Source organism: Mirounga angustirostris, unplaced genomic scaffold, assembly GCF_029215605.1.
Source record: "Mirounga angustirostris isolate CCGP_5_RB_7025 unplaced genomic scaffold, mMirAng1.0.hap1 SCAF_14, whole genome shotgun sequence".
In the NCBI taxonomy this organism is placed as follows: domain Eukaryota; kingdom Metazoa; phylum Chordata; class Mammalia; order Carnivora; family Phocidae; genus Mirounga; species Mirounga angustirostris.
The window spans coordinates 64435481-64563110 of record NW_026991722.1 but is presented as its reverse complement, the minus strand read 5'-3'; the positions used below and the strand labels follow the sequence as shown (position 1 = coordinate 64563110).

The window sequence follows — 127630 nt, the reverse complement described above, 5'->3', positions numbered from 1 at the left end:
AGACACTTAACCGACTGAGCCATCCAGGTGCCCCGATTTTTTTTTTTTAAGTAGGCTTCATGCCCAACATGGAACCCAATGCAGGGCTTGAACTCACAACCCTGAGATCAAGACCTGAGCCACAATCAAAGGTCAGATGCTTAACTGACTTAACCACCCAGGTGCCCCATTGTAGCAGTAGATTTTAAAAGATCTTCATTATCTCTTAATTTTATTAAAGGAATATATAAATTTAAAAGGAAAAAGGATAAAATGAACATCCATCTGGCTTGCCTGTCTTTTAGGAAAAGTATTCTTGGGGCGCCTGGGTGGCTCAGTCGTTAAGTGTCTGCCTTTGGCTCAGGTCATGATCCCAGGGTCCTGGGATCGAGCCCCACATCGGGCTCCCTGCTCGGCAGGGAAGCCTGCTTCTCCCTCTCCCACTCCCCCTGCTTGTGTTCCTGCTCTCGCTATCTCTCTGTGTCAAATAAATAAATAAAATCTTTTAAAAAAAAAAGTATTCTTGAAGACGTCATCCATTCTACTCAATAAATCATTGTTTTGTATCCAAACCACCAAAAGGCTAAATCCCTCCAATTTGGTCCCAAAGAAATTTCTTTCTTTCTTTTTTTTTTAAGATTTTATTTATTTATTTGACAGAGAGAGACACAGCGAGAGAGCGAACACAAGCAGGGGGAGTGGGAGAGGGAGAAGCAGGCTTCCCGCCGAGCAGGGAGCCTGATGTGGGGCTTGATTCCAGGACCCCGGGATCATAACCTGAGCAGACGCCCAACAACTGAGCCACCCAGGCGCCCCAAGAAATTTGCTTCTGAAGAAGAATGTGTGTATTTCCTTTGCCAGATAAGGAAATCTCTGTTCCACAATGACTTCCTTTTGCCTTGTTAAAAAACTATCATGTTAAAACCGTCAACTGTTTGTGTTGCTTCAATAAGAAGTACCTTTTCTCAGGTGCCTGGTACCATCTTTTTTTTTTTTTAAAGATTTTATTTGAGAGAGAGAGAGAGAGAGAGAGCAGGAGTTGGGGGGAGGGGTAGAGGGAGATGGAAAGGGAGAAGCAGACTCCCGACTGAGCTACCCAGGCGCCGCCCATTTCTTTTCTAGCTTCTCTTGAATGTAATTTCATTCACTTGTTCTTTAATCACTTTATGGGGTTAAATTTTATCTGTTATTATATTATTTGTCTCTTAATAATAGATAGGAATCAGTGATGTATTCTAGATATTAATTTTTTCTCTGTTATGTATGTTGCAAATATTTTTTCTAAGTCTGTTTTATTTATCTTTTTAAGGCACAGGAAATTTTTATGAAGTCAGAATTATCAGTGTTCTTTGTTATGCTTCCTATGTTTTGTATCTTATTTAAGAAGATCTTCCCTAACTGAAGGTTAAGAACAATTTTAAAAATATTTTATGCCTTCTGAACTACAAAGTTCCCCCTGCAAACTGCTTTAACTGCCTCCCCCAAATTTCATTAACTTGTATTTTCATTTAGTTGAAAATATTTTTAAAATTTCACTCGAGACTTCTTTTTTGACCACTGTGTTATTTGGAAGTATGTGTTTAATCTCCAAGTAATTTGGTATTTTTCAGCTATCTTTCTGTTATTGATTTGTAGTTTAATTCTTTTGTGTTCTAAAAGCATATGTTATATGATTTCTATTCTTTTAAATTTGTTAAGGAGTATTTTATAGTCCAGAATGTGATCTATCTTGGTGAATGTTATATATAAACTTGAGAAGAATGTTTGGATGCTGTTGTTGGATGAAGTATTTTATCAGTGTCAATTAGTTGATTTATGGTGCTGTTGAGTTCAACTTGTCCTTACTAATTTTCTGCCTGCTGGATCTGTCCGTTACTGATAGACGGGCATTGAAATCTCCAACCAGGGGGTGCCTGGGTGGCTCAGTCGTTAAGCGTCTGCCTTCGGCTCGGGTTGTGGTCCCAGGGTCCTGGGATCGAGCCCCGCATCAGGCTCCCTGCTCAGTGGGAAGCCTGCTTCTCCCTCTCCCACTCCCCCTGCTTGTGTTCCCTCTCTCGCTGTGTCTCTCTCTGTCAAATAAATAAATAAAATCTTAAAAAAAAAAAAGAAATCTCCAACCATAAGAGTGGATTCATTGATTTCTCCTTGAGGTTTTATTAGTTTTTGCCTCACATATTTTGCTGTCCTCTTGTTAGGCTCATACATATTAAAGGTTGGTGTTGTTACTGAACCCCAAGTTCAGTTGCCCCTCGCTGGAAAGGCCAAAACTCAAGAGATGAGGGGTTTTTGTTGTTATTTTTGTTTGTTTTGAAGAGTTTTGGTTGGAAAGGAATATTTAGGAGGCTGGCCACCTGGGGAGAAGGTGGACTCTTGTCCAAAGGTCAACTCCAAGTTTTCTGCCTGTCCCAGAGATTTTGAAAGGAGTTTTTATCAGTTAAGGGAGCGCAGTGGTCTGTGACATTCTTGATTCCGTGCAGACTCAATGAGGTCAGCTACAGAATTATCTCAGTGCTCCGAGTTGTCAAAGAAGGTCTGGTTCCTTGGTACCCAGGGGTGGTGCAAGAGTACTCTGTTCTTACTGCAAAGGAGGGCAAGGTCTACAGATGTTCAAAGAAGGGTCAGTAAAGTCATTTGTGTGACCTTAAAAAGGATAAAACATTTTGCTAAAAGACTACTGTGCTGATCAGAAAGCTAAGAGGACTTCAAACAGACTTGCTAACCTCTGTGGCGTGGGACTGTCCCCTGTTCCGGTCCCTTATTCCCCAAGACCAGTTTTCTGCTAACCTCAAAGAAAGTAAATTAGTTCTGTTACAGACCAACGGCCTTAAGTCAGCAAGCAACCAGTGTGTTAACCTTAAGACCAGCTGGAGTGCTGTTACAGTATGTCTTCTTGGAGAAATGACTCCTTTATCATTATCATTATGTAATGCCACTTTGTTGGCATTATCTCTGTTAATTTTCTTTATTCAGAAGTTGGGTTTCTCTGAAATTATATAACACTTTTGATAAGTGTTAGCATGGTATATCTTTCTCCATCCCTTTTCTTTTTATTTATCTGTTTTATATTTAACGTGGGTTTCTTGGCACCTGGCTGGCTCAGTAGGTAGAGCACATGACTTTTTTTTTTAAAGATTTTACTTATTCATTTGAGACACAGAAATACAGAGAGAGAGCATGAGCAGCGGGGGAGGCAGAGGGAGAGGGAGAAGCAGGCTCTCTGCTGAGCCAGGAGCCCGATGGGCTCGATCCCAGGACCCTGGAATCATGACCTGAGTCAAAGGCAGACGCTTAACCATCTGAACCACCCAGGCGCCCCAGAGCACAAGACTTTTGATCTTGGGGTCATGAGTTCAAGCCCCATGTTGGGCGTAGAGATTACTTGAAAAATAAATAGGGCGCCTGGGTGGCTCAGTTGGTTGAGGGACTGCCTTCAGCTCAGGTCATGATCCTGGAGTCCTGGGATCGAGTCCCGCATCGGGCTCCCTGCTCAATGGGGAGTCTGCTTCTCCCTCTCCCTCTCCCCCCTCTCGTGCTCTCTCTCTCTCTCTCATTCTCTCAAATAAATAAATAAAAATCCTAAAAAAATAAATAAATGAATGAAGTTGGCTTTCTTGTTAGGCAATATAAAATTATGCCTCATTTTTTAAGAGAGAGTGGGAGGGGGAGGGGCAGAGGGAGAGGGAGAATCTTAAGCAGGCTCCACGTCCAGCATGGAGCCCAATGTGGGGCTTGATCTCACGACTCTGGGATCATGACCTGAGCCAAATTAAGAGTCAGACGCTTAGGGGCACCTGGGTGGCTCAGTTGTTAAGCATCTGCCTTCAGCTCAGGTCATGATCCCAGGGTCCTGGCATCGAGCCCCGCATCGAGCCCCACATCGGGCTCCCTACTCAGCGGGAAGCCTGCTTCTCCCTCTCCCACTTCCCCTGCTTGTGTTGCCTCTCTGGCTGCCTGTCTCTCTGTCAAATAAATAAATAAATAAATAAATAAAATCTTTAAAAAAGTCAGACGCTTAACCAACTGAGCCACCCAGGCGCCCCGAAGCCTCATTTTTATTATCTACTCTAATGGCCTGTGTCTTTCAGTTGGTGTAGTGATGGCATTGATATTTAATGTGACTGTTAAACAGTTGTATTACTATCTACCATATTTGTTAATGTTTTCTGTTCATTGTTCTTTGTTTCTCTTTTTATCTTCCACTCTTTTCCCATCCTGTCTGGTTTTAACTGAGCCTTTTTTTTTTAAGTTCATTTATTTTTAAGTAATCTCTACACCCAATATGGAGCTCAAACTCATGATCCCGAGATCAAGAGTTGCAAGCTCTACCAACTGAGCCAGGCAGGTGCTCCTTTAACTGAGCCTTTTCTATTATTCCATTTCTCTCTTCCCTTAGCATATCAATTATACTTTTTATTTAAAACTATTTTAAGGGCGCCTGGGTGGCTCAGTCGTTAAGCGTCTGCCTTTGGCTCAGGTCATGATCCCAGGGTCCTGGGATCGAGTCCCACATCGGGCTCCCTGCTCAGCGGGAAGCCTGCTTCTCCCTCTTCCACTCCCCCTGCTTGTGTTCCTGCTCTCGCTATCTCTCTCTCTGTCAAATAAATAAAAATCTTTAAAAAAAAAAATAATAAATAAATAAAAAAATAAAACTATTTTAAGTGGTTGCCCTTGAGTATACATTTACAGTGAATCCAAGTTCTCTTTAGAATAACATACCACTTCATGGTAGTGCAAGACTTTAGGATATTTCCAATTTCTCTCTCCCATATCTGATAACATTGCTGTCATTCATTTCACTTATTGATAAGCTATAATTACCAAATGTGTGGTTGCTATGATTAAACAAACTGTTATCTGTTAGATTAATTAAGAATATGAAAAAGAAGGGGCGCCTGGCTGGCTCAGTTGGTGGAGCATGCGACTCTTGATCTTGGGGTCGTGAGTTTGAGACCCACATTGGGTGTGGAGCCTACTTAAAAGAGTAAAAATTAAAAAGTCTTAAGAATATGAAAAAGAAAATATTTTTTTACCTTCTTTTATTCCTTCTCTAATGCTCTTCTTTTCTTTACGTAGATCCGTGTTACTGACCTATGTCATTTTTCTCCTTTCTGAAGAATTTCTTTTAACATTTCTTGCAAAGCAGAGCTACTGGCAACAAAGTTCCTCAGTTTTTGTTTGAGAAAGTCTTTATTATTTCTCCTTCACTTTTGAAGGAAAATGTAGCTAGATACAGTACTCTAGGTTTGTGGCTTTTTTCTTTCCACATGAAATATCTTCTTCCGCTCTCTCACTGCTTGCATGGTTTCTGAGGAGAAGTCCAATGTAATTCTGTCTTTGCTTCTTTATAGATAAAGGTTTGTTTGGGTGGGTGGTTTTTTCTCCTCTTGTTTCTTTCAAGATTTTCTCTGTCTTTAATTTTCTTTGGTTGGAATATGATATGCCTAGGAGTAGATTTTTTGTGTGTTTATTCTGCCTAGTGTTCCCTGAGCTTCCTGGATCTGTGATTTGTTGTCTTTCATTAATATTTTGAAATTATCAGTCATTATTGCTTTAAATATTTCTTTTGTACCTTTCTCTGTTCTCCTTCTGGTATTCCCAGTATGCAAATGCTACCCCTTTTGTAATAGTCACAAAATTTGTGGATGTTCTGTTCTTTTTCATTCATTCTTCTCTTAACATTTCAGTTTTGGAAGTTTCTCTTGACATATCTTCAAGCTAATTGATTCTTTCCTTGGCCATGTCCAGTCTACTGATGAGCCCATCAAAGGCATTCTTCACTTCTGTTACAGTGTTTTTGATTTCTCACATTTCCTTTTTATTCTTAGAGTTTCCATCTCTCTGCTGACATTACCCATCTGTTCTTTCATATTGTCCACTTTTTCCATTAGAGCCCTTAGCATATTCATCATAGTTGTTTAAAATTCCCAATCTGATAATTCCAACATCTCTGCCAGATCCAAGACTAGCTCTGATGCCTGCTGTCTCTTCAAACTGTGTTCTTCTTCTTTTAGTATGCCTTGTAATTTTTTGTTGAAAGTTGGACATGATGCATTGGGTGGAAGAAACTGAGGTAAATAGACCTTTAGTTTGAAATTTTATGTTTATCTCGCTAGGATTTAGTCCATGTTTATTGTTTGCTATAGCCATAGTGTCAGAGGCAAAATACTCCCCTGGTGCCTTCAATTTGTCTTGTTATCTCTGGGTTTTTCTAGAAACTTCTTTTTTAAATTAGGTCTCAGTTGGGCAATTCTTTCACTTGTATCCCATTTTTATACAGGAGCCCCACTGATGTGGTGGAAAGGTGTGGAGAGAGGGAAGGCTAGAGGGGGCTAGAGAGGTATTTCTTTTCCTCCAGTTCTGGTTTGGCATTTGGGGCCATCCTAGTTTCTTTTGAGGGCAAGCCATGTAAAGAAGAACAGAATGCTCTGAGCAATATTTCAGAATGGCTACTTCACTCTCCTCCTGCTGGGATCACAAAGGGATTTTTTTCCCCATTCTTCCTCATGAGAATCTGGTAGGACTCCTGAAGGTTAAACTCACAAAGGTGTGAGGGCCCTTTAAGATTGGACCCCCCCCCCCTTGGATTTTTTTAAACTTTCAAACTTGTCCACACTGAGCCACACAAGCAATTCATCAATTAGAGTTTAGCTCTTCCTCCCCTGGTAGTGGTTCCTATAGAGGTTTCTGCTCCAGCGTGTTGTGATTCTGTTTTCTCCTGCTTGTCTCTCCAATTTTGGGGCAGCAGTTTGTCCTCTGATCTCAGTTCTCCGATGGATCCAAGAAAAGTTTTTACTTTTCAGCTTGCTCAGCTATTTTCTTTCTTGTGTTGGATGGGAGTGATGATTTCTAATGACAGACCAGGAAACCAGAAGTCCGGATACATTTGTAATTCTAGGATTTCCTTTTTTCCCCCCAATACTTTATCAATCATTTAAAAAACTCTCCATGATGGGGAGCCTGGGTGGCTCAGTCGGTTAAGCGTCTGCCTTCGGCTCAGGTCATGATCCCAGAGTCCTGTGATCAAGCCCCACGTTGGGCTCTCTGCTCAGTGGGAAGCCTGCTTCTCCCTCTCCTACTCCCCCTGCTTGTACTCTCCCTCTCTCTCTCTGTCAAATAAATAAATAAAATCTTAAACAAAACAAAACAAAACCTCTCCATGATCAATCACTACAGCCACCTTTTTTCTGTAGATTTTAATCATATTTATTATAAAGTACTTTCCTATAAATTTATTATCTAGAATTATTTGCAGATCTATTTCTGTTGACTGAGTCTGAATATTTTTTTGATTTTTTCTCTTGACTCAGTCACATTTGTCTGTTTCTTTGCATGTCCAGTATTTATTATTTATATCAGGCATCATGGATGATGTGACACAGAGACTCTGGGTTCTATTATAATTCTCTGAAGAATGTTGAGTTTTGTTCTTCAGATGGTTGAAATGTGGAACATCACCGCAAACTTGTGAAGGCTGGGCTTTAAGTTTTATGAGGGCGGATATATTTTGATTTTGCCCTTAGTTCTAGGGCAAATCTCATTTCTAGAACATAGTCTTCATTCCCAAGGTGTGGCCCTTTTGGGGTTTAGAAGGAAAACTGAAGCATTTACCAGGCCCCTCTGTCAGACTCCAAACTTGGTCTCCCCTGGAACTGGTTGCAAATGAATCTCTTCTCAGCTTTTGGCCTTCCAGCTCTTTGTCCTTCCCTCGAGGCCCTGGAATTGTGCCCACACGTGGGCAGTTCAGGCCAGCCACATATTTGAAGTTTATAGCTTTCGGCTCCTCACCCGCAGAGGCTCCAAACTTCCCAGTGTTGCCCCCTCAGTTTCCAGCTGCAGTGGCCTTCCCATCCTCTGCCTCTTCAGCCAGTGGGCCTGTGGCTTCCTGTTTGAGGTCGGGCTGACTGGAGAGAGCCCTCGGGGAAAAGCAGCTCTTCTTTCAAGAGCTGCCTTCGTCCACTTTCTGTGTGCTTGTTGTTCTTCTCCACTGCTTTTAGGCAGTTGTTTCATGTCTTTTCTCTACATTTCATAAAGCAGAGGGTTTTGTAATTAGTGGAAGTGGAAACTCAACCTTTTTGATTTTCGAATCTGTAATCCGTATCATCTATTCAAAAAGTGAACTATTAAAACAAGCATACAAAATTAGATATTAAGACCTACTGTAAAGGCAGACGATGATCTCAGTTCAGAGGATGCCTTTTAAGTCAGGGTAGAACTTGACGCAGGCCCCGCCCCCAAACAAGCCCCGCCCCCGTCGGCACACGCCCCGCCCCCTCGCTCGCGCCCGTTTCCATGGCGACGCGGCGCCAGGCCGGGGCAGCCCAGCCACCGAGTGGGCGTGCAGCGGCGGTGGCGGCAGCGGCTACATGAGCGCTGGGGTGGTGGCGGCCGGGCAGCGGCCCCCCAGCTCGGGGATCCCGGGCTCTCGGGGCGCGTCGCGCCCGCGCCCCCGCCCGCCCGCGGTCCTCCAGCACCCGGGACAGCACGGCGCGCAGGCTGGGCACAGCGACGCGCAGAAGCGGGTCCTGGACCTGGAGAAGAGCCTGCTGTTCCTGCAGCAGCAGCACTCCGAGACGCTGGTCAAGCTGCACGAGGAGATCGAGTACCTCAAGCGGGAGAACAAGGGTGAGTCCGGGCGGCGGGGCCGCGGGTGCGGCGTCCAGCGCGGCTGGGGCCCAAGGGAGACGCCGACCTGCCGCCCCCGGGCGCCTCCAGCACAGAAACACGCGCGGACTCTAGAGCACGCAAGGTTTTAAGGAGGACACAGGGCAGCAAGCCCCACCCCGGGTCCTGCCACGCGGGGCTCGGACTCTCTTCCCCCGCCACCGGCCCCAAACCAGGGTCGTCTTGGGGGTCGGGGTGCGTCAGGGCCATCCCGTCTGTGGCATTTCCCGCAGTGAGCCCGGCCGCAGTCTCGTCTCTAGGCAAGTCAGGCCCGCCTGTTTTAAAAAACTTTGTGGAAGTAAAAAGTGCCAGCATACAGCTCAGCGATTTTCACAAGCTAAACGCACCCAAATCAAGGGCCTACAATGCCCCGCACTATCCAGATCTCCCGTGCAGACGTGTCTCCTCAGGGCAGGGGCTTCCTAACTTGGCCCCGCTGGTGGCTCCTCACCACCATGGGCCAGGCCTGAAGCAGAACCTGAGGCCTTTTACTCTGCTTCCCTCTCTCTTCTCCCTTATGTTTTAGCTGGAGCTCCTCCCCCCCCCCCCCCCCCCACGGAGTCCTCCTCAGTTTCTCCCCACCTTTCTCCTGCTGTCTTTACTTGAAGTGCTAAGTGTGAGATCAAGGGATATCCATTATGTCAGGAATCCCCCCTTTTGACATAAGGAGTTTTGAGTCTCACCCCTGTCCCTCCCTGATGCCCAGCCTGGATGTGGCCTGCCCACGTCCTGGGGGCCACTCGATCATTGCTCTGACCACGTTTGCCCATCCATGGCTAGGGGCTCCTGGAGGGCTCGCTCAGCCTGACTCACTCTGTCCTCCTGGAGCGGGGGCCCCACCTAGCAGAGGGTGCCTTACAGATGTCATGGGCAGATGGGTGGACTTCTGGCGAGGCTCTCACCCAAAGGCTCTGGCTCAGGAACAGCCAGAGGGATTCCTGGTCCTAGGGCACCCAGGGCAAAGACTTGGCCCATGGGCAGGGTCCTGGCTGCCAAGGTCATGTGTGAAGTCTCTCAGGGGTTCAGCAGGAAGGGAGTGCCCAGGGCAAAGCAAACCTCTTCTCTCAAAGTGGCAGCACCTTCAAAAATGACCAGAGCATGTGTTTGCTTTCAGATCTCCATTACAAGCTAATAATGAATCAGAAGCCAAAGAAAGGTAGGAATGAGGCCCTCGGGTGCCTGATGGGAAGGTGCTGATGTCTGGAGCAGCCCCTGGGTGGCTTGTGTCCACCCAGCTAGCTGCACTGTCCTATCCCAGTGGGGAGGGGTCCTGGGGGACCTGGACAGACGCCACTGCCCCCAGCCACGGTTTGGGTGGCTGTGTACCCAAGCACAGCAGGTGGGGCTCTCAGGGATCCCAAGGCCTGAGGTATGTGCAGTTGGGAAGCCGGCAGAGCAGCTGCCCTCCCTTGGGCAGCTGCTCTGAGGGATTCTTTTCCTTGGATTGCTGCTATGGCAGGCCCCAGGCTCCCTCTAAAATGCTGGCGAGCCCTGGGCAGCCCCAGCCCTGTGCCTCTGGTCCATCACTTCCTGGCACAGAAGGCTCTGGGCACAGTCCTTCCAGGGAGCCTCTCTGCCACTCCACAATGACCAAGAGGGCTGGGGGAAGGAAGTAGAGACGCAGAGACCTACAGCCACTTACCCATGGCCCTACCTCATCCTGATAGTAGCCCGTCCACTTTGCATGTCCTGCAGTCCAGCCCAGGGAGACTCAGGCTGTCTTGGGCCTTCTCTCCCACTTACCTTTGGGGCCAAGTCTGAGTGGTGCTAGCCTGGAATACCCCAGTCTTGGGGGGTGTCAGGGCTCCTTTCCTAGGGGACAAAGAGAATGGGGTGGTGGTGGGCCCTCCTCCGTCGGGGCAAGAGCTGTCCTTGGTAAGTGGCAGGGCCTGTTAGTGGTCCCAGTCCTGTGGCACCAGGGGTCCCTAGTGGGACATCAGAAGAGGTCATCCTCCTTTGGGGCTTCTTTGGGCCCAAGCCCACTGCTTTCTGGATGGCCCTTCAAGAAATCACTTTTCCCCTGGCCTTGCCTCTGCCTCACCAGAGTAGAGGAGGGCCCTGCATGAATACACAGGCCTGCAGGGCCAGCAGGAGGGCACAGGTGGCCAGCCCCTCACCCATGGGGGGGGCGGAAATGTCTGGGGACACTAGGATGGAAGGCTCTCCAACTGACCCTGTGCATTCTCCCACAGGTAGCATTTCCAATTCCAGCTTTCAGTCCATCAAGTCCGTCTCAAATTCGACGTCAGGTGAGCACACACCCGCACCCTCCGTGAACGCAGCGTCAGGGGAGGGGCACATGCCCCACTGGGGCCCGGGGCCCAATGGCCAGTGTGGGGCGCTGGCCAGGTTGCTGTAAACCCCTGGTGGTCTTCTGCTGGACACACCTCAGGGGAGCACCTTTGCCAGGCTCTGTGGGTGGCTGAAGGGAGCCAAGGAGGGTGACCCCCAGGTGCCGTGAGCTGACACCAGCAGGAAGGGGCTGAGGCGGGGTGTGACAGGACCGCAGGCTGGCCAGAGGGAGGCTACAAAAGCCCGGTGGGCTTGGCTACAAAGGGAGTGAATGCCAACGTGGGGCACAAGGCCCTACGGCAGATGCACCCCGACATACAGAGAGAGGAGCCTCTGAGCCTCCCTAAGCTGTTCCAGGGAGAGGTGGCACACAGGTGGCCTGGCAGAAACCCTGCTCATCTTGTCTCCCCCCGCCCCCCCCCCCACGCAGGCAGGAAGCAGGTGGGATGGCCCTACCTAGAGTTCTGGGCTTATGGTGTCCTTTGCAGAGGGAAGGAGCCGATAGCCTCTTCTTCCCACTCTGCCTTCCTGAGGCCGGGCATCCTCACAGGGGCAGCCCTCGCTCTTTCTACGCAGGGCCCAGGCAGGCAGTGGGCCTTGTCCTTGGAAAGGAAACCTGTGCAGGCCGGGTCTCAGAGCTCTCATTCAGTGTCATTTTGCCCAAAATGGGGTGCTGCTTCAGAGTCCGGGAACAGCTGTGGGGCCACCCCCAGCCCTGGCCTTCTCTGAGTACATGTGGGGCGGGCCTGCTTCACAGAGCCAGCTTCTACCGCAGTCAGCAGGCACCACCCACAGGCCCTCAGACCCTCGTTCGGGTCTACCAGCTCTCCTTTACGAGGCGGAAACTGAGGCAAGGGCGGGCACTCCTTGGGTGGACTTGGGCACTGGTTCTCGATGCCCACAGTGACTACCCTGGCTGCAGCCAGCTCTCAAGGCAAGGCCAGGACCCAGCTTAGCTTCTCCAAGAAGCAAGACTTGAAAGCTGACGTTCCCCAGAAGATGGACCTGGAAGAAGAGAGCCCAGTTGCTGCCCTGTTTCACAATAGCAAGCTGGACAAAGCCCCTGGGACGCAGGGGCCGGCCAAGTAAGGACTCGCCTGGACCCCGTGGGCACAGCGCCCATTTAGTAGGTTCACATTCTACAACCAGCCAGCTGCTTTGCCCTTCCAAATGGGCCACTCTCCTGAGTGAAAGCAGACTCGCTCCAGGCTTGCCCATCTGGTGGGCACTGCCTTGCCCCTTTCTCCTGAGGGTCTGCAGGGTCCCTGTGCTGACCTGAGCCCATATGAGGGTGCCAACAAGCAGCCCCGAAAACATTTTCTCACAGAAATGAAACAAAGTAATTTGGCCTTTAAATTAACTTGTTCACCAAGAGAACAGTTAAGTCGGGTTCCTGGGCTCACCCCTGGGAAGGGTGCTTGGCCTCTGCAAGGCATGGAGCCAGCAGGCCAGAGTAAGACCGGGGTGCTGACACCTGAGTTTCTGGGACTTCCCTGGAAAGCAGCAAGGAACCTGGACTTTGCCTCCGAAACAGAGACCCCGTTGTCCCCTGGGTAGGGCAACCAGCAGGTCAGGCTCCTGCTTCTCGGCACAGTCCTTAGATTCTCTCTCAACCAGCCCCACAAGTGTGGGGTCAGGGCTGAGGGCAGCCACGCAGCTTGAACCACATCTGACCCTCAGTGCACCTTGAGAGAGGAGGCAGGGGTGGGCCCAGGTCACAGCTGGCACCGGAGGGCCCCCCCACCTGGTGCCGCGACCACCCTGGTCAGCAGAAGGGAACCAGGCCCTGAGGAGGCTGTGTGGACACCCCTCATCCCCACACTGGTCTCACACTGGTGTGGGTGCTGCCGGAGAGAGAGGTGGCGGGTGGTTAGAACAAATCCTGGCAGGCTAGCTCTGGGCTGCTGCAGTGACTGTTCCAGAGATGAAGAAGGGGAGACCTCCAGGGCAGTGGCCGCCTCTGCGGCAGGCAGCCAGCACAAGGGCAAGCAGCCCCCTGGGATGAGCCTGCCCCTGTACCTGCGCAAGCCCACCACGCTTCAGCAGTGTGAGGTGGTCATCCGCCAGCTGTGGAATGCCAACCTCCTGCAGGCCCAAGAGGTGAGGCTCGGGCTGCGGGGGGGGGGGGGGGGGGGGGGGGCAGTGCCTCCGCGGGCCCCGCCCACTGCCCCTCTTCTCCCTGCCTTCCAGTTGCAGCACCTCAAGGCCCTCCTGGAAGGGAATCAGAGGCCCAAGGCTGCCCCCGAGGAGGCTGGGCCCAGCTCTCCCAAGTGAGTGACCCCTCGCAGCCCCCCACCCCACCACAGCAAGGTCTGCTCCTCTTGGGCTCACTGCTGACTCCTTCACCAGGGACCAGGAGGCCCTTCACCCGGGAGCCATGCAGCTCCCCAAGGTCCCCACCAAGGGCGTCCCCAAGAAATGGTGAGTCCCACCGGCAGGGGGAGGGTGGGGTGGCCTCTGAGCCCTGGACGGAAGGGACCGGGACAGCTCAGTGCTTTGCCTGGGGCCGCACTGCCAGCCACGTCTTGGCTCCTGCTCCCGATGGCGCCTGCAGTGACGTCCCTCTGCCCCAACAGCCTGATTCTGAGCCCGATGCCCGTGGCGGAGCGCTCCATCCTGCCGGCGCTGAAGCAGACCCTGAAGAGTAACTTCGCCGAGCGGCAGAAAAGGCTGCAGGTGGTGCAGAGCCGGCGGCTGCACCGCTCTGTGCTCTGAGGCCCGCGGCACCCGTCTGCGTCTGCGCGGCAGGTCTCGGCCAGGCCCAGGCCCGTGCCCCTCCCCCGCACCCCTCCGCTGGAGACGCTCCCCCTCTCTAGATAGCACTTCCAAAGAATTCTAATACGTTTAGGCCAAGCGAAATTCCAGATAAACAAAACTCGTTGTAGATAAAGTACTTGGTCTCAGAACTGGGAAATTATTTTCTTGCTCGGTATTTTGCTATTCTGCATTTACAGGAAAACACGTTATGAAATAAACATTACCCTACCCTGTTGAAGACTGGAAGTAAAGCTCGTTTCTCCACTTGGGCGTCTCATCCCTCACTGCTGTCGGCATCACTGCGCCACTCTGCGTCCCCAGCTCTGCTCCCTGCAAGGGGGAGGGGCCTGCCAGGGCGGTCCCCCAGGGGGCTCGCGGCTCGTGTGGGGCCCGGCATGCTCTCCCTTCTCAAGAGTGCAGGGGGCTCCCTGGCCCTGGGCACAGGGAGAGACGCCTTCTGCCCCCACACGGACAAACAGCTGAGGAGCCATCCTGCTGAGCCGGCCTTCCCCCGGGGAGGGCCTCGGTCCCGGGAGAGCGGGCCTCTCCAGGGCACTGGGCCCCCACCCTGTGACACTCCCACCCCACGAGGGCCTCACAACCGTAGCTTTCTAAGGCTCATGGGTGCGGGCAGTGTCGCGTCCCTCCCCCCCTGGCAGGACCGTGCTCCAGGCCCCACTGGCCGTTTCCTCAGTGCTCATCTCTGCCTCTTCTGTCTCCGGGCAGCAGGAGTTTGGCCAGAAACCTGGGTGAGGTCGAGGCACTAACACTCAAAAAAGGGTGAACTAAGGCCTGGGTGTCCATGGCCATCTCCAAGGTGGGGAACCTGGCTCAGCCCCGACAGCGTTCCTCAGTGGACAGTGGTCCCCAGACTTTCAGAGGGGAGGGGACACAGTGACAAATTCATGACAAACACAGGAATAATAAATTTATTGTAAGAACCACAGATGACACGGTAGTGCACATAGAAAAGGGGAAACCTCTCATCGCCAGAGGGCCGGTGGGCTGATGCCCTGTCAGGGAGCCTTCACTCTCTGGAGTGGTTCTGAGGACGCCACGTCCCGAAAACACCGCCCTGACCCAAGAGTGGGCACGGTGCTGGGACAGGGTCCACCCAGGTGCCCCTGCTCCCCAGGCACCCCCACAGTGCTGAGAAGACCCCCATGGCTTAAAGGGAGAATGCCATGAGGTATGAGGCCCAGGCGATGGCAGGGGATTTGCAACTGCCTGCAGGCCGACCTTCCCTCTGAGACGCGGCCAGTGCCCTTGGATCCAGGAGCTTTCCTGTGGCTTGCCCCACGTGCCAAAGTGGCTGGGTCTGAACCCAAAACCGTGACCAGAGAATTCTGTGTGTGTTTTCAGGGTTTCCTATGCTTTCCACGTTCCCCTGCAGAAACAGGAAGTATTTTCTGGTGCACACACATGAGAGGCTCTAGCAAGACCCTGAGTTCTCCCCCGTGCTACTGAGGGAAGGACATGGGCCTTGGAGAGGCCGAGGGGACAGCAGCCCAGGGAGGAGCGCACAGGGCTGGTGGCGTGTCCAACTCCCTGGGGAACGTCCCAACCCCACCACTGATGCAGCCAGCTCCACAGCCACCTGCCCCAGTCATATACAAGTGTGGGAGGATGTTTGGCAGGTCCCCAAGGCAGAAGATAAAAGCAGGAAAGCTAATCTAAGCCCAGGCTCTCTAAGGGAGCCAACACCTAGAAATGTCCGACACGAGGGTGCATGTCCTCTGTGGCCCTGACAAGGCTGCCGGCTCTCCCCGTGGTCCCCAGTGGCTGGGTGGCTAGGCAGCTGAGAGGCAGGCCTGGTGGATGCTCTGCGCCCAGGTGTTGAGCAGGGCTGTGACCGAGTGCTTGTCGGGGAGCTGCAGCAGCCTCGAGGTCATGCACCGGTGCACCGACTGCAGGAAGGGGTTGGCGTCTGCAACAGAGCAGTGGGCCATGAGTGCTGCTGGGCCTGCCACTGGGCCACACAGCAACTCTCTATGAACGGGCTGTCCCAGACACAGGGCATTCCACCCAGCCAGTGTGACCAGGGATGCCATCTCCCACACACAGCGGGGTGGCCGACGGGCCCCCCTCCCAGGCCCACGCGTCAGTGGAGAACTAGAACGTGGACAGGTCTGGAGCCCAGGACTCTCCCTCAGGGACAGCCTTGGGATCCCAGCCCTATGCACCAGCTCTGAGCTGCAGGATCACTGGTCCCCATCAACAGGGCTCTCTCTGGGCCTCTGGTTTGAAGCCATGTCACTCAGATGGGTCCCCAGGAGCCCTAGCTCCTTCTGTGCTCCCCTACCAGCCTTGCAGAGGCCTCCAGGGGCGGCTGGGCCTGCTCACTCCTCACCCACTAAACATGGCTGCCCTGCAGATGCAAGATGGACAGAAGAACACCAAAGGTACAGAGCCCCTTTCTCTCCAAGTGATTTCTGGGCAACTCCACTCCTGTCCACAAAGGGGCAGCCAGAGAAAGGGGAGGAGGGGCCTCCGCTGCGGGAGCACAAAGGAAACCCGGGTTGCCTAGAGCTGACCCCTGCTGCCAGGGCCCCTAGACAGCAGCCATAAGGCCTCGCCACGGCTATCCTCTCGGCTCACCCACCGTACTGCCACTGCCGGTTGATCCACAGGGGGCTCTGGGCGGGGTAGTCAGCAGGGACACTGAGCTCCAGCGGCGGCACACTCGGGAGATCCTTGTCATCTGTAACACACGTGGCTGTGCCTGTGATCTGGCCCAAGGCCCCAGCCTGCCCTGCCTCACAGCCCTGCTCCAAACAGGGCCCTTCATATCCCAAAAGGTTCTGGTGAGGCTTGCTGCAAAGTCTGGAGGTCACTCTGACTCACAGGCTTCCACATCTCCCTCGGGCCTCAGGCTCCATACCTGGATGGCCGGGAGGGGGCTTCCCTGGCAGGCGGTAAGAGGAGAGAGTGTGTGGGCTCAGGGCTCAGCCCTCAAGGCACATCCTAGGACAGGTATGTGTGAGGTTCCAGAAGGACGTGGGGATGGTGGGCTTCGGGGTATGGTGTGAGTGTGCCTATTTGTGGGAGGCCCAGGGCATGTCACGATGGAACATGCGGGCCTGGGCTGGGCCTGCTCTGGGGTCGGGGCTGGCGGCAGAGCCCTGGGGCTGGAGTTCAGGACTCTCTCTCCCACAGCACCAGCCCCGCCTCCCCAGTACGCACCCAACTTGCATATCAGGTGGACGGTGCCGTTGTTACTGCAGTGAGAAGGATCCAAATTCACCAAGAACTTAGGGTCTAATCTGGCCACCTCCCCCTGGAGCACGTTGGGGATGCTCTGCCGCTCATCGTCTTCAAACTTACGCTTCCGGGTGCACATGACCGGGGCTCTGGAGGAGGCAGCTGTGGTCACCACACTGGGCTAGGCTGTGGCCCACGGCCCACCGCCCAGCACCAGTGCGAGGCTGAGCCCTGGGCTATACGTACGTGATGGGTGGGCCGTGGATGGCTGTCATGGCCGGCACGAAGGTGCGGTACAGGGAATGGTTAAAGACAGGTGAGCGGATGTTGGCCAGGACAGCATCAAGGAGTGGCTGGCACAGGTACTGCTGTTTGGTTGGCGGCACCGGGGGAGGTGGGGGCGTGGGCTGGGACAGGACAGCGGGGTCAGCAGCTCCCTCTTGGGGAGGCTTTCCAGACCCCAAGGTCCTCATCCTCACAGCCAGACTTCCATGGCCTCCCCGCCACCTCTGCCCCCTAGAGACAAATACAGCTGATCCTGCATGCATTCTCCGGCCTCCTGCAGCCCTGACCTTCCCCAGAGAGCCCTCCCCCCAGGGCTTGGCCTTGTGCTGGGCGTGGGCAGGTGGAAGTGCAATGGTGGAGATGGGCATACACCAAAGTCCGCGAACCTGGGGGATGGAGGGAACACCCACAGGACCACAGCCGGAGGGTGACTTCTCCCATGTTCCCGCACATGCTCTCCTTCCCCACAGCCGACCTGACCGGAAGGAAGACTCCAGGGCAAGGTCCCCAGGCTGAGCGGCATGCCCCCTCTACCCACACCTGACTGTGAAGGCTTCTCCCAGCTTGTGGTTGTGAGTTGCTGTGGGGTGAGTCCCAGTCTCCCCAGAGATGCCTGCGGCCCTTTGAACACCACCAGGCCATGGTGCCCCACTCACCACTGCCATGTCATTCTTGAGCTTCTCCAGGGCAATCTCACACTTCTGCAGTGTTTTCAGGGGGCACCTGTGGGGGAGAGGGGATGTGGCTGACCCTCTGTGCTTGAGGATGGGGCGCTGATTCCAACCACCGCCCGCCTGGCTTCCCCTGGTGTGGATGGAGCCAGCCTCGGCCACCAGAACCCTCCACAGGAGCCCCAGCCAGTGACTAGCTGTTCCTAGATCCAGAGTATAAGGCAAGATCGTCCCGTCCCCAGGAGTGGCCCAGTCCCGGTCGGCAGAATAGGGCATAAATGTGATGGGTCAGCGGGGAGGGACAGAGGTCAGGCCCCTGCCCCCCAGCCCTATAATCCCAATGAGGGATCAATCCAAGAGGGCTTGGAGGGTGGTCCAGATCCAAGAGGCCTAGTTCTGCAGTTTCCAGCATTCTGCCCAGTAAATGGAACAGAGAAGATCTTCTACAAGGGAGCATAGCCTAAGCTGAGGCAGGGAGAGGGATACAGCCCAAAGGCCAGTCCATGGGCACAGTTCTGTAGCGCACCAAGCTCTGGCGCTCACAGCAGCCCTGAGACTGGCAGGCATGGGTGTGTGCGCTGTGTTGAGAAGCCACTGCCTTACACGGGCTTTTCAGGGCATCATCTTGTTTCATTTTCCTAGATGACCCAGCTGAGCCACAGCTGCCCCTTTTTGCAGACGGGGTAACTGATATGGGGTCACCGGCCCAAGGCCACTGGTAAGTCAGGGGTGGGGCAAAGGTAGGGGACCAGGGGCTTGGAGCCCCAGCAGACACACCTAAGTGGAGCCCTAAGGCCCCTTCTCTAAACTCCACATCACCATCAAATGCCCGTCCAAGGCTGGGCTAACCAAGCAGCCGGACGTGGGCACAGCACCATCCTTCCCCCAGGAGCCTGGGGGCAAAGCTCACCGCTTAGAGGGATCTGTCAGGATGTCCAGAAGGCTCTTCATCTTACTCAGGTCCTTTTTTCTGTCTGGGACAGAGAGGGGCCACTAAGACACGTGCCTGGGGTATTCCCTACCCCCCCACCCCCAAACACGCTGTGCCCCCTGCCCCGGCCGCACCTTCATTCTTATCGATCTTGTTGATCATACGGCGCAGGGGCTCGATGTACTTGGAGAGCTGCTTCAGCTTGTCTAGATACTGCTGCTCCTCGGCCTGGCTAGAGCCAGCTGGGCTCATGACCGAGCTGGGATTCACTGCAGGATACAACGTGGTGAGCACGGCTCCAGCCCACAAGGCCGGGCTCTCTGCAAATCCTCAAGGTGGGGGCTTCTAGAGCTCACCCACCCCATTACAAGCGGAGGCCTCCAGAGGGTGAGGGGCGAACCTCAGCACCTCGACCTGCAGGGCTGTGTGGCTTACACGATGGGTTCTGGTCCTCAGATCACACCCACTCCGAGCCTGACTTACCGGGGGTGTTTAAAGGTCCCGGGGAGGGGACGCTGAAGTTCTGCGGGGTGCGGGCTGTCACTGGACTCTGGGAGGGCTGTGGTGAGGGGCTCGGCAGGAAGCTACTGGGGGAAGGCGCAGGCCCGGAGCTGCAGCAAAGCAAAAGCAGGTGCACCTGTGAGCTGGGGCACAAGGTGGGGCCCGCCCTGGGAGCCAGGTGGGGAGGGCCACCCCGGCCAGGCCTACCTGACGTTGGAGTTGGGCTGCGAGCTGGGCTGGCCAGGCTGCGGGGACGGCTGGGGGGGAGGGGGCATCGACTGTGGGGTCTGCACCTGCTGGCCCGGCGATGGCGAAGACAGCATGGTGAGGCTGTTCTGGCTGACCTGGAAGTGGAGGGGGCTCAGCCTGCTCGCCTGCCACACGCTCTCACTCCTGCGGCGGCTTGGCTCCCCCCGCCCCACCCTCATCTCACAGACCCCATCTGCACACAGACGCGCCCTCACCCTCTCAGCCTCACCCGAACACCCTTTCTTTCAGAACACCCTGCTCCACGAATACCAACACGGGCACAGACCCCCACCCCGAGGATCCACACAAACAAGTCCACGATGACTGAGCTGCTGGCAGGAAGGCCAGGCTGGGCAGCTCTTGCTCCTTGGCGGGGAGACCATGAAGTCCACAGGCTTCTGGGCTTGGACAGGACATCCCCATGTTTCTGTTTGACAGGTGGGGAGCCAGAGAAGGCCTATGGCCTTGGATGGTGCCGCCTGGCCTTCCCGGCCTGTGTCGTTCTCCTCTGTGTGCCAGTGAGGACCCCGCTCTGTGACAGAGGGGACCATCTTTCCATATGCTTCCATGAGCCCCCTCAGCTCTCAGGCTACAGGGTGGGGCTGTCTCATGTTTAATGCGAGCAAAGTGGCCTCTGTGTCAGCCCGTGCCAGCACGTGGGGCCTGAGGATCCTCAGTCTGGTGGCTGAGCAGACTGCCCTCGACTGGCAGAGTGAGCCCCACAGAGCTGCCTCGCCCAGGACATGGCAATGGTGGCCTAAGGGCCCGGCCAGGACCAGCCCTGCCAGCTTCAGGGCTTCCGAGGGTCAGCGGAGGCGGCTTCTCCCACACCCTAGTCAAGCTCCTACATGCTGAGTGCCCCTTAAAGCCTGCTTCCTGGAGTCTAGCCCACACCCCTCCCCCCACCAACTCTTGGACCGTGCAGTTCTGCAGACCAACTCTGGCGCTTCTCCCAGGGCACTCCAGACCCTGGTGCCATCTGGGGCCATGGCTTCACGCCTCCCTCCCACACACTCCTCTGCCACGGCAGCAGGGTGGGGGGGGGGGGGCAGGAACATGCAAGCTCAGGCCTCCAGCTGCTGGGCCCAGTTGCTCTACCAAGTGAAGCAAAATGGTCCCAGGTGATTCACACTGATGCCAGCGAGGGTAGAAATGGGGCCTGCGGCAGCTTAGTTTGCTGAGCCAAACTGAGTACAGCAGGCTTCTCCTCGGCAGGACTTGCCTTCACAGTGCTGGGCTATGTGGAGTCCCAGAGTGGGTGGCATGCCCCCTGCACTGGAAAAGAGGCTCTAGAATCCACCAAGTACCAACAAACCCCCAGGACTAGGAAGGTGAACAGGCCATCTCAGAAGAGCCCATGCCGAGAAGCAGACAGTGCCAAGGAGGGCGAACTACAGGCCTTGGGCCTCCACACCCTGGGCCCAGCGTGCTAGGCCTGGGAACTCTCCCTGGAGTGGTTTCCTGCGAAGCCCCTGCTGTACCTCCCTTTGCCATCTCCCCGACCTGCTGCCACACACTGCCCTCCACTCCCTGAAGCTGCCTCTTGACATGCCCTCTTCCTGCCTGAGCTCAAATCTCCTCCCCTGGCCTCTCCCTGATGGCACGGCCCTCACCGGCCCTCACCTGCCCCCACCTGCCCCAGGGAGGAGGCCCAGCCTTAGGGGCAGGTGTCCCTTCTAGAAGGTGCTTGGCTCTTGTCTGTGGTCTAAAGCTAGTGCTCCTCTGAAGGGAAATGAGGCATGTGAGGGCACCACGGCCAGCACAAAGCCACTGCAATGGGAAGGCCACAGCACGGTTCACTTCCCACCTAAATGTCTGAAGCTGTATTTTATTTTATTTTATTTTTTTAAGATTTTATTTATTTGACAGAGAGAGACACAGCGAGGGAGGGAACACAAGCAGGGGGAGTGGGAGAGGGAGAAGCAGGCTTCCCGCGGAGCAGGGAGCCCGATGCGGGGCTCGATCCCAGGACCCTGGGATCATGACCTGAGCCAAAGGCAGACGCTTAACGGCTGAGCCACCCAGGCGCCCCTGAAGCTGTATTTTAAAAGGCACCCTCAGCACTCTGACCACGGGGGAACAGGGTACACTTTCCCCATACCCTCTGCTTCTGGGTTCCATGGAGCCACTGAACACACATGGCTCCCCTGGGCATTAGAGTCCACTGGACACAGGCAACAGCGGCCTGCCCAGGCCTGGGGCCCAAGCTCAGTGCTTCTGCTTCCTCCTGTGAGCCTGTCTCTTATGTCCAGCCACGGACTCCCCCGGCCACTCTCCAGGCCACCACAGGAAACCCCTAGGCCTTCGACATCCAATCCAGATCTCTTTACATCTGACAAGTCCTCTGGAAAAAATGCCTGATTCAGTTGGCAGCAAACATATTCCCCTTCTCAGGCCTTCAGGATGCCCTCCCAAGTCAGCCCAAGGCTTCCAGGCCTCCCAAATCCTGAGACGCCACAGACACACGCAGGACGAGGAGCTGCAACCCAAAGGCCTCTGTCAAGAAAGAAATGGCCAACCAAGGCGGCTAATGAGATAGAACTCCCCCCGCCCCCGCCACAGTCTTCAGGTTTCTGTCCCGTCCAGCTGGCTGCTGGGGCAGAGGGGAGAACTGCTGCCCCAGCTCTGCATTTTCCCTCCCTGGGCGTGTTCTGCCAGAGGCACAGGCATGTCTGTCACAGTGGCCAGCACATGCCACGTGACACTAACGCCGGGCCTTCCCGCTGTCACGGGCCTATCACACAGGGGAAGTGGGAATTAAGAGGGAAGTGACTTGCTCAAGGTCACACGGCTAGCAGAGGAGCTCAGGCATCTCAGCACCATCTACTCTCCTAGGGAGCAAGGACAAGTGTCTGGGAAGAGACCCTGCACAACAGCCTGAAGGGAAGACGGGGGGAAGGAAGGTTCAAGCAGAGGGGACACAGCCTGAGCACAGGTGGGTGGCAGGGCCAGGCTGCTGGGCTGCAGGACAGCAAGCCTCATCTGGGGAACTAAGTGCTATGCAGAAACCTCAGAGAAGGCTGGTGGCACCATACCCTCTAGCCCTCTCGGGACCACCACACCCACCAGACATTCCCAGAACTGCCCCATCCTCCTGGCTCCTGTACATGACATGTCCCCAGGAGTCTCTCTCCAGAGCAAAGAGGAATATGGACCCCACCATGGCACCACCTGCTTACACTGCCAGGGACCCCATGTCACCCTTGGACTCCTATGCAGGGCACTACGTCCAGCATAGAGTCCTGCTCTGTCATGGGTGTTGGGTCATGAAGTGCTCTCCACAATATGAAGATGCAGCCATGGGACATGCCGCAGGGCTGGGGGCAGAGAAGTGGCTGAGATGAGAGCCCACCCAGCCCTCAGTGCCACCTCGGTTAACGGACCCACTGTCCTGCCGCACAACCTTGCTCGTCTAGCGAGCTCTGTCAGAGGCCTTTCTACCAGCAGATTCCAGCCACTTCTGCCTCCTACTATGCCATGACTACCAAAAGGGAGGCCAATGCCAAAGAACTCACACTCCAGTCAGCGAGAAACTGCTATTGGCAATCTGGGGTAACTCTTAAGGGTCAGGAGGCAGGAAGGGTTACAATAACCATGCTGCCAAATGGCAACGCCCCGGCCTCAGGAAGGCCTGTGCCACCGTCTCGGTGGCGTGTGGTGGCGCGGCGCAGGGCCTGGGGCCGGCAGCCCGTGGCCGCCTTGCACAGACTGCCCAGCTCCCGGGCGGCAATGGTGGCCGCAGACAGGCCATCGGGGAAGGGCGGGATTGTCTGCTAGGGTTACAGATGTGGCTGCCTGACAAGAGAAACGGCGCTTTACAGTTTTGGCAGATCTGGGGTGCTCACAACAAACCCGCTAAAATGGAAAGCCTATTCGACTAGGGAACCTTCTTACCATTTTATTCTCAAGAGTCCTAGAAAAGGGCCTGGCCCATGGAATGCACAACAGGACAATTTGTTAGACAAGTGACTACGCCATGGAAGAATTCCAGATGTCATCCAGTAATGGAGAGCCAGCAATTCACCTCTCTGAAAAACTGTGATGTACACAGAAGTCTTTATACACCCAGAAAGGAGCGCATGTAGTAACTTCTACACTCCACACAGTAAACCCTAGAACAGCACAGTGCTACAGAACTTTCCACCACGACAGACTGACTTGCTCTATAATTTGTGCCGTCTTGTATAGGAGCCACTGGCTTCCCCATGGCGCCCCTGGGCACTTGATATGTAACTGAACTTCAACTTAAGGAACGGAATTTTTAGTTTTGTGTAATTTTAACTAATTTAAATGTAAATACCTACATATGGCTGATAGTTATATAGTATCGACAGCACAGCTCCGCTTACCTTCGATTTCATTTTACCACAAAAAAGACACCACCATAACTATTCAGAACGCTAAACTTTTAAAATTTTTTTAAAAAGTAAACTCTACCCCCAACGTAGGGCTTGAACTCATGACCCTGAGATCAAGAGTCACATGCTCTACCAACGGAGCCAGCCAGGCGCCTCTAAAACATTCTTTTTCAAAAGAAAGTTAGCTCCCATCTTCTCCAGCAAATGAAAATAACTAGAACTATCCAAAATACTGAAATGAAAATAAACCCAGGTATTTATTCATATACACTCAAGAAACACAAGCTGGGTTTGGCTCATGTGAGGTTGGTCCGTCACACTGAGAATACAGTGAAGGAAGTCACCGGTGATTACAATGTGCCTCACAAAGGTGGTCCTCTTCAGAGGACCCCAAGCTTTCCGGGAGCCCTTGGGTGCTGCCCCATAAATACCTGTGCTGAGGGCTATCTGCCCAAAGGGGTGGAGCTTGACTGGGCGGCAGCTGGGGGGTGGTGGGCAGGAACTGGGCTCCTACTTGCACCCCATCTCAGGCCAAGGCTGTGGTGATCATCTTGAGGTCAGAGGGAAAACAAAGTGATCCCACCAAAGAAACACAGTGCGTGGGCGAGTGGAGAGGGGTGTGCCACCTCTGAGACAGGGAGCGCCCATGGGTGAGGGGTGTTTGGGGCTCGGGGCAGCCTGGCCTAAATGTCCCAGCCCACAACACTGAGGCCTGTGTAGGCATCAAGAGTCCACTGGAGCTTCCATGAATGCTGCCTCCAGACCCTCTCTGTCCTGGTGGCTGCACTCCTTCAACAAACCTCTGATCTGCTGATGGGCCCACAGAGCCCTCAGGGCCTGACCTCATGGGCCATGGGGGTGGTTCTGGGAGACTAGGCTCTGGGGACAGACTCTGAAAGAGAGCACTCCACCAGAGTCACTATGAGAAGCTGACCATCATTAAAACAGAAAGAGTCCACATAAGCCGGCTCGTAGCATCTTTCCTTCTTAGGAGTCAAAGTGCCTGATCAAAATGCCTCTGAGGGCCTGAACTCAAACCATCCTCCTCTCCTCAGGCTTTCAGGGAACTGGTTTCCTTCTGTAAGGACAATCATGGCGGGGCAGGCAAGGGAAGCCTGGCACTCTGTTCCTCCCAGGTACACCTCTATAAGGATGCAAGTCAGGTCTGTTCTAAGCATACAAGATGACTGCAGACTCCAGAACTCCAGCATGCTCTGGAACTGCTCTCCTCATCCACATATACTTCTAGGAGCATAAAGGTGGCAAGGCAGGCTGAGCACAGCTGTGAGTCTGGGCCTGGCTTGTGTTGATGGGAACCCGGTGGTCTCCCGTGGCCTTGGCACCCTAGCTCTGGGCTCCGAGTCGGGGAATGGAGCCTGCACCTGGTCCCTGGAGAGCAGGGTCTGCATGCACTCACAAGTGTTAAGATGAAACCAACTAAAATAGCAGGGCCAGGATCAGAAAGGAAGTAGACCTGAGAAAAACCCAAACGAAAACCTCTGTCACAGGAGGCTTGTGAGCTGGTCTCTGAGACCAGGGCGGCACGGATGGCCATTCAGTCCCTACGGCAGGTATGCCAGGGACAGGGCTCTGAAGCAGGACAAGGGCCTGCTCTTCCAAGAAGCCTCTGGCATCACATGCGTGTTCCATACTCACACCCACTGGTCACATGCACTGGGCACTGGGGGGTGACACAAGCAGTGGAAGATGCCAACCTGCTGGGCTGGGGAGGGGATGCTCCTACAGCCACACAACAAAAACCTGCCAGGGTGGGAGGCCAGGAGGCCACTCTCCCGGTGTCAGCCAAAACTCGGGCACAGTCCCATAGAGCCCACCAGCCCGTCAGACACAAAGTGGGACATTGGTGGGGTGTGTGAGCACTCATAGGGTACTCGGGGAAACACGCCTATCTCCCTTGGAGGGCCCACTGCCCGCACTGAGCGTGGGGCCGAAAGCAAGTGTCCCTGGGACTGGCTCTCTGGCCTGTGGTCAGCTGGGGCAACGGTGAACAGTGGTCCATTTACAACCAGCGCTGCCTTCAGAGGAGCTCCTGCTGGCAACTCAAAAGTACCCCTTCCAGAGGAAGAAAGGCCTTGAGAAGTCAGTCAGGTGGTATGAGAGAGGTGGAGACCTTTTTCAGGAAAAAATAAAAGTAATAAGGAATGAAAAGCTTAAATCTAATCTGCTACTGACTGTTTTTCTTGTAACTGAGACCTCCTGAGAGGGAAAGTTTATTTTCTTTTAATCACAAATCCTAACGGAAAACACATCAGTAGTGTTTACTGGATCACACGAGCCGCAGCAACTCCTCGCATTCATTCTCACGAGCAGCTATGCTCACTACTCCCAACACCCATCTACCCAGAAAGGATTCAAAGTCCACCCTGCAGGCTACAGGCCTGCTCCCCTGCAGGTCACTGGGCAACAGGGCCTGGGGAAGAGGAGACCCAGGTCCGAGTAGTGCAACAAGGCTCAGTGCAAGATCACTGTACAGCAGCCGGGTTACCTGCACACACATCAGGGAAGTGTGCCTTGGAAGACAAGTCCCTATAACTTGAGAACTGTAGTTAAATTTCCATATACTAACAGAATAGAAGGTTAAGAGACAAAAGCCTAGGCATTTTTGGAAATGGAGACACATTCTGTTCTGGATTTATCTTCAGTCACAGGTAAAATTTAGGGGAGAAAAGGAAGTTTAGTGCAGTTCTCTTGTCATGTTCTAGTAAATCCCACAATGGGTGATGATGATATCACTTTTCATTTACACAAGTTATGTCAGATAAAGCAGAGCCTGGGCTCAGGGCTCACTGATTTTCCTGGAACACCAAAATACTAACCTTTACCCCAGCTTGAGAGCTGTAGTCACCCATCAGGCTCACAGCACTGGTGAGCGTGATGGGGCGCCTCTCTTCTGCTCTGTCTGGGAGGGCAGACCTGAGAGACGAGGCATGGAGGGCTGTGTGCTCGGGCCCCCTGCCCCCAGCGCTTTTCTCACAGAACCACCAGAACCTGGCCATGCATCAGGACACACGTTATCAGTAACCGCAAAAAACTGGAAAGCATTTCAGGGTCCAAGAACAAGACAGTGATTAAGGACAGCAGAATACATTCATAAGCACTCAGTGTAAAGTAACACTGACTGACTAGATGTCTCCCCTCCTCGGCACCAGCAGGAGGTGGGGGGGGGGGTCTGTGGAAAAATCACGAGGCCCGATCCCTAACCCCAAACACCAACAAGAATCTGGCCGCTACTGGGAAAGGCCGGGCAAGGCCTACTCTGCCCCATCAACATCCAGTACGCAGAGGGTGGGCATCGAGGGCCTCAGCTACACGTCTCTGCACAGAGGGCCAGCCCTGGCAGCCAGCCGGCGAGCGGCCGCAGCACAAGCCTGTGCGGTCTGCTGGTGCTCTTCCGTTCCCAGAGTGCTACTGTGCACCGCCCGCCAGCCCTGTGCTCTGAGCCGAGGCGAGGCTGAGACCCCAGCGCTACCCTCTCCCACACGTGTTCTCAGAGAAGGAGGGAAGGGGGAAGATGGAGGGTGTCTGAAGAGAGGTGGGCGGGCTCCGATAGGACCAAGGCGAGCTGGCCAGCTCGAGGACCCCCAGGACTGGCTCCCAGACTGCCCCTGATCCAACCAGGCCCCTCACCGGAGGGTGCCTGACATCCAGCTCCACGCACAGGTGGACAGGCACCCGCCAGCAACTATGGAAGCCCTTGGCCGCGAAGGCCCTCACCTGCACTCCGGAGCCCACGATCTGGGAGGCCTGTGCCGTCGGTACCGCCGTCTGCTGCTGCACCTGGGGCTGCACCTGCTGCACCTGGGGCTGCACCTGCGGCTGCTGCACCACCATCGGAGTTCGCACCTGAGACAGGACGGGAGAATGCGATCTGGACACTACTTCTGCGGGAGCTCTGAATCTTGAAGATTTTCATGAGAAGGGACGGGATCGTCGTGACTTCACTAGCTCTGATGTCATCTTGCTGACCTTACCCATATCTCATTAGAAGTGTCCCATCCCAGCCTGGCTCTGAGCCGAGCCCCACCTCCCCTGACTATGATGAGCAGCATGGCCCTCCCACTGGGGTGTCACCGTACAGCCACCCCTACCATCTACTGCTGCAAACAAAGCGATGGTTCCCAAGGCCAAGTGCAAAGCCCAGCCTGCTCGACTTCTGGGCCAAGCACACTGATGGTCTTCAAGAGCCCCATTTAAAGCCCCTACTCCTCAAATGAAACCAGGGCTGGTCCCCAGGTGACAGGTGTGACCATACCTTGCTTCTCACGACCCGCCCCAGCCTTCCAGCCTGGCCCCATGGGCCTCCCATTTACCTGCCACTCAGTCCAAGCATGGCCCAGCCCCACCCCACTCAATGAATCAAAAACAGCAAAGTCCACGAAAACTAAGGAAATGAGCTGAAAAAAACTATTAAAACGGCCCCTTGACACAGCTCCCCCTGACTTGACGCCAATATTGAGTCCTCTGTATAAATGTCACTGACTGTATTTGCTTTATAAGACCGACAATAACACTATTTTCTGTTAATACCCTTCCTCACAAATATGGTAACGACAGGGATCTTTGCGCAGGACGTAACTCTGAGCAGTTAGCAAACCACTGTGGACTCTCAGGGAGGCCGCACACCCTCCCTCACAGCGGGAACACGCGTGCTGCTGACCACCTGATCACCAAGTCTTATAACGCCACGGCCGCTGCCGGAATCAGGCAGGCTGCTCGGAAGAACACTGCTGCCCAGCAGCAGGGACGCCTCCGTGCGGGGTACAGCAGCTCTTGGAACACACGCTCCCTTGCCAAGCTGGGTGCAGAGGCCGGCACGGGGAAGAGCCACCCGCGTCCCAGTGCTGGAAGAGGACACACTGGCCCTAGCCCCGGAGGCCCGGAAACAGCTGCCGGCCACGGGTACTCACGAGCTTCAGCTGTGGCTGGGCATACAGCATCTGTCCAGGGAGGGCCGGAGCCTGGGACACCAGAGGCTGGGTCTGTGACTGCGGCGGGAGCTGCGATGGCTGGTTCTGAGCAACCGGTGGCTGCTGCGGTGGCGGTGGCGGCTGGTGGTGCTGCGGGTGGTGCATGGGCTGCAGCTGCTGGGGCAGGGCCTGCGAGGGGGGAGGCTGCGGCTGCTGCATCGGCGGCTGCTGGAGCGGCGGCTGGGCCTGCAAAGCTTGCTGTTGCTGCTGCTGCTGCAGCTGCAGCTGTGCCATCCGCTGTAGCTGCTGCTGTTGCTGTATCTACGGGCAGAAGGAGCCGGACTCAGTCACCCCGCCCACCTCTGGGCCCGGGGAGCCTGCCTGGGCTGCCTCACAGGGCACCGAGGACACGCCGAGTGTGTGCCTGTGCCCTGGCCATCGGACGCTGGCTGCACCTGAGTCTGAGAGAGCGGAGGTGCGAGGGAAGGACCCAGAGGGTTTTAGGAAGGGCTATGTGGAGGTGCAGCCCCACAGAAGCTGGGGGTAAATGCTCGGTGGCTGCCGACCTCTCAGGCTTCCCCAGGGATGCTTGTCTGGTCACTAGAGTGGGCAGCAGCGTGAGCCTTGGGAAGACAGCCAACATCTGCTATCCAGGATGAGGAGGAAAAGTGGGACTAAGGCCCACAGTCAGCTCTGGGGGAGGGGGCCTCCAAGACCCAGGAGGGGGGCCGCTGGGAAATGGAGGCAGCAAGCCAAGGCCTGGGGAGGGTGGGCAAGTGGGAGAGGTCCCCTCAGGTCTTCCCTCCCTCACCCAAGAGCAGACCTGACGACGGATGCTTAATACGTCTAGATGCTGCCTGCCAACCACGGGAGGAAGAAAACAGTTTCTTCTAAGCAGAGCTTCTAATGTGACACTGCCATTCCCCCGCGGGAGAGATGAGGTCCGGTCAGAGCTGTGTCCAGACACCAAAACACTCAGAGACAAAACTGGAGGCATGCAAGTGCTCAACAGAAACACGCTCACAGGACGGCTCAGGCATTCCTGCACCTTGGCGTGCTCTTCTCACTTCTTGCTTCGGTTAACTCCTACACGAATCGCTTGCACCCAGAAGCCTTCATGGATCCAGGGCCCCCCACCCCCTGCACACAGTAGGCCCGCGGCCAGACGCCAAGCCTGACAGAGAGGCCCTCCTCGTGCCATCCCAGTGCCCTCCTGACAAGTTGGGGCCTCTCTCTCCTCCTGATCCTGGGCTCTGCGGGAAGCCCCCAGCGGAGGAAGCCAGGGCACCGGGCGTCAGGAGGCGCTGTGGCCGCCTCCGACCCAGCCCTGTGGCTGGTGCGTGTCCAGGGCTCCAGGACCACAGGGTTCGGGCGGGGGGCGGGGGGGCTGAGCACGGGAGCCGGGGCACCTAGTACCTGCTGCTGGTTTTGATGATGCAATTTAATCAGGTGTTGCTGCTGCTGCTGCTGCTGCTGGAGCTGCTGCTGCTGCTGCTGCACCACCGCCTGGAACTGCTGCTGCATGGCATTCTGCTGGGCCTGGAACTGCTGCTGCTGCTGCTGCTGCTGTTGCTGCTGCTGCTGCTGCAGCGCCACCTGCTGCTGCTGGAACTGCTGCTGCTGCTGCTGCAGCGCCACCTGCTGGAGCTGCAGCTGGGCTGCAGGCAGAGCGGCGAGTCAGGCGGGGCGCGGCGGCGCGCGGCAGCGCGCGGCGGCGCGCGGGGACGGAGGGCACGCGCCCGAAGCGCCCACAGGCGCCGGGGGCCGGCGCCCCGGTCAGGAGAGCCCCACGGGGGCGCCGGCCGCAGCGTCTGTGTTCATTACGGAACGTACTCGTCGGAATTTCTCTCTCACAACAGAGAGGAGAGAAAAGGGCCCACTAAGTCTTTCCAATGGCCAAGAGGCCCAGCCTCTGGCAACCACTGGGCTACTTTGTGTCTCTGTGCAGTTGCCTATAATAGACACTTATCAGCGGCATCTCACAGTATGTGGTCTTTGTGACTGGCTTCTTTTGTTTAGAGTAATAGCTACAAGGGTCACCCCTGTTGCACGTGCCTTTCATTTCTCTTTATCGCCTAACGGTATTCCAAGATTTGGATACATTTTGTTTAACCACCCATCAGGTGATGGACATCTGGACTGTTTTCCACCTTTTGGTGGTTATGAATCATGCTGATATGAGCAAACATTTACAAGATTTTCTGTGGTTCAGTTTCTTCTGGGGTGATGAAAATGTTCTAAAATTGACTGTGGTGTTCAAATCTTGCACAACTCTGTGAATATGCTTAAAAATCACTGAACATGGGGCGCCTGGGTGGCTCAGTCGGTTAAGCGTCCCCCTTCGGCTCAGGTCATGATCTCGGGGTCCTGGGATTGAGCCCCGCCTGGGGCTCCCTGTTTAGCAGGGAGCCTGCTTCTCCCTCTCCCTCTGCCTGCCACTCCCCTGGCTTGTGCACGCGCTCTCAAATAAATAAAATCTTAAAAAAAAAAAAATCACTGAATGTTGCACTTTAAATGGGTGAACCACAAGAATGTGAATTATATTTCAGTAAATTTGTTATTTAAAAAAAGGAAATAATCCAGAGAGATCCTTTGTACACTTCGCCCAGTTTCCCCGACAGTATCATTTTGTAAAATTATAACATCATAACACAATCAGAATGTGCGCTCATATGTGTGGGTGTGTGTATAAAGTTCTGTACAATTTCCTCACCTGGGTAGATTCAGCCACTATTGGACTCAAGTTATTGAACAGCTCCAACACCACAGGGATCCCCCAGCACCACCTGGCGTCACCCCCTTCAGCACCCCGGGGAACCACTAAGGTGCCCTCTGTTTCTAATATTTTGTCACTTCAAAAATGTTATGTAAGTGGGGGCTCTATAAGATGACTGGCTTTTTCATTTAGCATGATTCCCTGAAGACCATCCAGGATGTAATGAATATCAGTAGCTCTTTCCTTTTCACTGCCAAGTTGTATTCCATGGTACAGGTATCTCTGTTCAACCATTCATACCATAAAGGACATTTGGCAGTGATCGCAGATTTGGGCTATCATAATGCTGCCATGAACATTCGTGTACAGGTTTTTGTGGGACTGTAAGTTTTCATGTCTCTGGGACAGATGCCCAAGAGTGCAACTGCAGAGTTGTATGTTTAATTTTTAAAGAAGCTGAACCATTTTACATTCCCACCAGCATTGTATGAGTGATCCAGTTTCTTCTCATCCTTGCCAGCATTTGGGAGTGTTATTTTAGCCATTCTGCTGGTGTATGAATTTTTAAATTTATCTTTTTGTTACAGATTTCTCTTTGACGGAGAGAAGATACCGTGTGTATGGCAGCACTACTCTGAGAGTGTTGAGGCTTGCTTTATGGTTTATTCTTGTAAGTATATTTGTTCCATCCACATGCCTAGATGATGATGCTGTTCCAATCTTCGCTAAATGCATCCCCTGTCGTCTGTGTAACTATCAATAACTGAGAAGAGGAGCTGCCTGACACAGCTTTCATTTTAAAATCTTTCCGTATCTTATATTCTAGGTGGGTTTCTTGTAAAGATAATACAGCTGTACTGTTGCCTTTCATTTACACTCAATCTCACATTTCCTATCTTTTAGCAGGAAAGTTCTGTCTACTCACATATATTGCGATTACTTGTATTTCTCAACTTATTTCCTTTTCTAAGCTTCTTTCCCTCCATTTTTTTGTTTTCCAGCTTTATTGAGATAGAACTGACAAATTTTTTCCTCCTTTTCTGAATTTTATATATATGTGTATATATATGTGTGCGTGTGTTTTTTTTTTTTTTAGAGATTTAATTTTCAAGTAATCTCTACAGTCAACACGGAGCTCGAACCCACAACCTTGAGATTAAGAGTTACATGCTCCACCGACAACCAGCCAGGTGCCTTTTGGATTATATTTTTGTTGGATGGTTGAGCTGAGTTTTGCATGTTGTTTGGATTTTTGGTTTTTTCTTATTCCCCTTTTTCCTACTGGTTTGGGATTTACAAACTACTTCTATTGTTTTGGCAATTACTTTCTTTTTTTCCTTTTCCTTTTTTAAAGCAATTATTTTTTCAATTTTATCATGCATATTTAACTTTCCAAAGTATAAAATATACCCATATATTTTTTAAAGATTTTATTTATTTATTTGACAGAGAGAGAGACAGCGAGAGAGGGAACACAAGCAGGGGGAGTGGGAGAGATAGAAGCAGGCCTCCCGCGGAGCAGGGAGATGGATGTGGGGCTCCATCCCAGGGCCCTGGGATCATGACCTGAGCTGAAGGCAGACGCTTAACGACTGAGCCACCCAGGCGCCCCAAATATACCCATATTTTAATCTCTTTCCCAAATACAAGAACCTCAGAACACTCTGTTTTTTAAAGTAGGTTCCACATGCACATGATAGACCTGGTACCTATCCTTGGATACACTTCCTGACTTCTATTTAGTTTGGTCCCTGTTTATCTTCTTACACCCACATAGCACACTTACATTAAGAGGCAGGACAGTGGGGTGCCTGGGTGGCTCAGTTGGTTAAGTGTCTGCCTTTGGCTCAGGTGATGATCTCGGGGTCTTGGGATCGACCTCTGCATCAGGCTCCCTGCTCAGCGGGGAGCCTGCTTCTCCCTCTCCCTCTGCTCCTCCCTCCCACTCATGCTCCACCCCCCAATAAATAAATCTTTAAAAAATAATAAATAAATTAAAAAAGGGCAGGACAGGGTGCATGGGTGGCTCAGTTGGTTAAGTGACTGCCTTCAGCTCAGGTCATGATCCTGGAGTCCTAGGATCGAGTCCCACATCGGACTCCCAGCTCGGTGGGGAGTCTGCTTCTCCCTCTGACCCGCCCCCCCTCATGCTCTCTCTGTCTCATTCCTTCTCTCTCAAATAAATAAATAAAATCTTCAAAAAAAAAAAAAAAAAAAAGGGCAGGACAAAATAATGGCTGGAGTACAGCCTCTGACCCGACTGCCTGCACTCAAATCCCAACTCTGTCACTGCTCTGTGCCTCAGTCTCCTCAGCTGTGGAAAAGAGACAATAATAGTACCTACACACACTAAAAATTAAAAATCTGTTATAGATAAAACACTCAAAATAGTGCTTGGAATGTAGCATGTCTGTATAGTTAGCTGGGAGCATTATTATTTTACAGAGGTGATTTTTGTTTATAAACCACCAAGGATTCTCAACCTTGTCCCAGTGAATATTTTGGGATAGACACTTCTATGTTGTGGGGCGCTGTCCTGCACACTTAAGAGGTTTAGCAGCATCTCTGGCTTCTACGCTAGATGCCAGGAGCAACCCCACAGTTGTAACATCCAAAATGTTTCCAAACATTGCCAAATATCCCCCAGGGTACAAAATAGATGAGAATCACTGGTTTAGATTTACACACGCTCACTACCTTACATAAAAAAAAAGTTTCTTCTCCCATTTTACATCTGACATCACAGGAAGGATGGTCTGAGAGGTAAGAGGAAATGGTGAGCAAATAAAAAACCTTTTAGGGACGCCTGGGTGGCTCAGTTGGTTGGGCATCTGCCTTCGGCTCGAGTTGTGATCTCCAGGTCCTGGGGACTAAGTCCCTGCTCAGCGGGGAACCTGCTTCTCCCTCTGCCTGCTACTACCCCTGCTTGTGTGTTCTCTTTCTGACAAAAAATGAAAAATCTTAAAACATTTTTTTTAAATAAATAAATAAAAATAAAAAACCTTTTAGTGAAGGTCTCTTGGGCTTTGTTTATTGAAAATGTCTGCTTCCCCCGAAGCCTTGGGAGTTTTGCTGGCACACAACTGTGGTCAGCAGCTCTATCCCCAGGGCTCTGACAACCTCCTACTCTCTTCTGGACACCATCACCAAGTCCACTGAGTCTACTTCTTGCTCCTTTCTAGAAACTGGCTATTTCTAAGATATTCCTCTGGCCTTTGGTGTTCTGTGGTTTCCCCCAAAATAGGTTAAGGCATGGATGCCTTATTCATCCTGCACGGGACCACGGGGCTTTTCTAGCCACCATCTCCTCATATACTAGTGTGCTTCTGTTCTCTCCACTTGGTCCTTTCATTAGTTGTTGGACTCTGATTTTATCCTCTGCATTTCTTTGGGGGGCGGGGGGAGGGACAGAGACTCTTAAGCAGACTCCATGCCCAGCATGGAGTCCGACATGGGGCTTGATCTAATGATCCTGAGATCATGACCTGAGCCAGCCAGGTGCCCCTTATCCTCTGCATTTCTTACCCTCCTATTTTCCATGTCTCCTTCTCTGGGCTCCATTCTAGATCATTTCTTCAAATGTTGTCTCCAGTCCACAAATTCTTTCTTTAGTTGTATCTTATCTGTTGTTCATTCATTTCCACTTTCTAGTTTCAATAATCACATTTCTCATTTCTACAAGTTCTACTTGGTTCCTTCTCAAAGCTGCTTGGTCACTCCACCAGGTATCACAGTGCCTGTTCATTTGAAATTCCATGCTTGATTTCTTTAATCAGGCCAAGCCCATAGCTAACAATGGTTATGTGTGTGGTCCCTGGGCATCTCCACATCTGTTTATTGTTTCTATTCCTCCTCATGGTGTCTCTGCTTTCTTTCAGGCCTGCTGCTCTTTGATTGTGTGCTCACTGCTTGACCTTAATCTGCAATTCCCACAGGCCTAAACTGGGGGCACTGTCCTCCAATCTGCCCTTGCTTCTGGGGGAGCTAGGGATGTCAAAGGCCCCAGCACAAATCCCACTAGACAGAGGGATGCCAGACTTACTTTCCCCAATCTTGCAGTGGGCCAAGGCACAGCAGGCAAATCGCCCTACCTTCTGCTGGCCCAACAATCCAATGCAGCTAGGATCTAGTTGTCTAGAAGGAGGACAGTTCCTCAGCATCCAGTCTGTCAAAGAGCCAGAAATAGGCCTTATTTTCAAAGTTGGTTTTATAGGCACATGATATAAAATTCATTGAGGAACAGAAATGTAGAGTGAAAAGTAAGTCTCCCTTCTAATGCTGTATTCAAGCCCCCGGCCTCACCTATAGTCAGTGGTTTGTTTCCATGACTGATCCAGGGCACCCAGAGACTATCACAGCGTGCCCTGGACTATCCTTTAAGAACCTTTGCAAAACCTCTGACCCAGGCCCTGTCCTGAAGCTGCCTTAATCACACAGTGGCATTTGGAGAAACTGTCAGAAGGGAGTAACAAATTCCCAAAGGGCCACAACACCTACTTCAGCTAGACCAGGCAGGCAAGAGGGCCAAGGCAGAGAGGGAGGGACTCTGAAAGGCAGCAGTGGGACATGAAAGTAGAGAACCCACATCAACCTACACAGAAGACCAGGTCCCTCAGAAGCTAAAAACAGGATGTGGGCCAAGGTCAGATTGGGGAGGATGTGGGCAGGATGCCCAAGCTTTGCCACTGAACTGACGAAGTGTTAGGAGTGAGACAAGGCAAATAATGGTAGCATTCTAAACTCATACACTTTAAAACTATTTTTTATTATAAAATATAAGTCTGTGATTAAAAAAAAAAAAAAAAAAGGTTCAACCAGAGCATAACATAAAAAAAGAGCCAGAACTGGTACTTCTCCTGGGCATCCTTCCATAAGCCGGCCCGCACGTGTGTCGGGTATGCTACTAGAGAAGAGGGGACACAACAGCTGGAGATGAACAATCAAGCGAAGAGATGAGTGTCAGATGGCAAGACATCAGTAAGAAGAGAATGATGATCCAAAAAGGAAGGGGATGCCTGGGGATGGAGGGTTCTGGTGCAGCAGTGGGTGGGCATGAGGTTGCACATGACCTCTGCGAAGAGCAAAGTGACGCTCCCACAGGAAACTCAACACAAAGAACGGGGGTGCTCGGGCTCAACCCCAGCTCTAGCGGGCAAAGCAGACGCAGGGACACTGCCCTCTTCGGAGGGTTACTATGAGCGATGCGTGAGAAAAATACATCGAAACATCAGAACCTGTACATGAATCATGGTCGCAGCACCTTTATTTGTAACAGCCCAAACCTGGAAACAACCCAACGTCCTTCAAGGGCGAATGGATAAGTAAACCATGGTATACCCCGTCCATAGAATACAATTCAGCAACGAACAGGAACGATTTACTGATGCAACTTGGAGAATCTTGAAGGCATTACACTGAGTGAAAAAAGCCAGTCTCAAAATGTCAAGCATTGCGTGATTCCACTGATGTAACACTTGCAAAGTGACATAATTATAGCAACGTGGACGAGATCAGTGGTTGCGAGGACTTGGAAGTTGGAAGGAGGGTGGGATTATTAAGAGATAACACAACAGCTTGCTACTGGTGATGGAATAGTCCTGCATGCTGATTGTGGTGGTGATACCACACGTGATAAAATCTCACGGAACTATACGCACGTCAGCTCGTGAGCAAGAATGCTTGTAAAAACTGGTGATGTCTGAAAAAAGGCCACCTGAGTTGGCAGCACCGTCGCAACGTTCATTTCTCAGTTTTGACAATGTACTTAAGAGGTTAGCATCGGGGAAGTTGGGTGAAGGGCACATGGGCACTCTATATGGCCATTCTGCAACTTCCTGTGACTCTTGGACTATTTCAAAAAATACATACAAAAAAATAAATGCAAAGGGGAGAAAAGTACCAAAGCACTTTTCAGTACTGAAGTGCACTCTGAGTGCTGAATCACTGCTTATGAAAATCAAAGGGCCAATAAGACAGGCTCTGGAAAGAAGAGGGAGACCCATGCCACATACTCCCAGCTGGAGCAGCTGCATGGACATGGGGCCAAGGGGCTGGGTCCTGCAAAGAAGTGCAAAGAGGGCGAGGTACCTCCTTTAGGGAAGGGAAGCCTGGCTATGGGGCAAGGGCAGCATTGGAAGGAATGGCTCCCAAGATGGGGGCCTTCTGGGTGCTGACAGCACTGCTTTGTGGGTGACAGCAGCCTGAGACATGACTGTGTCTATTTCAGCTACAAAACACAACCCTTTGGATGGAGTCCCAGACTACTCCAATCTCCTCTGAGTCCTCCACTCCTGCTCAGAGGTAGGAGGAGGGCCTCGGTGTCACTTAATCCTTCTGATAGCCCGAAGAAGGTTTGGAACTTTTTCTCTCCATACACAACAAAGATAAAAAGACAGAGCTACTTGGGAGTTTCTCCAAGCTTTTCTCAATACCATCCTAGGCAAAGGAATAAAATGCACATCACCTGCAAAGAAAGTGGCAGGCTCTCGGAGAAGCATGGTACTCACTCTGTGGTGCTGCTGAAGACACAACGGCCATGCCGTGGGGGGCCATCCCCGAGGTGCCTGGGGGTGGCTGCCCTGAGAGCGGCATCGGCTGCCCCATGGTGCCAAGGCCACCCATCCCGCCCAGAGACTGTCCTGGGCCCCGAGAAGGCATGCCGATTCCAGCTGCTCCCGCAGCGGGCCCACCAGTCAGGCTCTGTAGCGCATTCATAGGGTCTGTGGGAACACAAGGGCACAGCGTCTCAGCCGAATGCCTGCTGAACGGCAAGGCTCCGAAGGCTATGAGGCCTCACAGAGCGCACACTTCCTCCCACCTGCAGGCACGACTCCCTCAAAGCCCCAAGCGGTGAATGGCCAGAGTCATGGGAGCCTTTGGGCCCACAATTGCCCATCACACCCCAGGAGCCCAAATGCCAGTGTGTATGTCTTTGCTCCTGGATCGTGAGCCCTCCTGGGCAGGGAACACATCTCAAACCCTAGCCTGGCCTGTGCCAGGGTCCTAATGCTGAGGGACAAACAAGCCCTTGAAGGCATGTAGCAGCCCCCATCCCTCCTGGCTGTATACTCCTCCTGCTGGGTGAGACCCAGCTGGGAACCCCAAAGACAACAAAGGATAGCAGGTCCTTCTTCATGGTAAGAAAGACCCTGTGGGCCAAAGAACTGAGGCACCTTTAGATATTCTCTTGGGAAGTTACAAGTCTCCTTGTACACCAGAAGCCCACCTCTGCTAAGTCTTTGCAGGACCCCCGCTAAGGAATTCTCAGGACACCACACCAAAATAAGCTAAGGTGTGCAGGAGGGATGGGGAAAGGGTCCACAGAGTGCCACAAGGCACAGTGATGCCTGCCAGGAGGCAGCCGACTCCGCTCAGTGAGCAATGCCATGACCTGGAACAAGGAGCCCAAGGCTCTTGTCAGAACAGTGTAAACTCAAGGCAAATGACTACCTATAGACAGGTAAGGCCCAGCCAGCGTACCCTGCACACAACCAGGTGCCAAAGGAACCTACAATCCAAGGCCAAGAACCCACACATTTTCCTGGCCACATGCTCTTTATCCCACCCAGCCCTGGCTGGCTGATAATTCCTGCACATGCTGAGAGAGCCCAGCAGGGAAAGAGGGGCAACCAGCTCGGCCGAAGCAAGCCTGGGCACCCAGCATTTACAGCTGTGTTGCCTGTGGTAAGAAAAACAGCGCGCCAGGCTGGCTCCCTTCCTGACAGAGCAGCTCAGATGGCCATCATGGATTCGCTAACCCCCCTCACTGGCAGCTCGGTCAGCAAGACCAGGGCTGAATCAACACAGTTGCCATGTGATAAAGTCTTAAAATAAAAAATAAAAAAAAAGGTAATTCTTAACTTGTGAAGAAACTCTGTAACTTGAGGAAGTGAATTCACAGCTACTCTCTAAAAAATACTACTACAGATTATTATAGTGAATAAATAGACCACGATAATTCTTTTCCAGAGAGCTCAAAATTTAAATAATGTCTCTATAATTGTGGGAGTTTTTAATCATCTTTTTGCTGGACCAAAACAGTATTTGAGTGACATGGGTAGGGGAGGTCTTCTCTGACTGCAGCCGGCCAGGAAGAGGAAGCTCGGAGGAGGGTCGGGCGTGGCTCGCAGTTCTCACGGCCAGCCAGAGTTCTTCTTTCTGTGAACTTTGTCCTCTAATAACTGCTTAACCCAGGCACAGGCAGCATCCACAATCGCATTCTTGCCGCCCCAAACCCAAGCTTGGGATAAAACTTTAATTCAAACAGGAAGAACTCTTACCACTGACGGAAGCTTGAGATTTTTTGTTATCTGTATTTAAGAAAACAAAAACAAAAAACAGAGTAAACAAAGTTTTATATAACCACATATTTCCACGGTAAGTCAGCTTTGTAGGCATTTGCCTAGTGGTCATTTGCTGAAACTAAACACAAGATAAAAGATATCTCGAGTGGGCGTGCCTGTGTGCACTCATGTGTGTCCACTCCTGGCCGAGCTGACACTCAAGGGGGTCTGAGGGAAAAGCGTACAGAGCCACCCAAAGTCAAGCCAGGGCCTCAGAGAACTGCTTCTCAGGCAGAAGCTTGCTGTGGGCCTACTCTGGCTCTCCTTCCTTCCTGGGTGCAGGGTCTCAGTGGGGCCCTGAGCAACAAACACGAGAGCTGTAGAGACCCACGATGGGTCCAGAATGGTGCCGAGACTTCCACGACACCTCCTTTTTCAGCCCGCTCTGATGAGGCAGCATCCCTACTTTCTCCATGAGGAAAGTGAGTCTGTCCAAGGCTGGCTAGAAGCCAGATCTATAGCTGCCCCTAGAACCAGGGGGCAAGCACTGCAACAGGGCCTCCTCCCCGGGTGAGCGATGAGCTGGTGAGAAGGCAGGCGACACGCCTGGCCCACAGGGCTGTGCACTGCTACGCCAGGGCCGCCTCCCAAACAGGCCAGGACAGCCCAGCCTCGACAAGCAGAGCCACTTGCCAGGGCAAACCAAGGCGTCTCATCCAGGCTGCTCATTCCCCAGGCTCCTCGTTCCAACAATTTGTTCTAAACACCACAGGACCTTCCCAAACATGCCAAAGAAAGTGGAATCAAGTGAAGTTCACCTGGCTGGCCATTCTGGTAAAAAGTTAGTATGGAAAGAAGCAAAACCTATGGGCCACACAGGGACTCTGGGGTTCGCAACATCTCCTTTCGTCTGAGCTTACTGACTAAAGCTGTTGCCACCTCTACAAGCACGGGTAGAAACCACTGGACGTGCCAAGGAATGCACTCCGCAGAAAGGCTGTGTCAAGAGAAGCCCATCTCCTGTGGTCACATAACTGCAAGCAGGCAGGCGGCGCTGTTGGCTGAAACCTCAGAAGGCCCCGCCAACCTGGTTTCCTTTAGGAATATTCAGTGTCCTCCATGCTTATGTATAACACACAAAAGACCACAAAGACCCCTGAGCTCAGTCTGCAAGGACACACAGTTCTCAAGGGCCACTGCTACTGCCAGACTGGGCTGACAGGACCCCAGCAGGACCTGTGAATCAGAGTGGGTGGGATGCAGCAGGCGCCAGGCGACCCTCAGCAGGGCAGGGAGGGTGAGGCAAGACTCGTGAAGTTCCAGCCTGACAGGAACACGCATTTAGGTCAGACTCCCACAGGTCAATAAAACCAACTCCTAGGGAAGGAAGTTTCTTTTCCAGGGTAAACCTGGCTTATTTAAGAACTGCCTAGAGACAAAGGCAACAGTCTTTTGAAAAAGGAGATGTTCATGGACGAGCAAAAATAGCAGTCCAGACCACTTGGAGGCTAACATTTCCATTATGCCAAAATCAGCATTTTTGAGGTTGAAGCTCTGAGAGGATGGGAAACAGAATCAAATGCAACGCAACATTGACCTTCCCAGAAAGCAGGAGCTTTTTACACAGACGTTCTGCCGCAGGCACTGTGGCCAAGAAAGCCCCCACTGTACCAAGAAAGGGCCAGCCCCTCCTGGCCATCCAAACCACCCAGAAATGTAAATTTTTACTTACGAATGTCTCGAAAATGGATAATGAGCCTGGCCACGAGAGAAAGGTATTCGTCCTACAAGTAAAAACAGGAAGCAGTTTAAACCGAGATGAAGAAGTGAAGCCGTGTGACGCCCCTTCCCGCCCCCCTGCACTGCCGTGTCACAGAGCACAGGGTTCTTCCTGAAAGGCTGCCGGCCCGCCTGGCTCGGCCTCCTCTGGAATCCATCTCTCAGAGAAGAGCTGTCAGTGCTCAGCTACAGCAGGCCAACAAAAAGCACAAAGAAACAAAAAGCCAAGAGGGATACCGAGAGGCGTCAAACTGCTGCTCCTTCCAGCCTGGGGTAGATGCTCACCCGAGAGGGCCGTCAGCAAGCTCAGGCACCCCTCCTTTCACCAAGGGGACGAGGGGCCAGCCTGAGGTCACAAGGCACATCAGCAGTAGACATTGGGCGGGCCGCTTTTGTCTTTGCACTATTTGTATCCAAGTACTTTCGCTTTTAATACCCGGCCTGTTGCTCTTTCACTGCTGACGTGCTTGCATGCAAATCTGGATGTGCGCCCCTGGCTGTGCTTTTCAGAGATCTGTGTGAGTCTGAATTTACTGCACAGGCAAGGGAGAGGGCACAGGGCCACTCAAGGGTGGTGAAGGCCACTGCCGAGGGCCCTCGTCTTCCCCGCTGCTGGGTTTCTGGAACTGCACAGCAGGACCTGCCTTCTACTGGTTGTCCTCTTTGCAACCAAGGACACCCGCTCCCAGGGGTTTGGGGGAAATCACCACTCTAAGTCTGTCCTTTGTCTTCACGAAGGTATCTGAGTTAAAATCTTATTTCAAAAGATTTTAGATTTAGATTTCAGAATCCTACCCCCGTCCCCCCCTTCCCCCGAAATGCCCATCCATCTGGCAAGGCATCTCTGCATGGGCAAAGCCTTTGCTCTCTGCCCTGCTCACACAACCCTTCTTCCTAAGTCATCGCAACACTGACAGTCCACTCGGCAGCAGACTGATGGGACGACACCCACACAACCCAGGACCCGCCGTGCCACCTGCAGTGCTACTACCCTGGGGACACAGGTTAGTGAGCCCAAGCACAAACAGTAAACCTACTGTCATTGGAGACACCTTCAGGGAAAAGTGGTCTCAGGTGAATACAAAAATATAAGCACACTTTGTAAATCTTCATCACTCCTCATCTGTCTCCAAACTTCACCCCACCACTGTCTTTTGGCCAGGGGAGTCAGCAGAGGCAAACACGAGGGGAAAAGGCAAAGCCGAATGATAAGCACATGCAAAGGGGGCAGGTACAGGAAGAGGGACAATGAGCCTCTGCTGGAGCAAAGAGACACTTAGCAGGTATTGTCAACACTCCCAATTTCCAACTGCCCCCACCAATTTCTGACAGGAAAGACAATGTGCTAGGGGTGAAGGAAGCCCCCTGGAGTTGGGCTCTTGCCTGTGGATCACCTGCTGAGGCTGGTCCTTAAAGGACAGCAGTGTGGTGAGCAGGGAGCAAGGAAGTGGGGGGCCTGAAGGAAGTTCAGGAAATGATGTGGCCAAATACAAGGAAACGAGGATTGGGAGCTTGCCAGGTCAATTTCTGATGTCTTGTTAAGGCCATGGGCCATCTGTTAAACTGGGGATACCTTAAAAGAATCTGTAGAGTTTTCTCTACTTCCATAAAAGATAAAACGAGGTAATAGGTTGAGAAAGCAACCAGATACTTTTACTCAGATACAAGATACAGTAAAAATGGAGCTCAGGAGCATGTCCCCAAAGCCTTTAATATAGAACCAGGACAGGGTGCTCAGAGCCCCGCTGCAGGCCTGAGCCCAGACCTGGATGGCTAGCGTGGTCCGCTTCCAGCTGGGGCCACCCCGTTGCCAGGTGGGTAGAGTGGAGGCTCTGGGGACCAGACCAGACCAGCATGATGAAAACTGGGGGATGGGGGAGGGAGGGAGGAATGTGGCCACCTGACCAGAGACATAGGCATAGGAAGCAGTTAGTCCCACGGCCGCCAAGAGGTTTTCTTGCAGGTTAAATACATCTCCAAGATTCTTGCAAAGGCCAAGACATCCAGGAAGCACGGGGAGCTGAGTGCTGCATATCTGCTGCCAGTGTTCCTGCCCTGGAAGGCCCCGAGGTCCGAGTCTGCACCTCTCATGCTCCCCAGGGCGGCCTGCTTTACTCCCCTGGCCCCTAACTCAGAAGTCCTGATTGACCTGCCCCCGTATGAGAAATTTCCAGGCTCTGCTACCCTCTTCTGCTCCAAGGCACCTCACTTTCTGGGACTGCCCCAGAGAAAGGGCTGAAGAATGTGTGACGTCCCTTACCTTCACTCAGTCTTGACCATCTCCCCCACTCAACATCAAAAATCTAAGTGTCACAGCTACAACATGAGGCTGGGTGTTACCAGACCAAGGTAGTAACAGCTAACACTCTGGCACTTAAAGTGGTGCCGGGCACAGCTCTAAACCCTTACATATATCAATGCATTTCATTCTTCCAGCCACCTGCTGAGGCAGGTGCGTGGTGTCTGGTTTGCAAATGAGAAGGCAGAAACGTGTGGGGAAAGCTTTACAGTTTAAACCCTTGCTTGACCTGTGCAAGATGAGCATGAAGGCCCAACGACAGGATGAAGGATGCCTCCCCACAGGGATGTGGAGGGAGCAGCAGGAGAGGGACACACACAGGCTCCATATAGAATTCCAGGCACCACAAACTACACACTGTACACTACCTTTTGTATAAGACATGGGGAATCTGAATACATATATGCGCTTGGATCTGCAAAAAGAAATGTTGGAAGGATAAACCAAAATCGGACACAAACTGTTACCGCCAGAGGTATCAGGGATTGGGCTGAAAATGAGATTTCACACCTTGTTATATGGTTTTCACATTGGAAGCATGTACTTTTTTTATCAAATTGAACATAAAACTAAACCAAAAGAAAAAGTACAATTCCTAAAACTTCAAAATAAACTGAAATGTATGAGCTAACTATCAAGTTAGTATCAGAATCACAGAGGGAAAAGAACCCTTGTGAGTGATCATTTTAAAAAACAAAAAAGCAGGGGTTCCTGGGTGGCTCAGTTGTTAAGCGGCTGCCTTCAGCTCAGGTCGTGATCCCAGCGTCCTGGGATCCAGCCCCGCATCCGGCTCCCTGCAAGGTGGGAAGCCTGCTTCTCCCTCTCCCCCTCCTCCTGCTTGTGTTCCCTTTCTCACTGTGTCTCTCTCTGTCAAATACATAAATAATAAAATCTTTAAAAAAAAAAAAAAGCAAACAAAACAAAAAACTGCATGTCCTTAGTGGAAGGGACACACTTTAAGGACTAACAGAGCTGCAAAGAAATCTTAAACTTCATTCCATATTTTGTTATTGTTACTAGTATTAGTGGTAATATTAGTATGTTCATTTCAAAAGTACTTTGTTTTATGTTTTTAAGTTGATTTACCTTTTTTTAGTAATCTCTACAGCCATCGTGGGGCTCGAACTCATAACCCCGAGATCAAGAGTTGCATGCTCCTCCGACGGAGTCAGCCAGGCACCCCCCAAAAGTACTTTAGAGTAGAGCAAGTAATTATGCTAATGGTATTAGAAGCCAAGATATTCACATTAAGAGAAAAGATACATGTTTAAAATGAAAGTAAAACCTGTAAGGTTAAATTGGAATGGGAACTATCAGTGTAAAATTATGGGATTTTTCAGGCTATTGCTTGTTATGACCAAAACAGACTACTTCTTAGCTCTGTTCACAAAAAGGTGCAGAAACCATTAGCACCAGTGTCCACACTGCATGCTCTAAATACCGTTTCACCCTCAAAAAGGAACCAGGGCTCCAAAGAGGAACGGCCCATTCAGGGACCAAGACTCAAGTAAGCTGCAAAAGACGAAAGGAGTCGTGATAAGGGGTCCTAAGAGGGACAGAGGGTGCTTGGGGGCTGCCCCTGGGTGAGGAAGGGACCATGGAAGCATCAGAATGAACCACTGCAATGGACTGAAACACACAAGATGCAGAACCCCAAGCTCATAATAGTCACAGGAAGAGGACCCACCCTCACTCCCATCCCCAAGCCCTACTGATCGCCCCTGGGGGTAACCAAGGGTAGCAAGTCCAGGGCTACAAAGTGACAATGGACAGGAAAGCATTCCTGGTCATCCAGAAGAGGCTGTGTTTCAAGCAACCATGGAGTCTTGGTTGATGAAAGAAAACCCTTCTTTGCAGAAAAATTCCTTCCATAAATGTGTAAGGGAAGCCAGAATTAAGGACAATTACCATTTTGGGACACCCAATTAAATGGTGGAACCAACAGATGACAAGTGGATGGGGAACTTTTTAGGAGAAGAGTCAGGCTGTCACTCTCTGAACTCCAGGCCAACTGTGGTCTTGTGGGGAAATATGAACACAGGGCACCACCTCAGACATATTCTTGCTCATGACACCACTGCAACCCTGGGCTCTCCCCATCTAACACCCAGTTCACAAGAAATAAGGGGCAAAAAGGAGGGAGTCAGGCAACAGGGGACACTGTTGGGAGAAACACGCATGCCAAAGACTCTGCCACTTAGGACTCACAGGGAAGTGAGGAACCTGGCAGAGAAAGCTCCATATCATCTTAGAGAATACATGTATATCATCAAAACCAGAATGTTGGTAGAAAGATGAATGTTACAGGTATTTCTGGGAAGGGCTCAGAGAAAATGAGGAAAATGTCATTGGAAACTGAAGGAGAGAGAACCCTTGTTACCTAGTGGCAGAAGTTTGGTTGAATTGTATCCTAGTTGTGTGGAAGGCAGAATTTGAACTTGTAAGCAATGAATTTAGAGATTTGGCTGAGTAGACTTCCAAACAAAATGTTGAAGGTCTGGCCTGAGGGCGCTTGGGTGGCTCAGTCATTAAGTGGCTGCCTTCGGCTCAGGTCATGATCTCAGGATCCTGGGATCAAGCCCCACATCAGGCTCCCTGCTCGGCGGGAAGCCTGCTTCTCCCTCTGGGATGCCTGGGTGGCTCAGTCGGTTCAGCGGCTGCCTTCGGCTCAGGTCATGATCCCAGGGTCCTGGGATCGAGTCCCACATCGGGCTCCTTGCTCGGCAGGGAGCCTGCTTCTCCCTCTGCCTGCCTCTCCCCCTGCTTGTGTTCTGTCTCTCTCTCTGACAAATAAATAAATAAAATCTTAAAAAAAAAAAAAAAAGAAGGTCTGGCCTGGCTTCTTGTTGCTCAGAGTAAAATGTGAGAGGAGACAGAGAAACTGAGGGAAGAACCATTAAGCAAAAAGGAACCTGGACTTGAAGGGTTTGGGAAACTCCTAGGCTATCCAAATTGAAAACAAACAAACAAACAAACAACAACAAAAAACAAGCTGAACTGGGGAGATTCACTGTTATGAAGGTGCACTCCTGGAGAAAAGGCCACAGTGTGGCTGGACACAAATTTTGCTAGTGCCAAAGAGTGGACACAGAATTCACGAATCCCCTCAACCGTGAATCATCTCACAGAAGCCAAGGGCAGGGATGAAATCATACAGGAAAGATCGGTAGAGAAGCCCCTTGTCTAATGGCATGAATCCTGTCACATACATGGGGAGACCCACGAAGGCATGTGAGTGTTACACCAGCAGAAACAGGCCAAACCAGACAGTTTGGTCTGAAAAGGAGAGAGACTGGATGAAATCAAATAAGGATATCAGATTCCCAAAATTCTACAAGCAGGAAACAGGCTGATAAAATGACCCAGCTGCAAACATGTGCTACTCTACAAGAAAAGGAAAGATGACCACAAGGGCAGAGCTTCAGGCCAAGAGGCCAAAGCCATGAGCCCGGAGACTGGAGCTTCCAAAGTCTGGTAATTAGTTACAGCAGCTATAGGAAACTAATACACTGTCCCTATAGATTTGCCTATTCTGGGCATTTTACACAAATGCAATCATGTTGCATAATATGGACCACTATGTAATACTTATTACACTTAGCATGATGTCTTCAACATTCATCCATGTTACAGCATGTATCAGTATTTCACTTCTTTATATGGCCAGATCACATTCCATTGTATGGATATACCCCCTTTTGTTTATCCATTCATTAGCTGATAAACATTTGGGTTATTTCCACTTTTTGGCTTTTATGAATGATACTACGAATATCTATGTACAAGGTTTTGTGGACATTTGGTAACTATTTAATTTTTTGAGAAATCACCACACTGTTTTCCGGTGACTGCACCATTTTACATTCCTTCCAGCAACGCAGAAGGTTCCAAGGTCTCCAGCCGTCATGAGTGTGAAGTGTGTCTCATTGTGATTTTGATTTGCATTTCCCTAATGACTAGTGATGTTGAGCAGCTTTTCACGTACTTCTTGGCCATAGTATGTCTTCTTTAGAGAGATGTCTGTTAGAGTCCTTTACCCTTTTTTTTTTTTTTTTTGAATTGGGTTTTTTGTTGTTATTGCTGAGCTGGAGAAGTTCTTTACATACTCTGGATACCAGTCCCTTATCAGATAAACGATCTACAAATATTTTCTCCCGTTCCATGGGTTGTCTTTTCACTCTCTTGATGGTGTCCTTTGATGCACAATAGTTTTTAATTATTTTTATTAGTTTTTTTTTTTTTTAAGATTTTATTTATTTGACAGAGAGAGACACAGCGAGAGAGGGAACACAAACAGGGGGAGTGGGAGAGGGAGACAGGCTTCCCGCAGAGCAGGGAGCCGGATGCGGGGCTCGATCCCAGGAACCTGGGACCATGACCTGAGCCAAAAGCAGACGCTTAATGACTGAGCCACCCAGGCACCCCTTTTTAACAGTTTTTAATTTTGATGAGTCAAACTAAGGTTTTCATTTGTTGCTTGTGCTTTTGGTGTCACATGTCAGAAACTGCTGCCTAATCCAGGGTCACAAAGATTTATGCCTACATTTTCTTCTAAGAGCTTTATAGTTTTAGCTCTTAAATTTATGCCTTTGATCCATTCTGAGTTAATTTTTGTATATGGTGTGAAGATGGGATCCAACCTCAATATTTTATATATGGTAATCCAGTTGTCCCAGCACCATTTGTCGAAAAGACTATTTTTCCCCACTGAAATCTTTTAGTACCTATGTCAAAAAAAATCTATTAACTGTAAACACAAAGGCTTATTTGTAGATTCTCAATTCTACCCCATTGATTTGTATGTTCATCTTTATGCTAGTATGACACGGTCTTGATTATTGTAGCTTTGTAGTACATTTAAAAATTCACAAATAGGAGTCTTCCAAATATTTTCTTTTCCAAGATTGTTTTGAGTATTCTGGGTCCCTTGAATTTCCTTAGCATCAGTTTGTCAGTTTCTACAAAGTCTGTTTGAAAGTTTTCCTCATATATTGAAAAATGTATCAAATCCCAGAGCAGGTACTCCAGAGCCAGTGTTCTTGGCAACAGGAGGCCTTTGGTAAGTATCGCATTGGGAGTCATATATTTTAACATTTTATTTTTATATATTCTAAAATATTTTAGACATACAAAAAATGAATAATAAAACAAATGCCAGTGGTCTCCTTACCCAGCTTACATTTAAAACTAAGACAGAGGGGCAACTGTCTGGCTCAGTCGGTAGAGCATGCAACTCCTGATCTCAGGATCATGAGTTCAAGCCACATGCTGGGTGTGCAGCTTAGTTAAAATTAAAACAACAACACCCCAAACCAAAAATAAATAAAAATAAGAAAAGTAAAATAAATAAATAAATAACATAAAATAAAGCAAGTAAACAAGCAAGCTAGCTCCCCATGCTACCAGTGACTTGCCCTACATCTCCTTCTTCACAGGTAAACAGGAGAAAATGTCACAAGGGCTAGAAAAAGTGCCTCAACACATGCTACAACAAACATAGCTGGTGAAAACCAAACAATCAGAACTGACAGTGAAGCTTCTGAAAAAGTATGTTTACTAAGGATGGTGCAGGAGTCCCGACTGTCACACATTTAGACAGAACGGAGGGAAGGAGCACTGCCTACTGGACCTTCCTCATGAACCAGCTACACCCACCTAGGCTTTCCTGGCAGATCTCAGCAATTGTTAAAGAAATGCTTGTCTTGAGGCACCCGGCTACCTCAGTTGGTGGAGCATGTGACTCTTGATCTCGGGGTCATAAAATCAGGCCCCATGTTGGGCACGAACTTACTTTAAAAGAAAAAAAGAAAGAAAAGGCCAGTCTTTTCATGTGTTCACATTTTTCAGTGTACACAGTTGTGCTTTTCTCAGCTCTAAGATGCAGTGCTTCTAATGCCTGAATTCTTGGGTGGTCCAATAGCTGCTCTTGATTAAACAGGGATAGCAGAAGGTATATTCAGATTCAGTCAAAGCCAGACTCCAGGCTTGTGAGTTCCCTTAAAAAGGCTAAAGGTGGGCACCTGGGTGGCTCAGTTGGTTGGGCGACTGCCTTCGGCTCAGGTCATGATCCTGGAGTGTCTGGATCGAGTCCCGCATCAGGTTCCCTGCTCGGCAGGGAGTCTGCTTCTCCCTCTGACCCTCCCCCCTTTCATGTGTTCTCTCTCTCGTTCTCTCTCTCAAATAAATAAATAAAATCTTAAAAAAAAAAAAAAGGCTAAAGGTAGGAAAACACCTCCTTTTTTTAAAAAAGATTTTACTTATTTGACAGAAAGAGATAGCGAGAGCAGGAACACAACCACAGGGAATGGGAGAGGGAGAAGCAGGCTTCCCGCCGAGCAGGGAGCCCGATGTGGGGCTTGATCCCAGGACCCTGGGATCATGACCTGAGCCGAAGGCAGACGCTTAACGACTGAGCCACCCAGATGCCCCTGAAAAACACCTCCTTTTATCAGATGTTACGCAGACATCCTCCTCTTCCCTTGCTGGGAGCATGGCTGCACCTGATCCTATTTCCCAGACTGTTTTTGTCCCTGTTTATTCCAGGCGGCTGGCTGTTAAGCTCAGGCCCTCCTCTTTGACTGATCCTAAGGTAGCTTTCCCACTCCTGATGCTCACAGCCTCCTTCATCCCATTTCACTCTGGCTTCCCAGTGGGGGTTTAGTTCTGTACTAGTCCTTTCTACACTGTAAACCAGAAACGTATACTACTTTTGCATAACACTATATTAAATGTAAAAGAGTAGATGAGTCTTTAACTTACAGGCTTAATGTAAAAACAACCAAGTAATAAGCAAATGTTCGGAAATGCACCCAGCTTCAGTAAGCATCATTACACCCTGCCACTGTACGCACCGACACAGAGCTCCCGGCACCCCCGACTGTGCTCTTGTCCAGGGGATGCCCAATCCTCCCGAACCTTCAGAAGCTGGTTCAAGTGTTTGGAGTTGCCACTCTCACAACAACCCACCATCCCCAGGCACAATTATTTTTGCTTCCATCAGCCTCCTTTAGGCAGAGAGTGGTCCCATCTGTAGGAATTAAAGGTGTTAAGGAATTAAAGTGGCTGTTTGGGTATCTTTTACTTTGACAGATGGGAGGCAGTAAAAGAAGTGGTCAAGAGTGTGGTGACACCAGACCATCTGGGTTCCATTCCCGGCTCTACCTCCACCCAGATCTGTGACCTCCTGGGTAAGTTTCCTAGCATCTGTATGCCAGAGCCTCCCTCTCTGAAACTGGGGACAGTGGTACTGTATTTGCTTCATAGAGGTGATGTGGGATCACATGAGCTCACACATGAAGCATACAAAACTAGGCAGCCTGAGGTATCCATTAGCACCCCAGTTTCCTTCAGGGTAGACACCTCCTGACCTGCCAGCTTGCCAGGATTCCCCAGGAAGGTCAGCCCCTTCTCTGTGGCCTCTTACACCTCCCAGCCCCTCCTAGAATCCAGAAACAGAGAAATTACTCTTCCCCGTCCTTCTCCCCTGCTCTAGGGTCCCACTTTTTCAATTCTTTCATAGTTGTTCTGATGGAGCCTCAGATGGGAAGGGCAGGCAACAAGAGTGCCCGGGCTGTCATCCAACCAGTCCTCACAGAAGGGCCTCACTGCACTGACTGGCACCCAGCTCTATGAGGACCCTAAGCGAGGCCTCAGACAACGGTGCCCAAGCAGCATGTCTGTCTCTGTAAAACAAACAGGAAATTTCCAACAACTGTTAAAAATACTTCTCTTCCAAATAGTTGGAGCCTCTCCTCTTCAGAGTTAGGGATTTAGGACCAGCTTAATCAAAGGAAATAGGACTGCAGTCAGGAAGGTTCAGAGTGTGGGCTATAGCAAGGCAGAGGCTGAGACAGTGAGGGGGCCGTCGTGCTGCTCGATGCCCTCTTTGGGATGGAAGGCACCTCAGATGATAGAAGAGTATCTGTGATAGCCAATCTCTAAGAGGGCCACCAACAACCACTGGCCTCTCTGTACAAACAGGCCACTGCTCACATCAAAAGACAGAGGTGAGGGGCGCCTGGCTGGCTCAACTGGTGGAGTGTGCAACTCTTGATCTCAGGGTAGGGGGTTCGAGCCCCGCGTTGCGTGTAGGGATTGCTTCAAAATAAAATCTTAAAAAAAAAAAAAAAAAAAAGGAGGCAATTCCCACTGCTCTTAGGACCTGCTGTATCAGAGTGATGTTCTAGGACTTCTGAGGACTGGAAGCTTCCACTTCCTCCTCCGAAGCCAGCTGCCATGTAGTAAGGAAGTGCAGGCTGTACTGCTGGAGACACTACGTGGAGGCCACGTTGGGAAAACTGATGTGCAGATACAGGAGCGAAGCCTTTATGGACCTTCCAGGTCAGCACAGCCACCTGCTGAATATAGCTGCATGAGAGCTGACACGGGAGACCAGCAGAATGGTCAGCCAGACAACTCCAATTGCCCCGACTGCTAACCCACAGAATCAGGAGAAATAATTTATTGCTTTAGGCCATTACATTTTACAGTAGTTCCTTATCAAACAATCGATAACAATACGGAACCAACAAGTTCTGCATTTCAAAAGCTGAAATAGTTCAATAAGCCCTCATCAAAGTTCTTTTAATTCTGAGAAAATACAAACTAACAAAACCAGTAATAACATCCCATTCCCCCAAATATTTGCAAATTCGACATCCAGTAAGAGACTTATATCCAAAACACATTAAAAACTCTTACAATTAAAAAAACCCAAGAACTCAATTTTAAAATGGGCGAAGGATCTGAAGAAACATTTCTCCAAAGAAAATATACAAATGACCAACAAGTATATAAAGATACTCAGTATCATTAGTCACCAGGGAAATGCAAATCAAAACCGTAACTTTTGTGAAATACTACTTCACACTCGTTATGATGGCTACAATAAAAAAGACAAACAATAACAAGTGTTGATAAGGATGTGGAGAAACTGGAATCTCAAAACCTGTCGGTGGGAATGTAAAATGATACAGCTGCTTTCAAAAGCAGTGTGGCAGTGTTACGGTACCATATGATCCAGCAATTCCACTCCTAGGTATCTACCCAAGAGAAATGAAAATGTTAGGTCCACAGGAAAGCTTCTACACACATTTTTGGTTTTGTTTTTCTTTTTCTAAGATTTTATTTTTATGTAATCTCTATGCCCAACGTGGGACTCGAACTCACAACCCTGAGATCAAGAGTTGCACACTCCACTGATTGAGCCGACCAGGTGCCCCTTGTACACAAATGTTCACAGCAGCATTATTGATAGCCAAAAAGTGGAAGCGATCCAAACAACCATCAACTGATAAACAGATAAATAAAATGCAGCATACCCACACAACAGAATATTATTCAGCAGTAAAATGGAATAAACTACATGCAACAAAATGGTCCGTGGATGAAACTTGAAAATATTACCCTAAGTGAAAGCCAGTCACAAAAACATTTACTGTATGATTGCATTTATATGAAAAGTTCAGAAAAGGCAAATCCATAGCAATGGAAAGCAGGAAGTGGTGACCTAGGGCTGGGAAAATGGGGAGTGCCAGCCAACAGGTATGAAGTTTCTTTCAGAAAATGTTCTAAAATTCAGATTGTTGTGATGGTTGCACCACTCTGTGAATATCCTTAAGACCACTGAATTATACACTTTAAATGGGTGAATTGTGCAGTATATGAAACAGATCTCAATAAAGTTATTAAAACAAAGGAAAATGTTTATTATGTATATCCAGAGTGCAGACACCCCTGTGCCTCAGTGTTCAGAGTTCTTCCTTACACTTCCATGTGGTCACAAACACACACCTGTGTGCTCTAACCTCTAAGACCAGATCATGCAGGTGGTTTCTCTTCTGGAAACTGCTTTCTCCAGCTGGTGACCTCTATCTTTCCATTTTGAAAAATGTTCACCTGATCTAAATACTCAGACCATGTCCAAATATCCTGAATTGACCTCTATATGTCTTGACAGTTGGTTTATCCAAACCAGTTTCCCATCAAGGGCCATAAGTAAGATCTGCTTTTAATTCTTGACACGCAAGGATGTCCTAGAACTCCCAACACCACACTCAGGCACAAAGTGCTCAGAGCAGACCCAGAGGGTCTGCACGGTCAGGATGTGCGAGGGAGGCAGGGTGGGTGCAGTGCAGAAGAAAAGCCCCAGGCATCAGCTCCTTTTTGTGCAAGCTGGGTAACCGTACACAAGCTGCTGGCTTCCTTGTGCCTGTTCTGCTTCATTTCTACTAAAACAGCTCTGCCCTGGGGAGAACACTCCAATGAAAGGATGAAAGGAGGTGGTTACATGAAGCCCATGGCACCTGGCCCAGGACGAGAGCTCACACAGCGGAAAGCCTTCCCAACTACTCCACCTGTGACATTCCTAGGCTCAAGGCCTCAACCTCCACAAGCACTGCCTTTAGCACTTAACAAAAGAGGACAGGAATGCTTTTAGGCCCACGTGTCAGGGCCCTGTGGGGCTTTAGTGAGGATCCCATGGGGAGCATTCTTATTCGGAGGAGCAGCTGGGACCTCTGTGAGCACCCTACAAGATTCCTGGGAGCTGCTCATGAATGGAGGGTGTTTGCAACAGGGTTGTGGTCAAGGCTGGGCCTGCATCCTGCATGTCCCCCCAGTACCCTCCCTATAACTGTACCATGGACACATGGGAAGACCCACAGCATGCTGCAGGTAAAGCTGACAGTGCCCATGGTCAATCAGAGAGTGGCCACCCCGCCCCCACTCCTCAGGCAGAGAGCTTCCAGAGTCTGCCTTGTACCCTCCCCCTCTTGAGCCTCTGAGCTTTCTGCCCGGGGCTCCACCCACCAGGGCCTTACCCGGGTCTTGGCCTTCAGGAACACATGGCTCTCCATATCCTTGCTGGATTTACTGTGGGCCACACCAGCTTTTCTCATGGCATCCTCACTGTAACACAGAAGAAAAAGAGATGTTCACACATACCTGTAAGTCTGCTCCTGTAGGGTTCCCATGGCCAGCAGGCCCTGCTCAACAGCTGCCCCTGGGTGGAAGAGGCGCTGTCCCCCAGCATAATAGCCTGACTAAGGTCCAGGAGAGGCATATAAGGAGGAACTCTCAGCAGAGTGATAAAAGGCAAGCTGAGCAAGGTAAGGGGGAAGAGCCATGAGAAGGAAGAAACAGCAAAGGTAGACAAAGGTAGACAAAGCAGAGAAGCTACCCCTGGCAAGAAGGATGAGAGGAGCCAGGCCCTAGGAGTTGCTCACAACCAGCACAAAATGAGGTGTACGCAGATGGGACTCCCTGCTCCGCGGGAAGCCTGTTTCTCCCTCTCCCCCTGCTTGTGATCCTGCTCTCACTGTGTCTCTCTCTGTCAAATAAATAAATAAAATCTTTAAAAAAAAAAAAAAAGGTGTATGCAGATGGCTGAGCAGCCAGCACCCTCTATTTCCTACCCTCTGAGTGGCCTGGGTACCCCCATGCCAACTCTGGCATTAAAAACAGTGGGACCCCAGCTCCGGTCTCCTCCTCTGTAAAACAAAGGGGCCATGCAATGTCAACTCAGAGTCCCTCCCAAGGTAAAGGTCCTTTTTTTTTTTTTTTTGAAGATTTTATTTATTTATTTGTCAGAGAGCGAGCAAGCACAAGCAGGGGGAAGTGGCAGGCAGAGGGAGAAGCAGGCTCTCCACTAAGCAGGGAGCCCAATGTGGGACTTGATCCCAGGACCCGGAATCATGACCTGAGCCAAAGGCAGATGCTTAACCGACTAAGCCACCTAGGCGCCCCAAAGTAAAGGTCCTTATGTGGGATGTGCAGGTTCTCCAAGTGGGACCAAGGAGATAAACCTTACAAATGTGGAAACTACTTAACAAATTTGCCAACAGGAGCCTGGGTGGCTCAGTCGGTTAGCCATCTGACCCTTGATTTTGGCTTGGGTCATGGTCTCAGGGCTGTGAGGCTGGGCTCCACCCTCTGTGCAGAGTATGCTTGAGATGCTCTCTCTCTCCCTCTCCCTCTGCTCCTCCTCCCACTTGTGTTCTAAATAAATAAGTAAAATCTTAAAAAACAAAAACCAAAAAACACACACACATTTGCCAAAACATGTCCAATCAAGAGATGGAAGGCTATCACAGGTTTTCACTGGCTGATGCTCTACTAGGATGGAGCCACGCACACCAACTAAGCTTCAGCTCCCTGTGAATGGCAGCACACACCCCGCCAAACACACACAAAGCTAAGAACATGTATGCGTCTGTTAGAAAGGAAGGGGCATGATCGGCTTGGGTCTCAGGGCCTGACCCGTCTGCTCACAGCCTGCTTTCTTCCCAGAGCTGGGCATGCTGATAAACAAATGAACGAACATATCAAGGCTCTGTTGCTTCATCCCAAGAGAATCAAACAAGCCTGGTCCAGCTGGTGCTAGAGAGCCTTCTGACGCTCCAAACAAATGAACAAGCAAACCAACCAACCCACCCCAGGATACTGAAAGAGTGTGCACATGGGGCTGCATGGTCATGTTTGTGATCCTTAAAGAAACCCAGAAAGGAGGCTAGGTGCTAAGACTTAGACAAATCTGTATTAATGTGTAAAGAAACATAAAATGACCCTGACCCACAACACTGATGGATAACTCATTAAACACAGGAGCGCAGTCTCTATCCCCGTCTGCTTCCTCAAGCTGCACTGAGGCAAAGCAGCAGCAACAAGTTCCTGTTGGCCAGACAGCCAGGATGGAGCAGACCCACGCACAGGGGCAATGTGACCAGGGCCACAAGAGTGGGGCAAAAGGAACAATGCAGGAGGACAATGTGGTATCCAACTCGTGGGGAAGCAAGGCAGGCAGGCCGGGAGGACTTAGCCACTGTGAGGCAGGCATCCACACACAGAGATCACCCAGTTAGGCTCTAAGTCACTGAGCATCTCCGACAAGAGGTGACTGAGCAAACCCGCTTTCAGAAGGGCACCTCACCTGTGTCCCCCAGGGCCATCCCTGTTCCCTCCCCCACCTTCCAAGAGCAGTGGGAGGCAAACCCTGACATGGAGGCTTGCCAGGGCTGCGGGCCACAGAGCTGCAGACCAATGGAGGAGAGAGCAGTGGACACAGCCAAGAGGGCACTTGCTAGCCTGTGGGACATGCTGGAGGCTGGCTGAGGGGAAGTAGAGAGGTCATGGGTAGAAGGTGGAGCCAGGACCAAGGTGCAAAGCACAAAAAGGCAGACAGGGGAGCTGAGGGCTCTGAGACGGGACTCAGTTATGCAGATGGGCTCTGTGCCCAAGATGAGCAATCCCCGAGGGCTTAGGCAGGCTCCCGGCTGGCTAAAAGTCATCCTCCCCGGGCTGCTGGCTGTCCACTTTGATGGAGTCGGCAGACTCACAGGCCCCACACAAACTCTGTGAACCCTGACCGCAGCAAAGACACCTGGCACAATCCCCAGAGGCAAGACACAGACATCAGCTCAAGAGCTTTGAGGTGGGGGGACCTCGCCAGGCCCAAAGGCATCAGATGCCAGGGGATGTGCTGGAGCAGGAGCCCTGCCCCATCCGGGTCCAGGCAACATCACAGATGACACACACAGCGGGGGCATTGGCTGTTACGTGACTGAAAGAGCCTGAGGAACACTGTCAGGTCAGGAGGCCAGAATCAGGCCTTTCTTGACAAGGTAGAATGCACACCTTAGCAAGAGCAAACAGAACTGGGATAAACGTCCATGAAGGTGCTGGGCAGCTATGAAGCCAAGGAGGAAGGCCGCTCTTCAGCCAGGCGCCAGGACTCTGTGAGACAGCACCGTGCCCATGTCGCGTACGTGTCCCTTCCACTGCTGCACACAACGCCTGCCCAAACAGGCCCTGCATATTTGTTAGCTGAAGAATGAGCAGGCACCCTGAGCAGTGTTTTCAGTTCTGCAAACCATATTTTAAAAAATGTTTTTGCTCCTGTTTCTAGTCTGCAGATGAGGCAAAAAAGAAACCAGGCAGTTCTGCTTCTGTTACCATTCCCACATTTTCCCCCAAGGAGGGCTTGTCCTTTCCTTTTCAGCCGGCTCAGCATCTTGTCAGAGGTGCCCATCCATTATCTGGTTCTAACTGCACAGGGAACAGCTTCTCCCATCAGTGCTTAGGGGGTGGTGTCCCTCCTTCTGTACCAAGGACCAGCATGCCCACTGCATGAGCCTGTCGTGGGTCCCAGCCCCACATTCAGGGCGGCCCCCGCACAGATGTAGGACCGGCTGCTCTCCCCCTCTGCGGTGTCCCCAGGATGCCTACAGGAGCAGGGGGACCTGGATGGCCATTCCTCAGCCTCTGTGTCCAGAAAACAAAACCTTCCAGCAACCGTCACTAAACAAACGCAAACTAGCACACAAGAAGAGAGCCCTAAAGACAGAGTGGTGGTTACAGCCTCAGAGAAACAACTTAGAAGAACCAGCAAGTCCTAGTGAGCTCCGCCCACACACAAGCAAGCCTGAGGTCAGTGCCGGGAATACAAGGGCCTGCCCAGTCAGGGGAGGTCAGGGAGCAAAACCAGGGTCAGCTCACAAAGGGTGGACCCTAACTGTGGCTATTGTGCCACAGTTCCAATACCAAGGCAGTTGTCCCCAAACCTGAGACTGCCAGGAAGGCACCAGCGCCATAACAGAAGGGCCTGTCTGCTGGCCACTGCCTGGGTGTGCCCAGCCCTCTGAGGAGATGGATGGAGGACTGACACTGGCTCAGAGCACGCAGCCCGTTGCTTCAAGCTGGGCTCCACAGCTCCCCAGGTACAGCTTCTTCCTGGTCGCCATGGCTACACCAGTCTGCCTGGTCAGGGTTCAACTGGTGTCTGGTTTAGGCCTGAGTCACCTGGGGGAGGACCTGATCCATCCCACAGGCCCTGTGAACTCCACCACCAACAGGTCGGAGGAGGAGGGCTTCCTGCCCAGACCCTGCCTGCACAGAGGGCAGTGACACACCACTCTGTAACCTTAGCTCTGTGTCTGTCCACCGATCGCCCACACTGGAAACCTGGGAACCCCCTCTTCACTTCCACATTCTGACCTCTGTTCCTTGAAGTTTAAACCTTCCCCCCATCTCTCACTGCACCTGTGGTGGTCCTTCCTGATGGGCCTCTGTCTCCACCCCCACCACCTCCGCCAGCGCCCTAAGCCACATGACTGCCAGTGGGAGCGGGAAGTGGCCCAGGCTATGTCCCCGCCTGCAAGGGCCTTGCTCCTTCCCAGCAAGGCAGACAGCCATGGAGCACACTCCCTCACCCTTCCAGGGCCCTGCGGCCAAGTGTGCTGATGCCCAACCACCCCACCAGCCTGTTAGGCCCTCCAACCGTGCTCCTACCCAGGCACCCCACTTTCTGCCTCACAGAAACCTTGTAACACACCTGTTGCACCTCCTGTGGGAAGTATAGGCTCCCTTTCGGTCGGCCATGCCGTCCTGCGAACACCTTGAGAGCAGGGACTGGTATGCAGCAGGCAGTAATCAGCACCAGACAAATAACTGGCTATTTTTAACCCAAGGAGTGGTAATGCCATGCATTTCTGATGGGACATGATGTGCAGAACTGAGCATCAGTGGGACAGGTACAGGGGAAACCGGGCCTCAAACGAGCATGTCCAGGCAGCAGAGACCAGGGTGACGGGAAAAGTATGTGCTGGGGTGGGTGAAGTACTGGGCATTGGACCTGCAGGAAGCAGACAGAGGAAGAAGGGCCTGGGCTCCGGAATCACACAGACCTCACACAGACTGGGGCTCAAATTCCGACCTGGCCACTCGCCAGCTCTGGGTCTTGGGAGAGGCGCTCCATCCCCCACACACGCTACTCATAAAGGAGCTCTCTGAAAGGGCTGTGGCCAGGATGAAGGGAGGTGCGCAGAACAGGCCAGGGTGTGAGGCCAGGCCCAGCCTTGGCCCGGCCTACAGCGCTCCTGTCCAGTTCTGTGCCTCTGGCCTGCTCTGTGGCCTCAACTCTTCCCTGTCCCCAAACTGGGAAACTCAATTCATCACCTAGAGTTGGTTCCTAGTCTTTGTAATCTGAATCAGTGCAGGATAAAGCCAAAAACCTAGCAAACTGTGTGTCCTGGGAAGGTACACATGGCTGTAAGCTCCAAGTGTGCTAATGCCCCCGTGTGCCCCTTACCACTCCACCCCCAAGCCGGCGACCCTGGATAAGACATCCCCTTGCGGGGCCTACGCATCCTCACCTCATGGGTCTGGTCTGAGGATTATAGTAGCTAACGACGTCAGGCACTTGGCACACAGGAAGCACTAGGGTGTGTTACAGAAATCAGAACAGTCTGCCTAACTGCGCAGTAAGACCGCATCCCAAAATATCTCCAACGTTCAATGACGCTGGTGTCGCCCCCTTCCTAGCAGATGACAGCAGTGAGTGCGTGCAGCTCCCTCAGGCAGAGCTGCTGTCCCCCTGAAGCTGAGCCACCTGGAAGCATGCCCTCAGGGCACCCAGCTGGCAAAACACTTCTCAGAAAGGGCCTGTGCACAGGTATGCCGATGAGAAGCATTCGGCGGCGGCCTTCTCTGCCCTCCAGCTGCCTGACCTTCCCCTCATGCTCCATTCCAAAGGGCCATGGTTCACACCCAGGGGCCTTCCCACCTCTCCCAACAGCACCCTCCTCAACACCGCCCCTTCTCCAGGTTCAACCTCCTTTTCCATTGCTGAACATGTGCTTGCATTCACAGGAGAGCGAGGCCCTCTGCTTGGTCTCCTGCTGCTGTCTAAACCAGGAAGGTTCTTTCTCCTCTCAGTGTCACAGACTCACCCTCCTGCCTCAGGTGGACAGGATGCCCACCCACCTGTGTGAGGTTTTTGTTCTGCCCAGAGGAAGGCTCTCCTCTTTTGAGAACCACACACTCATCAACCAACTGACATCTCATGGGGCAGGAGTTTTGACAGCCCTGCCTCACCCCACCTTACAAGAGAAGCTTCCAGATGAAGTGGCCCCTGTGTGTGCAAAGAGTCTGTTCACCCACCTGGGACAGGACTTTGCAGCTTGCCTGGGTGACCCTTCACCCTGTATGTGTAAAAGCCCCAATCATCAAAGTACCAGACAACGACAGGAGAATAGTTATATAATATTGGGCTGAGGAAGGCTTTCCTAAGCACAACATCAAAAGTAGATACCAGGGGCGCCTGGATGGCTCAGTCGTTAAGCGTCTGCCTTCCGCTCAGGTCATGATCCCAGGGTCCTGGGATCGAGCCCCACATCGGGCTCTCTGCTCAGTGGGAAGCCTGCTTCTCCCTCTCCCACTCCCCCTGCTTGTGTTCCCTCTCTCGCTGTGTCTCTCTCTGTCAAATAAATAAATAAAATCTTTAAAAAAAAAAGAAAAAAGTAGATACTATATAGGGAAAAAGATCTTGCCAAGTTAAAAAAGATTCCTACCACATTTTTAACCAACCATCTACCAAAGAGACAAGCAAAAAGTGCCCCTGCTACTCCAGGCCCTCGGCAGCTCAAGCCCGCCCCTGATGTTGGAGGAGCAAGGCTCTAGCAGCCCTGCTTCCCTATCAGGTGCTTGGGGCAGCACCCACCCCACCCGCACCCCATTCCTGGGCAATGGCCCTGTATGTTTGGGAGTAAGTTCCCAGCACTTGTGACACAGCCTAGGATTACTCTATGTTTGGTAAAGCAGAGCTCAGGCCAGCACAAGAGAGAACTGTTCCACCCTCTCTAAATGCCGGCTGGGTCCAAGCATTGCCATGGTGGAGGCCCAGCCCGAAGCTTCTGCCCCGCCCCAGTGCCAAGGAATCCTGTGAGCCTGTCCCCAGGAGAAGGGCCAGGAAGTGAAGACAGACCAGAAGGAAAGCAAATCACTACACTGGCCCCAAGCAGGAAACACAACTTTGACTTAAATTAAGCTGGTTTAAGCCACAGTCTAAATAAATATGTTCTCGACAACAATTTCATTTAAAAATAAAATTAAATGAGATATGAACCTCCAGGCTGGAATAAGGAACTGAACCTGCATGTCTAATTTTGTTGCATCTCAAAACTCCACTGACACTACAGAAAAGGGGGAATTTTGTTTTTCTAACACAAACTCACAGAGCCAGGAAGGACAGGAGTGATGGCTCCAACAACAGGATTTTAAAAACTGGAACGCTGATGGCCCGGTGGTGATGGAGATGGCAAGCCAACCAAGAAAGCAGAGTCCTAAGAAAGTGACAGTGAGGAGGGCTGAGAGCCAATCCAGTGACAGCCCCAGATCTTCACAAGGCTTTGGAAGGGGCGTGCCAGGCACTCAGGGACCAAGGGTACATGGAAAGATGTCTGGCATCCTCTTCCACTTCACACTGCTGGGTAACCACTTCCACACTAACAGACACCTGAGATTTATTATCTGGAAGGCAGCTATGCTCACCACTATACCACCAACGCAAGATTTATTATCTGGAAAAGCATAAAATGGAGAGTCATTGGACTGGGAGGGGGGATTAACCCATCCAGCTGAGAAGGCACAGGGAGGATAATGAAAGAAGCAGACTATGTGGCCACTGAGTGTCTAGATCTGCACTAACTGCTGAGGCCGACCCACTTGCCCTTCTGCCCACCTGTGGCCTCCTTCAGTATGGCACTCAGGCCTTCACTCTACAGCCCAGTGTTTGGAAGACCATGTTCTGGAGGAAAGACCCAGAACCCGAAGCTATATGAGCCTCCGGGGAAGCTGGCAGTGGACAAGCCCCTCGTGCTCAGAGCGTCCTCCTGTCTTCCCCATGCCTCTCTCTTAGAGTGAACCACCACCCAAGGGCCCCCAGACACTCTCACATGGCAGATAAAGGCCCCATGAGAAAAAATGCCAAGAAACTATCTTTATTTTCCAGAGAGATAAGACGTTGTATCCATTTAACAAGAAGAGAATTCTATAAAACAGGAAGTCAGATTACCAAAAAAAAAAAAAAAGAGAGAGTGAGAGAAAGGAAAAAAAAAATAAAGGCAGGGCGCCTGGGTAGCTCAGTCATTGGGCGTCTGCCTTCAGCTCAGGTCATGATCCCGGGGTCCTGGGATCGAGCCCCACATTGGGCTCCCTGCTCAGCAGGAAACCTGCTTCTTCTCCCTCTCCCACTCTCCCCGCTTGTGCTCCCTCTCTCGTTGTGTCTCTCTGTCAAATAAATAAATAAAATCTTAAAAAAAAAAAAAAAAGAAAGAAAAAGTTCTTAGAAATAAAAGCAGTCAGCAGTGAAAGGCCAGAGATAAAATTGAAGAAATCTCCCAGAGAGTGCAGCAAAAAGACAAAGAGATGGATACAGGAGATAAAAGATAAATCAGAAGAGGACCGAGGGGGCAACATTCAGACACAGGGGGAAAAGGAAACACAGGGAGCGGAGGGAACGTGGATCCCTGTGACATGATTCGAAGACACTTTCCCTGCAGCGCTGGACAGGAGTTCTGGGAGTGAGGGAAGTCGCCCCGCAGCTCACTAGGAAAAGTGCTGGGCCCGCACAGCAGCATCAGAAACAACAAAGCATGTGGGATGCGCTTCTCAATCCTTGACAAAGCATTTCCGACTGAGAAGCCCACATGTACCCGGATGGACACGGTCTCCAGAAATTGAGTTCTTTTTCTAGAAGCTAGTAGACTGAAGGAGTGAACCAAAAAGAACACACCACAGGAGACAAAAAGCAAGAAACCTAGCCCCGGAGCCGTGCAACTTGAGAGATGGACGCTGCCTCTGGCCTCTGCCCTGAGAGCTCCAGAAGGGAGGCCCAGGGAAAAAGCTGGAGCTGACAGCCAGCCTGGCAGCACTGAGCATGGGGATAACTATACTGAGAGGTGACTGGAAGGTACGGGAAAAGTCAGCCACAGGTACACAGAAACTGGGCACATTTTTAAGAAGGCAATTTTATTCTCAAGGAAAAAACAAAAAACAAAAAACCTTGTCACAGTATGCCACAAAGGTTGTCTGAGGAGTATTGTTTGTGTAGGCATAAAACATAAGTATTCCTTACAGATTTACCCGGGAGGTAAAATGCTGGTAGAACAGGGAGCAGCAGAGATAATGGCTGTGTAAAGGGAGCTACAGAGAAAGTCAATACATAATTCATGAAACTCATCAACGTGATGACCCGAGACAGCGGCATGGGCACATTACTCAGAATCACAGGCACATGCCAGAAGAAAGAGCAGAGTCACAGCGGAGGACTCGGCGAGTGGGAACCCACCATGGTTTCTTGGGGGGTTTTTTTGTTCTTTGTTTTTAAAGATTATATTTATTTTAGAGAGAAAATGTGCGCACAAGCTGGGGGAGGGGCAGAGGGAGGGAGAGAGAATCTCAAGCAGACTCCCCACTGAGTGCGGAGCCCAACATGGGGCTCAATTTCAAGACCCTGAGATCATGACCTGAGCCAAAATCAAGAGTTGGAGGCTTAACCGACTGAGCCACCCAGGTACCCCAGTTTATTGTTTTGTTTTTAACCACTCCTTGACTTTTAAAACTTATGTGCATATATATTATTTTGATAAAATAAGAATTAAAAGCTAAATGACAAAATGCACATAAAAAGTGTACCACGTACTCTGCCATAGAGAAATACTCAGTGAATGCCATATTTAATAAAGGCCTCCTAGAGGTGCAGGGCTGGCTCAGTGGGTAGAGGAGCATCAACACTTGGCCTCAGGGTCATGAGTCCAAGCCCCATCTGGGGCATAGAGATTACTTTAAAAAAAAAAGATCTCCTTCATCTTTCTAAACCTTCCAGACTTAGGGAACCTGGAGACAGGATGCTCATACTTCATTGGCAATTCTGACCCCAGGAGCACCCCGAAAAGCCTACCACACATTCCCCCCGTTCTCCCAATGGGCCCTCGGTCAGAGAGGCCGTGGGCAAAGCAGTCCCCTGCATCCCCCCATCCGGCTGGAAAAGGCCGTTCCCTGTCCCCCACCAGCGAAGGACTGTTCAGTGGGTCTTCCGACCTTCACCAAGTCCTTAGAAAGCTCCAGAGCAGCTTCTTGCACCTCCACTGGTCTCCCCTCCTCTCGGTTCCCCAGTGGCGGTTTACTGCCCCAGTGCCCCAGGTGCTTTCATCTCGGAGGCAGGAAATGACTAGACACCAATTGTTCAATCCCCAACAGTAACCAATGCAAACACCTGGCCTCGACAGGGAGTGGGCCTTCTTGACCTCACAGGTAGCCGTTAGCATGCTGGCCAAACCATATCCCAGACTGCAACTGCTTCCTTGTCTTTGTGGCACCCTTCTGCATTCTGGTTCTCTGACTTTTTGAAGAAACATAAAGTGTTTTCTAACCAGATAAAAATATGTATTTCAGAATTTAACCAGCCACCTACATGTAGGAAAGAGTATTTTAGTCTTGCTGAAAGAAATTTCTTAATCATACAAACACAAGAGACTGAAAGTACTTTCTTTTCACATTCCTCTTGGTTTGTTTGATCAAGCTCTCCAAATTCTGCTCTTAAGATTTCTCAATCCCCAACAAACTAGATCAATGGAAGAACTACTAAAGAGGATACCATTGCCCTTAAAAGGGCATGTTGTTATTTGAGCTAGTTCAGAAGACTACACAAACTTTGTCATTTACTCCAATCTGCTGGTTTGCCCTCCACAGGACCAGGAGACTGGAGAGGACTTGAGATCCCTGTTCAGGTGCTGGCCTCTGGGCTCCAGGCCTGGGATGGCGCTGGCAACCCCAATTCTAGCCCCCAGCACATCCCACTCACCACCAGGCAAACACGCGGTTAGGATGCTCTCCGCCAACCCAAGAATTTATTAAAATGCTTATCTCACATGATTTTGTGGTATCTGGGGGAGAGAAAAGCCCTATCTTCTAGAGATCTGCACTCAAGGACTGGCAGTTGAAATCATATGGTGTCTAGAATGTGATTGAAAATAGTCCAGGAGGAGGTGGAGAGGGATGGGTGAAACTGGCCATATGTTGCTAACTCTTCAAGTACCTGGGAGATCACTCTTCCATCTCTACTTCTGTGAATGTTTGGAAAAGGCCATAATGGAACTTTTAACAAGATAGTAAATAAAATGCTCATGTCAAGCATGCAGGATGACTGTTCAGAGGAGCCTGGAGGAGGCTTACTCCCAAGAGTGTGCCACTGTGAGGCCATCCTGGCTGTCACAGAGGGAGTGACCATGCACTCTGAGCCACCCCGGCTGCAGAGTCGTGTCCGTCCATCCCCCCCGCCCCGGACTGAAGAAGCTTGGCCCTCTGAAGGGCAGTAACCAATAAAAGTCTTAAGAAATCTGCTCCCACACCAGAGGTCAGTCCAGTCCCTCACTACCCAGACAGAGCCCAAGTATGGGAAGAGTCCCATCGGCTAGAAGCCTAGCTGTGCCCATGCCTTGTATGAACCAGGGACATAAGCACACAGGTTCCAGTCAGTCAGCCCCCAGGAGACAAACAATCTGAGCTGTGAAAAAGCCAAAACTCAAACTGAACTCGAGTCTAACTCCACTTTAAAAATACTAGTATATACATGTACTTACATATTTAAAATACATACATACCAAGGTATTCACCCACAGAAACAGGACTGGAAGGCAAAAATCAAACTGTCACCAATGACCATCTCTAGGCAGAAAGACTATGGAAAACATCTTCCTATTTTAAAATCCCCTACAACGTTATCTGAAAAGGAATTAAATACTGCATCCACCAGTGCTGAACACAGGCACCAAAACAGAAGACAGAGGCAGGCCCAAGCTGCTGGGACTGGCTTCCCATGCCCACACTGCCTTACCCCAGTCTCTCCACACATCTGCTCTGCCCACCACAGCCACCGCCAGGGCCTTCTGCTCAGCCTCCTCTGCTGCCCCCACCCACTTCACTCCTGCAGCTGACTGCTCTTGCAGGTTTGCTCCTTGCACCACCCACTGGCTGCTGGACTCTCTTCTTGGAAGGGCTGACACCCCTGCACACTCCACACACCATCACTTTGTACCCCATCCCCCAGAAGCATCACAGAATCACGGTCCATCTCCCTCAGGGTGCATACTTGCTGAAAGAAACAGTTCTCTCTCCTCCCTTCCTCCTGCGCGTACACACACACACAGTCACCAAATTCCAAAGCTGCTTTCTTTACAGGCTCTCTTCCTCCCAAATCACCCTCTCCATTCTCACTGCCATGGCACCCAGTAGGTCTCAAATTTGCGTGTGCTTTCAAAATCAACAAGGGTGCTTGTTATTAAAGGCAAGTTCCTTGACAACGCTAGATGTTGGCCAGGATGTCTGACAAGGGGAACTCCCCCACATGGTTGGTAGGAATGTAAATGGTACATACCACTTGGGAAAACTGTTTGGCAGACCACGGTGATGCTGAATTCAGGCCACCCCCCTCAACCCAGCCTGGATGCGCAGCCCGGAGAGTAAGTGCATATACCCACCAGAAGACATGACCCCGAACACCCCTGGCACTGTCTTCACATAACCAACAACTAGAATTAACCCCAATGTCCAACAAGCATAGAGCAGAAAAGTAACCTGGGGTGGAGTCATGTAACAGACAACACGTGGCATAAATAAGAACAACAGCCACCCATTAGGATGATCATCCATCACAGACATGATGCTGAATATAAGAAGCCAGACACGGTGTGACTCCAATGACAGGAAATTCAAGAACACATGTCTCCGTGGCCCAGAAGCCGGAAGAATGGGAGCAGAATCTGCATTGTTTAGCTAAAGCACAGGGATGAGCCTGCTGGGTGCCAGGCCTGTTCCAGATGCAGCCCGGGCTATGGCTATGGGGCATTTACATGTGTCAACATTCATCTAGCGGTGTCATGCTGAAGATGCGTCCTTGTGTCATTCAGTGAGGTAGGTTTGTTATACTTCAATATAAAGAAGCACCGGGAGCCCAGGTGGCTCAGTCAATTAAGCCTCTGTCTCTTGATTTCAGCTCAGGTCATGATCTCAGGGTTTTAAGACACAGCCTCACATCAGGCTCCATGCTCAGAGGGGAATCTGCTTCTTTCCCTCTCTTCCTCTGCCCCTCCCCTGCTCTCGTGCTAGCTCACACACAACCTTGCAAAAGAAAGAAAGAAACAAACAAGCACCACATGAGACAACCAGAGCTCCTAAGCCCTGACCCCATCCGTGGGTTTGGACTTGGGTTTGGACTGGAATGGCCTTGTGCCTGAATTGTGAGTACAGAGCACCTGGGGAATATTCCCTCTGCACTTTCATAGGCGTGAATCCTCCCCAGCATGAATCGAAGCAGACCCGTAGCTTTGGAAGGGCCCAGGATGATCCATCAGAGCTTCTCAACGCAAATCTGGCATTCTTTCTACTTTACAACAGGGGCTCCATCCCATACACAGTGGCTAGATCACTTCCTCAAACATCACTTCTCATGAGGACTGAAGCAAAGTTTTGTTTTTAAGATTTTTCATTTATTTATTTGACAGAGAGCAAGCATGCATACAAGGAGGGGGAGGGGCAGAGGGAGAGGGAGAAGCAGACTCCCTGATGAGCAGGGAGCCCAACGCAGGCCAATCTCAGGACCCCGAGATCATGACCTGAGCTGAAGGCAGACGCCCAACTAACTGAGCCACCCAGGTGCCCCAGGACTGAAGCAAAGTTGGAAAGGGGTGGGGAGCAGAAAAGAAGGACAGTGGGGATGGGGATGAACCACTTCTTAACCAACAAGCATCCCCCCCACACCTCCAGACTTCCCTCTCCTGGACTGGATGCAAGTGGCTCAGCTCAAAGGCTAACCAGCAGCTGGGTCCCTCCTGTTCCCTACCTGCCCCCACCCCACCAGCAGATTCCCAGGCAGAGAACTCAAGAGAAGCCTATGGGGCCAAGGGCTAAGAGAAAACAGGGTCCAGAAAGAGGAGGGAGCAAGACAGAACTTGGCTGCTATTCACCAAGTACAAGCACCAAAATGTGTGTAAATGAGAGAATGGGTAAATCTGAGGGAAGGGTGTACCAGAGCACTCTATACTATCCTTACAACTCTGCATGTTTGAAACAGTCTCAAAATAAAAAGCTCAAAGTAAGGACAACGGGGACTTCCAGAGGTCAAATGTCTTCTCCAAGGACTCACTGCCCTAAGTAACAGCTACTCCACCTCAAGATACTTAACCCATTCAATCAGGGATCTTTATTAACCCCCACCAGGTTAGCAAGAGAGTCACTATTAAAGTGGAAGAGAGCATCTCCCTCACAGGGTGGGTTTCAAGATCATTACACCTAGGCTTCTAGTGTATCCTCTTTGCTCTCCAGGACTGGGTACTCATTTATTTATCTGTTAAAGAGAACCACCTCATATGGGGTGTCTGGGTGGCTCAGTTGTTAAGTGTCTGCCTTCGGCTCAGGTCATGATTCCAGGGCCCTGGGATCAAGTCCCACATTGGGCTCCCTGCTCAGCGGGAAGCCTGCTTCTCCCTCTCCCACTCCCCCTGCTTGTGTTCCCTCTCTGTCAAATAAATCAAAATCTTAAAAAAAAAAAAAGATAGAGAGAGCCACCTCGTAACCGTTGTGGACTCCCTGTCTTCAAATAAGTGTCTCTGATTAAAGAAAAAGGGGTGGGGGGCTCTGAATGAGAAGTGATTCAGTGTGGAGGAGCACTGATGAGAGAAAGCCCTGGAAGGCCATCAGAAAAGAAGCCAGCACTGTTTTCCACCACCCTACCTGTAATCATGATACACCTCTTATCCAAGCCAAGGCACCTTGCCAGGAGCTCAACGAGATGCAGATGTATAAGATCAGGTCCTACACTCAAGCAATTTATAATACTGTTGGCAAGGCAAAAATCAATAATGAGTGTAAAGACAGCAAAAAAGAATTCATCTGTTCAGTATGCAGGATGCACCCAGTGCGGGCCCTACAAACTCAAGAGGAAGTAAGAATTGCCATGGGCTGAGCCATCAGGGCTCATGAGGAGGAGATGAGGCCAAGGCCAAACCTCCAATGGGGAAGAGAAAGAACAGAAAAGAGTGAAAGCAGAGGGCCTGGCATGGAGGAGGGAGCATCTGGCTGGGGCTCTCATACCAGCATGGAGCGAAGGCCATCTGGAAGGACAGTTTCAGATTGAAAGGAGAATGCTTCCTAGCAGGGGCAGAAAGGAAAAGAATCATCTTAGGAAGGCTGTGGTGGCACTCAGGGCCCTGGTGAGGGAGGACACCCACTCTGTGATTTTCCACCTTATGGTATAGTAGCTATCTGGGACCACAGCTCCCTCCTCCTCATGTGCAAAGAGGGCCCAACTCTTCTTCAAGACTTCTGACTACAAAAGGAACATAAGTTTATTGTTAACAAAAATACACATGTACTGAAAGTTACAAAGAAAATGAAAATTACTCAGATAACTACCTAACAATGTCTATTTAACATAACTCATTCCAGGGGCGCCTGGGTGGCTCAGTCGGTAAAACGTCTGCCTTTGGCTCAGTTCATGACTCCAGGATCCTGGGATCGAGCCTGAGTTGGGCTCCCTGCTCAGTGGGGAGTCTGTTTCTCCCTCTTCCTCTGCCCCTCCACCCACTTGTGTGTGCGCTCTCTCTCTCAAATAAATAAATAAATAAATAAAATCTTTAATTAAAAAAAAAAAACCTCACTCTGGACCACGTGTCCTGCTTGCTCTTCTCAATATCAACGGGTTACAGAACATCTCCCATGTCATTTTGTTTTTAAAGATTTTAAGTAATCACTACACCCAAAGTGGGTCTCGAATTTACACCCCAAGATCAAGACTCACATGCTCCACCGACTGAGTCAGCCGGGTATCCCTCCCATGTCTTTTTTTTTTTTTTAAGAGACTTATTTATTTGAGAGAGAGAGACAGAGAGAGTGTGAGCATGAGTGGGGGGAGGGGCAGAGGGCGAGAAACTCAAACAGACTCCCCACCAAGCCAGAAGCCTGACACGGTACTCAATCTCAGGAACCCGAGATAATGACCTGGGCCAAAACCAAGAGTCGGAGGCTTAACCAATTGAGCCACCCAGGCACCCCTCTCCCATGTCATTTTTAACAGCAGCACTGAACCTGCCATCTCCAGCTCCCACAACAAATCTAACACAGCTCCACTCCTGACTTGATGTGGCTATGAGCATCCTCACTGCCAACAGGCTTTGAATACTCTCCTGCATACAGCCTTGGAGGAAATGCCTAAGGAAGTAGACATTTTAAGCTTACTGGAATAAACAGTATTGTCAAACAGCCTTCCAGAAAAATAGCCTCGTTTACGTGCCTCCAGCAGCAGCTTGTGAGGATGTCGTTTTGCCTGTGTCTTCCCATGCACGGTGTTAAGACTTTCTCCAATTTTGGGGGCCACCTGGCTGGCTGATCTTGATCTCAGGGTTATAAGTTCGAGCCCCACACTGTATGTAGAGATTACTTAAAAATAAGGGGCACCTGGGTGGCTGAGCCGATTGAGTATCTGACTCTTGAAGCTCAGGTCTTGATCTCAGAGTCATGAAATCAAGCCCCACACTGGGTTCCACGCTGGGCATGGAGCCTACTTAAAAAATTAAACAAACAAACAAACAAACCAACCCTGGCTCAGTCGGAAGAGCATGGGATTCTTGATCTCAGGGTCATGAGTTCGAGTCCCATTTGGGTGTAGAGATTAAATTAATTAAAAAAAAAAAAGCAAAAAAATTCTTGAAAAAAAAAAGACTTTCTCCAACTCTGAGGTGAACACCCATCAGGTTAGACCACTATCACCACAGAGCCTGAAGAGGCCTCTGGCGGTGCTTGGGAATCCACTCGCACAGCACTCCTTGCGATGCAGGAATCCCCATGAGAGATTCAGACTGGGGGAAACGAGTGTTCAAACAATTCAAGTGCAAACTGGTTAACTCTTCACAGAATGTGTGTGAAGAGGAAGGAGGAAGCGGGTGGCCTGGTGTCCTGGAAGGGTGAGTGGGATGGGACTGCAATATTGTGCCATGGGAGGGATGGGTCTCTCAGACAGGCGAACAAACAGGATGCAGAACAGCCAGGGCAAGAAAGAGCTGGGCTCTTCTGGGGATCCACAGGCAGCCAGTACAGTGGGCTGCAGACCCTGGAGGAGGGAGTCAGGCTCAGAGTTGAACCCACAGGCAGTGGGTGGCCACTCAAACATTCCCAGCATCAACATAATGGGGGTCAGGGGGTGGAGTCCATGAAGCAAGAATTGACAGCTTGAAGCTGAATGTGGATACATGGACATGGGGCCTTTAAACTACACTACTGGGTTTTAGCATTTAAACTTTCCATTTTGAATTTTTAAAAATTCATTACAATTCCTCAAAAAATGTACCCTCTGGTATATAACCAACATTACTGTCCTGAGGAATGCTTTAAAGTGACAGTGACAGGGAGATGATCGTGTGACCACCCGGGACTGCCCCACACGGAGCCTGGACTAACCACAGCCACCCTGTCACAAATGGGAGTTAAAGAGTTGGAAGACTTCCTGTCAGGAATGGATGTAAGGGCTGCCAGGTGTGGTAGGTGGGTGGGGTCTCTCACAAAAGGGAGCTGGTGAGGCTGGGAGGCTGGCTATAGCCTGTGTGGAGGCCAAAGATCATTGGAGGCTTGCTGGCTGGCCCTTCTGCCACTGTTTGGGCCCCACTGACTCACGGGGAGTTGCTCAAATTGCCAACAGGATGCCCATCGGCACTTGGCTTGGGTTAACTTCCAGCTACCATCTTCCCTCTACCCCCAAAAGGCATGACCTCTCTTTCAAAAATTAAAAGGCGGTTTGCCTCTCTTGTCCTGCTTTGCTTCAGCAAGCATTCATTTGTAACATGCAGGGTATAACTATAAGCAGCAGTGACCTCTCCTCTACACCTCAGTTTTTCCATCTTAAAAATGGGAGTAACAAATACATCGACTGACTGCGCAAGTGGGAACTCAATGAGCTGACATAGGTCAACTCTTGCAGTAGGGGTTTATGTCAGCTCCTGTTGTTGCTGCTGCTGAGAAAGTCCTGACCCCTGAGCAGCTGAGGGCCCACATCCCCTCAGGTCACTGTCACTCCTGGTCAGGAGGCAGTAGGACCAAGGTTCAGGACCCTGAAGTCAATGGCTCCACAATCACTTCCTGATTGCCATCAGGGGCACTAAGGCTTGGAGGTGGTCAGAGAGACGGGCCCCTGGCCTCAAGGAATGGACATTTTAATGGTGGCTTATACACAGAAGGCTGCAAGCCAGCTCAGTTGTTTAGATACCAACCAGGCTATGAAGAAAGCAGTGGGGCTCAGGAGCTTCCCCACTGGAAAACAAGGGCCAGAATCACACCAGTAGGGCAAAGGACTGTTAGGAAGCCTGAGTGGGATAAGCCACAGAAAAGGCTCAGCCAAGACTCCCTTGCTTCTGCTTGGAGGACAGAACATAACACACAGGGAGCACCTGGGTGGCTCAGTCAGTTAAGCTTCTGCCTTCGGCTCAGGTCATGATCCTGGGGTCCTGGGATCCATCCCCAAGTCAGGATCCCTGGAGCTCAGCAGGGAGTCCGCTTCTCCCTTTCCCTCTGCCCCTCCCCCTGCTTGTCTCTCTCTCAAATAAATAAATAAAGTCTTAAAAAAAAAAAAAGAACATAACCCACAGGCAGAATCTAGACATGCAAGTTTCAGGGCACTCCCCACTGTCCTAAGGCCTCTCCAGGCCCTTGGAAGTTGCTGTTCAGTTGTCTGTTCTTTGTTCCTTATGAGTTTTTTTTTTGCTTTGTTCATTATGTTTCTAGCTAAATAGCACTCAACTTTCTCCTTACAGTCCAGGCAGAAAGCTCTGGATCTCCTAGGTCCCAACCTGGAGCTCAATCTCCTTTGAGGGCTTCACCAGAAGAGGTGGCTGACCTGTCTGCCCTGACTCTGCTACATGTTCCCTGATCTCCTGGCACTTGAGTAGAGCCCTGATACACACTGCCCTTCCCCACCTCCCACCCCCCGGATCTCCTCCCCTTTGCAATCTGTTCAGCCCAATAGACATTTATTTATTTCATGTCTGTATGTGCAGTCTGCTGTACTGAGAGGTGGGAGGCATAAAAGTCTCAAGAATAAGATGGCACAAAATTTTAAAAGAATGCGACGAGTTGATTGATGAAGTCCTTTCATTCATTCACTACTTACCCACTCTATTTCAGGTGCAGTGCCGGCTACTACAGATACATGCTTGCTCTCTGGGATCCTACAGACCAGACACATGTTCCACACTAACCCAACAATCCCCCCAGGAAGGCCCAAGGCCCACAAAGGCCAGCCTGAGAACTCTAAGGTTGGGGGGAGGGGGGCTTCTCCTGCAGTGCTGCAGGGAGAGTGGATGTTCAATGAAGAGATGATTTGAACTCACCAACAGTGTCACCACTACCCTCCCCACAGGCTCCTTCAAGTGTCATCAACTCCCCTAACCAGGCTTGGGGGTTTTACCTTCACCTTCCAAGGCTCCTACTCTTGCAAGAACCTAAGGAGGAGGCATCTGCTAGGGCTCAGCTAAAGATCTTTACATTCCCCCCCAACACCTTCCCTGTGACACTACTGGACTCCAGCCATTTCATAGATGAGGAAGATGATCCAGAAAGGTTAGGTATCCTGCCCTCGGTCACTCGGCTAACAAGTGGAGAAAGTGGGGATTCCAGAGCTTCACATGCATGCTGGCAGAGGTAAAGAAGACCTCTACAGTACAAGAGGCGGCACACACAGCCCTCAGGAAAATACTTAACTCTTGCACACTTCGACAAGTGTTTATATGCCTACAGCAAACTACATTCCTGTATTTCCTACAGGAAACTACAAGGGGCTGAGATCCAACATATCAGAGGGGATGACCCACTTTAAGCAGGATAAGCAGGGAAGGATCTGCAGTATTTGGTATTTAAGCAGACATCTAAAGAACAGGAAGAGAAACTGGTCATAAATGCAGTGGGGGGAAGTCTACCCATTGTTGAATACCCTAAATACTTCATAATAACTTGTTTAAAAAGAGAGAACCAAAAAAGAAAAAGAACTTAGAATGTTCAAGAAGCTGAAAGACCAAAGACCAGAGTTATTGGGCCTGCAATCCCAAGCACTGTTCTCTCTTGGTAGATATTCAAGAGCCAGGTGGAGACAGTAAACCAACTACCAGATGCTTCTCCTTTTGTTGAAACTCCCCAGTGCTTCACTATGCTTTCTTTACTCCCTCATCTATACAAATTACTTGGGTTCAAAACATTTCCCAAGATACCCTCCTTCAAACAACAGCATAAATATCAGAGGAAGTTAGAATTAACCCTGTGAACACAACAAATCAAGGCACCAAGAATCATGACTTTCAAAGTGAACCCTGGAGAGAAAACAGACAAATCTGAGAACTGAGAACACCACATCATGTCAGGCAGACAACCTCTGAAACTGCTTCTCCCAGCAGGGGTAGCAGAAGGGCTCCCCAAAGATGTCCATGCCCTAATCCCAGGAACCTGGGCACATGCTATGTTTATATGGCAGAAGGGACTTTCCAGATGAAATAAAAGTTATAGACTTTAAGATAAGAACATCATCCTGGATTATCTGAGTGGACCCAATCTAACCTGAGTCTTTACTAGAGAATTTTCTTGGCTGAAGTAAAAAAGATGCAGCCGAAGAACCCACCCCTGATGGAGGGGGCCACATAAAGTATGACCCGAATGCAGACCTCCTCTAGGAACAAAGACTGACCACTGGCTGACAAATAGTAAGGTACAAGAACACCTCAGTCCTACAACTGCATGGACTGAATTTGGCCAACCGCCTGAATGGGCTTGAAAGCAAATTCTACCACAGAGCCTCTAGGAAGAAATGCACACCTAACCAACATCTTGATTTCAGTCCTGTAGGATCCTAAGCAGAAGACTCAGCTGAGTCCACCTAGACCTTGCACCTACAGAAACTGCCAGGTAATAAATGTGTTGTTTTAAGCCACTACATTTGTGGTCATTTGTTATGGCAGCAAGAGAAAAACGAATACACAAGCAGCAATCTGGCAAATAAAGGAAAGAATCCAGCTTGCCTAGAAGCAGAAGGAAATTGAATTATGAAGTATCCAGTCAGTCCTTGACACCCAGAGACTCTTCAATTGCCCCCCTGCCCTCTGACTCTCCCCCACCCTCCCCAATTTCCTCTGATGGCAACTCATCTTTCTGGTTCTTTGGTCTCCCAAAACCCAAAGAAGAATCTTTGCCCTGAGGGCTTTTCTTGCTGAGCCCTGAAGTGGGCCAACCCTCAAGATTTCCTCTATAGGGGCTCAGTTGGTTGGGCGTCTGCCTTCTGCTCAGGTCATGATCCCGGGGTCCTGGGATCCAGCCCTGTGTCAGGCTCTCTGCTCAGCGGGGAGCCTGCTTCTCCCTCTCCCTCTGCCTGCTTGTGCTCGTTCTCTCGCTCTCTCAAATAAATAAAATATTTAAAAAAAAAATTTCATCTCCAGACAACTCCAGGGGATCAACACCCCCCCCCAAAACCCAACACAATGTTCACTGGTTCTGCAATATCTGCAGAATTGTCCCCAGACTATTCCATAGCAGTGCCCAGAGCCACTAACTCTACAGACCCCACACCTTCCACTGTACTAAGAGGCTTCCCGGCCGGCATTCCGTCCCACTTCCTTCCTTCCATGCTGCTGCGCTCCACCCCCTGCATCCAGTTTAGTCATCAAGGACTGTCTATGCTTGCTCTCCCCTTTCTCTGGAATGGTCTTCCTCTTTCAGTTTCCACCACTGTCTAGTGCAGGCCTTTATAATCTCTTGCCGACTAGGTCATTCCACAACCATTTTATGGAGCAATGTGACAGGCAGTGATCTAGCAATAGGAACACAGGGATGAAAAATGACAGGTCCCCAAACTCCAAGAGTTCAAAACTCATAATGGCCTAACTGGCCTCTCTCCTCTGTTCTTGATCCATCTCCAAGGACTCCGGGAATCTTCCCAACTCTGGCATTTCACTACCTCAAAGCAGGCAACATGCCAAATACAAGCTCAACTCCTTAGCACAGCACTCCCACCACTAACATGTCAGCACCTGCTCACCCTCATTCCATTACCATCTCCTGAACCTCCTTTCTCCTCAATCCCCAGAACTCAGCCTATAGCAATGTCCTCCAATGCAGCGAGAGTTCACACTTCCCTACTACTCAGCTTGGAATGATGGCCTTTCACCCTCCTACTTGTCTTTTTAGGGCTCAATCTATTCGCCACCTACTCCAGAAAGCTCCTTCTGCCCTGCTCCAGCGAACTGTCAGTTTTTTCTAGGAGAAAGACTGTATTGTAACTGCTCCTTTATGGTAGCGCATTCCCTGGGGGCAGGGGCTGTCTCAGGCAAATTTGCGGCTAGCACAACATCAGTAAGCTCAGTAAAAGACTGTTAAATGAAACAAGCAGTGGGTGGTGAGGAGCTGGAGTTCCACTAGATGCAGCCTAGAGCGCACTGGCAGCCCCTGCATTGAGGGGTTCAGCAGCTGAAACTGTGGGGAAGAGGTATTAACCCCAGCTCTTCACTCCCTCCTCCCAACCGACGGTCGCTTCCTGACAGCCTCTTCCTGCCACCCTTCGCAAAATCCACACTGGGGCGGTACTGGGGGGCGGAGGCAGGATACCCGTGGATTCTCCATCCCCCACCGCCCACAGCCCCAAGTACCTAGCCTCCCAACCTCATCTTCCATCCACCCCCCTCCAATCTCTTTCTTTCACTCTGATGCGCTTTTCTTAAAGACGAATCACAAAACACCCAGATCTGCTGCTAAAGCCAACACGGGCTGCCCCTTTCCTTTTTCGAATTCAGTGTGATTCAAAGCAGGGGAAAGTCTGCAACCAAAGCACACAAATGACGAATGAGAAAGCTCAGGACGATGACTCATAAGCCAGGGCTCGCTGGTTTGCAGAGTTCGGCCCCGGGAAAGCTAATGAACAGTCAGTATCAGCCAAGAACGGAAGGGACAGCCGAGGGCTCAGCCGCGCCCTGGGACTCACGCGCGTCCCGGGAGCCTTCGCCCTCTCGGCGCCCCCAGGCCCTAGTGGGTCCGGCCGCCCTGGATCTCCCGCGAGTCTGACCCGGGCCTCGCCCTCCGAGCGGGAGGGCTGAGGGGGGAAGGTCCGGAGATTTCGCCCTCTAACCCGGCCCCTACTCACATTTGACTGACCAACTTCTGCCGGAAGGCGGCGCTCCGCCAGTCGGTCTCCTGCCCCGAAACGTCCATGCCGGTCCCTCCGCTCCCACCACCCGCGTCCCGCTGAGCCGCCGCCGCTGCCGCCGCCGCCTCTACCGCAGCGCCAGGCCCGAACCCGGAAGCCGTCGGAGGCGCCTCCGCCGCGCCGGAAGCCGAGCGGGAATTGTGGGAAATGGAGTCGCGCGCACGGGCCTGTGGGAAATGTAGTTTCCGGGACGCACGGGGAGACTTCTCGGCGGCCCCCCTCCCGCGTACCCCAAGCCCCTGGCTCTGCTCCCAGCGCGGATGTCGCGCGGGACGGGGACTCCAGATGCTCCGGGCTGACCAGAACGGGTGTGGGAGAGCCATGGCTGCATAGTACTCCTGATATACTGCCCACAGCTGACCCACGCTGGCCACCCCAATTTCGTGTGACCCTACTGTGTGCTGGCCTCACCAACTCCGCGAGATCTGCACCCTTCGGCCAAGCTGCTAGCGATCTACAGCGGATGCCATGGAGAGGTTGTTTATTTATCAACTATTTCTCAGCACCTACTGTGGGCAGGGTACAGTGTCAACATGATCCAGGCTCTGCTTTCCTGCCACTACCTTACAGTGCCACATCCAAAGTGTGACCAGATAGACTTTCCTCACTGCTTTTCTCTGTTAGACTTTTGGAATCTCAGATCCCACTGTATTTTGTAGGGGGTGGTGATATAAGGAGCCTAAGCCACATTTATTAAATTCTGGACGTGGGCAATCTTGCTTGGCCCAACAGCCATGTCCTGTCTGAACATAGTTCAGGTCCTTGTTGGAGGCCAATGGCACACAAACTTGTTGGGTGGAGGCAAGAGAGCTGGAGGTGGAATGCAAGGGGGTGGGGGAGCCTGAGAATAATTTTAGGAGGATAAGAGTTCTGCAAGATGGAATCTATGTGGCCCTTGTCTGCACCTCCGGGGTTTGGGATGGGGGGTAGGTGGCAAAAATCCTAAGTCCAAATGGTCCACAAGTGCCAAGTGGGCAATCACTAACATGGGCCTAAGAGAGTGTGAACTGGCACCTACTGATGCCTGTTAAGTGCCAGGCCCAGGCTAGGCTGTGTACACCCCTTGTCTCTGTGTCTCAGGCAGGAGCTTGGCGTGGGGTGAGGTGGAGCACAGGGAGAGAGAATGTGAGCAGGTTCCCCAGAGGGGCCCCTCTTGTCCACAGGGTTTCAGGTCTTGTGTTGATAGGAGAGCTTTTCACATCTTCAAACTTTTTTGTTCATTCTCCTAAAAATAATTTTAAAAAATTAAAATAATTTTTAAAAACTCTGTATTTAGGATGATCAACTTGTTCTAGTTTCCCTAGGACTCTTGGGTTTTAGCTCTGGAAGTCCTGCATCCCCGCAACCCCCTGGAATCCCAGGCCAACTGGCATGATTGATCACCCTATCTATATCCCTCTTGCACATTAAAAAAAAAAAAGGAGCTATAATTCACCTTTTTACAGTATACAATTCACTGTTTCTTAGTATTATTCACATATCATAAGATTGTACAATCATCACCACTCTCTTGCACATTTTTTAAAAGATTTTTTATTTATTTGACAGAGAGAGCACAAGCCGGGGGAGCGGCAGGCAGACGGAGAGGGAGAAGCAGGCTCCCTGCTCAGCAGGGAGCCCAATGAGGGGGCTGGATCCTAGGACCTTGGGATCATGACCTGAGCCAAAGGCAGCCGCTTAACTGACTGACCCACCCAGGTGGCCCCTCTCTTGCACATTTTAAACTTTTTTTTTTTAAGTGGGCTTCACACCCAACATAGGGCTTGAACTCATGACCACGAGAGCAAGAGTCATATGCTCTACTGACTGAGCCAGCTTGCCCATTTTTAGGTTGACATCTAAATACTTTTCTAAATACCTTTCCAGTGCTGTGACTGCAGTGTATCCTATATTATATATGGGTTTCAAATGCATTTTGTTATTTAGATTCAGATTACTCCACAGCCAAGCAGCTTAAAACGACATAATCAACATTTTTTATCTTTCACAGTTTTTATGGGTCAGGAATTCAGAGGAGGTTTAGCCAGGTCATGGCTCAGTGTCTCCTGAGGTTCCAGGCAGATGTGGGACTTCAGAAGGCTATGGCCTGGCCGAGACTGGAGGATCTGCCTCCAGTGCAGCTCATGCTTGGCTGGCAAATCTGTACTGGCTTTGACAGCCATCTCAGTTCCATGGAGGCCTCTCCTTAGGGCTGCTTGCATGTCTTCATGACATGCAAGTCATGCAGACTGAGCAAGACTGAAGCTGCAACACCTTTTATGACCTGGCCTTGAAAACCACAGGCTTTTTCTTCCGCCCCATTCTATCCCTTAGAAGGCACAGTCACTAAGTCCAGCCCACATTCAAGGGGAGGAGGATTGGGCTTTACCTTTTGAAGGGAGGAGAGTCAAAGAATTTGCAGATATATTTTGAAAACACTGTATGCTCCAAATTAGCTGTTCTGATTTACTTTCTCATCAGCAATGTATGTACATTCCCACCCTCACCAACCAACACTGGATCTCATCTTATTTATATTTGCCGTGTGGATGTTGACAAAGGCTCGCTCCTTGACCAAACTTTAGTCGGGCTCCTCTGAGCCCTCTTCTTAACTAGGCCTCAACGTTGGCCTGTCTAACTCAGTCTTAACAAAGAATTCTACTAAATCAGTTCAGGGAGCATTCCCCCACCTTTGATATCTAGTCAGGTTCTTCATCCCCCAGCTCTGATAAGCCCGTTAGGACAGTTTAGCAAGAATCCTCCTTCCCTGATGTCTATTGTTAGTAGGCTCTTTAGCTATAAATCCCCAATATGTCTTTGTTGTATTCAGGGTTCAGCCTGATCTCTCTCCCTATTGACATACCCCTGTTGCAATAGTCTTCCTGAAGTCTTCCTTCCTGTTTTTACAGGTCTCAGAATGATTTTTCCTTTAACAATGTATGAAAATGTGGTGTATTTTTTGCATTTCCAGATGATTAATGAGATTGAACTTGACTTCCTTTGTTTATATCCACTGGGACTTCTTTTTCTGTGAGTTTCTAGTAAATATCTTTTACCAGGTATTTAGTTGGTTGACTATTGGTTTTTAGAAGTTCTTTATATATTCTGGATAATAATTTTTTGTCTGTTATATATGTTGTAAAAATATTCACTGATATATTGTATCATTTGCTTTTTTTTACTTTCACTGATGTTGATGATTCTCTCAGGTATTAAATGATTTGTTTATTCTCTTTTGAGTATTATCTATTCGTGTACATTTCCACCTATCGGAATTGTTTTGTATGAATTTTTTAAAAGGTTTTGTTTATTTATTTGAGAGAGAGAGAAAGAACACAAGCAGGGAGGAGGGGCACAGGGAGAGGGAGAAGCAGACTTCCTACTGAGCAGGGAAGCCTGATGCGGGACTCGATTCCAGGCCCCCAAGATCATGACCTGAGCCGAAGGCAGATGCTTAACCAGCTGAGCCACCCAGGCACCCCTTGTGTGAATTTTTTATATACTATTTGCCACTTGCTCTCGAGTTGTTTTTTTTTTTTTTTTTAAAGATTTTATTTATTTATTTGACAGAGTGACACAGCGAGAGAGGGAACACAAGCAGGGGGAGTGGGAGAGGGAGAAGCAGGCTTCCTGCTGAGCAGGGAACCCGATGTGGGGCTCGATCCAAGGACCCTGGGATCATGACCTGAGCTGAAGGCAGACGCTTAATGACTGAGCCACCCAGGCGCCCCTGCTCTCGAGTTTGTTGCAAACATTTCCTCAATTTTTTTTTTTTTTTAGGATGTCTGTGATCAAATTGTGTAGCAGACAAGTGTGTTTGGCTTTTCCTTTGAAATATCTTCCATTGGGTTGAAGCTTGGAAAGTCTTCCATTATCTCTATCAGTTCTTTAACCAGTCTCTCAGCTTCTTATTTCTCTCCAATCCCCTCCACTTTTATTTACTTAGAACCTATTGAGTGGTAGCTCTGTTCTAGGTTCTGGAAATATAGCCCTAAAGGAGCGGACAGAAGTTTGTACGCTCAGGGAAGGCAAGATCTCCTAGACAGCAAACACATCCATGGGAGGACACCAGATGATCCTGCACACCATACCTTCTGGGGCCTCCTCTTATCTTGCCACTCTCCTCCTCTAGAATTTTCCAGTGGGAAAGCTGCTGACTTGATCTGGGTATATTTTGAGATGATGCTACCTCTAGCTCTGAACACTGGGGAATGTCCTGTCCTCTCAGTCCTGGCCAGCACCCCACCTTGCTCCTGCCCTTATCCCCTTCACTCATCCTCATCCTCTTCACCCTCCAGCTCCTTTCAATACCCTGAAGGTGCTTTCTTCAGTCTCTCCTCTTAAGCTGTGGTCCCATCTGTCCTCATCTCAGAGGCCAGACCTGGCAGTCTTCCTGGCCTTGCCTCCTTTCATACCTCAGGCACTGCAGGCTGGCTCTGCCACTCCAAGGAAAGGCCTCCCTGTAGCAGATCCAGGGGCTTTGCCTCCTCTCCCCTCTGGAGCCACCCTCACATCTAGCGCCATTGGACCTTTGAGATTACTCCTCCCCTGTCTCGTCTATGGGTTCCTGCTCTCTGGGTGTCCCCTGGAACACCAGTGCACCTTGTGCTCTGTCCTCAACTCACTCTCCTTTTCCTTATACTTGTTCTGGTTCAGTGCATCACCTCTGGCTAAAGTGTATGATATGTCCACGACTTTACCTCAAGCCTAAAAGGTCCTTAGCTGGACAACTGCAGTCTCTTTACCCTGCCTGGGGCCAAAGTGAGCCTTGTCTTCCCCCAAACTTTCTCTTCCTCCAATCTCCTTGTGACGAGGGTAACCTCATTGTTCCCCACCATCTCTTGGGCTCACTCTTCTTCACCCATCACTCATGTGTAGTGGGGAACTTGCCTCCTTCCCAGGTTTCCAGCCAGCACCTCCCTGTCCCCACTCCGTCCCCACCTGAGGCTATAGCTTCACTGCTGTCCCCATACTCAGCCTCCTCCCACCCTCTAGTCCAGTCTGCAACCCATCTTGGCATCTGCCAGGCCTGGCGGAAGGCTGCCCTCAGGGCCACATCCACCTGTACGTCCAGAGGTAGGGTCTACTTTCCAGTGTTCTCTTCAGACTCAGAAACTTCTGGTGGCCTCCGGACTACTCACTTTGCAGGATCTCATCTCCATGCCTTTACTGACACTCCCCTTCCTGGAATGCTTTTCCCATTCCCCAAAAGTTCTCACCTGTTATGTAGCTAGGGGGTTACCTCCTCCAGAGTCTTCCCAGAAGCCCATTCCCGCTGGGAACCCCTGGTCCTGGAGTCTGGTCCTACTCTCCTGGCCCTTGTCTGGACTCTGGAATCAGCCAGGACAGTGCTTCTGTTTCATTTACTTTCTTCCTCATTCCCGTACACCTTTTTAAACCATGAGCCATCCCTAGCCACATCCTTCCCCCACACTTCATAACGCCTCTTAATAAACAACAGTGTAGGATATCCCGACTTTATCAAGAGGCTCTGCTGGCTGGAACCTCCGGCTGGACACGGCAATTACAAATGAGCCTCGGAGGACAAGATCCTCTTGCAGGTGAGGCTAGAAAAATGAATACCAAGAGCTTCCTGGCGGACTGCTGGGTCCAGCCCTTTGGGCTGGGAATTGGATTTACTTCAGAATCTCAGTAAACGGGGTAACACCTGTTCACACAGGCAGTTTATCTCTTCTCCCCAACATCCAGCAGAGGGCAGGCGATCAGCAGAAGCACTGTGAACTAATGGGACCGCGAGGGAGGGAGGGAATGAGCGAGAGGGAATGAAATGAGGGAATGAGTAAAAGACGTAATGAGGAGTAAAGGAATAAAGGAGAAAAGGGAGAAAATGAGTGAGCGAAGGAACGAAAAAGTGAGAGAATGAAAGAGAGAGGAAACGAGAGAAGGACGGAGAAAATAGATTTACAGGGCGCGACCCTTCCCAAAAGGCCCTGCTTCATTTATTCACTTATTCATTCGTTCAGCCCCGCCCGGTGCCAGGAGCTACGCTAGGTGTAGAGAGGCACGGTCACCCAGGCAGCTCGAGCTCTGCTCCGCTAAGCTAAGACCAGAGCTACGCCCGCGGAAAAGCTGCCTCGGGCGGCGCCCCTCCTCCCGCCAGAGCTCGGCGCCCCTCCCCCAGCACCCCAGCGAGACGTCCCCCGGCCTCCGTCTACACCGGGCTGGCGCCTGCGCGGCGCGGTCACATGACTCGCCGAGGCCCGCCCCCCTCCCCCCGCGGCCGGCCGCCCGCCCCGCCCCCGCCTCTGGCGAGTGCGGCCTCAGCTTGCGGCGGCACCAGGTGAGCTGCCAGGCGCGGGCCCGGTGGGCCGGGTGGCAGCGAGCGCGGGTGGCGGGCGGCCGGCGGCAGCGGGGCCCGGGCGAGCAGCCCTGGGGGGCGCGGGGACGCAGGGGCGGGCGCGGGCCGGAGGCGCGGGAGTGGAGGCCTGAGGCGAGTCCCGCGGCCTGACGTGGCGGGGGCGCGGCGGGGGCGCGGCGGGGGCGCGGCTGGGCGGGGAGCTGGCGCTAGCGGAGACCCGGACCTCCACACCGCTGCGGGATCCGCCGGCCTCCTAGCCCTTGGGCTGGCCTGTCGCCCGCGGCGGCTCTGAGCGCGGCCTTCCCGGCCGCGACCCTCGGTACTGTGCGCGGGCGGGTCCTGCAACAGGCGGGTGGGGCGGGGCCGGACTGCCACCACCTGGTGTGACCTTGGACCTCGGCCTGCAAGCCTCAGTTTACTCAGCAGGCTCACCGGGGCCGGGGGTCGGGGGCCCGCGGGCTGCAGCCGAGGAAGTCCAGCCTCGCCAGCTCGCGCGGTTTCCAAAAAGAAGCCGGGGATCGCGCTGTCATTGCAAAATCTCCGGGTCCTGGGTCCCGAAGCGTTGGCCGCGGGTTCTGACTACTTCCAATCTTGCGCGGGCCGGAGTCGATGGGTCGTCATCGCCTTATGCCTGGGGACCTTTTCGCGCCAGGCCTCCCTGAGGCCGGGCCTGGCTGCAGGTTTGGTGCACCAAGATGCCCCAACTCAGCTTTCTGGAAGACTCATTCCAGAGCGCATCCGAGTTGGCACTCCTATGATGGCTCCCCATTCTGGAGATTAGTACCTACTCCCTCCTCTCCTCTTCCCAACTGTCCCTTATCCCTTTGTTGCAGACCTTGCTTCATGCTGCCAAGGATTGGGGTTCATTGAAGGCAGACAATGTTTTGGGGCGCTTCAGAGGACTGAGGGGTGCCTGCTCAGTAAATGGTGTTGAGTTGAAAATTCTTCAAAAATACTTTTGACGCTGACATCCATGAGTTCATAAAAAATCATTTTACGTCCTTCAGTTTGTACCTACTTGGGACATAAATCTTCCTTCCTGCTCCCCTCAAAAGCTTTGAACAAACAGCACAGAGTCGAGGGGCCTTGCTTGTGATGAGTCGAATCAGAGATGTTACGGAGCTGGAAGGAACTTAATCTAGGGAAAGACTTCATGATAGAGTAATCCCTGTAAAATGAATAGGAGAAAGAAGGTGCCACCAAGTGAGCTTCCAAGAACATTCATGGGAAAGAATCACAAAAGAAGTGTTGCATTTGACTTAATTTTTTATTTTTTGAAATTTTGTTAATTACCAAAACGTAGTTGCACTGTGAAATGCTGTTTTTCATCTAAGTCAACAAAGAGTAAAAAGAAACGCTATTGGTGGGCTAGATGGTGGTTGGAACCAGGTTCTCATACTTTGCTGGTGGGAGAATCAATTAGTATAACCTCTATGGAGGGCAATTTGGCAATATGCATTCAAATGACAAATAAACATTAAAATTTGAATGATCCAGCAGTTATGTATCTAGATTTTTTCCTCAGATAACTGCTGCATATGTGGCATATCAAAATGATTTTCAATGTGTAACTTTGCAAAAGCAAACAATTGGAGGAAACCTAGATGTCTCTCTGAAAAGGGTTGGTTAAATAACATGCGGTTATCCATACAATGGACTGTGGGAGGGATATTAAGTTTTCATATGCAGAAGTTAATGAAGGGGGGAAACGGTGTAGATTTCCAGATTTGCCTTTGAATCTGTAGATGTCCCCTACTAGGGAAGGTAGAATTGTAGTTTTCTTCTGGGAGAGGATCTGGTTGGGGCATAAGTGGGAGGAAAATTTAAGTTTCATAACATACCTTTCTGTGCCTTTTGAATTTGAATGTGAACATATTAAAAAATAAGTTTGAGAATTTAGTTTTTAAATATTTCATACTAACAGAAAAGTTACTACCTCTCCCTATCAGATCCTAATGTTTTGTCTTCTTTGTTTTTTTTGTTTGTTTGTTTGTTTTAAAGAAATAAAACATTCCCTTTTTCCTTCCTGGAGAAAATCATGATCCTGAATTCCTTTAATGTGCCTATGTATGTTCTACTGTAACGCCTATCTACAAGCAAAATTGGACGGTATTTTGTTGTGTGATTTCAAACTTTTTGTATTATGTGTATTCTGCAGTGTGCTTTTTTTTCCTTTGCGTGGCTTTGAGATTTCTCCACGTTGATGACTATAGCTTGAGTTCTAGTTTGCCCATTTTAACTGTTGTCTAGTATTCTGTTGGCTCACTGTGTTGCAGCATCCATTCCTCTGAGGATGGACATACTGGTCGTGGCCAATGCTTGCTTTATGAACAAGGCTGTGTTGTGTGGTCTTGAATGTGTTGCACTCTGAGCTATGCTCCTACAGAGCAGGGAATTGGTTTGTTTTCTTCACACTGCCCTCAGCACCTAGCTTAGTTCCTTAAATTGTGCTTGGTAAATGTGCTTTGCTTGCCCAAGGAGGCAGTCTTCTACTGTATTCTGTACTCCGTAGTAAGTGTAGCTGCCATGGATCCCTTCTCAAAGGGGCAGAGAAGTTCTGACGTGGGGTTGATGTCTGTTGGAGCAGTCAGTCCCCGCTGCCACCCTTAGGGAAGGAGGCCTTCTTGACTCCCTGGTGGTCACGGTACTGAGGAGGAAGCTTAGACTTGGAGATAATGAGCTAAGTGCTCAGAGTCACGTGGTTACAAGTGGTACCAACAGTCATGGAGTTTTGCAATGTGGGTGAGATAAAGCCCTAGCTGGTGGGTAGATAGAACAGCTTCAGTGATGGAGCATGCCTGTTTTGTTCTTGATACAGTGACAGAGGGAGAAGAGATCGAACTAGACCTTGACCAATATGGGGTTATAAAGAGACAGGTCTAGGTGGGAGTCTGATGGTGTTTAGAGGATGACAGGTGTCCCTTTTGATCTAAGGGCTAGTGACAGGGTATATGGGAAAGGAGCATTTTGAGCCAGATCATGGGGAGACCTAAGCAGAAGGTAGTAGGGAGCCAGTGCTTGAGAAGTCAGGTGGTATACTCACTGGGCATTTGGGGATCACCAGTGGCCTGAGCCGGGGAGATGGAGAGGATGGGACAGGAGGAAGGAAACCATTTGGGAGTGTCATTGTTGTGGTGACCCAGAGTGGTGGCCATGGAGGAATAAGTGGATGGGCATCTGAAATAGGAGAGAAGGAATCAGAACTAGAGGACCTGATAGATGCAGGTATAAAAAGAAAAGAGATCATTGAAACCATGAGGTTTCCGATGTGGAACTTGTGGCTGTATGAATAAGAAAACTAGACCAGTGGGGCCCTCCCCACTGTTGGCTGGATTAGGCATCGAGCTGGAGGTGCATTTGGGAATATAGGGTAGATTCTTGGGAAAGAGGGGTGGGCTGGGGCAGGGTGTGTTGGCTGAAGGGATCAGAAAAGAGAGCATTGCTTGGGGCAGAGTTTCAAGTCAAGAGAGGTGGTTAATGGGGGCTACCCCTTGCCCGGCCTGTCTGTGTGTGAGCCAGTCCAGGGTGCGGAGGAAGCAGTGGGTAGGTGGGTGAAGGTTCCAAATCCAGGAGGCACACTGAGGGACCAGCACAGAGGGGAATGGGGCATGTTGGATGGGAAGTAGCGGAGAGTCCAAAGCAATCAGGTGTGTTCCAGAGCTGTAGTAGTGAGGACAGAGGCCTCTTCATTTCGGCAAGGTTTTTTTGTTTGTTCATTTGTTTAAGTAGGCGCCATGCCCAGCGTGGAACCCAGTGCAGGGCTTGAACTCTGAACCCTGAGATCAAGATCTGAGCTGAGATCAAGAGTCAGATGCTTAACCATCTGAGCCACCCAGGGACCGCAGTTTGGCAAGTTTTATAGTAGAATCTATTTTTCTTTTTCTCCACCCCCCACCCCCGCTTTTTTAAAATTTTAAGTAGTCTCCACACCCAACATGGGGCTTGAACTCAAAATCCTGAGATTAGGAGTCCCAGGCTCTACTGACTTGAGTTAGCCAGGTGCTCCTTTCATTTTTTTTTTCTCTTAAAGATACAGTACAGGGAATTGGAGAAGAAACTAATTTGGGGGAGGGGATATTGGAATGGCCGTAGTGGCCACAGGCAGTGTGGCAGGTGACCCCTGAGCTCCCACTTGCTGGCTGGGTGGCAGTGCTGGGGCTAGAGTGCTTAGCTCAGCCCCAGAGTGCAGGGCAGGACTGGCTGCCCCTGACTCAGAATGCACGGCCAAAGTGTGTTTGAGGTAGGTTTGTTTGACTGATTGGGTTTCTGAGGCTTCAACCCAAATCACTGTGCATGTTTTGAACATACTCAATTATTACAAAGTAACCTTGAACTAAAAACATGCTGCAGATGATCTTGAATGCACCAGCTCTAGTTCAGATTACTGTGCTTGACTCTCAGAATCTTGGTAAAAGAAGACAGGTCCTGGACCCTCCCCTGGGTATCCTGGCCAGCACTCAAGTCTGTTGTCATTTTTATGCATCCATTCCTGTGTGAGGGAACCCAGTTTTGTACTTTCTCTCTCTCTTTTTTATTTTTTATTAAAAAGATTTTATTTATTTATTTATTTGACAGAGACAGAGAGAGAGCACAAGCAGGGGGAGTGGTAGAGGGAGAGGGAGAAGCAGGCTCCCTGCTGAGCCGGAGCCCGATGCAGGGCTCAATCCCAGGACCCTGGGATCATGACCTGAGCCACAGGCAGGTGCTCAACTGACTGAGCCACCCATGCGCCCCTCTTTTTTTAAAAAGATTTTATTTATTTGAGAGAGCATGAGAGAAAGAGATCACGAGCATGGGGGGAGGGTATAGGGAGAAGCAGACTCCCTACTGAACAGTGAGCCCAATGCGTGACTCATCCCAGGACCCTGGGATCATGACCTGAGCCGAAGACCGACTTAGCCACCCGGGTACCCCTTTCTCTTTTTTTTGAAGCAAACTCTACTGCCAATATGGGGCTCGAACTCACAACCTGGAGATTAAGAGTTGCATGCTCTACCAACTAAGCCAGCCAGGTGCCCCAGTTTTGTTTTCTCTCAATGGGAGAGAGGAAGAGCTCTTGAGAACCTGGTCTGTGCTTTATATTTATCGTTTACCAATTTTAGATTTCCCCAAGAGGCAGGGTGCTTTTATTTCCCTTTTCATTTGAGGAACCTGAGACTCAGGTTGGTCATGTGGTGAGTCCCTGGTAGGCTTGGGGCCCCAACCGAGGTCAGTCTGTCTGCGGAACCCTTCTGTTTCCCAGAGATGTTGAAGGAGATAAAATTTAATGAAGAATTCTGGAGTTGAAGGGACACAGGTCTTCAGGAAGGAGGCCCCAAGTCTATAGAAGCAGTGGGAGGGGAGAGGGAATTCGTGGGTTTAAAGCCCACAGGGGAAGCCCAGGTGAGCTGGTGGGAGGAACAAGTGCCACGGGCAGCAGGTGCCACTGGGCCAGTCTGTGCACTGTGCGGTGTTGCTTCCCTGGCTTATTCCCTGTCCCCTCTGTCTTCAGCTGACAGCCGCAGAGGTGAGGTCTGGTGTGGTGGTCAGGATGGCGGAGGAGCAGGAGTTCACCCAGCTGTGCAAGTTTCCTGTGCAGCCCTCACACCCGCATTGTGTCAACAACACCTACCGGAGTGCACAGCACTCGCAGGCCTTGCTCCGGGGGCTGCTGGCTCTCCGGGACAGTGGCATCCTCTTTGATGTTGTCCTGGTGGTGGAGGGGAGACACATTGAGGCCCATCGAATCCTGCTGGCTGCGTCCTGTGATTACTTCAGGTGAGTTACATTCACATGTTCTCGCAAGTAAAGTAGCACAGGTAATCCTGGCTCCACTAGGTGTTTGTGTTGGCACCCACAGTGACCCGGTGGGACGAACCAGTCAGAAGCTGCCAAGTCCTCTGCTCTCCCCGAGCTCCCACTGCTTGTTACAGTGACTCACCAACACTGAGTGGGACAGAGGGGTCTTGGAATCTGTTTTTCTTTCTACTTTTTTTTTTTTTTTTTTTTAAGATTTTATTTATTTGAGAGGGAGAGTGAGCGAGAGAGAGCAGAGCACAAGCCAGGGGAGGGGCAGAGGGAGAGGGAGGAGCAGACTCCCTGCTGAGCAAGAAGCCTGATGGCGGTAGATCCCAGGACCCTGGGATCACGACCTGAGTCGAAGGCAGACACTTAACTGACTGAGCCACCCATGCACCCCTGAATCTGTTTTTCTTTCAACTCTTCTGGGACATGTTCTCTTTTTCCTTTTTTTTTTTTTTTTTCCCAGGTAATCTCTAGCCAGTGTGGGTGGGGCTGGAATTCACAGCCCTGAGATTAAGAGTGGCATGCTCTTCTGAGCCAGCCAGGCTCCCACCTTTTTTCCTGTTTCTTAAAAGACAACACGCTTGACTTTACTTGTCCTCTTGCATTTTATAAAATGAATTTTCTATATCTTGGTATAAAACAGATTTTGTTTCCGTTTACTCTGGTTTCCCCAACATTTCATTTTGAGAAATTTCAGATCTGTGGAAAGTTGAAAGAATAATATTACGTACACCTGGGGGCGCCTGGGTGGCTCAGTTGGTTAAGCGACTGCCTTCGGCTCAGGTCATGATCCTGGAGTCCCGGGATCGAGTCCCACATCCGGCTCCCTGCTCGGCGGGGAGCCTGCTTCTCCCTCTGACTCTCCCCCCTCTCATGTGCTCTCTCTCTCTCAAATAAATAAATCTTTAAAATATATATATATTATGTACACCTGAATACCAGTTGTTACATTTTACTGTATTTGCTTTCTCTTCACGCACAAAGACATATACACACCTTTTTTAAGATATTGGCACTTTATGCCTTAAACTTTCAGTGTCCCCTCCATCCCCCAGTGGTGTTCTTATAATGCTAACTAGAAGCCCACATGAGCCTGGTCATCAGGCTTCGGGTCCCTGTGGGTGCTGAGGCCAAGGCCAAGTGGTCAGTTGTGTATACACATTGTCCACACAGCCATGTGATGTGGGAAGTTGTGCCTTTTGTGCCCGTTCCCTGGCCATCTTCCTTCTCATCTTTTTTTTTTTTGGTTAAGATTGTATTTATTTATTTGTTTGACAGAGAGCGAGCACACACGCACATGAGCAGGCAAAGGGACGAGTAGACTCCCCGCTGAGTGCAGAGCCCCGCTCGCCCCCAGTCTGAGATCATGACCCTAGTAGAAATCAGATGTTCAACCGACTGAGCCACCCAGGTGCCCCTCACTCTCTCATCTTGAGGGCCTAAGCCTCTGACCTTCCTCCTTCCCCCCCACCCCCCCCGCCCATGGATTCTTGGTCCCTTAGGGTTTCTGTGGCCTCCTTCATGACCCCATCCCAGCCATTGGCACATTGGGAAGAATTGGTGCCACTACCCTCGTTGTATCCTGGTGAGAGGAGGAGCCCCAGCCCCAGCCACCTGATTCCCATTCCAGCTCTGATTCTGTTTCATTGTTTCATCTTCAAGTATTAGTTATAGTTCTCAGTTTTTGTTTTCATTTTGTTTTGTTTTAAAGGTTTTATTTATTTGAGAGAGAGAGAGGGAGTGTGTGGCGGGGGTAGGAGTGGGAGTGGGAGGGGAGGGGCAGAGGGGAAAGGAGAGAGAATCTGAAGCAGACTCTGCACTCAGCATAGAGCCTGACTTGGGGCTCGATCCCATGACTGCGAGATCATGACCTGAGCCAAAACCAAGAGTCAGATGCTTAACCTACTGAGCCACCCAGGTGCCCCTGTTTTTTTGTTTTTTAGAGTAATCTCTATTCCCAGCGTGAGGCTTGAACTCATGACCCAGAGATCGAGAGTCGCACACTCCACTGACTGAGCCAGTCAGGTGCCCCAGTTCTCATTTTTTGGTTTTAGGAACTGTCAAGTGAAATATTTCTTCATGGTGTAAGTACCTCCTATTCTCCAGAAGGAGTTTATAGAGAGCATGACCGGTGGTGGCCTAGGGCAGACATGGCCAGGCTTTCTTGCCTTGACTTTTGCTGTTACTCAGCAGTGCTGCCCTTCTCTGCCTTTCCTGCCCCGCAGTGTTATCTTCTGGGCCCAGCTGAGGTGCCTCTTCCTCTGGGGAGCTTTCTCTATTTGTCCTGCACCCTTTCCCAGCCTCTGGCTCTCAGGGCTGGCTCCTCCCTTCAGGAGGCTGCTGACCCCTCGGGGACAGAGAGCTGCATGGCCCTGGATCACCCTTGTCTTGGGAGACACCCCCTGCAGGAATCCTCCTTTGGTGTATACTCTGTGCAAGGTTTAGGGATTGACTAAACCGTGCATCTTGGGTCTTGTTTTTTTGACTTGTGGTAATAACTGTCCACTGTACTAATCTTTTGGCTCCCGTGGCCCCCTCCTGCTTTGCCCTGTCTACTTCTGTGCTGGTTCCTGTGCTCCCCACCCCTGTGTGTCAGGCACAAGCGTTCTGTCCTGCATGTGGCCTCCCTGGATCATACATCTCTCCCTCAGTTCTCATACTGTGAATTATAAGATAGTCAACTATACTCAACTCAATGCCTGTGATTTTGAAAATTTGGATAAAATTGATGATTTTGTAGAAAGTATATGTGGACAGAACTTCACCCCTGAAAAAGAAAGTTATATTCTCCACAAAAACATGAAGCCCAGACATGTCCTGGGGAGTTGTGCCTTTTATGACACAGACTCTGATGCCCTTTAAACTTTCAGAGCAGAGAAAGAGAAAGGAAGTCTCCAAAAAAAAATTTTTTTAAAGATGTTATTTATTTATTTGACAGTACAAGCCAGGGGGTGGCGGAAGGAAAGGGAGAAGCAGGCTCCCCACTGAGCAGGGAGCCCAATGCAGGGCTTGATCTCAGGGCCCTGGGATCATGACCTGAGCCGAAGGCAGACCCTTAACTGACTGACACCCAGGCGTCCCTCTAAAAAATTTTTTTAAAGATTTTATTTATTTATTTATTTATTTATTTATTTATTTATTTATTTATTTATTGAGCAAGCGAGAGAGAGAAAGCATGAGTTGTGGTGGGGGAGCAGAGGGAGAGGGACAGGCAGACTCCATGCTGAGCACCGAGCCCAATGGGGACTTGATTCCACGACCCCAAGATCCTGAGCTGAAATCAAGAGTCGGACACTTGGGGGGCCTGGGTGGCTCAGTCGTTAAGTGTCTGCCTTCAGCTCGGGTCATGATCCCAGGGTCCTGGGATCAAGTCCCGCCAATGGGCTCCCTGCTCCACGGGAAGCCTGCTTCTCCCTCTCCCACTCCGCCTGCTTGTGTTCCCTCTCTCTCTGTGTCTCTCTCTGTCAAATAAATAAAATCTTAAAAAAAAAAAAGAGTCAGACACTTAGCCAACTGAGCCATCCAGGCGCCCCTGGGAGTTTTCACATTTTTTAAAGAGAGTTACATAACACTGGTATCAAAATTGGACAGATAGCCAAGATACAAGAAAATTGCAGCTCATTTGTGAATGACAGTGTGGAGCCTTCAGTGAGACCTCAGTCCAGAGCTCCTCAGCACTACCATCCCTGTCCCTAATGTATTGCAAAGCAGCAGACCCTAGCCCAGGGGGGCTTCGTTCCATGTTATTCACTCAAAGGGGACCTTTTACAGATATCAGCATCCATTCCTGCAGCTAAAATACTTTTTTTAAAAACGATTTTATTTTTTTATTTTTGAGAGAGCACGCGTGCATGTGCATAAGCAGGGGGAGTGTCAGGCAGAGGGAGAAGCAGGCAGGGAGCCCAATGCGGGACTCAATCCTGGGACCCTGGCATCATGACCTGAGCCGGAGGCAGACTCTCAACGACTGAGCCACCCAGGCATCCCTAAAATACTTTTTGAATTGGTGAAAAAAAGTTAAAGGCACCAGTTTACCCCTGCCCTCCCACATCATCTCCCCACCTCACCCCCCCCAACCATGGTAACTATTTTTAAAAGTTCCTCTTATCCATACACAGTTTCTTTTTGCAAATACTAGTCCAGAATTCTGAAACCCCCAAAGCCCTGCAATTTGAAAGTTGTTTTGTTTTTTTGTTCCACTGTGTTGTTGAAACTTCTAAGGTGTATTCAGGGAGTCTCCCAGAGCTGTTTTTGTTAGTTGATAGCTGTCCAGTCATTAATTTTGTGGGGGGAATGGGGAAAGCTGGGTTCTCCCGCATTGCCATTTTTTCCACGAGTTTTTGTTTTTTAAATTTTGGTCCAAATCTATTAAACTACAAAACCTGCCCTAAACTGATGTGAGGCTAATTTTATTTTTATCCTACTTAGTATATGTCTTTTACATTTTGCTTTGGAAATACTAAGGAGTTTGGATGTGAGGTACTGACCCAGACCCTGCAGGAGTGTGACATCATACATGGCATGGGTGCAGTGTTTCTCCAGTTGAAATCTCTTGAATTCTTTTTTTTTTTTTTTTTAAGATTTTATTTATTTGACAGAGACACAGCGAGAGAGGGAACACAAGCAGGGGGAGTGGGAGAGGGAGAAGCAGGCTTCCCGCAGAGCAGGGAGCCCGATGCGGGACTCGATCCCAGGACCCTGGGATCATGACCTGAGCCGAAGGCAGACGCTCAACGACTGAGCCACCCAGGCGCCCCTGAAATCTCTTGAATTCTGAAACATACTTGGACTCCAGGGTTTGGACCAGGGATTGGGGGCCTGAACAAGCTGACATAGGGAATGTTTCCCATTGTACATCTGAGGGCGCTCATTGGACATCTGGTTATGATATCCTAGCAGCAGAGGCGGCCCTCATTCTGCAGTGTTCTGTGCTGTTCATGCCCCCCACTTACTCTGTCGGTGCCCTGCTGTGATTTTTCAGCACATGATAAGACTTACCGTCTTAACTTTTTTTTTTTTTTTAAGATTTTTATTTATTGGGGTGCCTGGGTGGCTCAGATGGTTAAGCGTCTGCCTTCGGCTCAGGTCATGATCCTGGAGTCCCGGGATTGAGTCCCACATCGGGCTCCCTGCTCGGCGGGGAGTCTGCTTCTCCTCCCTGTGACCCTCCTCCCTCTCCTGCTCTCTGTCTCTCGTTCTCTCTCTCTCAAATAAATAAATAAAATCTTAAAAAAAAAAAAAAGATTTTTATTTATTTATTTGACACAGAGAGAGACAGTGAGAGAGGGAACACAAGCAGAGGGAGTGGGAGAGGGAGAAGCAGGCCCCCCGCCAAGCAGGGAGCTGGATGCGGGGCTGGATCCCAGGACCCTGGGACCATGACCTGAGCCGAAGGCAGACGCTTAACGACTGAGCCACCCAGATGCCCCCCATCTTAACCATTTTAAAGTGTACAGCTGAGTAGTGTTAAGTGTATTCATGCTGTTGTGGAAGGGGTCTCCAGGACTTTCTCATCTTGCAAAACTGAAACTCTGTATCCATTAAACAACAGCTCTCTATACCCCTCCTTTCGGCCCCTGGTAACCACCATTCCACTTTCTGTTTCTATGATTTTGACTACTCTAGGAACCTTTTATAAGTGAAATCATACATATTTGTCCTTTGTGACTGGTTTCTTTCGCTTAACATGTCATCAAGATTCATCCATGTTGTAGCATGTGTCAGAATTCCCTTCCTCTTTAAGCCTGAACAATATCCCACTGTGTGAATAGACCACATTTTGTTAATCCATTCATCTGTGGAGGGACACTTGCATTGTGTCCGCCTCTTGGCTATTGTGAATAATGCTGCTATGAATGTGGATGTACAAATAACTTCTTGAGACCCTGTTTTCAGTTCTGCTGGGTATATACCCAGAAGTGGAATTGCTGGGTTATATGTTAATTCTGTATTGAATTGAGGAACGTCCATACTGTTTACCACAGTAGCTGCCACCATTTTACATTCCCACAAGCAGTGCACAAGGGTTCCATTATCTCTCTATTCTCACCGACATGTATTATTTTCTGGGTTTTTTGGGTAGTGGTAATCCTAATGGTTTTGAGGTATGGACATCATTTTATTCTTTTTTTTTTTAAAGATTTATTTATTTTAGAGAGCGAGCACGTGCACGGGGGTGGGGGGTAGAGGGAGAGGGAGAGAGAATCTCAAGCAGATTCCACGCTGAGCAAAGAGCCTGACACGGGGCTTGATCTCACGACCCTGAGATCACAACCTGAGCTGGAACCAAGAGTTGGATGCTTAATTACCTGTGCCCCTCAGGCACCCCAGGACATCATTTTAAAAGTTCTTCCCCTTTTAAGTTTTTATTTTGTCATAATTTCAGTGTTACAGAAAAGTAGTAAGGCTATGATAAAGAATTAGGCATCCATTTTTGGTTAAAAACAACAAAAACAAAAGGAGTGGATGTATATTTTATTTTTCTTTCAACCTTTTTTTCCCTCCCGAACTCTTACTTTGAAAGATGTCAGGGGGGCGCCTGGGTGGCTCAGTCGTTAAGCGTCTGCCTTCGGCTCGGGTCATGGTCCCAGGGTCCTGGGATCGAGCCCCGCATCGGGCTCCCTGCTCCGTGGGAGGCCTGCTTCTCCCTCTCCCACTCCCCCTGCTTGTGTTCCCTCTCTCGCTATGTCTCTGTCAAATAAATAAATAAAATCTTTAAAAAAAAAAAAAAAGAAAAGAAAGAAAGAAAGAAAGATGTCAGGGACACCTGGGTGGGTCAGGTGGTTGAGCATTTGCCTTCAGCTCAGGTCATGATCCCAGGGTCCTGGGATTGAGTCCCGTGTTGGGCTCCCTGCCCAGTGGTGAGCCTGCTTGTCCCTCTCCCTGCTCTTGTGCTCTTGCTCTCTCTCTCCCTCTCAAATAAATAGATAAAATCTTTAAAAAAAAAAAGATGTCAGTCCTATAGAAAAGCTGGAAGATCAGTACAGTGAACAGCCATGCCCTTCACCTAGATTCATCGGTTAGCATTTTCCATATTCACTTCAGAATAAGTTGTGGATATAACAGTTTATCTGGAAATACTTCAGTGTACTTCCAAGAGTAAGAGCCTTCTCTACTATATCTGTAGTAACATTATAAATCTAAGAACACTTATAGTCCTTCCATAATTTTACCTGATACTGAGTCCATAGTCAAATTTTCCTAATTGTCCCCAAAATGTTATCTGTCTCCTTCCTTCTTCCCCTCTCCATTCAGGATCCAGTTACGGTCCACACATTGCATGGACACCCCAAAGAGTGAGTCAGTGTACCACAGAGCACAGGAAAGCACCCTGAGGGGGTGTGGGTGGAGTAGAATGTCTAGGAATAAATGTAGCATGCAGGTGCCAGGTCTCTGAGCAGGTGACCTGCAAGATCTCCACAGAGACCCAGAGGCTGGCTTGTGAGATAGAAGAGCCCATCGTGTTCATCACAAGGATGCTAGCTCGCTCGCTCTCCCATCAGTCTATGTGTGTAATGCATCCCCAATAAAAATACCAAGAGACTTTATGGGGGGTGGGGGATTACACAAACTGATTCTAAAGTCCAAATTTACAAAAGCAAGCGGTGGCCAGGAAATTATTGAGAAGGTAATAAAAGGAGACTGGCCCTCCCCTGCGGTCATATGTGTTACGGAGCTGTAGTAATCCAGACTGCTCCTGGAACCTGAGATGTGGCAACATTATTGGGAAAGTAGTGACTTTGAACAGACACCAGCCTGCCAGGAACTTGGTGTGTGATAAAGATGGCATCCCAAGTGGCGGAAGATGATGATGGGGTGGCCCTCTCGAAAAACAAAGTTGCCCCTTGCCTCACGTTGTACCAAAATAAACCAGGTGGAATGATTTGTTGTTGTTGTCAAATGATCCTTTATTGAAATATTTTCCTTTCTAGTTCTTTTTTTTTTTAAAGATTTTATTTATTTATTTGACAGAGACACAGCAAGAGAGGGAACACAAGCAGGGGAGTGGGAGAGGGAGAAGCAGGCTTCCTGCTGAGCAAAGAGCCCAGTATGGGGCTCGATCCCAGGACCCTGGGATTATGACCTGAGCCGAAGGCAGACGCTTAACGACTGAGCCACCCAGGTGCCCCTCCTTTGTAGTTCTTAACTAGCTGGGCATTCCGCTACACCACTGTTGCTGTCACCTATGATGTCATGAGAGTGGCAACCATTAGCATTGCAAGCCACAGACTGGGCAGTCCCCAGGATCACTTGAATGGTTCCAGAGAGTGAGTTCTCTGGCTAAAGAAAGCTGCCGCATCTATCAGGCAGTGTTGATACTCTCATCAAAAGTGATGGTTTCACTCTGCTTAATGTTTTTCTGCTTCTTTCGGTCTCTTGGAGGTTCCTTGAGGGGTTTGATAATCAGGGCAGAGGCAAAAGGTGTGACCACTTCACTCTAGGCCTGTCTGTTCTGTGTGTGTTTCTTTATTTTACTTTATTTATTTTTTATTTTTAGATTTTATTTATTTGACAGAGAGAGACATAGCGAGAGAGGGAACACAAGCAGGGGGAGTGGGAGAGGGAGAAGCACGCTTCCCGCTGAGCAGGGAGCCTGATGCGGGGCTCAATCCCAGGACCCCAGGATCATAACTGGAGCTGAAGGCAGATGCTTAATGACTGAGCCACCCAAGGTGCCCGTTTGTTTGTTTATTTTAAATTTTAAGTAGGTTCCAAGCTCAGCCTGGGGCTTGAATGTACAACCCTGAGATCAAGACCTGGGTGCTTAACCAACTGAGCCACCCAGACATCCTGGGGCTTGTCTGTTCTGAATGGTCAGTTTCACTGTAATCCTCAGACCCTTCCAATCACTGGTTGCCTTGGTAATGTCATCACTAACCTTTTTTGAAAACAGTCCCGGGGCCAATCTTGGGGGCCAGGGCAGACATGGCACTGACTTCCCCACCATTGGACCTCAGGTATAAGTAAGACTTTGATCTCATTGGGGCAAACTTGGTGGAGGGTGCATGGTGGAGGCGGCTGGTGTTGTAAGAACCTGGATTCAGGATGACCAAAGAGAGTTGCACCTCAAGTGGATCAGCAATTTTTCTTTTTTTTAAGTAGGCTCCACGCCCAATGTGGGGCTTGAACTCAGGACTCTTGAGATCAAGAGTCGCATGCTCTACCAACTGAGCCAGCCAGATGCCCCAATCAACAATTAAAAAAACTATAGAGGATAGCATGGGGAAATTTTGTTTTAAAGATTTACTTTTTTTATTTGAGAGAGTGCACACATCCATGCAAGTTGGTGGGGGGATGGGTGGCGCAAGGGGCAGAGGGAAAGGGAGAGAGAGACCTCCTAAGCAGGCTTCATGCTCAGCACGGAGCATGACACGGGGCTTGATCTCACAACCCCGAGATGATGACTGAGCCAAAACCCGAGAGTCCGATTCTTAACCAACTGAGCCGCCCAGACGCCCCGGGGAAATGTTTTTTAATGTTACCTCAGAGGGAAAAGCCTTTCCAGGTCTGGCATAAAACTCACAGGCAAAAAAGAAAATGAGAAATCTGCAATCAAAATAGACAAACTTCTGCATGGCAAAAGGCATCATAAAATCAAAAGATTTGAGATAGAAAAAAAAAAATTTCAACTCATTCGAAAAAGAGCAGATTTTGTCGAATTGACAAGACAGAGTCTAATAGAAATTGGACAAAGAATCTGGACTGTTCAAAAAAGAATATAGAAATGGCACTTTAAAGGGTGCCTGGCTGGCTCAGTTAGATCTCAGTTGGATCTCGGGGTCATGAGATTGAGCCCCACGTCAGGCTCTGTCCTGAGCGTGGAGCCTGCTTAGGATTCTCCCTCCGTCCCTCCCTCCGTCCCTCCGTCCCTCTCTCTCTCTCTAAGGAAAAAAAAAAAAAAGTAACCCAGGTGTATTGCAGCCACAGGTTAAATCAACCATGATAGCCTTTACCGGAAGAGGGGCAGCCCTACGTATACCAGTAAGGAGCCATTTCCAAGATGCATTGTTAAGTCAAAATGTAATGTAGAGTGTAAGGTATGTGGACTGCCTTTGGGTGTACCTCTGCCGAAGGGAACAGGTGGCCTGGAGCAGAGCAGAGGAGGGAGGGCCAGAGGGAAACTTTCACCCTGTTGTAAATTTTAAGCCTTGTACTGCTATATATATTACCTAGTTGAAAAATAAACAAAATGTGAAAATAGCTACTCTGTCCTCTGTGTGTGGCTGTCATATTGAGCCCTGCTGTCTCCCCTGACCACCAGCCTCATTAACCAGCCTCAGGGGCATCTCAGTGATGGTGACTCCGACCTCACTCTCTGACCCCATTCCTCCCAAGTCCCTGTCAGCCCAGCTAACCCAGCCAAGGGCCCTGGTTCCTCCAGGGCTCTCCTAGATTCTGTCCTTCAGCATGTTCTCTCTGCCACCGGGCCTTCCCCAGGCCTGCAGGAACCCTCTTGCCTGAAAAGTCTGCTCACATCACCCTCCTGTATAAAATTCCCCGACAGACAGTGCTTCATTATGCTTGGATTTCAATCCTGACTCAGTCTTGACCTGGAGGAAGCAGGATCTGGCCCTGTTTCACCTGCTCACTTCCTCTTTGCAATGGCCTGGCTGCCTTGTGTACCGAACTCATCCCTGCCCCAGGACTTGAGCTCCTGTCTCCTCCACCTGGAATGCCATGCACTGGCTGGTGAGGGCCCACCCAGCTCTGTCTCAGCCTGTCCCTGCTCCTCATCACTCCCCCTGCTCCGCCTCTCCTAGGTCAGATGCCCTGTTGTGCTTCTTTCTAGCATTTCCTCACTCAGAAATACCTTGTTCTTTACTTGCTCTCCTCCCTAGCATCAAACTCCTTGTAAGTAGGAGTCTTAATCACTTTACTTGACTGTTAATCCTCTGACTTTAAATGGTACTTGGCATTTAGTTAGGTGCTCAGTGTATTTTGAATGGGATGACTTTTATGACTTCCCATTTATTCATTCTTCCATTCATTCATGGCATGCTCTGGGCTGCTGCTGTGGTCCAGGAAGTGTGTTGTGGGTGCAGCAGAAAGCAAGCCGGACTTTGTCCCTGGCTCAGGGGCAACACCCTGCAGCACGTGAAACACAGACAGTGATTTCTAGGATGGCTCTCCAAACTTGCTCTGGAGCTGGTGGGCACCTTCCGTGGCAAGACTCCATGCTCAGAGTACGGAGCGAACCAGTGTTCTGTTTCGCATCACTGCTGGCTCAGCCTGTCTCCTGCTCCCTCTCATTCTCTGCGGCCTGGGCTGGTGCCCTTATTGATACAGATTTGCTCATGGGACTTGAACTCATGATGCTGAGATCAAGACCGGAGCTGAGATCAAGAGTTGGATGCTTAACTGACTGAGCCACCCAGGTGCCCCTACGATTGATATAGATTGATATGACAATGCTGTTTCATGTGTTTACTTTGCAGAGGAATGTTTGCTGGGGGATTGAAGGAGATGGAGCAGGAAGAGGTCCTGATCCACGGCGTGTCCTACAATGCCATGTGCCAAATCCTGCATTTCATTTATACCTCTGAGTTGGAGCTCAGCCTGAGCAACGTCCAGGAGACGCTGGTTGCCGCCTGCCAGCTGCAGGTGAGGCTGCCCTCGCTCCAGCAAGGCAGACCCAAACCCAGGGGGTGATCCCCAGGTGTCTGCCGGGCAGTGGCGTGAGGGGCGTCAGCAGACGAGGATACCAGGCAGCAAAGGAGACTGCAGGTAGGGCAGAAGCTCTCGGGTGGTGCACGGCTCCGCCAGCCCTAGGCGCCAAACCAGAGCAGCTCCAAACACCTCCAGGCCCCTTTGCCCTCCGCTCTTCTGCTGGTTCCTTTCTTTCTGCCCGGGTCTCCCCGCCCCGGAGAAGATCCCACATGTCAACACGTGGGCCAACCCCAGGGCAGGTGTGTGATGCCCCGCGTGCCCTGATGAAGCTGAGCTGCTCCCCGAGTTGCCCAGGCCTTTTCTGCTCATCCACCCCACTTGGTCTTGCCAGTCTCTTTGAAATTACTTTCCTTTTTGTCATTGAATTTTGAATACTTGTTTTCCTACAGAGCTCAGAAAGTTTTCTGAGGCTTTGACAGCGTGACTTACATTTTGGAAGGCTGTGTTACCTTGGGGGCATTGGTGCGGTCACGCAAGGGCCGGGCCTGCACGTGCCTTTGCTTTCAGGAGCCGTTGTCAGATGGTCTCATCTGGCTGAAGAGACGTCTCATCTTACATTTGTTGAAAGTGAAAATGAAATGCTATGCTGAATTCATTATCCTGACCTTTTCTCAGGTCAGAACACGTTTGGGGCCATCAGAAAAAAGTCAGGAAAGCCAGCCTGTTCAGGGGTGCCTGGAGGCCCCACACTGTGTGGCAGGGCCCCAGCCATGCCCTACGCTGTCCCTCTCAGATGGGTGGTTGGGGGGGAGACCCTTGGCTTGTGCTTGTTGGGTTGGTTTGACCATGGCTCACCATATGCAATGAGTAGATGGAGTTGAGCCAGTGCTCCTGAGTACTTTAGCACTTCTGAGGCCATTGTGGGGGCAGCACGGGATGGGGAACCCCTGCTTTACCTCGAGCAGCCCAGCTTTTTGGGGTTTTATTTTTAACATAGTGGGCTTCTATGCAATTTTTTTTTTTTAAGATTTTATTTATTTATTTATTTGACAGAGAGAGCAAGAGAGATAGAGCGAGCACAAGCAGGGGGAGTGGCAGGCAGAGGCAGAGGCAGAGGGAGAAGCAGGCTCCCCGCTGAGCAGGGGGAGCCCGATGTGGGACTCGATTCCAGGACCCCCGGATCATGACCTGAGCCAAAGGCAGACGCTTAACAAGTGAGCCACCCAGCCTCTCTGCAATGTTTTTTTTTTTTTTTTAAGATTTTATTTATTTATCTGACAGAGAGAGCAGAAGCAGGGAGAGCGGCAGGCAGAGGGAGAGGGAGAAGCAGGCTCCCCGCTGAGCAGGGAGCCAGATGTGGGGCTCCATCCCAGGACCCTGGGATCATGACCTGAGCCGAAGGCGACACTTAACCATCTGAGCCACCCAGGCGCCCCCCCCCTGCAATGTTGTTTTTAAAGCAAGTTTTACTTGGTTTAACAGTTCCAAGTCCATAGGCACCAGGGTCATGTTTGTTCGTGTAGCCAGTGACCACATGCTCCCCATGTGCTGTGCCTTGCACTAGTTCAGGATCAGACTATTCCTGGTGTCCCCAGAGACCTGGATCTGAATCCCAGCAAGACTGTCACCACAGGGTAACCCCCGGCAAGGGTTCCTTTCTCTGAGCCTCTCATGGGGCTCCTGCACTGGGCAGGCCTGGGGTGATTCCTCTGTGAGCTTCCCTAGCAGAGGGCCCCCTGCTGTGACAATGAGGATGGGAAGGAGAGGGTGACACTGTCCCTGGGTTTTTCAGGAGCTGCTTCTCATGCCCACTGAGGGCTGTTTGCTCTCACTTCCTCCCCAGAACCAGGTCCTCAGTTTCCTTGCCCACAACAGATCAGAAGTAGTATTTTAGGAAGAAGAGGCAAAGCAGAAGTGCCTGCTGAGGGAGAAAACAGGTAGTTGAGTGAAGACTTTCAGGACCTAACAGAGCCCTATAGGGATGTTCCATCTGGGGCAGACACATGCCTGGCACTTTGTCTGTTTCCATTCAGCCCTTAGCTAATGACCTGGCAAGCACAGAGTTATCTCTGGAATGAGAAAAAAATAAAGATAAAAAGATTTTAAACATTTATTAATAAGCTTCACATACCAGCAGAATTACTCTATGTGTACTGGTTAATTTGTTGATGATGAGTGAGGTATTCCCATTTTTAGAGCAATTTCAAAATCCTGTTTTCCTAAACAACTTAGCAGTGCCTGGGCAGCTTTCTCTAGAGCCCTCCTCTCTATCTCCTTCACCCTGCCATGCTCTCATTGTCTAATCATGTGATAGCCTCTGAGCCTGGGGCTCACTTCTCAGCTCCTACCTTAGCACTGTTCTTCTTACCCACCTTTCAACCCACCAGTTCTGCGTGATTGGAAAAGGGCAGGTGTCGGCCGCCTGGGACCCCTGTGCTAGCCAGAGCCCTGTAGGGCTCTGCCCAGGCAGGATGGCTTCCAGCCTTTTAAGAACTGAGCGGAGTTCCCCTGAAGGGTGTTGGGCGAGCATCCGAAACGCCCTGCTGACAGTTCTTAGCTCATGGGGGGTTCAGGGCCCTGCTCCTGGGGTAGGGGACGGGTTCCCTGGGGCTGCAGCTTTGGCTGAGCCTGCAGCTGGGGGGGCGGGCGGGGGGTGGGGAGAAGACAGCTGAGTATCTTAAAGAGAGCCTGGGATCCCAGGTACCTTCCAGAGCAGGGGTGGCTAATGTGGGGGGCACTGTGCTGCTTCCTGATTCTCTGGAGATTCGCTACTTTTGATCTGAAGGTGTCCTCTCTGTGCCAGATAGTTCCTGGGTACGGTCTCATTTTCAGTTTATTCCTCTCCGCTTATAGAGGAGGAGACCGAGGCTCAGAGCAGTTAAGAACGTGCCACAGATCTCCTCCAAGCCTGGATTTAAGCCCAGTCAGTCTGCAGTGAGCCCCAGTCGCCTCTAGGGTTGGGGGAGAACAGCTCTGCCATGCCTCCACTTCAGGAAAGGTTGGGGGGAGCGGAGGGGGGCCAGCTGTAGCCCACGGCTGTTATCCTTTGTCTCCCTCGCCCAGACACCGTTCCCGGCCTGGGCTTGAATGGGGCTTGTTCTCTTCACAGATCCCAGAAATCATCCATTTCTGCTGTGATTTCCTCATGTCCTGGGTGGACGAAGAGAACATCCTTGATGTCTACCGGCTGGCGGAGCTGTTTGACTTGAGCCGTCTGACCGAGCAGCTGGACACCTACATCCTCAAAAACTTTGTGGCCTTCTCGCGGACTGACAAGTACCGCCAGCTTCCCCTGGAGAAGGTCTACTCCCTCCTCAGCAGCAACCGCCTGGAGGTCTCCTGCGAGACCGAGGTGTACGAGGGCGCCCTGCTCTACCATTACACCCTGGAGCAGGTGCAGGCTGACCAGATCTCACTGCACGAGCCCCCCAAGCTCCTGGAGACAGTGCGTTTTCCCCTGATGGAAGCTGAGGTCCTCCAGCGGCTGCACGATAAGCTGGACCCCAGTCCGCTGAGGGACACGGTGGCCAGTGCCCTCATGTACCACCGCAATGAGAGCCTGCAGCCCAGCTTGCAGGGCCCTCACACAGAGCTGCGGTCGGACTTCCAGTGCGTCGTGGGCTTTGGGGGCATTCACTCCACGCCGTCCACTGTCCTCAGTGACCAGGCCAAGTACCTGAACCCCCTACTGGGAGAGTGGAAGCACTTCACCGCCTCCCTGGCCCCCCGCATGTCCAACCAGGGCATCGCGGTGCTCAACAACTTTGTGTACCTGATCGGAGGGGACAACAATGTCCAGGGCTTCCGCGCCGAGTCCCGGTGCTGGAGGTAGGCGAGGGTGCTGGGCTGAGACTTCGTCTGTGGCTGATGCTGTGGTGTGGGAGTTACAGGCTCAAAGGGCTGCTTGTGGAGTGGGTTCTGCAAGGGCTGAGGCACTAGCCTTTTAAATTAATCTTGTGGCTTGTCGGGGTATACCTGTCTTATGGAGTAAAGTCCAGGCTAATTTGGAGAGTGCGGGCCACCATGAGGCAAGGAAGAGGGGACTGGGCATGCTTGTTTTCACTCTTGTCCTCTTCTCAGACCCACTCACCATGGGTCACACACCCCGCTATCTTGTGGGTGAGGGGCTAGGTTGTGAATGACTGTGCACTTGGACTGGCTGGGCACAGGGATCGGCCTCGGAAGGAGCGGACCGAGTTGCCAGGAGCACTGGGCAGGGCAGCTGCTCCTTCCATCTTGCCCTCTCCAGCTTTGACTTGTCTCATCCCAGGGTCCCTTTGCCCATCAGCTGTGCTCTGCTCTCTTTACCACAAGCCCCTGGTGGAGGATGGCTTCCTGTCCTCCCTCCCTCTTTTGTAGTGTACAGTCCTCAGCCCAGGGGACCCAAAAAGCCAATGGGCATCGCTGAGCTTCGTGCCAGATTTCATTACCCCTGCCTGCCCTGGCGTCAGTGATGTTGGTGGGCATGGGGTCCCCCGAGGTCTTCTGAGCAGGCAGTTTTCCAAGAGCAGGAGGGTTATTGTGATGTACTATATATGTTTTTTCTATAGGTTAGGTCTTTATACACAGTTCCTGGTTCATAGCTTCTAAAACCCTTGGAATTACCTAAGAGGAGGGCACTGATTTTGTCTTTTGTTATGTTAACGAGAGAGTTAATGCCAGAGTGGCGCCCCCAAGTGCCCTCCCTAGGAACTACACCCAGCATTTCAGCATCAAGCGGCCAGAGCTTCCAACTCTGTGACTCTGGAAGCCCCTGAATGTGAGGGGTTGCTGGTCACCGGGAGAACCAACCCTGCCATTTAGAGGGTTGGAATTTTAGTCGTGCCCTCTGACCTTGGGGAGAGGAGAAGGGCTTGTGGTTGAATCAGTTGCCATTGGCCAGTGATTTAATTAACTGTGCCTATGTAGTGAAGCCTACATAAAGGAGGGGGTTGGGAGAGCTTCGGGGTTGGCGACCACCCAGTAGTTGGGGGTGCCGGGAGAGTGGCGCACCTACCTGGGTTGGCTGGGAGCTCCCTGCCCTTTCCCCAGACCTTGCTCTGTGCATCTCTTCCTCTCTGGCTGTTCCTGATATATATCTTTTTATAATACATGGGTAATCTAGTAAGTGTAATGTTTCTCTGAGTTCTGTGAGCTGCTCTAGCAGATTAATGAAACCCAAGGAAGGGGGTCCTGGGAACCTCTGATTTATAGCCAGTTGGTCAGAGGCACAACCTGGTGCTTGTGATTGGCATTCTGAGCTGGAGGGGGTCATTGGAACCTTCTGTTGGTAGCCCATAGGTCAGAAGCATAAATAACAGCCTGGGCTTGTGACTAGTGTCTGAAATGGGGACAGGTAGGGTGGCCATACCATCTTGTAGAGTGAGCCCTCACCCCGTGGGATCTGATGCTACCTCCAGGTAGATAGTGTTGGGATTGAGTTGAATTGTAGGACACTTAATTAGTGTCCAGGGAATTGCTTATTGGTGTGGAGAAAATGTCATGCCCCCCCCCCCCCGCCCCAACACATACATCAGAATTGACTCCAGGAACCCAAAAGAGGGGGTTTTGTGGACTGTCCTGGTCTGTAGGATGCTTCTAGTTCTGTCAGTCTATTGAGCTGTGATCCCACAAATTCATTTTTGGGGGCAGAACGAAGGAATCAGAGTAGATCCCCACAGCCTCAGCTACCATTAGGTGTCCAGGGCCCCTCCACCATACTTTGGTTTGATTTCATGGGATTTGATGTATGTGGGAAGTCTCCATCTTCTGCAAGCTGAAAGAAAGCTGGTACTGCAAAGAGAGAGAGATTGCCAACTGCTTCCATGGCTGTGAATTAGGTACCAACCAAGTTCATGTTCATGTTTCCATCCTCGGGGGTGGGGAGTGGGGTCTGGCCTGGCCATGCCTCATGGAAGTGAGCATGAGGAAAGGGCTCCAACCACTTCTGCTTTCTGGGCCCCAGGAAGCAATCACCTCTGTTAAACTGAAGAGACCCAAAGCTTGGCAGCTCAAGTACAGTTAAACACAGGACAGGCTGCGTTCAGAAAGGAAGAAACAATGTGTTCATTTTCTCCCTAACCAAATATCCTCCACAGTGGGTGTGGCAGCACCAGGTTCAGCCTTCCCTTGAAAAGCGTCAAAGCTGCTTTTTTAGGGGCCTATTCCCCTGTTGGAGGGCCAAGGCCAGACCTCCCTGCTGAGAGCAACCCACAGACGTGCAAAACAGGCCTCTCCAGGGTGTTGTGGTCACCAGCCCTTAGCATACAGTGGGGTGGTTGTGTGCCCACAGGGAGGCCGTGGGGCTTTCCCATGGGGCTGGGGGGGGAGCACTGCCTGCCCTCAGTCTGCCCTTTTATTGCCTTGCTGTCAGTTTCACTCAAGACTGGTCTAAATTTCCCATTGGTGAACATGTGCTGTGAGTCCCAAGCCAAACTCTGGAGAATGCTAGTATCTGCACCGATGTTTGATAACCACAGCCTCAAACTCCAGTGACAAGGTTGGGTCATTGTGGCAGGTGGGGTGTGTGAGACCTGCCTGGCAAGGGAGGCACTGCGAAGGGGTTGGGGTGCAGTGTCTGCCTAGGTGGTGGGAGGACCCCGGGGTCTGTCATCTCTACAGGGTGGGGAGTTCCATTAATCTCATAGACTTTTAAAACTGCCAGATGGATCTTAATTTGAATGGTCTAAGAGTTTGGTTCTCTTCCTTCTCCCCATCCTTAGTTTACGAGGCTTAGGATCTACAGACTCTCAGAATACAAGAAGACAAAATTTGCAGTTAGGGTTTGCATTTGGGGTGTTGGAGACTTCTCAGGTTATATCAGAGCATTGGTACAACAGGAACTGCACATAAGAAGTTAGCTGTCTTAGCAAATTGTATTTGTACTCCCCCAACCCCGCTTACAAAGTCTACGTTACTCCACTTTGCTTTTGTGAAAGACCTACATTAGTACCTGTTTTCGCTAACCAGTAGAATTCTGAAGAGGATTTTCGCTTTTACGAAAAGAAGATTAAAAGCGAAGATAGTGTTCAGTGTTGGTGCTGCAGCGAGCATTAATAGAGGCAACATGCACCCTGAGCGAGAGTGGCGCCTCCAGGCGCCCTCCCTAGGAACTACAAGCGGCCAGAGCTTCGAACTCTCTGAGCATCCGTGCTTTATCTCCATTTATTTTGTGCATCGTTAGCAAGGTGTGACCCGAGGTATCAGAAAAGCCCTGAGAACGGTTACTTTTTGGGTCTGGGAATGCTCAAAATTTTTCCCATGTGAATTAATTGTATTTGCTTTGTTTTATGCCACTTCAGCTTTTGAAAGGTTTCCAAGGAATAGCCTACTTTCATATAGGGGGACCTGTACTGACTGCCCACCTCGCCCATGGCCTATTGGACCCTACTTAGAATAGCAACTTGTTTTCTCCCTTAGGCATTTCCATAGTTGTTCATATTTCAAAATATATTTTAAAAATTTCTTTGATTGTAATGGACTTCATTAATAGTTATGAGAATGCTTAAGCTGTGGAAACACAGAAGAAAAACGGTCTGCTCAATTTAACAAAGACCCCAGAGCATTTTGTATTAACTCTAGCTTGCACTTCTGAGTTTGCAGTAGGACGATCCAAAAATCTGCCTTAAAGTGACTAAAACTGTTTATATCCTTAGGATTTATTCCAACAAAGTAGAAAATCAATCCAATAAAGAGGAAAAAGTGGAATACAGGACACAGTGGGGAGATAAGAAGTTAGTGCAACTGTGATTGCGTCTAAAATATTGATGTATGGGATGTGTATGTGTAGTATGTATGTGTGTGTGCACGCGGGCGTTAAATCTGAAACCACAAATCCATATGAACGCATTCGAGGAAGCCGTGAGGGCAGGAGACCAGAAGGAAGCAAGCGGAAGCATCTGGTGGGGCTTGTCTCGCTCTGGTGGAAGATGCTGACTTGCACTTGACCAGAAATGGGGTGAGGGCGACATGTACATGAATGAGGGTCATGCACAGGAGAGGCAGTGGGAACTGCCCATCCCAGTCAGTTGGCAGGGCCTCTGTGAGGGCTGAGCCCCTGGACTGGCCAGGGCTGCCTGTCCCCAGCTAAACCTTCAACTGGCTGTGCCCCTGGTCATTGAGTTCTTAAATGCCAGGCCCTTCCTGGTCTCCATGAGAGAGCTCTACTGTCCCAGCCCCTGCTGCACAGTAGACCATGACTTCTGGATAGATCACCCTCTCTGTACCTCTACAGTGGAAAGACGGGTGCTTGTGTGCAGTTTCCCTTGGGATTCTCTGCACGGAGCACTATGCCTGATCCACGTCGGGTGGCCAGCGAATATTTGCAGTGACTGAATGATTTCACTGCTGGTAAATCTGTGTTTAATTCATCGAGCAGACAGTGCGTGATCTGCCCTGGGCTACAGTGAGGTCTAGGAATACAGACCCGAACCAGTCCTTTATGAACTCCCTTCCAGTTTGACAAGGACCCTTTTCGTGTGCATTGTCCTTTCTGAGCCCTTGTGATAGCTCTTGTAGGCAGGCGGCATCCTCCCCTCGGGCAGGCGCGGAAGCTGGGTGAATGCCGGAGAGAGGAGAAACAATGCCTGCACGCACCTGGCTGGCCAGGGGCAGACCAGCTCTCAAACCCAAGTGTCTGTGACCTGTGTGCATGTTCTTGCTCTCTTGTTAGCCCCAGCCCCTGAGGCATCCTGTTTCCTGTCCTTCCTGGCTGGCAGGGAAGAACTGGCCAAAAGGTGTAGGCAGGAAGGAGCAGCTGCAGAGCACGCCTAACCTGTCCTCGGGGGGCAAGGAATGAAACCTGTGTCTTCACCGACCTGTATATGGCACTGACCAAAGAAAACTCTGTTCCTTCTCTGATGAGCCAGTTGCAGTTCAGCTTATCCCCTTGGAGTTGGTCTTCCTGTGGAGAAATAAAAACCACTTATCTGAAAGCGACTATAATTATGCACGAGCTGTTGGGCAAGGAGGCTTCAGGAGCAGGCACTCCGATGCTGGTACCTGAGTGGATGGCCGGGGGAAGGGGCCAGATGTGGGGCTCGGGCTCACAGCGTCCTGGTCACTCAAGGCTCTGTAATCCTCTGTATTCACCCAAATAGCATACCTGCTTGCATGTCCCGCAGAGTGCCGGGCCCGGGCCATGGAGTGGGGCAGTGCTGAGTGCTGGCAAGGTAGGTGTGGACTGGCCTGTGAAGGGCCAAGGCTGCTAGGCTAAGTGAGGATTTTGGTATGAGTTTGGGCTTGCGGGTGAGTGTGGGATTGGGTGAGCAGAGGGAGCGCGGGGTTCCGTTCAGGACGGGTGAGCAGCCAGCTGGAGATGGCTAGGAGGCCTTTGCCATGTGGGTCCGACATGCCAGAGGAAGAAGTGAGGGGTGATAGTTGGTCTCCTGGGATGGCTGAGATCGCATGGGTAGAGCATGTGAAGGCCTTCAAAGGCAGATGAGGGGCAGAGCAGCCTCAGGGCCGTGGGAGGGGGTAGTTGCACAAAGGAGCTCAGAATGAAGCTGCTGCTTGGGGATATGACGTTTTTAAAAGGTTGATGGAGAAAGAAGGCAGGCTTGGGGACAGCTGTGTCTCCCAGGGAAGGGGTGTCGGGAGAGGAAGCTTTGCAGTGCTGGGGCTCAGCAGGAGCTCAGGAGAAGCTAGGCAGTGGTCAGCTTCCCTGGCCTCCTCTAACTGTTCTCCTGGGAAGCCCCTCAGCACAGCATTGCTCCTCTGGCCGCGTGGGCCTGCTGTAGTTAGCCCAGCATGGCAGTTCATTCTCATTCCACCAGCTGGCAACAGGCAGCTTAGAAGAGGAGCATGAATTGATGGAGGGGTGGGCTGTGACAGGAGCCTGACAGATCACCCCAGAAGGAGTGTTGGCATTGACTGGAGGCTGGGAGGCTGTTGTGTCTGTCCACGGGTGGGGCCATAATTGGGCATTCCTGAATGGCGACAGGGCCGTGTGGACCATAGATCTGGATAGGTGAGATGGAGACGGCTGTAGGAACAGCCGTGGGGCAGCCTGGGGTGGACAGATGGGTGGGCTAGAAACCCTCCCCATGAGATTACCCCCAGAACGTATTGGCATTGTGGGCAGAAACCCAAGGGGCTCCTGGCCATGCCTTCCAGGCTCTGTGCTGGGGACACACTCATGTTCAGGCAGGTAGCAGCCTGCTGGTGTGGTTGTGGGTAGGCATGTGCTGGTGTGTCAGGGCAGCTGGGTGGGGGAGTGGATCAGGGTACAGCGGTGGAACAGGAGGTATGGGCCTGCTAGCCAGGCTTTCTGGCCACTCAGTGATACACTGCCCTCATGTTCCCTCAAAAGGTATGACCCAAGGCACAACCGCTGGTTCCAGATCCAGTCCCTGCAGCAGGAGCACGCGGACCTATGTGTGTGTGTTGTGGGCAGGTACATCTATGCGGTGGCGGGGCGCGACTACCATAATGATCTGAATGCTGTGGAGTGTTACGATCCCACCACCAATTCCTGGGCTTACGTGGCTCCGCTCAAGAGGGAGGTAAGGAAACCTCACCAAGAGGGGCCTTTTCCTGCCCACTTTCCTTCCAGGGTGTGCAGAGAGAGTGGATGGCCAAGCCAGGGAAGCAGGCCTAGTGGGTACCTCCAAAGACGCTGCACTGTGATTGGGACAGGGGACCCCTGAGGTTCGGCCAGCCCCCGGGGGGAGATCCTCACCAAGTGTACACCACATCCTGTTCCCCAGAATTTCATCCCCACCTTGGTTTTGCCACCTTAGTCCCAGGAAGCTGCTTTATTTTTTATTTTTTTATTTTCTTAAAGATTTTATTTATTTGAGAGAGAGAATCTGAAGCAGACTCCCTGATCGTGGAGCCCGGCATGGGGCTCGATCCTATGACTGCGAGATCAGGACCTGAGCTGAAACCAGGAGTTGGAGGATCAACTGACTGAGCCACCCAGGTGCCCCCCCAGGAAGCTACTTTTAACCCTGCAGTTCAAATGTAGACCGAAGCCTTCCCCTTGTCTGTCCCTCAGCACAGTTGAGCTGAGCTGAAATGTGTCCAAAGATGTTGTTAAACAGGAGGGACACTGTGATAGAGGAGGGTGCAGGAGCCTCAGACTTCTGCACAGGCCTCCCAGAGGGTGGGGCCTTTGAAAAGCAAAAAAAACCACTTTAGAAGTTGTATTTCATATTTATTTGCTTGTTTTTAAAGATCATGTGTATCCAGGGGTATCCCTGGGCACCGTAGAAGTGGAGGATGGCATGGGGACACACGTGGGGCTGTTGTCCAGGCTCTGCCACAAGAGCTCCTGCCTTTCTGAACCTCTTTCCGCATCTCCTCTCATCTCCAATCCTCCCAAGGCTGTAGTCTCTGACCTCACGGGGCTGAGGTCTCCTTGATGGGTCCAGCTTTTCTCCATGGCCCACAAGGCCTCTGAGGCCAGGGGTTCTCACTGTAGTTCCTCCCAGGCAGGGAAAGCTGGCCTGCTCCTCGCTCCTCAGCTTCCCTGGGGAAGGAAGCACCTCTGGTGGAGTACTTCCTACTCTCAATCTGCAGAAAGGAAGAGATTTTGCATGGGAAAGATCAGGGGGTCCTTGAGATCTAATGGACCCCTGAATTCTGTCCTGGAAAAGAATGAGTGGGAATGGGGGGTGTTGGGCTCCGGGCGGGGGGCGGCCGTGGCGGGGGCGGGGGGGGGGGGGGGTGTTTCTTTGGAAGCTGCAGGTCTCTGATGTGGCCACATGGGGGCAGCCTCGGCCTTCAACCAGGTTCTCCCTATCAATGTTCCTTCCTTCCTTCATACCATTCATTTATTCAGCTACTATTTATTAAGCACCTACCATATACCAAGCCCTGGGAATCCAGTGGTGATAAAAGATGAGAAAGGTTCCCCTCCAGACCATGTTGTTCACAGCCTAATAGAGAGACCACTCTTACCCACTAAACAAATCAGTAGAGTAATTGCCAATTATGCTCAGTTGATGAAGGAATTGAGAGGGTTGAGCTCACCATTGTGCAGGGAGGAGGCTCTGGCAGGACTAATCTGAAAAGACTGGGGAAGGCCCATCTGAAAGAGATGTTGATTAGACCAAGGTCTAAAGGAAGCAGCTGCTGGGAGAGGGAAGAAGGAGCTCCCAGGCCAGGAGGGGGACTTCCCCATCTGAGAAAGAGGGATGGCATGAGGAGGGATTGTGAAGAGACAAGGATAGAGAGGAGCAGCTCCTGAGCCATCGGGTGGTCCAGGTGGGGGTGATGGTGGCTTGGCTTAGGGTAGAGGCTGTGGGGAAGGAGAGAGATGGGCAGGTTTGAGGTATAGTTTGGAGGTAAACGGACCAGACTTGCTGATGGATCAGACGTTAGAGAATGAAAGGGGATAGATCATGGAAGATGCCCAGGTTCCAGGTTTGAGCACCTGGGTGGATGGCTAAGCTGCTGACCAAGAGGACAACTGGGTTTGGGAATGAAAAAGAAAAGGAAGGGTTCCATATAGAACATGATAAATATTCCAATGGGAAATGTTAGTTTGACATTAAAAGTCCAGCTCAGGGAACTGGTCAGCCAGGAGATAGAAATGTAGAGGCTTTGTCAGGACATGATGGTGCGCTGGCCATGGGAACAGTTGTGATCAGCTCAGAGAAGTAGGGACTATTAAGAGGCTTGTGGAGGGGCAGCCAGGGAGGTAGGTGAGAAATCTGCCAGAGAGCAGGGAGGGGTTCTTCTGTGAGCTGAGGGGGCCCCCAGGTCCTGGAGAAGGCAGGTATGCAGCCCACATTGCTAACATAGAACCCACAGTCAGACATAGCAAATGACTGAGGGAAAAGGCTGTTAGCCTCATCCGTTTGACACATTCTCTTAACTGTTTCTTAGGGACCCACGTAATGCTGAGTCCCACCAGTGTGGCACTATTAAGAACTGGTTGCTGACATGCCCCCAACAGACCATGAACTCCCTGTCCCAGCAGCAGGCAAAGTGCTGCCATCCTGTGTTCCAGAGGAGAAAAAGGATCTCTGCAGGCAACTCTCTCACTTAAAAACCTCCCCAGAGGGGCGCCTGGGTGGCTCAGTCGTTAAGCGTCTGCCTTCGGCTCAGGTCATGATCCCAGGGTCCTGGGATCGAGCCCCACATCAGGCTCCCTGCTCAGCGGGGAGCCTGCTTCTCCCTCTCCCACTCCGCCTGCTTGTGTTTCCGCTCTTGCTGTCTCTCTCTGTCAAATAAATAAATAAAATCTTTTAAAAAAAATACAACCTAACACAACTGACTCAAAGCTAAATAGATAATTTGAATAGCCCTCTACCTGTTAAGGAAATTGAACTTCCCAAGAAGAAAGGTCCAGGCCTAGATAGTTTTATTGAAGAGTTCTACTAAACATTTAAAGAAAAGTTAACACCAATTCTGCATATTGTTTTTTTCCGGAAAATATGGAAAAAGGAGGGAATACTTCCCAGTTCATCTTATGAGGTTAATACTAACTTGATAACAAAACCAGACAAAGAGGGTCCCCAAAAAAGACAAATCTCATAAATCTACATATGAATATTCTTCATTAAATATTAGCAAATAGAATTATCCCCCCTTGATAGAAGAAATGCATGACAAATGGAGTTGATTACAGAGATAGGAGGAGGCTAGTTCCATATTTGAAATTTAGTCAGTGTATAATCCACCGTGTTAAAAATCACACAATTATATCAGTCAAAGCAGGAAAAGAATTTGACAATATTTTGCATCCGTTCATAAACTAAAAAAATAATAGAGATGAGTTTCCTCAACTTGATGAAGAGCATCTACAAAAATCCTACTGCTAATACTGTGTTTAATCGTGAAAGACTGAGTTGAATGTTTTTCCTAAGATGGGGAGCAGGGCAAGGATGTCTGCTCTCACCACTCTTATTCATCATAGTCCTGGAGGGTCTGGCCAGTGAAACATGGCAAGAAAAGAAAATAAAGCATGCAGATTGAAAGGAAGAAGTAAAACTGATCCTAAGGATGAATAAGTTGTGCAAAGTCTAAAGGAAGCTACCGGGGCGCCTGGGTGGCTCAGTCAGTTGTGTCCAACTCTTAACCCCATGTCGGGCCCCAGCACAGAGTCTGCTTGAGGTTTTCTCTCTCCGTCTGCCCCTCCCCCTGCTCACATACTCTCTTTTTCTCAAGTAAATAAATAGATAAAATCTTAAAGGAATGTACCAAAAAAAAAAAAGAACCTAGCACTAATAAGTGAGTTCAGTGAGATAGGATATAAGATAAGATAGGATATAAGATAAATCTGCAAAAATCCATTGTGTTTTTGTATATTAGCAATGAACATGTGGACACTGAAATGGGAAATACTATTTATAATTGCTCAAAAAAATGAAATAGGTATAAATTTAACAACACTTACGGAATTTATATGCTGATTAAATGCTGATGAAAGAAAAGAAGATGTAAATAAGTGGGGAGACATACCATGTACATGGATTGGAAGACTCAAATAATAAAGATGTTAGTTCTTCCTGGATTGATAGATGGTGTTTAACTCAATTCCTATCAAAATTCTAGCAACAATTTTTATAGATATAGATGAGACTATTCTGAGATTTACATGGAAGGGCAAAGGATCTAGAATACCTCAATTTTGTAAGGGAATAAAGTGGGGAGGGGCACCTGGGTGGCACAGTCCGTTAAGCATCTCACTCTCCTTCAAATAAATAAAATCTTTATTTATTTGACAGAGAGAGACATAGCGAGAGACGGAACACAAGCAGGGGGGAGTGGGAGAGGGAGAAGCAGGCTTCCTGCCAAGCAGGGAGCCCGATGCAGGGCTTGATCCCAGGACCCTGGGATCATGACCTGAGCCAAAGGCAGATGCTTAACAACGGAGCCACCCAGGCGCCCTATGTCCATCTGATTTTTGATGAAGATGCAAAAGCAATTGAATGAAGAAAAGATAACTTTTCAACAAATTATACGAGAGCAGTTGGAATCCTTAAGCAAAGAAAATGAACATTGACCCAAGTCTCATACTTTATACAAAAATTAACTCAAAGTGGTCTAGCTGTAAAATGTAAATCTATATAGTACTTAGGGGGAAAAAAGTAGAAGAAAATCTTTGGGATCTAGGACTGGGCAACAAATACTTAGACTTGACCCCCAAAGCATGAGCCATAAAAAGAAAAATCGATAAATGGGACTTCATCAGAACTACGGGGCAGGGGGGTATCAGATGGCAGACAAGTACATGAGATGTTCAACGTCATTAGTCATTAGGGAAGCGCAAATGAGACCCACAGTGAGAAAAAACCACCTGTCAGAGTGGCTGAAATAAAAACTAGTCCAACAGCCAGTGCTGGTGGGGCTGCAGAGAAGCTTAGTTGCTCATACGTTGCTGATGGGAATGTAAAATGGTACAGCTACACTGGGAAGGAATTTCATAATGCCTTTATTTATTTTTAAAGATTTTATTTATTTATTTGACAGAGAAAGAGAGCACAAGTAGGCAGAGAGGCAGGCAGAAGGAGAGGGAGAAGCAGACTCCCCGTGAGCAGAGAGCCCAACGCGGGGCTTGATCCCAGCACCTGGGGATCATGACCCGAGGTGAAGGCAGACGCTTAACTGACAGCCACCCAGGTGCCCCTTTCACAATGTCTTTAAATAGTTAACTTCTACCATGCAACTCAGCAGTTGCAGTCCTGGGCATTTATCCCAGAAAAATGAAAACTCTGTACACAAACATTTATAGTGGTTTATTGGTCACAGCCAGAAACTGGAAACAAATCAGATGTCCTTCAACAGGTGCCTGGCTAAGCAAACTGTAGCAGATACGCAGCATGAAATTCTACTCAGCAATAAAAATGAACAAACTATGGACACATACGAGCAACAGTCTAGATGAACCCGAGGTAGCATAGAAAGCCTGTTCTAAAAGGCTGCGTGATTCCATTCATATAACACTCTTGAAATGACAGAATTATAGAAATGGAGAAACAGATTAAAGAGGGGGTTCAGGGCAGGGGGGATGTGGGTATGATTACAGACTGGCAACAGGAGGGATCCTACTGGAGGTAGAAGTGTCTTGTGTTGACTGGGTCAACATCAGCATCCTGGTTGTGTTATTGGGCTAGAGTTATACTAGCTTATCATTGAGGAGCCTGGGTAAAGGGTACATGGTGTCTGTATTATTTTCTTAACAACTACGTGTGAATCTACACTTACTTCAAAATGAAAAGTTTAGGGCGCCTGGGTGGCTCAGTCGGTTAAGCAACTGCCTTCGACTCAGGTCATGATCCCAGAGGCCTGGGATCGAGCCCCGCATCGGGCTCCCTGATCAGCGGGAGCCTGCTTCTCCCTCTCCCACTCCCCCTGCTTGTGCGCTCTCTTTCTCTCTCTCTCTCAAATAAATAAATAAAATCTTAAAAAAAAAAAAAATGAAAAGTTTAATTAAAAAAAAACAAACCCAAGGGGTGCCTGGATGGCTCAGTCAGTTAAGCGTCTGCTTTTGGCTCAGGTCATGATCCCGGGGTCCTGGGATCAAGTCCCGCTTCAGGCTCCTTGCTCAGTGGGGAGCCTGCTTCTCCCTCTGCTTGTATGCTCCCTCTCTCTCTCTCTGTCAAATAAATAGATAGATGGATAGATAGATAAATTCTTTAAAAAAACCCAAGTAAATAAATAAATACATAAATAAATACATTCTTTAAAAAAAACCAAAATCCAAGCACCAAAACCTTCCCAGGTCCCCACCATTGATGAGAGAAGACCCAAGCCCTTGGTTTGTGTCCTGCCCACTGCTCTGTCCCCTGTCCACCTCTCCAGCCCTTTGCTGTGTTACCACACAGCCTGAGGGTCAGTGGCTGGCTCTGTAACAAGCTCTGGAGCTTCCACACCCCATGGGGCTCCTCTACCCCCAAAACACACAGTGCTCTGCCTTGGGGCCCATGGGCCCAGCGTAAAGGCCTTGCTCGGCGGGGGTTTGAGCAAGTAAGTATGAGCATAGAGTAGGGACCAGTGTGAGGGGTCTAGCTGGCTGGGCAGGGAGGGGATCCCCTGCCAGGGTGCACGGAGAAGTCTGAGGACCGAAATCAAAAGCAGGGTGGTGTGTTTTCTTCCTCCACACATATAACGATCACTAAAATGGCATTGTTCTTTGTGTTTGATTTTGTATCTCACTTTCCTCCTCACCATATCATTAGATCTTATTTGTGAACAGATTTTGCAAGTGGGGTCAGGAGGCCTGGAGGATTGGCTGGTAATTGGGAGTGGGGGAGAGGTGGAGGCCGCTGAGGATGGGTCAGGTATCCCCAGAAGTGCTATCTCCTCCCGTGACTGGCTCTAAAGTCTGTGCTTTGATTGCTTTGAGCCCCTCATGCAGATGTCTCGTTTAGGGGCAAGGGAAAGACAAAGATCCCAGAGTCACCTCTGGGTCCGTAGACTTGTCCCCTATTGGGGTAAGGTCAGGGTGGATGACTAGGACCGAATCAGGGAGTGTTCTCCGCAGAATGTGAGGTGAAAGTTGGGGACACCATGAGGGATGGTGTGCCGCTGTGGGGTATGAGCGGCCTCCGTGAGGGCCCTGGTTGCCTTCCCTCATGGCTCTCTTGCCCCCTGGGTTCTCTTGGTGGCAGGTGTATGCCCATGCGGGCACCACGCTGGAGGGGAAGATGTACATTACCTGTGGCCGCAGAGGGGAGGACTACCTAAAGGAGACGCACTGCTATGACCCGGACAGCAACACCTGGCACAGCCTGGCTGATGGGCCCGTGCGGCGGGCCTGGCATGGCATGGCCACGCTCCTGGACAAGCTGTACGTGATCGGGGGCAGCAACAATGACGCTGGTTACAGGAGGGACGTGCACCAGGTGAGCAGAGCTGGGCTGCCCACGCACGTGTTCTTCCCATCCCTTCCAGTTGTTTTGGATGAAAAATTAATTGCAGCATGTATGCCTTTTTATTAAACAGGCTTTATTTTTTATAGCAGTTTTAGGTTCCCAGCAAAATTGAACAGAAGGTGCAGAGATTTGCCATACACCCCCATCCCTGCACACGTGGTCTCCCTCACCATCAACATCCCCCACCAGAGTGAGACATTTGTTACGATCCTTGAACCCACCATGATACGCTGTTACCCCAAGCCCGTAGTTTACATCAGGGTTCGCTCTGGGGTGGTGTACATTCTTTGGGTTTGGACCAATGACCTGTATCCACCGTTACAGTATCAGGCAGGGTACTTTCACTTGTTTTGATTATTAAAAACATTAATTATAAAGTTAGTATAACCGCATTGCAGATTGTTTGAATAATGGATAAGGTTGAGGAAAAGCACCCATCATCCTGCTCGGTGCCACTGTGTTTTAGTCCTGCCTGTGCGTGGTTTCCACCTAACTGTAGGTAAAGAGCACTCCAGTCTGCTTCTGGCTGAAGTTTGTTGTGGCTGTTTTCCAGTTTCATACTCGATTTCTATAGCCACTGCCAACCTCAGTGGCCGTGCAGAATTCTGTCACGTTGGTGCGTCATTTGGGTTGGCCCAAGTTTTGACTATTCCAAGTCACATAGGTAATATTTACTCTGCAGTGCGTTTCAGGTATTTTGGGTTGTTTTCTTAGGTGAGAGCTCTGTTTCTCAAAGTGTGGTCCCAGGCCAGCAGCATCTGCATCACTGGGAACTTGTTAGAAATGCAGGTTCTCAGGTCCCGCCCCAGACCCACTGAATTGGAAACTCCGGGGGTGGGGCTCAGCCAGGCCCCGAGTGGTGAGAACCCCTGGGCTCTCCTGGATCTCCTATTGCTGCCATGACAAATCACCACCGGCTTAGTAACTTGAAACAATATAAGTGTATTCTTAGAGTTTGTAGGTCCTTAAGTCTGGTGTGGTCTCACTGGGCTAAAATCCAGGTGTCCTCAGGGCATCTGTCCTTTTTGGGGCCCTAGGGGAGAATCTGGCTCCTTGCTCACACAGGTTATCAGAATTCAGTTCCCTGCGTGTGTAGAACTAAGGTCCCTGTTTCTTTGCTGGCTGTCGGCTACAGGCCCTTCTCGGCTTCTAGAGGCCTCTGCATTCCCTGCCATGGGGCCGCTTCGTCCTCAGCCAGCAACAGCAGGTTGTCCTTCTGTCTTCTCTTCCCTCCTGGTAGACTTTCCCCCTCTGCTTTCAAGGACTTGTGCAATTAGACGGGCCCACCTGGCAAGCCCAGGACAACCTCCCCACCTCGAGGTCCGTACCCTGAAGCATGTCTGCAGTCCCTTTTGCTGTGTAAAGTAACACAAGTTTTAGAGATTTAGGGCATGGACTTCTTTGGAGGGTCATTTTTCTGCCTCCCACAGATGGAGAACCAAAGGTGATTATTAAGTCAAAAAGATAAGATTTTTGTGGCTCTCAATACATATTGTCAAACAGCTTTCCCGGAGCGTCAGGCAAACGCCCAGACGAATGGCTTCATTATGCATTTATCAGCATTGGGTCTTGTGATTTTTCTTCCCCCGGTGGCTGCTAGCTGTCAGGGACAAATTTAACTACTGTTTTACATTTCTTGGATTACGAAGAGGTGGAACATTTTCCCATGTGTTTGTTTACTGTTCGGGGGAATTTTGGAGACATGAGAATGTTGACGGTCATCACTAGTCAGCAAGTTAACGATTTCCACATTTTATCTGCACTTCCTCCTGCAGTTGGGTGCTGTGAGGGAATTAGCTGGGGTCCGTGTCTTTGGTCAGTTTCAGTTTTGTGGAGGGGAGAGAACCCCAGACCTTAGAGAAGAACAGCATGCTAGTGTGCCTACGGGGAGGTGCCACACACCTGGGGCCACAGGCTGGCTGAGGGCCCCGGAGGCAGGACAGAGCGTCGGCCTGGCCCGTGGATGGGACATTTTATTTTATTTTATTTTAAAGATTTTATTTATTTATTTGAGAGAGAGCACATGAGAGGGGGGAGGGTCAGAGGGAGAAGCAGACTCCCTGCCGAGCAGGGAGCCCGATGCGGGACTCGATCCCGGGACTCCAGGATCATGACCTGAGCCGAAGGCAGTCGCTTAACCAACTGAGCCACCCAGGCGCCCTGGGACATTTTAATGCTGGCACCAGACTCTTCCTCCAGGGGAGCTGGGTTTACACACAGCCTGGCTGTGTCCCTCAGCCTTGGTCTGGCCAAGAGTGCTGCCCTGCCCGGCTGGCCCAGGGCGGCCTGGCAGCCCTGTCTCGGCAGGTACCCAGCTTTACTCTGACCTTGGCATTGCAGGTGGCCTGCTTCAGCTGCACGTCTGGGCAGTGGTCCTCTGTCTGCCCGCTCCCCGCCGGGCATGGTGAGCCTGGCATTGCTGTGCTGGACACCAGGATCTACGTGCTGGGGGGCCGCTCGCACAACCGCGGCAGCCGCACGGGCTACGTGCACATCTACGACGTGGAGAAGGACTGCTGGGAGGAGGGGCCGCAGCTAGACAACTCCATCTCAGGCCTGGCAGCCTGCGTGCTCACCCTGCCCCGCTCCTTGCTCCTCGAGCCGCCTCGTGGGACCCCCGACCGCAGCCAGGCCGACCAGGACTTCGCCTCCGAGGTGATGAGTGTGTCTGATTGGGAGGAGTTTGACAACTCGAGCGAGGACTAGGGCTCCGGCACCCGGTGTCAGAAGGGGAGGTGGCGGGAGCTCTGAGGGCAGTGGGGCCCCCAGACGGCCCCCCTCCTGCTGGCACCGCCTGCTTGCCAGCTCCTGCCACCCATCCTTCCCGCCCGCCTGCCCGCCAGCCTACAGCGGCTGCTTGGGGGGCTCTGCAGATCCGTGGCTGTGATCACCCTACAGCGGGGATGCTTGTGGAGGGCTCTGGTTCTCTGGAGGAGTTTACCGGGCCCACTCCTCCTCGGTTTGGACGGGGCATGGCGACACCAGCTGTCGTGGACTCCCCGGTGCCTAGTTCTCCTCCCTGCTGGGCTGAGAGGGCACCCTTCTCCAAAGGGACCTGGGGACTGGCCCCGTGGGTGAGGGGGCCGAGGCACACTGCGCCCCCTTCCGTGGGCAGGGAGAGGGTGGAGCGAGCCCGTCGCCTGCCCAGCATCCAGAGGCTTGAGCTATTGCAAGCTCCCAAGGCCCGGAAAAGGAATAGAGATACATAGAGTTGCCCGAGATTGGTTCTAGTAATAAAAGATCCCCTACAGCTGGGCTTTTCTGACCCCATGTTGTTGATAAATGAAATAAATCATCTTACAAAAGGTGTGGATTGTTTTCCTGGGGCCGCGGCCTTACCATCCGTCCACAGCCCGTGCAAGGCTGTCGTCTGTGGGTGCCTGTGGCCTTCCGGGCTCAGAGCTGCTGAGTGGCAGTGGCAGACCAGGAGCCCCCATCCGAGGGAAATGCACAGTACACCCCCAGCTAGCAAGGCTGTTATTGGGGGACCTGGAAACCCGCCCTGGTCTGCCGAGAGGCGGTCACCTGGCCTGCTGGAGCACCTTCTCCGGTGAGGTGCTCTTCTCTGAACCTCAGTCCAGCTTGGTGAGCCCCATGCCTGGGGAGGGAGACCCAGTCACCATAGGCTCCCCCCTGCTTGCTGGATCTGAGTGTGGCAGGGGTGGGAAAGGGCGCTGCCTTCCCTAGAGGGTCGCCAGCTGAGTTCTTAGCACATCGTCTCAAGGGTCATGCTGGTGCAGCGGGTGGCAACCTCTCGGGGCCACCTGCAAGTGGGCTGGGCTTCCAGCACCTACCTTGCTTCTGCACAGCCGAGCTTCCACCTGAACACCCCTCCTCCTGACGCAGCTGCTGCTCTTGCAAAGCCCCAAGGGCAGGGAGCAACCTGCAGATGATCTGTGACTTCCCAAGTCTCCTGGGCAGAGCATGAGGACAACTGGGTCTTCTTTCTGTACCCCAGTGCCTTGTCCAGAGCCTGTGGCCACTGGCACTCTGTCGTGGATGGAGGAGGGCAGCGGGACAGTGTGTGCTGCTTGATGGGAGGAAGGGGGTAGGGTCCAGATACCCTGAAGACTTCGGGCTCTGGTGTGAGGCCAGTGCGAGTTGCTTCCTGCCCCTAGGGCCAGTGTATGATCTTCCTATCTGTCTCTTGGGGCTCGCGTACCCCTGCAAAAATATGTCCCCACTCCCTAACCCCAACGTGACATCATGCACTTCTAGCTCTGGTGGCAATCCCAGTGTTGACGCTAGTGGGTCACTTCCAGTGGGACAGGGTGGCCACGTTCTTCAGTGTCCTCTCCCCTGCTCAGGGGCTCACAGTAGGGAGCCAGCATTTCCTGTCTCTGCCACTACCTTGCGGGCCAGGGCCGCAGTTCTTGCAGACCTCAGAGTTCCTGAAAAGGAGGAGCACCAGAGATGTCCATCCCCCTCCAGTGTGTCCCAGCCTTGCTGGAGTCATCCCCCCCACTCCCCCTCAGAGCCTTCAGGGTGCAGCCACAGCTGTGTTAGAGAGCTCTGCTCTGCCGGCCGGGGCGGGGGGGGGGTGGTGGAGAAGAGGGTTTGTGAGGCCCTGTGGAGCAGGGGGTGGGGTAGACTCGGGTCCTGAAAGGAGTCCCGCCACTGTCCAGCTTGGAGGCCTTCATGGCTTCCCCTCTCAGCACCTGTCCCGGGACCTAGGCAGCCTGGCAGGCTCTCAGAGAGGCCCTGCATCATGCCTTCACTCAGCTCGGCGCTCATCCCTTTCCGCCTGCAAAATCCTCACCCTCTCAAGTACCCCCGGGAAGCCATCCTGGCTGGAACCAGTCGGCCCAGGCTCCAGACCCCCATGGGGTGTCTGTGTGGTTGTTAGTCATCTGTGGGTGCCCGTGAACCCATAGCTTCCTCATCATGGTATTCACCTGGCACCAGGCCAGCCATACGGACAGTCATTCATTCTCACTTCTCAGTCTCCTGATCGGCATGTAACGGTGGCTGGGACAGACGTGGGCCCTGTGTTCAACCCTGAACTTGCCATCAACTGGGGGTGGTTATGATGGGACACATGGAGGACTACTGTGGGTCTTGAGTGAGATGAGGCCGGGGACAGTTCTGTGAGTGTGGTGGGCAGCCAGATGTGATTAGAAAGACGGCTCTGGGTGATACGCTGATGGGGTAGGTAGAGATTTGAGACACTCGTGAGGTCCTGGTGTTGGCATGGAGTGGGGGCATCATCCAGCTGGTGCCCTTCACAGAGGAGGGGATTTGGGGGTGGCAAGCCAGGAAGGGAAAGAAGGTAAGGGAGTTTGAGGTGCCTGTCCATGAACTCAGGCCAGCTGGGGTGAATGCCCGAAGCCCTGGGTTGTGTGCTTCTAAAGCCGGGGCCTCTGTTGGCCCCTCTTGCTGGCAGTCTACGGGGGCCTTTTGGGAGGGGCCCCAGGCACTGGGAGGGCACCGCTGAGGTCAGGGCCATGCCCAGGCGGAGCTGCCCACAAGTGGCTGGCCTGTTTACTTGTCCCCAAGAAGTGTTTGCATTTGTGATCTCAGGGGTGCAACTCCCCCTTCCAGTCCGCCCAGCTATTGCCTGCCTCTGGCCTCCCTCCTGCACGAGCATGGCTGAGGGAGGGCCCTAACCTTCGAAGTTCCCTATTCTTTTTTTTTTTTTTTTTTTTAGATTTTATTTATTTATTTGACAGAGAGAGACACAGCGAGAGAGGGAACATAAGCAGGGCGAGTGGGGGAGGGAGAAGCAGGCTTCCCGCCGAGCAGGGAGCCCGATGTGGGACTCGATCCCAGGATCCTGGGATCATGACCTGAGCGGAAGGCAGACGCTTAACGACTGAGCCACCCAGGCGCCCCGAAGTTCCCTATTCTGCTCCTTCCCTCCACCAGCCTGCCCTGGACAGGCCTCTGGCCCAGCCAGCCTGGTGATGTCCACAGCCTTGGGCCTTTCAGTGGCTGTTATTCCAAGCCCCTCCTTCAGCCCCCCTTCCACTCTGACCACCTCCACTTGACTGAGGAAGGGCACCACCTCTCCCTCCTCCTCAGGGAGCCTGTATACAGCCTGTTCACCAAGAGAAGGCAGGTGCCCTCTCCCTGCACAGGTCTTCCCACCAACTCCCAAGTCTGCCAAAGACAAGCTCATCTTTGCTGGGACCTGGATGCCCCCCTTTGTTTTCCATGCCCAGGCCTGCCCACCTTTCCCCCACTCCATGGTCTCTGGGATTGCGTCTGTGTCCCAGAGCATGGGCAACTCCTCTGCTTCCAAGGCCCAGAGCTCCTCTTCCTCCCTGTCCCCTTTTCGCACTGTTCCTCTCTCCACATTGCTCCCCTCCCCCACGGCCCCTGCTCTGCTCTATGCTCTCACCCCACTCTTCCTAATGCAGGAGCCCTCAAGCCTCCACCTTCTGGACTTTCACCTCTGGTGATCCAACAGCCTTCTTAAGTAGAATTTCTCTCCCAAACTCCCCCTTCACCACTGGAGGAGGACTGCAGGGTCTCTCAGTCCTGGAGTACTCCCGCCTCCTCCCTCTGCCTTTGCCCCCACCTGCATTTCCCTCCACACTCTATCAGAGCCCACTGCTGGGCCATTCTACCTTCCGCGGAGACACCCTTTGCCCAGGGCTCAGGTGCAGACCGAGTCGACCCATAGGCCTCAAGCATCCTGTTCGGGTGTCCTCTGCAGGCTTTGCACCGAAGTGAGCCTGAGGAGCCAACATCGCAGCCCAGCTCTACAAGGGCTTCGCGGGGGGGAGCGGAGGCCGGCTTGCGGCCTTGATCTGGGCCGTCTTCGGGCCTCCCTCCCCCGGCCGGTTCCGAGGCCCGGGGGAGATGTGGGGCGTCGCGTTCTCGACCCTCACCCCCTTTCCCTACCCGGGCCTGGCCGCGCACTGAGCGCGCAGGGGTGACTTCTCTGGTGGGTGCCTGGAGAGGGAGGGGAAAGGCTCGGGGACTGGGGATTCCTTGGGAGGGGCCCCCCTCCCGCCCGGGCCCCGCCCTCTCCCAACGCTCCGCGGGCCTCCTCCAAGTTCGCCCCCAAGTTTGCGAGCGGCCGCGTGGGGGCGGGGGCCGCGCGGAGGGGCGGTGGCGCGGCCGGAGGGTGGGGTCTGGCGCGCGGGGCGGGCGCTGCCGCCTGGCCGGCCGCGGCTGGCCCGGGATCAGGGAGCCGATGTGGAATTTCCTGCCCGGCCCGGCGCCCCTCCTGCCGCCCCCCGCCCGGCTGCGCACTCCGCTTCCGGCCGCTCTCGCTGCGGCCGCACCCGCGCCCGCCCCGCGCCTGCCCCGCGCCGCATGGAGGGCGCAGGGCCCCGGGGGGCCGGGCCGGCGCGGCGCCGGGGAGCCGGGGGGCCGCCGTCGCCGCTGCTGCCGCTGCTGCTGCTCCTGCTGCTCTGGCTGCTGCCCGGCCCCGCGGCGCCCCAGGAGCTGAACCCGCGCGGCCGCAACGTGTGCCGCGCGCCCGGGTAGGAGCCCGGCCTGGCTGGGGGAGGGGGCCGCGGGGGACGCTCGGGGCCGAGGGGAGGGGGCGTCCGGGACCTTCCTAAGCTAACCGCTCTAGTCCTTTCCGCCGCCCTCGCCGACGCCGACTCCTCTCCAGGCCGAGCCTGGGCGCCGGGCCACGACGGTGCATCCGAGGTTACCCCAGACGCGAAGTCAGTTGAGGGGAGAACGGAGTGCAGTGGGCGTCCCGAGGGGTGACATACCGTGTCTGAGATTTCAGACCGAGAAAAAGGAACGCTTGGGCTGGGTTGCGAAGGCGTAGGGTGAAGTCGGGGAAGGGCATTCCAAGCCGATGGAAGGGCATTTGCAAAGGCCCCGGGCACCAGTGTGGCTCGAGCCGGGAGGGAGGGTGAGGGTCGAGTGGAGATGGAGCGGCGCTCCTGAGAGGTGGGAGCCGGCGAACCTTGAGGCTGGCGCGACTCAGAAGGAGGGATTTGTGTCTTAGAAGTTGGCGCGGGTGGGAAGAGGGTGGTGATGGAGGTGGGCACTGAGGAGCCTGCGCTCCAAGTGGACCAGAAGCAGGATTCGAAAGGACAATGACGTGCACCGGGGTCCGACGGATATGGAACTCCCGGGTGGGGATACTAGGTGCTCGGAGGGGCCGCGCAGACGTGGGACTCCACGCGGTGCCGGCTGGGGAAGCCAGCGTGGGACAGGCAGTGGGCAGGCCTGGCCGGAGAGCGGCGGGCCGAAGACCTTTCGCGGAGGAAAAGGAGCGTAGGAC

General features: G+C 51.1%; 4 protein-coding genes across 12 annotated transcripts in view; 3 read left to right on the top strand and 1 right to left on the bottom strand.

Annotated features, from left to right (window-relative positions):
• The first annotated feature begins 8234 nt into the window (after positions 1 to 8234).
• LOC123852380 (coiled-coil domain-containing protein 74B-like) lies at positions 8235 to 14002 on the top strand. The gene is made up of 8 exons (XM_064578044.1): positions 8235 to 8601; positions 9755 to 9796; positions 10833 to 10889; positions 11837 to 12017; positions 12855 to 13032; positions 13123 to 13202; positions 13282 to 13353; positions 13509 to 14002. Exons 1-8 carry the CDS (start codon positions 8343 to 8345, stop codon positions 13645 to 13647), a joined length of 1008 nt encoding a protein of 335 aa, XP_064434114.1. The 5' UTR covers positions 8235 to 8342; the 3' UTR covers positions 13648 to 14002.
• Positions 14003 to 14602: 600 nt separating this feature from the next.
• MED15 (mediator complex subunit 15) lies at positions 14603 to 78059 on the bottom strand. Of its 3 annotated transcripts, XM_045887167.3 has the most exons (17): positions 77881 to 78057; positions 54710 to 54797; positions 41544 to 41595; positions 39809 to 39838; positions 38036 to 38248; positions 30230 to 30471; positions 28814 to 29134; positions 27621 to 27749; positions 19486 to 19622; positions 19261 to 19388; positions 18912 to 19046; positions 18757 to 18820; positions 17832 to 17898; positions 17137 to 17297; positions 16873 to 17039; positions 16292 to 16390; positions 14603 to 15616 (listed from the first exon to the last, which is right to left on the bottom strand). In XM_045887167.3, the coding sequence occupies exons 1-17, from the start codon at positions 77946 to 77948 to the stop codon at positions 15480 to 15482; spliced, it is 2238 nt and encodes a 745-aa protein (XP_045743123.1). In that variant the 5' UTR covers positions 77949 to 78057; the 3' UTR covers positions 14603 to 15479. The 3 variants fall into 3 exon arrangements, with proteins under 3 accessions (XP_045743123.1, XP_064434111.1, XP_064434110.1); XM_064578040.1 differs by lacking the exons at positions 14603 to 15616; positions 16292 to 16390 and adding an exon at positions 16397 to 16594 and having other exon boundaries at positions 77881 to 78058; XM_064578041.1 differs by lacking the exons at positions 16873 to 17039; positions 17137 to 17297 and having other exon boundaries at positions 77881 to 78059.
• A 228-nt stretch (positions 78060 to 78287) lies between these two features.
• On the top strand, positions 78288 to 122729 carry KLHL22 (kelch like family member 22). 4 transcript variants are annotated; one of them, XM_045887163.3, is made up of 8 exons: positions 84139 to 84223; positions 86243 to 86350; positions 89733 to 89998; positions 101461 to 101626; positions 104742 to 105460; positions 111921 to 112113; positions 119173 to 119406; positions 121777 to 122729. In XM_045887163.3, the coding sequence occupies exons 3-8, from the start codon at positions 89772 to 89774 to the stop codon at positions 122140 to 122142; spliced, it is 1905 nt and encodes a 634-aa protein (XP_045743119.1). In that variant the 5' UTR covers positions 84139 to 84223; positions 86243 to 86350; positions 89733 to 89771; the 3' UTR covers positions 122143 to 122729. The 4 variants fall into 4 exon arrangements, with proteins under 4 accessions (XP_064434113.1, XP_045743120.1, XP_045743119.1 ...); XM_064578043.1 differs by lacking the exons at positions 84139 to 84223; positions 86243 to 86350 and adding an exon at positions 78288 to 78419; XM_045887164.3 differs by lacking the exon at positions 86243 to 86350 and having other exon boundaries at positions 84129 to 84223.
• Positions 122730 to 126631: 3902 nt separating this feature from the next.
• Positions 126632 to 127630, top strand: part of SCARF2 (scavenger receptor class F member 2) — a 12008-nt gene continuing 11009 nt past the window's right edge. For 3 of the 4 annotated variants that reach the window (XM_064578036.1, XM_064578037.1, XM_045887161.3), the window contains exon 1: positions 126632 to 126869. In XM_064578036.1, coding sequence (XP_064434106.1) covers positions 126700 to 126869 — 170 coding nt within the window. In that variant the 5' untranslated portion in view covers positions 126632 to 126699. The remainder of the gene's footprint in view (positions 126870 to 127630) is intronic. The other variant, XM_045887162.3, reaches the window with a different exon arrangement.

What these genes read in the sequence shown, in the direction of transcription:
- LOC123852380 (XM_064578044.1), top strand. Translation starts at nt 8,343, where the DNA reads ATGAGCGCTGGGGTGGTGGCGGCCGGGCAGCGGCCCCCCAGCTCGGGG. An exon ending in CGTCTCAAATTCGACGTCAG is followed by an intron (nt 10,890 to 11,836) that starts GTGAGCACACAC and finishes CGATGCCCACAG; the next exon opens with TGACTACCCTGGCTGCAGCC. An exon ending in AAGGGCGTCCCCAAGAAATG is followed by an intron (nt 13,354 to 13,508) that starts GTGAGTCCCACC and finishes CTGCCCCAACAG; the next exon opens with CCTGATTCTGAGCCCGATGC.
- MED15 (XM_045887167.3), bottom strand. Translation starts at nt 77,948, where the DNA reads ATGGACGTTTCGGGGCAGGAGACCGACTGGCGGAGCGCCGCCTTCCGG. An exon ending in TATCCATTTTCGAGACATTC is followed by an intron (nt 39,839 to 41,543) that starts GTAAGTAAAAAT and finishes TCTTAAATACAG; the next exon opens with ATAACAAAAAATCTCAAGCT. An exon ending in GTCTTCAGCAGCACCACAGA is followed by an intron (nt 30,472 to 38,035) that starts GTGAGTACCATG and finishes CTCTGCCTGCAG; the next exon opens with CCCAGCTGCAGCTCCAGCAG.
- KLHL22 (XM_064578043.1), top strand. Translation starts at nt 89,772, where the DNA reads ATGGCGGAGGAGCAGGAGTTCACCCAGCTGTGCAAGTTTCCTGTGCAG. An exon ending in TGGCTCCGCTCAAGAGGGAG is followed by an intron (nt 112,114 to 119,172) that starts GTAAGGAAACCT and finishes TCTTGGTGGCAG; the next exon opens with GTGTATGCCCATGCGGGCAC. An exon ending in ACAGGAGGGACGTGCACCAG is followed by an intron (nt 119,407 to 121,776) that starts GTGAGCAGAGCT and finishes TTGGCATTGCAG; the next exon opens with GTGGCCTGCTTCAGCTGCAC.